At 55.6% G+C, this 111,437-nt stretch overlaps 4 protein-coding genes and 1 long non-coding RNA gene across 8 annotated transcripts; 2 read left to right on the forward strand and 3 right to left on the reverse strand.

The window, feature by feature from the left end:
* Nucleotides 1–2,728: 2,728 nt before the first annotated feature.
* On the reverse strand, nt 2,729–27,323 carry LOC142829269 (carnosine synthase 1-like). Of its 2 annotated transcripts, none has more exons than XM_075928523.2 (10): nt 26,990–27,323; nt 21,240–21,258; nt 20,330–20,582; nt 19,480–19,569; nt 14,969–15,456; nt 14,427–14,625; nt 13,710–13,795; nt 11,824–12,055; nt 9,305–9,576; nt 2,729–6,623 (listed from the first exon to the last, which is right to left on the reverse strand). In XM_075928523.2, exons 1-10 carry the CDS (start codon nt 27,106–27,108, stop codon nt 5,388–5,390), a joined length of 2,994 nt encoding a protein of 997 aa, XP_075784638.2. In that variant the 5' UTR covers nt 27,109–27,323; the 3' UTR covers nt 2,729–5,387. The 2 variants fall into 2 exon arrangements, with proteins under 2 accessions (XP_075784638.2, XP_075784639.2); XM_075928524.2 differs by having other exon boundaries at nt 26,986–27,107.
* On the forward strand, nt 26,736–65,025 carry LOC142829270 (uncharacterized). Of its 2 annotated transcripts, none has more exons than XR_012903710.2 (3): nt 26,736–27,036; nt 45,992–46,121; nt 64,570–65,025. It is a non-coding gene; the product is annotated as an uncharacterized LOC142829270 (long non-coding RNA). The 2 variants fall into 2 exon arrangements; XR_016349717.1 differs by lacking the exon at nt 64,570–65,025 and adding an exon at nt 57,156–57,289.
* On the reverse strand, nt 53,135–86,993 carry TBC1D10C (TBC1 domain family member 10C). 2 transcript variants are annotated; one of them, XM_075928527.2, is made up of 11 exons: nt 86,659–86,993; nt 85,108–85,123; nt 84,386–84,590; nt 76,217–76,316; nt 75,734–75,841; nt 61,840–61,946; nt 61,060–61,174; nt 59,675–59,740; nt 58,148–58,337; nt 57,246–57,400; nt 53,135–56,183 (listed from the first exon to the last, which is right to left on the reverse strand). In XM_075928527.2, the coding sequence occupies exons 1-11, from the start codon at nt 86,842–86,844 to the stop codon at nt 55,668–55,670; spliced, it is 1,764 nt and encodes a 587-aa protein (XP_075784642.2). In that variant the 5' UTR covers nt 86,845–86,993; the 3' UTR covers nt 53,135–55,667. The 2 variants fall into 2 exon arrangements, with proteins under 2 accessions (XP_075784642.2, XP_075784641.2); XM_075928526.2 differs by lacking the exon at nt 85,108–85,123 and having other exon boundaries at nt 53,137–56,183; nt 84,386–84,599; nt 86,653–86,792.
* Nucleotides 86,994–88,949: 1,956 nt separating this feature from the next.
* On the forward strand, nt 88,950–95,676 carry PPP1CA (protein phosphatase 1 catalytic subunit alpha). The gene is made up of 7 exons (XM_075928529.2): nt 88,950–89,161; nt 91,338–91,469; nt 91,687–91,917; nt 92,369–92,473; nt 94,060–94,283; nt 94,656–94,790; nt 95,239–95,676. Exons 1-7 carry the CDS (start codon nt 89,107–89,109, stop codon nt 95,347–95,349), a joined length of 993 nt encoding a protein of 330 aa, XP_075784644.1. The 5' UTR covers nt 88,950–89,106; the 3' UTR covers nt 95,350–95,676.
* Nucleotides 95,677–96,739: 1,063 nt separating this feature from the next.
* On the reverse strand, nt 96,740–104,356 carry RAD9A (RAD9 checkpoint clamp component A). Its single transcript, XM_075928528.2, has 12 exons — nt 104,204–104,356; nt 101,692–101,895; nt 101,341–101,411; nt 100,930–101,064; nt 100,234–100,348; nt 99,767–99,866; nt 99,062–99,171; nt 98,197–98,303; nt 98,057–98,121; nt 97,671–97,793; nt 97,193–97,412; nt 96,740–97,021 (listed from the first exon to the last, which is right to left on the reverse strand). Exons 2-12 carry the CDS (start codon nt 101,723–101,725, stop codon nt 96,917–96,919), a joined length of 1,185 nt encoding a protein of 394 aa, XP_075784643.2. The 5' UTR covers nt 101,726–101,895; nt 104,204–104,356; the 3' UTR covers nt 96,740–96,916.
* Between the last annotated feature and the right edge of the window lie 7,081 nt (nt 104,357–111,437).

A 111,437-nucleotide genomic window follows, 5' to 3' on the forward strand; every position in this document is an offset into this window, starting at 1 on the left:
CAGACCATCTTAAGGAGCTGGCTAGAGATGCATCTGGGTGGCACGTGCTCTGCAAGGCAGCCACATTCCTGGCTATTCGCCAGGGTAATGATGTGCATTTGCTTCCCTTGGAATGAACCATCTCTGTGACCACAGCAAGTAACATGCAGCTGAGCGAGCAGGTGAACGTACAGTATTCATAAAATAACACATTTTCCCAGGGAGACCACAGCGCCCAAGAAATCTCCCGTCCCTCTTCCTGGCTCCAGAATGCATTGCTAATCCCAGGGCACCGTTAGCCATTTGTTGGCCAAGAATTTCACGGAGAATGATCAGAGCTCAGTTTGTTCTGTGCTGTTCTCTGTCCCTCCTCTGGCACCCTTCCTCGCTGGCTTCTTCCTATCCCTGATCTTTAATCTGACCTATCTCCTCCTGCCTCTCCCTGCTGAGAGCCTGTAACTGGATCTCAGCCTGGCAAGGGCACGGGAGAGCCAGCCACATGATACTGTGGGGCTGCTGGCAAGAAAAACTGGTGTCTGCAGGAATCCACTGAACAGAACCGTTCAGAGCAGAGGGTCCAGCTGCCTGTGGAGGCAGTGGGAATGTACTCTTCTCTTTAACCCTTCCCCTGGCACAGGAGGGATGTTTTCTAGAGAAGCTGGTGGATTTGCCCCCTTTTAAAAGACTCGCAATCTATCTAAAAGGTATGTTGTAAACCAGCTTATACATGATCTAGAGACTGTTTTGGGGCAGGGGTGTTAAGCAAGATGGCCCATTCTGGCCTCAGTCTGTGGTTACCCCTACTCATCCCCTTCCCTTGTGGGCCATGGGGAGATTAGAATTACCAGCATGCTCATATCACTCACAGCTCTGCGTTATGACACTGACTCGGACCTGGCCTTGCTCTCCAGCCGATGCCACCAGGTGGCACCATTCAGCATGCGAGCAAGTTTTGACTCTTGGGAAGACATTCTGGTTGGTAGGTCGTTCCAGGTTCTGTGATGCTCTGGTAGGCAGTGAGCCTAGGGATGAGGGAGCTGGCTTGGCAGTGGGAAAGTTTCCTGTCTGCCTTGGGCTTGGACTAGCGTGCCTTCTGGAGGCGGAGTTGGTCCTTGGGAACCAGGGGTTGTTGGGCTGAGCCACATGGAAGCAGGTTGCTGTGAGCCGATGCAGAACTCTCATATGCGAATAAAGAACGTTACCTTAGACTCTGTCCACAATCCAGCACCCATTTTCTTCAGCTGGGAAGATGAGCTGCAAGGTCCCAGAGGTTTGCTGCCCCTGGCAAGAGGGCTATGCTGGTGCCAGGGCTACAAGGTCACTGATGTCAGAAAGGGCAGAAATACCACAGTAGCACTGTTGACCTTTAGAGGATTTGTGGCTGGGAAAGAGCAGGGCATGTTAGGGTGGGAACTAGCCTGAGCACTGACTAGTAGGGAAGAACATCCGGTGTTGAGCCCCCTCCCTCTCTCTGGAGCACCGTGCCGCCCCTCCCTGCCTGCAGTGCCACACGGGAGCATCGGGGTCAGCACATGCTGCTGGGGAGAACACCCCCTACGGCGCCCCCACCCTGCTCCCTGCATTGCAGTGCCACACGGGAGCATCGGGGTCAGCCCTCCCTGCAGTGCAGTGCCCACTAGCACCATGCTTCAGCAGCAGAAGGTGGGGGGGGGGGGGATCTGAGCTGAGATGGGAAGGAGCAATCTACAATTCACAGCCAAATCTCAGCCACACCTGCCTCTCCCCCACCAGGACTAGGGAGCCTCTGTTCCGCAGCTCCCAAGCCTGGGTCCTGTTATCAGCAGTGTCACCAGCACGCTCTGTCATAGGCCCACAAAAACTTGCTTTGACCTGGGCTGATCACTGCAGAAAGGCGAGACTGTACTAGGCTCTGGCTGCACAGCCTCCTCTCCCAAGGGGCCAGATCTACCCTGCTTGCCCCTTTGAGGGAAGCAGGGGACAGGGTGGCTGGGTGGTCCCCTGCTCCTGTCATGGCCCTGCTGGCTTGTGAAGGGCGTTCTCAAAGCAACAGGCTCCCATACATCCTTCCCCACCCGCTGGTCAGGGCTGGGGAGACAGCTGCCTAAGAGCTTCCCCTTCAAATGTGGTCGAGGCAGCCTGCCCTTAACACTCACCGGGGCAGGACACTAATGCAGGAGGGGTCCAGGCTGGGGGGACCCCCAGAGCAGCAATCATGCAGGACGGGATTAGGTCAGGTTGGGATTCCCCACCCCCCACCCTGCACACTCGCACCTCCACTTCCATCCTGCTTGCGGGCGCTCCCCGGAGTTGAACTGATGGCATTGCAGACCCCATGCCCAGGGGAACCTGGCAATGCCTGGATATGGAGATGGAACTGGCATGGTCTGGCCTCTCTGCCTGTGATTGGTGAAGGCCAAAAGTACGTGGGCAGAGCTGCTTGCTGGCCTGGGCCGCACAGAGATGTGGGGATTAGGTGCCATGCAGGCACTGGGGAGAAGGACACCAGAGCTAGCAGTAGCTCCCCATCCAAGGCCAGTGCTTGGGAGTTGAGACTAGCCCAGTTCTCCACTGCAAGACTTTGCACTGTCCTCCCACCCTGCCCCCATCAGAGCCAGGATATTGAGCTGCAGGGGCCCATCAGTCTGAGCTGGGGCAGCAACAGCTTCACTCCCAGCTGGGGCAGAACCCCAGTGCATTAGGCAGTTGAGTCAGAACCCCGAAGTCCTCCCTTAGTCCCCTCTGAGTAACAGCTTGGGGCCGGGGGGGAGGGGTCTGGACAGGCTGAATGCTCCACTGGCCCCAAATGCTGTTTGTGCCTCCTGTGCCAAGGTCTTAGCCTCTGCAAAGGGAGCCGGGAAAGCCTGAGGGTAGAGAAGGGGCCTGGCGAAGGAGCCTAAGGCATCAGGTGACCTGCTCGTTGTCCAGAATGGCACTGGAGCTGGGGCATCCCAGGCTGCCCCCGATTTTGGAGTGGGCTCTGAGAGGAGTGCTGAGACAGAGGGGCGGCCCAGGAGGTGGAAGGGCACTATAGGCTCTGTCCAACCCCAGAAGCTGCTGGAAATTCAGGGCCCTACAGAAGGCCAAGCAGGTGACCCCCATGGCAGCGCTGGCCTGGAGGAGGCTGGCAATCCTCTTCTTTGCTGCGGCTCCTCTGGTTGAGGCCCAGGAAGAGGAGGCTCTGGGACAGAGGGAGCTGGGGCCCAGGTAGCCCCAGAGGAACTGTACCGTGGCTCCCATGGTGCAGGAGTTGCAGGAAGAGCACAGGGAGGCAGCTGGCGATTTCTTCTCATTTCTCTGCAGCTACTGGCTCGCTCTGCGTCCCATTCTTCTTTGGCTGCTGAATCTTCTTCCAACCCTGTTGTGGCTCAGGGTGCCAATAATGCCTCAGGGACCCACATATTTGCACATGGCATTTTATTGGGGTGGGACTACTTTCTCTGTCTGCTGCCAGTTACAGAGGCGGCAGAAAGACACATAGGTGGGGAGTGTCATGAGGCACTCCAGCCCATGTTGACAGGGGGACGGGCTTGCTTATGCCCCCATCCTTGGGTACCCTGACATGGGGTGCCATGGATACAGGCGCCATGGTGATGTCACTTCGTGTCTCCTACCTTCCTCCCTGGTTCAGGGCCTCTGCCCCTTTAAAACACCAACTTTCCAGATGCTCCTTCTCTCACTGATGATGTCATCACCTCAGTGACCTCACAATCTCTTGCTGTGACAGCAATGACATCAGTCAGGGAGGAAGCAGAAGGAATCCATGAGCCCTTAAAGAGGAAGAGAACTTGACCCACCATCCTTTACCTCTGAGTCTCACTTCCTTCTACTTTTGCTAGTTTGTTAATAGTGGGTGACAGGGGCTGCACACACTGGTGTGTTATTATGGAAAGATCTCTCTGGTATTGTAGGATTACTCGGGGACACTAGCGCTATGCACACTGGTATATTATTGTAGGGTCTCTCATGGCGCTGCAGATTGATTTACTTATTACAGGGTCATTTCAGCTGTGCTTTCTGGTTTGTTACTGTAGGATCACTCTGGGACACTAGGACTATGTGCACTGGCTTGTTGTTATTGTGGAGTCTCTTAGGGCACTGGCTTGATTATTAGAGGGTCACTTAGGAGTGCTAAGGGCTAATTAGCCCAACGGTTAATTATTGTAGGATCACTCCCAGGCACTGGAGCTCCATGCTGGTTTGTTGTTGCAGGATCACTCAGAGGCACTGGGGTTGTGCATCAGCATCCTTCCAAGCTCCTGGGGGGTCAGGCTTGTTAGTATATGGTCTTTATCCTTCTCTGGGGCCAGGTCTGCTGGTTCATTAGCATAGGGCTGCTTTGGAGCCCTGTTATTGCTCATTAGCATGGCTAGGACTCCCTTCACTCTGCAGCAGTTCAAACACTGGGGCTGCAAATCAGTGTCGGATGCAGGGGGTTAGTAGGTTTCCTGAGGAGGAGTTTGCATCGGGTGTGTTATTACACGGTCAGGGCTAGGACTTTGCCCACAGTTGTTGGTTATTGTAGAGCTGCTGAGCATGGGCGGGGTTGCATGCGGTGGTTTGTAACCGGGTGGGTTGCTGACAAAGCAGGGGGGTTGCATGCTGAGCTTTTGTTAGGGTAGGATTGCTGACAAGCACATGGGCAGGCGGTATGGCAGTTGGGTTGCTGGTAAGCGCCAGAGGGATTGCGGAGAGTCGTTTGTTTCTGTAGGGTTACGGGTGAGCAGGGAGGGAGGGGGTAGCAAACAGTGCCTTGGTAAGGCAGGGCAGCTGCGGAGCATGCGGGGGGGGGGGGGAGGGGGAGGGAGGGAGGGGAGAGCGCAAGGCAGGGAGCACAGAGCATGTGGACAGTGGAAGGCCCAGATCCTCAATCCTTCCACTCTGCCCACTCCCTCCATGGCTGAACAGGCTCCCGAGCTGAGTTCATGCAGTTGCTGGGGATGCTTGGCTTGATTGAAGGAGCCAATGGGTGGGGGCGGGGGGACACCTTGCTGGGGCAGGAGTCGGGGAGGTCTGCTGCAAGGCCGGGAGACAAATGGAACAGATCCCAGGCAGGGAACGAGGCAGCTACGGGAGGGAACTGAAACGGGGGGGGGGGGGAGCTTGAGGAGCCCCAAACGGAGTAGGACTCACCTCATGCTGATGAAATCCCACGTCACACATACACAGGCATGGATCCTACTAGAGAATGACACCGGGGGGCACCGAGCTCCCTTTTGGGGGGAAAGGGGCAAGCGCTGGAAAAGCCCCCAAAGCCACTGGGATACAGAGGAGCCACATAATGCAAAGGTCAGTGCCCCAGCTGATGGGGTCACACCCAGAAAGGGGAGGCAGGGGGCCGGATCTGAGCCCAGCAGGCCCGAGGGGAAGTTGGGGGAACAGGACAGAGGCAGCGGGGGTGGCCCCCTCCCCGGGGGGCTCCCTGGGTGCTATTTGAAGTGGGAGAGGAAGTGGGAGACGGGGTAGTGGGGCGAGTCGATGCCCAGCACTTGGCAGACACCCAGCACCTTCAGGCAGGCCTCCTGGCGGCTGGCACTAGCGCAGGCCACATTGCAGAAGGGCTCTTCGTACTCCCGGGCGACGAGCTTGTCCTCCAGCAGGTTGAGGCGGATGACGCCGCACTCGTGCAGCGCCTGCAGCGTCTCCACGCTGGCGGTGGACTTGAGGGCCTGCAGATGCTGTGACACCACACACATGACGCCCACCAGGTGGGTGTGGGGCTGGGTCCGGGCAGGCAGCCGTGGGGCCACCCCGCAGGCCACCATGACCGAGGCGAGCATGATGTCCACCCCGTAGATCGCCTGGATCCAGTCGCGCAGGTAGAAGCCGCCCATGCGGGGGTTGATCTCGATGAGCTTGGGCCCGGCCGCCGTCAGCTTGAGCTCCACGTTGAAGACGCCGTCGGTGAGGCCGCAGCCCAGGCAGCACTGGTAGGCAGCGCGCACGAGCTGGGCCTCGCGGTCGGGTGCCAGGCAGGTGGGCATGCTGGCCGCCGTCTCGGTGAAGCGGGGCACGCAGGTGGGCCCGTTGTCGGAGACGAAGGCGGCCAGCATGCGCCCGTCATAGATCACAATGTCCACGTCGTGCTCTGTGCCAGAGATGTACTCCATCAGCAGCATGGCGTTGCCCCAGCCCAGCCCAATGCCCGGGTGATCGGTGTCCTCCCGCAAGTCCTGGGAGATCTTCTCGAAGTGCAGGTGACACTGCTGCACGTCCTCCACCAGCTTCACCCCCACGGCGCCCGCCCCGTACTCCAGCTTCATGACCCCGGGGAAGGAGAGGTGGCGGGCGGCCCGCTCCACGTCCGCGTGGCTCTCCAGGTGGCAGCAGGGCACGGCATAGAGCGCCGCTGAGGCCCAGCCAGGTGGGACTTCCTTGCGTCGGCGCAGCAGGTGTTGGTGGGTGCGGCTCTTCTGCTTGGCCACCCGCATGGCGGCCACCGGGCTACAGCGCAGGCCCAGCTGCTCACATACCAGGGCAGTCAGCACCATGCAGTCGTCCCAATAGGAGAGGCAGCCGTCCAGGTGCAGGCCCCGCTCCCGCACCAGCGCCACCAGCCTCTGGGCATGCTCCTCGTCCCGCTTGTGGTCCTTGGTGTCGTAGTGGATGAAAGTCTGCACCAGCTGCGAGGCAAAGTGGTTGGGGTCCGACTCCACTAGGTGGATCTGGAGCAGAGGGAGGGGGACACAGAGAAGGGATAGGGGAAAAGATGTAGAGAGGAGAGAGAGACCAAACATGGGTTATTAAGGCCTGGGGCAGGAAGGGCTCCACGCCCCCCTCCAGGAGCTGCAAATATGGGATCGTCCTTGAGGATGGAGCCACAGCCTATAGCAGGATGCAAACGAACTGTGTCCAGAACTCAGGAATGGGGGAGAAGGAGGAAGGATCCACACATGTCTAAAGAGGGATGGGTCCGTGTGTGCCCCTGCCCCCGAAGGGCCTGGGGAGGTGATGGTGTGTCACGTGTCCAGGGAAGGAGATGGAATAGTTCACTCACACCCGTGCCATGTGTAGAGTGGGGGGGGGGGGGGCAGAAACAGAATGGTCCACTGACTTACAGCCATGCCTCCTATGGTAGAAGGCAGGAAATGGGACGATCCACTAATGCCCAGGCCCAGTTCAGTGGTGAGAAAATGGAACAGTCAATTGACACCCAGGAAGGGTGGGGGATGGAGAATGGGGAATGGTCCCCTTGTGTCATGGGGTGAGGTGAGAAGATGGAATGGTCTACTCATGCCCAGGAGGGATGGAGTACACTGGGAATGGTCCTCCTGCGCCCAGGCCCCATGGAAGCGGGGGGGGGGGGGAGAAGATTGTGTGGTCATAGGCATTGTGGCAAGAAGATGGACTCGTGCCCCCCTCATGGGGTATTCCTGGATCCCAAGGCAAGAGGAGATGGGACGTTCCATCCAGGCCCCGGGGGGAGGGGGAAGCATGAGAAAGCCCCTGTTCATGTCTGCCTCTAGTTGTATGAGGGGCTTTGGGAAGGGGCCAGCACTGAGACAGAAGGGTGCTCAACCTGGCTGCTGGGCACCACCCTGGCACAGGGGGTCAAACCCCCCAGAAGCAGCTTGGGGCTGCCGTCAAAGACAGTAGATGGGTTGGGATAGTACACGGGAGTGCCTGCAGCCTAGCAAACCACACGCAGCATCAGTGCAGGGATGCGGGGCTGTGCCTTCCTCGCAGCCAGTGTGCCTGGGCTTTTGGGGAGTGGGCCGAGTCAGCTCTGCGCTGGCCTCAGGAGATCATCAACTTCAGGAGCTGTCAACATCAAGGCTTGAGCGTGTTGACTCTGGATCCTAATGATATCGGTGTGGACATTTAATTACCCTTGCACGAAGGGTCCACTCTGGGCCCAAAGACAGCAACGCTATTAACTATTTCACTGCTGATCACTTTTGTAGGAATGTCCTACCATTCCAGGCTGTGGGCAGAATTTCCCACCTCCCCCCTCCTTCTCCTGCCACTAGGACTGAGGATGGGCCAAGCTACTTGCCCCTGGCTCCCACAGTGGCTTGGTGCTGGGCTGTGGGATACAGACTGTTCCATTACACCGACTGCAGCAACCATCCGACTGTACTTGCATCAGTTCAGTATTTGGGCTGGAACCTAATTTTTTTCTGTCTGGGATCAAGCATTTATCTCCTCTCCCCCAGCCCCTGCCCTAGTACTCTTTCCCTGGCTAACACTCAGTTCCACCCTTCCCTGTGCCCAGACTGCCTCCAAGCAGAGCAATGGGGGGTATGGTCTCAAAGGAAGTGACAGCGAGAGCTGCAGGCTGCATGAACGGTTCCATTGATTTGAAACTGAGAGGGGTTTGTGCCTCTGAAAGGCATACATGGCCCAGTGACCCTGGAGCTGCAGGCGAGGCTGATAATGGATCCGATGGTGGATGGACAGCCAGGGGTCAGAGTAAAGGTGATTTTCTCATCCAGAGATGTTATAGGGCTCCCCATTGTGCCCCATGATGCATTTCCACCCCCTCAGCAATGAGGGTCTGAACTGTAGCCCTAAGAAATAGAGCTGGAGCAGCCACCTGCATAAAAGTAACCATGGTTAATACTCTGGCTGATGTCCTTTCCAGTTCAGCACCCCACAGAGCCTGCCCCCAATTACTCTCCATATTGCACCACTGTCAGAGCCCCAGCACCTACCCTGCCAAGGGGTCAGCACAGATAATCCCTGGTTCACCATAGGAGAAGGACTTCCTTACCCTGGGGGGTGGGATAGCTCAGTGGTTTGAGCATTGGCCTGCTAAATCTAGGGTTGTAAGTTCAATCCTTGCAGAGGCCATTTAGGGATTTGGAGCAAAAAATTTGTCAGGGATGGTACTTGGTCCTGCTGTGAAGGCAGGGGACTGGACTCAACTCAAGGTCCCTTCCAGCTCTAGGAGATAGGCAATCTCTATTATTATATAAGAATTTTCCCCTCCCCCTGGGCTGTGCTTGGACAGCCCCATCGCAGAGGTTGGGTGCAGTTTCTTTTCAACTGGGATGCAGGGCCAGCCCCTTTGTGCTTGGAATGTGGGGGCAGGTAGTCAGGAGACATCCCCATGGCTGGTATGTCACAAGGGGCTGCCTGAGATGCAGGGGGAAGCAATTCTGTGGTTGGGATGCTGGGAGCTAGCTAGGATGTCGGGGGAGGAGGCTGAGAGGACACCCACAGCGGCTGGAAAGTGTGTGCGGATGAATTCCCACTCTCCTCAGTTGGCTTTGTCTTTCCCAGTGCAGGCCATGCCTTGGTGGCTCAGACACATTGCTATGGAGAGCCATCTCCTTTAGCCTTGCTCCATGGCAGGGGGCGGGGGCTGCGCTGGGCAGCACAGGGCCCAGTTTCTGCATCTTACTTTTAGCCCGTAGGCCCTGGCAGCCTCCCAGACGAACTTTTTGCTGACTCCTCCGGCCCCGATCACCAACACATGCTTCCCCTCCATGATGTGGCACTGCGCACGTCGCAACATCGTCTCCACCAGGGGGCGCGAGGACTCGCCTGCCGGCATCCCGACTGCCTGGCCCATGGACTCTAAGAGAGCGCAGGTCTCCAGGCACAGCTGAGAATTCATCTCCAGGGCCACCAGCTGCAGCATCTGCTCTGATGAAGTCAGGAGGAAATCCACGCCTGCAATAGGAATAGCCAAATCCAGGGAATGGCCAGGATGGGCACACAATAGCAGCCAGGTCCAACTAGACAGCAAGACACAAATTCAGAGACCCTGACCATGGGAATTGTAGGAGGAGTTAGATCAAGCAAATTTATGGATTCCAAGGTCAAAAGGGATCCCTGTGATCATCTAGTCTGACCACCAGTAGAGGAGAGGCCACAGAACTTCATAGAATATTAAAAACGTAGGGATAGAAGAGACCGCAGAAGGTCATCTAGTCCACCCCCCGCTCAAAGCAGGACCAACCCCAACTCAATCATCCCAGCCAGGGCTTTGTCAAGCCAGGACTTAAAAACCTCTAACAACGGAGATTCCACCACCTCCCTTGACAAGCCATTCCAATTTGTCCACATCCTTTCTGATGTGGGGGGTCTTAAACTGGATGAAACACTTCAGTTGTGGCCTCACCAGTGCCGAATAAAGGGGAATAGTCACTTCCCTCAACCTGCTGGCAACGTTCTTACTAATGGTCTTCATTACCCTTCTTGGCAACAAGGGCACATGGTCATATCCAGCTGCTCGTCCACTATTGTCCCCAGGTCTTTTTCTGCACAACTGCTGCTAAGCCAGTCACTCCCCAGCCTGTAACAATGCTTGGGATTCTTCCAGCCTAAGGGCAGGACTCTGCACTTGTCCTTGTTGAACCTCATCATAAATCTTTTGACCCAATCCTCCACCTTGTCTATATCACTCTGGACCTTATCCCTACCCTCCAACATATCTACCTCGTGCCACAGTTTAGTGTCATCCACGAACTTGCTGAGGGTGCAAACCAACCCATCATCCAGGTCATTAATGGAGATGTTGAACAAAACTAGCCCCAGGACCAACCCAGGGACATTCCACTTGATACCAATTGCCAACTAGACATCAGGCTGTTGATCACTACCCATCGAGCCGACGATCCAGCCAGCTTTCCATCTATCATCTAATCCATTCATCCAATCCATACTTCTTATCAGCAAGTTAAAGAATACCATGGTATTCTTTAATCAAAAGCTTTACTAAAGTCAAGGTATATCATATCCACTGCTTATATATCCACTGCTTGTATATCCATCCTCAAAAAAGGGGGGTTTGCGCAAAAAGGAAAAGTCCACACTGCTTGGTTTTGCGCAAAAGCGGATCGGAAGAGAGTATGCAAATGAAGCACAAGAAAATGCTAATCCATTCTTCATTTACATTGCCTCTTCTGGCAAAACTCATATAGTGTAGACGTAGTCTCTCATAATACAGGAACAGGTCAGTGAACCTGAAAATTGGCAAATCCATAACTGATACAAGGAAATACTTATTCTCAGTTGCTCTGTGGAACTCACTGCCCCAAGATCTCAGTGAATCCAAAAGCTTAGCAGGAGCTTTTGAAAGAGGCCTGGACATTCACCCAGCTGAAGAAATTATTCCAAATTATGTTAGACTTTTCCCTGTCTAACACCTTAAAAAGATTCACATGGGTGATTTATTCCAGAACTACCAAGTAGGGGGCTCCTTGCCCAACTAGTTCATAATAAGGTGGGCGGTTACTGTCAGCAATGGGATACTGGGCTCTGGGCATGCCTGTGTAGCTATTAGGGTTGCCAGGTGTCCGGTGTTCTTTTTTTGTGCCCTCTGTCCAGTAAAAAAAATGCAGAAAATACCGGACATGTGCAATACCCTGTATTTTCTGCTCTTCTGGCTGGGCGCCCGACGGAAGCCTGGTGGGGGCGGAGGGAGTGGCTGGGGAGGCGGGGCAGCAGTTGATTGTTTTATTATAAAGTCTCCATTCACTGTTAAGCATAGTTACGGTGGGTGAGGTTTTTTTTTAATTTTATTTTTGCTCTTCAAATTTTTAGCATGTGTGTTCGGTATTTTTTGGGAAACCATCTGACAACCCTAGTAGCTACAGGTCTTTCTGAGGAGCCCAGCTGGCCAGGGAAGCCCTCCCTGTGAAGGTGCCGTCCTTCCCTGTCTCTACCAAGGGCAGCAGCACCCTGATCCTTTACCAGACCACGTGGCCAAAAAGCTAGGGCCAGGTCCTTTATGCTGGGCCAGCAGAGGGCTCCGTTCGCCTGTAGCAAGGGGTCTCTATGGGGCTGAGGCAACACAGCCAGCTCTGCCCCATCCCTCCCAGAGGATGAACAGGAGGAGCCCCTGCTCCGAATTCTCCCTGTGAATCTGTGACTTCCCCTAAATAGTTAATGGCAATGATTGACAGGGCAGCTCACCAATCATGTCAGTCTGGGCCTGGCGGCCTCCCCGCTGTTCCACTGACAGCCCCGCCTCCATCTCCAGGAAGGCCGTCATAGCGGCCTCAGCCTTATGCTTGACCTGGGCATGGATGGCCGCAAGTTGGGCCTTATCTGTCATTCCCTGCTGCCGCAGGCTGCTCTCCAGACTCTGGGGCACCGTGGCCTGGTGCTTCAGGGGCTTATCAGCCCGCCCCACACTGCAAACCACCTGGGGGAGGGAGAAAAGCAGGCACCATGAAAACCCCCCACCTCCACATACACCCCTGCCACCACATGCACTTGGAACTGCCTATGAGGTCATCTAGCGAGCAAGCTGCATGCTAGCCAATCAGTCCTTCCCTTGCTACACTGTTCCACGAGCCCTGATTGGCTGAGGTTCTTACCTCCCGCTCAAGAAATGGAACGTACCATATGCAAAGGTGGACAGAGGGAAAACGTGAGACAAAAAATAACCCCAGCCTAAGGTCAGCGGCACACATTGCAGACAGAAGGGCAAAGGTGATTTTATGACCTTTGACCTCCACCTGGCCTGGGTTCAAAGGTCACAGGTAACAATGGTGATGAGGTTTTTCCATGATGACATTTTTGCTCATCATTCATTTGACATCCATGACTAATGTGGTACAAAAACCAATGTAAAGTTCGCTCTAACTACCCATTGCCCTGAGCCAGCCAGTCGCCCATCTGGGTCAGATTGGAGCCAGCACCCCCTAGAGAGGAAAGACCCCCATGCCCCACTCACTGCCTCCCTGAGCCAGACACTCCCTGCACCCTTGAACCCGACTGGAGATGGTGCCCCCTTGAGAAGAAAAGTCTCACATCGCATTCCTGGCCCTCCTCAGCCAGCCAGTTGCACCCTGCTTGGCCAGAGCTGGCACCCGGTAGAGCAGTGGTGGGCAAAGCATGCGGCCCATGGGGTTCTACATGCAGCCCAGAAGACATTTTATTTACTCTTGCCTACGATTCTGCTGGTTTCCGTCTGCCTAGTTTTTTTCTTAACGAGCATTACTAAGGTGACACACACGTAAAGCAAGGGCACGTGAAGTGAGGTGCGTGCTGACTGCACACGACGACTGTGAGGGTACATCTAGACTACAGGCTTTTGTTGGCAGAGGCTTTGTTGACAGATACTGTTGACAAAGAGCATCTAGACTACATCCAGTTCTGTCAACAAAGCAAGCCACTTTGTCGACATGAGAGTGTAGACATAAAGGACAGTGTAGCTGCAATAACGCCGTCTGTCGACAGAACTCTGCTGACAAAAGGCGTTATTCCTCGTAGAATGAGGTTTACCGCTGTTGACAAAATTCGGCGGTAGTGTAGACGTAGGTATAATTTTGTCCCTCCACTTTTGTCGACAAAACCCTGTAGTCTAGACACCATCTGAGAGCTGTGCACTTCCTACATTCTCCATTGAAGGTGCTGCCATGGTTCAGTTGGCCAGGCTGCCAACAGCCTCCACAGGCCCCTGGGCAAAGAGGGGGGCAGTGCCACATGTTTGCAAGGGGCGTGGCCTCAAGTGTAAGGGGTGGAGCCAGGGCGAGCCCCCACCCCCGGCCCTTAGAGCCTTCAGGTGGTGATTTAAAGGTCCCGGGCTCCAGTCACCACAGTAGCAGTTGGGAGCCCCAGGACCCTTTGAATTGCCAGGTCCTGGGGCAACTGCCCCATTTGTTCCCCCTGCTCCCCCACCCCCGTCAGCAGGCCCGCAGTTGGCGCATCCTACAAAATTCTAGGTATGCAAGCACCATTAGCAATACTACCCTATCCCCAGGAGACCACCTTGATTACAATGGGGCTTGGGGCCCAGCCAGCTGCATTGGCAGGGCGGGCTGAGGGGCACGTATTCACGGGTGCCCCGTTACCTTGCTCAGCAGAGGCTGGTCACCCCAGGATCTGCAGACGACAGTGCAGATCCGGATCGCCAGGTCAGGCCTCGGAGATGTGCTGCCTGGGAGGGGCGAGGTGGGGAGGAAGGGTCAGAAGGACCGGAAAGGAAAGAGAGGGAAACGGGACAGAGAGAGCGCGACGTGGAGGATAAAAAGGGGAGGATAAAAAGAGACGAGGTGGAGAAAACAAAGGGAAGGCATGGAAGGGAGAGATGAGTCACAAATGAGGGGTGGAGGAACGCAGCAGAGCAGAGACGGGAAGCAGAAAGAGATGGAAAGCAGCAGCAAGGGGGGGCAGAGAAAGAAATGGCATCGGGATTCATGCAAATCAGCTGCACAGAGTGGTGCCCTCTGTCCTGAGGGATTCTGGTAGGGCCACCACTCCCTGAACACACGGCAGCTGTCCCCCACGGCCCCAGGGGACTCTGGGATTTCAGTACGACAGCTTGTGCCCCCCGGCGCAATAGGGCAGTGGCAGCCAGCCCAGGGGATTGTGGGGATTCCAATATGGCAGCCCCCCTTCCTTCCCCATGTCCCAGGCTAACACCAGCTGCATCCTGATTTTTCCCTCCAGATCTCGACACGGCGCCATCTCCAAAGGCCAGGCCAGGGCGGGGGGGAGCGCCGTGCCTCGTGGCAGCTGCTGGGGCAGGTGACGAGGCAAGAGCCTCTCCAGCCAGGGGACTCCCTTACTTGGGGAGGAGCTGCCAGGGTACTCGAGTTGGGTGAGCCGGGCGGTGGGGATGAAGGCCTCCAGCAGGGCACTCTCCTCCTCTTCCAGGGTCTCCAGCAGCACCAGCATGGCCTGCAGCACAGCAGCCTCCTCCGTCTTGGGGTGGAAGGTCACGGCGTGGGCCCCGCTCCAGCGCCAGCCCGAAGGCTTCACCACTACCTGCAGGGGGTGACAGTGCACCGTTCAGTGGGGCCAACCATACCCAGCCCCACAATAGAGCCTCCCTGCCCCGGGGGACCCCTCCCATCCCGATCCCTACCCATAGGATTTCTCCTTTCCCCATGAAGCAAAATCCTTTCCCCATGGATCTTCCCTTCGAGAGGGGCCCCTTCCTCTGATGTAGGACCCCTTTTAATTCCCGCTGCTGGATGTGGGCCCCCCCTCCCCACCACAGGCTCACCTACTTCTCGGGGGTCCACTCCCATTGCTGGATCTACGCTCCACTCCAGCTGGTTCACCTGGCTGCAGGGCCCTGGCCCCCCCTTCTCCCCTGCAGGCTCACCCGGCTGTAGGGCTCCATGGCACGGCCCTGTAGGAAGCCCTCGATCTCCTCCTGGATGAGGTTCTCTTGGCCCTCCTTGCCGCTGAGCTCCACCATGCGGACAGAGCGCTCGTCGGTCACGTCCCGCAGCGGGCGCGGCCGCTTGAAGGTGAAGGCCAGCGTGGGCGGCACCCCCACCCGGGCCCGCTGGTCCAGCAACTGGCGCGTCAGCAGCTTGTCCTCCAGCAGGCGGGCCAGCTCCCCCGAGCCCCCCGTGGGGCAGTCCAGGTCGCGAGCCAGCTCCCCCACCGACTGCCTGTGCTCCTTGCACAGCCCGAAGGAGCCCAGGAAGTAGGTGACGCGGCGCGGGGGCGAGAACTCGTCCAGGTAGGTGCGCCCGCCCAGCTCGAAGGAGACGGCCTTGGACACCAGCAGGGAGGACTCGCCGGGGTGCTGCTCTGAGGGCACCTTGGCCAGCCAGCTGGGCGACAGGCAGAGCAGCATGTTCCCTGGGGGGAGATGGGAAAGGGGGTGATGGTGAAGGATGGGGGAGCAGAGAGGAAGACAGCCTGTTCCATTACATCGCCAGCGGAAAGGCAGGGAGCTGCAATTTATACAGCTATGAATTGACCTTCCTTTACGCAGGGGTGGGGAACTTACGTCCCAGGGGCCAGATCCATCCCCCAACTCACCTGGATCCAGCCCCTGAGGCTAGGGGATGCCCCCCCCCCCAGCATTGGGGAGCACGGGCTGGTGCTTAAGCCCTTTGTTCCCCCACCCCGGTGGACCTCCTCCGCAGGGCTGGAGCACCAGCCCCCTACTTCCTGCCCCGACCCCCCCAGAGTTCCCGCTAAGGTGTGCACCTGTGCAGCCACGCACAAAAAATTCTTCCCCTGCCCACCTCCTCTGGAGAGCTGCACAGCAGCACTCGCACGGCTGCTCCGGCGGGTGGGGCCGGCTGAGACAGCATGTGAGGGGGAGCCACTGGGACCTGCCGCAGCCACGTGGCTGGTGGGGAGGCCTGGTCTGGCTGCTACGTGACAGAGGAAGCCGGGGCCTGGTTTGGCAGCTGAGGGTGGGAATGGGACTTGCTGCATGACAGGGTGGGGGGAAGGAGTTCTGCTCCGGTGGCTAGGAAGGTGTGTGTGTTGATAAATTGGGTGCCACGGTGGCACGTATCCAAACCAGTGCACATGACCTCAATATTGGTGCGCAAGCCAAAACTCACACCGTTCATGGTTGGAAAATCTTAGAGGCAACACTTCCTCCATCCCACTCCACTCCTGTACCCTACCACCCTCCTGGACACACCAATCCCCCAACACGCTCCTGCACCGTCACTTCCGCCCACACCCACTTCCTGGCAGTTCCTCCCACACACTGAACCCCTCATTTTTTGCTGCACCCCAGATCCTAGGGGGTGCCTACAAAATCTACTCGCCCAGCCCCCCCTCTCCCAGCTCTGATGTGTGAGGGGAATGTGGGGAGTGTCTTTCTGCTTTTCAGTCAGGGGCCATGTCAGTGAGGGGGTTTTGTTTGGGGGGTTTTTTGTTTCTCACTTTTGTGCAACCCCCAAGTGATTTTTCTGTGGGTCAGCAGGCCCATAAAAAGTTCTCCATCCCTGCTGTCCTGGGTTTTCCTCTCCCCACACCTCACAAGGCAGGAAGGTGCCGGCCTGTTTTGTATTTGGGAGCTCAGTAGGGGGCGCTCTCCCCATGCCCTTACCGCTGCCCCATGCCCCAGCAGGACAGGACAGGGAACTGTGCTGCAGAGAGCAGAGTGGGGGAATCAGTAGGGGGCGCTCTGCCCTTGCACTCACTGCTGACCCCTATGCCCCAATGCAAAATAGGGGCGCCATGCTGCAAGGAGTGTGCTTGTGTTTGGAACTAGTCCCGCCCTTAGGGGGTGCTGTGCTCCTGGTGGTGGCGCCACCTTCCATAAGAGACACAGACAGAGATCTGTACCCACTTGCGGAGCTCCTACCCGCCGACTGGGCCAGCGCCCAGCAGAGGAGCCAAACTCCCTGCCTTGCACTCCAGGCTTTCCTTCCTGCTCATCAGCTGCCACACCCCAGAGGTAGCTGCACCGCTGGGCCAGGAGAGGGACCCTGGAGTGTGTCAAGCAGCGAGACTGAGGATGCTGGGTCTCTCCTTATCACCAAGAGGGACGATGGGGGCTGAGCTGCTAATTGCATTTCCCCGCAGAGCTCCCACCAGGGAGCTCGCTGCCAAGGGTAAGCGGCTTTAACAAAGGCAGGAGTCATCCCAGGGCTGAAGAGAAACCTGAGCCGCTCGGCTCCAGTTCCCAGCACCCCTGCAAGGGAGACGGGGCAGCCGCGTGCCAGGAATGTGGAACAACTGCTGGCAGCCCTCCACTGGCCCAGGCCGGAGTCCTTCAGCCCAAGGACCTTGCTAGGACAAAGTTATGGCTGAGAGGAGAGGCCGGGCAGCCCCGGAGCTGGGCAGGGGCATGACAATAATTCTCAGCTTGGGTCCTGCTCCCCTACTGCTCCTATCCACACCCCTATATGCTGTTTCATCTTCCCCCACATACCAGCCCCTCCCTCACATACCAGCCCTTTCCCATCCCCCCATACCAGCTCCTTCCCCTCACCTCCCCCCACATACCAACACCTCCCCCTCCCTCTGTCTGACCTGTCCCCATCACATACATACCAGCCTCTCCCCCACCCACTTCCCATATATCAAGCCCTCCCCCCACACATCCCAGCTCCTCCCTTTCCCCATACCACCAAATACATACTAGCCCCTTTCCCTCCCCTTGTCCCCCCCACACTCTGCTCCTCCCCACACCTGTTCCTCCCCTCCCCCTTCCCTTATCTACCTCCCACAGCACCTTCTCCCCCATCCAGCCACCCTGTCCCTCCCCGTCTACCTTTATCCAACCCTCTCCATATCCCTCCCCCACTGCTCTTTGTCTTATCCACCCTCCTCTGGCCTACATACCCTCCAGCCCCTCTGATCCTAGACACCCTCTGGTTCCTCAGGCCTCCTCCCCTCTCTGCTTGGGCCCGGGGGTAGGGAGGCAGGTCATTGAGAGCACAGGAGACCGAGTGCCCCTGCTCTCAGCGCCGGTGCCTGGCACCACCGCAGCCAGGATCAGCCATGAGTGGGGAAGTCCTGCTCAGCCCCTGCAGTCCCAGGCTGGAGTATGTCCATCACTCTGTGGAGCTGGCACTTGGCCTCCTCTCAGAGCAGAGGGGACGGGGCGCTCAGCGAGGGCAGAGCCCTCAGAGCATGTAGCTGCCCAAATCCTTCCTGAGTCCGTGCACAGTCCAATTTTTCAAAGGCTGACAACCTGACCAAATTTGGCTGCATTTCCATAGGGCCAGCAAAAGGCAAATCCCTGACGAATTGCAGTTAAGGGGCCAAGCATCTAACAAAGCCAAGATGCTCCTCAGCAGCAAATTTCCTGCCTGATGTTTTTGCATACCTCTCCTGCATGGATTTCCCTAAAACTCCTCCCCTCTCAAACACTCTGCACGTGACTTTTTTCTAAACTGATTTTTGTACCTTACTCTGTGTGTGTGCGTACTTGTCCATATTGGTTTACGTGCAGAATCAAAAAGTGTAATATATGTAAGTGTTTCACTGGGCCCCAAACTCATTTTTTTTTACATTTTGGTTCCTTGAATGTGTTTTTCCAGAGCCAACAGCGAACAGAAACATTTGTTAGTCACACAGCTCTAATGAAGAGACTTATGTTTCCTTTTTGTAAACCAAAAAAAGGAAGGAAATTCCTAGATTAAAAATGTTGTTAACCCAGAATGTGGATGGTATAGAGCCACTTGAACGGGTGTTGTTAGAACACCATAAGTCATTTTTTTTTCTTCCAGTTGGAGTGAGGAATTGGAAGACTTAAGAAACACGTCAGAAAGTCAATTAATAAACGCTTGCATTTAGTCACTGCTCTGCTGCTGCCAAACCTTAACTCTGCTCCCAGTGAAGACTAGGGCTTGGCAGGCTGGCTTAACGATCAGAGGATGGTGGCCAGGGTGGAATGCTAAAACATATGCTGAATTCAAGTACATAAAAGGCTGCTGCAAGGAAGAGGGTGAAAAATTGTTCTTGGATAGAGCAAGACACGATAGCCTTAAATCACACTAACGGCAGTTTAGGTTGGACATTAGGAAAACTGTCTAATTGTCAGGGTGGCTAAGCACTGGAATAAATTGCCGAGGGAGAGCCTGGAATCTCCATCACTGGCGGTTTTTAGGCACAGTTTAGACAAACAGCTGTCAGTGATAGTCTAATTATGTCTTAGTCCTGCCTTGAGTGTCGGGGCCTGGGCTAGATGGCCTAGTAAGGTCCCGTCCCTTTGGGGGGTGGGGTGTCTGAGGTAACACTAACATTCTACATTTTATTACAGTCCCCTCAGCTGTCCCAGGGTGACCCCAACTGAGCCCGTCAGCCCAGGCATTCAGGGCAAGTGGCACCGAATTCCCAGCCATTCCTGGGCAGGAGAAACTTGCAGCCCATGGGCACTGCAGGGATACAGGCCGTGGCCCTCACCTGGGCACTGAGAGCTGCCCTCCAGCAGCACAGATAGATATGAGGTCGGGGATCCCAAGATGCAGATGGTCACGTCCACTGAGCTGAACCCTAAGAGAGACAGGGGAGGAATTAGCGTCCTGCCGCTCTACCCTGGCGCTAAGGGGTGCCATGTGATTGCCCTCCATAACCCAGCCCCATCTCCCAGCCTGGTGCTAAGGGATGTCATGCACCTGTCCTCCATAGCTCAGCTGTGCCCAGTCTACAAGCCCAGCACTAGGGGGCGCTATGCTTCTGCTCTCCTCACCTAGCTATGCCCCACCTCCCAGTCCAGCACTAGGGGGCGCTATGCTGCTGCTCTCCTCACCTAGACACGCCCCACCTCCCAGTCCAGCACTAGGGGGCGCTATGCTGCTGCTCTCCTCACCTAGACACGCCCCACCTCCCAGTCCAGCACTAGGGGGCGCTATGCTGCTGCTCTCCTCACCTAGACACGCCCCACCTCCCAGTCCAGCACTAGGGGGCGCTATGCTGCTGCTCGCCTCACCTAGCCATGCCCCACCTCCCAGCCCAGCACTAGGGGGCGCTATGCTGCTGCTCGCCTCACCTAGACACGCCCCACCTCCCAGTCCAGCACTAGGGGGCGCTATGCTGCTGCTCGCCTCACCTAGCCATGCCACACCTCCCAGCCCAGCACTAGGGGGCGCTATGCTACTGCTCTCCTCACCTAGACACGCCCCACCTCCCAGCCCAGCACTAGGGGCGCTGTGCTCCCAGATCCCCCGGGTTGGGGCCACAGGAGAGGGCTCTGCCCCCAGCCCTGTGGACCCCACCCAGGAATGGTGACACCCCTGGGAGAGCTGGCATGCACCTGTTCGGGGCTCCTTGGTGCGGTCGACTGTCTCTGGCAGCCCCTCCTGCTGCAGGGTGCATTGCAGCAGGTCGTAGTAGTAGGTGGTCCAGGCGTGCACCTGGGTGTCCTCCGGCGAGCACTTGCAGTTCAGAGACACATCCTGGCGCCAGGAGGGGCGTGGAAGGTTGAGTGACAGCAGGGAACCCTGCTCAGCCCAGTCCAGCTCCTTCAGGGTCAGGGGTTGATCCACATTGATCTGATCCAGAGACAGCTGCAACGGAGATGGGGGCTGGGAGGGCGAGCCCTGGTGCTTCAGGGCACGGCTCTCCCTGGGGGCAGTGCTGGGAGGGTAAGCGCTGGTGCCCAAGAAGTGGATCCAACTTGGGGGCACTATGGATCTGGCTGGGGGTAAATCCCCACAGGGTGAGGCATGTGCCAGCTGCCTGGGGGCAGCAGAGGCCAGGGCAGGAGCTGGTTTTCAAACAAAGCATCTCTTCTCCTCCCCAAAGGGGGCGGGTCACGTGGAGCCCGAGCTAAGCAGCTTGAGGAGCAAGGCTGTAAATAGAGCAATCCGCCAGGGTCAGTGAGCTGGGAGGGTAGGAACAGAAGTGAAGGTATGGGGGGGGGGGGAGAGAGATTTTTGCCTCACGCTGGCACCCCCCACGCCCCTTCTTCTCCACCACACACCCAATGCAAGGCCTTGCCAGAACTGTTGTGCAACAGCCCCCTGGCCCTGCACAGCTGGGGCTCCGGTGCTGTGAGCTTCCCCACAGCAGTGCCCTGGCAGCCCTAGGGCCAGAAGACTGATGTTGCTCCTGGTGCTAAGGTTACTGGATCCCAGTCAGTACTAGAGGGCCCAGAGGTGGTGGCTGGTGACGTGGGGCAGGGCAGGGGGGCTGGCTGGGGGAGACGAGTGGGACAAACTCACCATCTTGCCAGCAAAGAGGCTGCAAAAGAAAGAGAGAGAGAGAGATTGGGACCAGTCTCATGTTTCCATGGACAAGGAGGTACAGCCTGTCACCCATTGCCAGCAGGCGCCAGCTGCATGCGCTGTTCACCGCTCCCCCAGCGTTCACTGCAACTCACCCACTCAGCTGGGGCAGATCTAGCATCAGCCCCCGGCACCCACTGCTGAATTCCAGGACTGGGATAGCTGTGCCATGGATCAGGGAAGAGAGGCATTGGCAGAGCTGTGACCCTCCCCGCCAGCAATGCTCCCTCTCATTTTCATCCATGTGCAGAATAAATTTTATTGTGTGCGCTGAGGCATGTGCGGATGTGCACCACCAGCATAAACAAACCCCTAGCTGTGGGTGCTCTGCTAATCAGCCAGGCAGCATTTGAATCTTTCCCAAGAAACCGCACAAGCATACAGCTTACAGGGAACACTGCCCCATGGCATTTTGGGTACGTTGCCCCTGTTCTGAGGGTCAGTGATGGGGCATTTTGGCCAGGGGGCTGCTTTCCTGTCTGGGCCCATGTCCCAGCTGCTCCTCACAGCCACTGAGCTGGGACATCCCCAGCGCCTCAGGCAGAGGCCGATTAAGCTAATCCCCAACCCCCTCCTGCTGGCTCAGCAGGGGCTGCAGGGCCCCTCCCCGCCCCACTGGCTCTGAACTCTCCCCGGGATGCAGCTGAGGAACCAGAGCTCCCCCAACCCCAGCATCCCAAGAACCCAGGAGTCTGAGGCTGGTGTCACACCCAACTGGTGAAGCAGGATCATCCCTAGGGGGCAGGGCTGTGGTGGGGCTTTGACCTCTATCCTTGGAACAGGGTGAAGGAGCCTTGAGAGCAAGAGGCTGCATCTCTGGCACATTCCTCATTCCCTGAGCTGGGCACAGAACCCAGGAGTCCTGAGCCATGGCCACCAGCAGCTCCCTCCTGCCTGGTCTGTTCCCCGGCAGCTGCCGTGCCCAGCAGAGCGATGCCAGGCAAACGTCTCCCCACTCTCCTCCGCCCCCACTGGGGAGGGTCAGGTGGGCTGCTCCTGGGCCAGTTGTGGGGGGCTCTTCTCAGCCAGTCCCTGCCCTTCACCTGCCAGGCACCATGCCCAGGGACTTTGGGCTGGAGCTGGGACACTGTGGAGTGCTGTGCTCCAGAGAGCGAGGTGGGGAGCCCAGTAGGGGGCGCTCTCCCCTCGCGGTCAGTGCTACCCGCCACACCCCAGGGCAGCACTAGGAGGCGCTGTGCCACAAGATGCCGCCTGTTGGACAGACACGGCAGCCCTGTCCTTTGGCGTCAAGGGTCCCATTTGGACAGGAGTTGAGGTGTCCTAGGCAATTCCATTCTGCCTCCTCAGACGTCTTCCCACTGCCTCTCCCGCACAGGCATGCAGCCGCACGGCGAGGGGTTAATCCACTCCAGACCCCACCCCAGAAGCAGCAGCATCTTGACATGGGGTGAGGAATTCCCTATATACACAAAGCCAGGCTCCACCCCAGAGATGGCTGCATCACAGCACCTAGTGAGAGACCCTTGCCATGCTCATAGCAGAACTCAGAGGGGGTTAGGCCTGAGCTTCCCAGAGGGGCACAGGGATAGGCATACACGAGGTGACCCCCTCTCTTCTCTGCCCCCCTCCCCTGTGGGATTAACAGGGATGTGCAGCTCTGGCAGGGGAGAGTGGGAATCTCCTTACTGGGCGCCCTTCCCTCCCGCCCTCCATCTGTCTCATTCCCTGGCTCCCAGCCCCCAAAAACAATCATTGGGCACAGGGATGAAAAACTGGATTAAGTGAAATTAAATGAGGGGCAGAGACAGTTCGTCCCCAGGGACAGGCTGGGGGCAGCCCCTCCCTGGTGGGACTGGACAGGAGAGGTCTGGGGAGAGAGATCGTCACTATAGGGCCCATGCAGCCAGTCAGCCAGCGCAGCAAAGGCTGTGCGTCCCTAGCCAAGCCCTGCGTTCCCCTCCCCATCCCCTGGGGCTGAGAGGCCAGGGCTGTGTGGCGAGCTTCAGGCAAAGTGCCCCATGAGCCAGGATTGCCCTCAGGCCACGGGAAGCAGCACGCACTGGCTCCACCCCGCCTGGCTTCCATCAGAGTAAAAGGCAGGGCCGTGGCACCTCCACACAGTGTCTGTGCAGGCAGGATGGGCACTGGACAGGGGCTGCTAAGCTGGAGAATTCCCATCAGCTGGTTGTTGTCTGCCCCTCTGCCGATGCCACCCCCTGCGGGAGGGGGGCCTGACTGGGTGACACTTGGGTCCCGCATGGGGCTCTGCAGGAAGGTGCCTCTGGCGCTAGTATCAGAGTCCCGGGCAGCATTGATGTCTGCCCTACCCCGTGAGCCAGTGATGGTCTGGTGCCAGCCCACATCAGTCCATGGGAGTCAATGGAGCCAGCCACCATGTCCCCGGCTGTAATCAAAACCAGCATCACTCCACTTGAGTCTGTGCCTGCTTGTAGCAACTGTGACTCCAGCCCCACATGTTACAAACAAACCAACCCCTGGCCACCTGGGGTCACTGCCGGGGCGCAAGTGAGCAAGCCCCCCTCACCCATCCCCCAGTGCTGGGACAATGACATGCAGCGAGCTCCCTTTCCCCTGTTTACAATCCCCCCCAGCGTCTCCACACGAGGGAGCAGATGGGCTGGGGTCCAGCTCACAGCACTGGCGGAACTGGAGTTCCCATTATTCCAGCGGGGCAGGAGGGGCTTGCGCTGAAGGGGTTCGGATGCAGGACACCTGGCTCCAATGCTGAGTTCTGCCACGCAGCCTCCCTGTATGACCCTGGGCAAGCCCCTTACATAGCCCTGCCTCAGTTTCCCACAACAGAGCAATAATGAGCCTTTGGCCATTTTGATAGTAAACACTTCAGGGCAGGGACTGTCTCACTGTGTGTCTGGGCAGTGCCTGTTGTGGCAACGGGCCCTAGCCTTGGTGTGAGTCTGTGTCTGCAGCACTTGGTGTGACAGGGCCCTGATCTCAGCTGGAGCACACTGGGGATGTGAACGTCTAACCAGTTAACCATAAGCATCACCTTACCAGGTGATGTTGTCCGGTTCCAGTTAACCAGTGGGGGCTGGAGCACCACCCTGATTGCCACTGGCAGGGGGCTGCTTCAGCCCCCCAGTGCCCAACGCTGGTGGAAGGCATACCAGCCCGGATGGAGCATCCCCTGTCCATGGTGGGCCTGGCCTACGCATGCCCCAGCTTGGCTGGAACACCCCCCCACCTGTCCCTCTTTAATCAGTTAACCATATACAGTAAACATTATGTTTAACCAGTTAACCAATTAAAAGGGATTTTACATCCCTAGAGCACATACATGCTCCCATCACACAACGCATACGTTGACCTAGAAGAGCGCTGTTTGTTCTGTAAAGAAAATTTACACTGGGAGGTGGGAAGGAGGAGGCGGGGGTGTGAGTGTGTAGAAGAGGAGAGGTGTCAAAATGGCACCAACACTTCACTTTAAAGAGAACCCAGTGTAGACTGGAGTTTGAGATATTCACACTCAAGCCAGGAATAAGTTTCATACAGGCCTGGCCAAAGAGTTTGTGGGGCCCAAGGCAGCATGCTGTGTTTGGCTGAGCCGCACGGCCCCCAGCCAGGCCAGCGAGTAAGCGGTTGGGTGAGCAAGACTGGGATCTGGGCAGCATGGGGCCCTGAATGTTGGGGGCCCAAGGCAACCGCCTTGCTCAAAGGCCAGGCTTGGTTCCATAACTTTTAATAGTTAGAGCCCTGCACAGATACAAAGATTGCATCTGCATCTGCACCAATATTCACACTGACATCCACAGATGCGGATACCCACAGATATAAAGCAGATATCCATGGATTTGCAGGACTCCATGGATATTTTCCTTAGGAGATGGATATTTAAGAGGTATTAGTCAGCTTTGGAAATTACAACCTTGACTTCAAAACAGACTCAGTTATTAGCATAAACCTTGATGCCAAGGGCTAGGGAGAAATGGCTGATTCCATAATCCTAACGGGCGATAATAATTTCCTCAACTCCACCAGACGGGAGATTGCTTAGGGATCATAAAATAAAGCAGTATTTCTCACAGACAGGAACTCACTCTATGGTGGCACAGAGAATCAACCAGGAACGTGGGATGGTTCCACAGTGTCCCAAAATTCATTGAGAAGATAAGTCTCCTGCTGGTAGGGTGAGGAGAAAGGCTCTAAAATGTGACCCAAAGAGTCACATCATCAACTACCTGAGTCTACACAGAGACTCAGATGGAAGAACTGGGAGCTGCAACCCACCTCCCCAGTGTGAGCAATGTTCCCTTTAATTTTTTCCATTTGTGTGAAGAATAAACGTTGTTCTGTGCACTGAGACACATGTAGATGTGCACCACCAATGGAAACACATGCTGCCAGCTGTGGGCACTCTGCTAATCAGCTGGGTGGCACCTGAATCTCTCCTGGGTGGCCATCCAAGTGCTCGGCTTACAGGGAACACAGCGTGACCAGTACAGCTGTGCCTCCCTGAGTCTGCAGAGAGCCTGAGACCACCGCCCTAAGCAGTGTGAACCGCCCCCAGCGTAACCAGCCTGGCAGACATGACCCGTCCCACTCATTTCATGGGGTGCTATCTGAGAAGACACAGCTCAGTGCTGGCACTTCTGTGGGACTCTGGGACACAGCTGGCAGCATCTGGGGAACGCTGGCTCAAGACAAGGGGCTGTGCTGGTAGCTCTGTTGATTTGTTTCCCACCCACGGCCCATCTGCCTTCCAGCCTCTCCGAGTGACTCCCTCATGAAGCCAATCCCTGGTCACTCTTCAGTCCAGCGAGGCCCTGGGGACCAGAGGGGCATTTACACTTAGCAGCCCAAGGGCAACGCGGGGGGACTCGGTGACCCCAGAGCCGACACGCAGGTGTGCAGAGCGGGTTTACTCACCTATCCTGCCACTGCAATGGCCTCTTCCTGGGCAGAGCTCACATGCTCTCTCTGCCAGCCACCCCCCCCCATTCCAGTTCCAGCTGGGGATCACACCAGGGACCCCAGTGCAGTTATGGGCCTTCGCCTCCAGAGTGATCGGTGTCCAGGGGCACTTCCCACAGCCCCCCCAGCTGCGTCCTGGCCATGTTGGGGGGGGGGGGGAAGTGTTCCCCTCCGCCTCCCGGGAACAGCCTCCCCCCCTCCCCATCACCCCTCTCCCCCCCCGCATCGTCTCCCCCCTGCGCGTCAGGCTGCGCTGGAGGGAGGGGGGGAGACATAGCATGGATTCTGCCTGAGACTGCGGCCCCCAGCAGGCCTCCCCACAGCCTGGCCAGGGGCGCAGCGCGGCGGGTTGTGGAAAGTGTGGAAACCCAACGCAGCATCTCCCGGCTCCGCACAGCCCCGACCCCCCAGTAGCTCCCCACCCCGCGTCCCCCCCCCCCCGGACCCCGCGTCCCCCCGGCCCTCACCCAGCCCCCTCCCAGCGGCCCCCGCAGCTCCCACCCCGTGTAGGGACCCTCGACACTCCCCTCCCGGCAGCCCCCAGCCCCCAACCCCTCCAGCCAGGCGACTGGTGCCTGTGGGAGGGGGTCAGCGGGGCGGGGCGGCCCCCGAGAGCTACCACGAGCCGCCTACGCCCCCAGCGGCTCCCCTGAACCTCCAGCCAACGCCCCCGCCCCCGCATCCCAGCGCCCCCCATCCCCTCCGCAACCCCCCGCCCAGCGCCCCCGCCTCGCCATCCGCGGACAAAGCGGGCCCGGCCGGAGGCTCAGACCTTCCCCGGTGCAGCAGCGGGTCCCGCTCGGTAGCTTCTGGCAGGCGCCGGGTAAGAAAGAGGCGGCCGGGAATGTCCCGGGATTAAGGCAGGCGGCTTTATATAGAAACCCAGCCGGGGCATGCCCAGTGCGCCGCGCCCGGCCGGGCTGGGGAACCAGTGTCCAGGGCCGCGGCTGCTAGTGCCAGGGAGCGGGGGCTGTGAGCCTGGGGGTGCGGGGCCGGCAGGGAACCGCGCGTGCAAGGGACAAAGTGTGAGTTCCTGGGAACACGTGTGCAAGGGGGCAGTGTGTGTTCCTGGGAATGAGTGTGCAAGGGGGCAGTGTGTGTTCCTGGGAATGAGTGTGCAAGGGGGCAGTGTGTGAGTCCCTGGGAACGAATGTGCAAGTGGGCAGTGTGTGTTCCTGGGAATGAGTGTGCAAGGGGGCAGTGTGAGTCCCTCGAAATGAGTGTGCAAGGGGGCAGAGGGTGAGTCTCTCGAAATGAGTGTGCAAGGGGGCAGAGGGTGAGTCCCTGGAAATGAGTGTGCAAGGAAGTAGAGAGGGTGAGTCCCTGGAAAGGAGTGTGCAAGGGGGCAGCATGTGAGTCCCTGGGAACGAGTGCAAAAGGGAGGCAGGAGTCCTGGGCAGCACGTGGGTGAGGGACATGGATTCTGCACGTCTGGGGACTGCTGGGAGTGTGATCCCCAGGGAAGAAGAGTTGAGGGGCTTGCTGTGTCTTTCACCTTCTTCTGTGCAAAATCCCCCTCCCCCCAGCTGAAAACAACCAGACTTGTCCTAAGCTCCTCTGTCCCCTGCTAGCACCAGGAGCCTCCAGGCGCTGGGCACTGCATGCAGCTGCCAGCTGGGCATGGAGTGCTAGGGAAACAGGTGACTTTCCCCAGGGAGACAGCAGCAGAACAGGGAATTGAATCTCACAAATCCAGCCCCTTCCCCACCGGCCCAGGCCAAGGCGAGAGTAGCTCTCTGTGACTATGGAGCTTTCCCCCAGCATATCCCCCACTCTCCCCTTCCTGTGCTTTGCAAAGCATCAAACCCTCCCAGCCTTAATCCCAGGGCTCACTGCTGCAAGGGGCTGGGGCAGGGGGCAATCAGAGACCCAGATCCTCAGGAGAAAGACACCAGCAGTGGGAAGGCATCGGGACTGGAGGGGAGAGGCGTGGCTTTCAGAGCCAGGCAGGATACGCACCCTGGGGGTTTAGGGACTTCCCTCCCCTGAGCCATGCCTTACCCTCTGTACTGCTGTTCATACCCGTGACAGCCGGATGGGCAGCATCTGTATCAACACACTCTCGTAAATGGGACCTGCCCCGTGGCAGTGTGGTGGACAGCTAGGCCGGTCAGCAGAGCCTGACTTTGGGATTGGTTCGGTGGCGTGTCAGGCCAGTTAGATCATCCAGCCTGATTTAGCGGGTAACTCAGACCAGAGTCTGGCACCAAGTGATTCCAGCAGCCCACCATGGGGTACAGACTTCCACCAATGGAGGCTTCATTGTGTCCGTGGGCGAGTTGGACCACCCTTGCTGGGAGGGGACCGTTTTGAACCTTCTTCCCAGTTTGAACTTTGCTGCCTATCTCCTAGACCCGGGCTCTGGTGCTGCCTCTTCCTTGCCCAATGAAAGGGCCGTCTCCTGGCTGTGGTACCTAAAGTCTGGGATCACAGTTACCCTTTGACCTTCTCCTCATAGATTTACTCCCTAATGTGTAAGCTTCCAGCTCTCACCTCCTGCTTGAAGCCCGTCCAATCTGTGCAGTGTTCTTTCTGAAGTGGTGTCCCCAGATCTGGACACCCTATTCCAGGGATGCAGCGTGCAGGGTAACACCACCTCCTCACCGCTCCTGGCCAGGCATTTCTTTGGCCCAGGCTATTCGTTCACCCACCGGCTCCATAGTCGAACTGAGGGAACTTATCAAAGTGTGCTTACTGGGGAGCAATGCGGTCAGTGTGTTGTATATCGGTGTGTTCTGTGGGGATCTGGAATCCTATTTTCACCATCTCCACCTGAAGGAATATTTCCAACACGCCAGTATACAACATACTGACCTCACTCCCCCTCCGCCCCCACCAATCCCATAAGAGGAAGGCTTCTGTGTGGACCCCCACCAACAGACGTATCCCAAGTCTTGATTTCTACATTGCCTGCTTCTACAAACGCGCTCGACAGTATCAGCAAACAACAACATAGAACATACAACCTCAGTCATGCAGAATGAAATGCTATTCACAGCCTCAAAACCAATCCTAACATCATAACCAAAGAGGCTGACAAAGGAGGCGCTGTCGTCATGAACAGGACAGATTATGAACAGGAGGCAAACAGACAACTCATCAATACCAGATTCTACAGGCTTCTCTCCTGTGACCCCACTAAGGAATACCAAAAAAAAATGAAAAAACTGTTCATGAAACTCTCTGATGTTGCTCAGGAACAAATTTACACCCCCCTAATCCCCGACCAGGAACTTTCTATCTGCTACCCAAGAGACACAAACCTGGTAATCCCGGACGGCCCATCATCTCAAGCATTGGCACACTTACAACAGGATTATCTGGCTATATCGACTCTTTCCTCAGACCTTATGCTACCAGCATTCCTAGCTACCTCTGTGACACCATTGAGTCCCTGAGGAAACTTCAAAACATCAGTTATCTTCCTGAAAATACCATCCTGGCCACCATGAATGTAGAAGCCCTTTACACCAACATTCCACATGAAGATAGATTACAGACCATCAAGAACACCATCCCCGATAACAGCACTGCACACCTAGTTACAGAGCTCTGCGACTTTTCCTCACCCACAACTACTTCCGATTCGGAGACAATTTCTATCTCCAAGTCAGCAACACAGCCATGGGCACACGCATGGCACCACAATATGCCAACATCTTTATAGCTGACCTTGAACCACGTTTCCTCAGCTCTTGCCCCCAACACCCTTATTTTACTTACGCTACATCGATGACATCTTCATCATGAACTCACGGAAAAGAGACTCTTGAAGAATTCCACAAGGATTTCAACAACTTCCACCCCACCCTCAACCTCAGCCTGGACCAGTCCACATGAGAAATCCACTTCCTGGACACTACAGTACAGTTAAATAATGGACAAATTTCCACCACCCTATACCGGAAACCCACCGACTGCTCTTACCTTCATGCCTCCAGCTTCCATCCCAGACACATTTTTCAGTCTATTGTATACAGCCAAGCCCTAAGATACAACCGGATTTGCTCCGACCCCACAGACAGAGACAGTCACCTACAGGATCTTTACAGAGCATTCCTGAAACTGAAATACCCACCTGGAGACGTGAAAAAACAAATTGACAGAGCCTGTGATGGGGCAAGGCAACCCCGCACTTAACTCGAAGGGCCCAGCCAGGGTTACCTGGCTGCAGAAGCCCCCCCCCCCCCCCCACTCACAGCCTCACCGAGCATACCCAGGCTGTAGCTCCACTATAAAAGCCTGGGGAAGGACTCAGTCTGGGAAGTCAGCCAGAGGAGAAGGACCAGCGAAGGGAGCTCCTGCACAGCTGTTGCCAGAGACTCCAGGACACTTTAAAAGATCTCCAAGTAGCTGTGTGACGGACCCAGCGGGGTCCGCACTGGGAGCGGAGGAGGCCTCCCGAGCGGGAAGCGGCGGCTGTAGACGGCCGAAAGCCACTTGGTGCTGCGCCGCCGGCCCCGCCACAGCAGAAAGCGGGGGAGGGCGCGCGCCGGGGGAAGCGGGGGAAGCCCCGGGCAGCCGCAAAACGCCCGGTTAGGGCACCACGGTTTGCGCCCCAGGGCGGAGCCATGGGCACGCTCCGGCGGGAGCCGGACTGGAGAGCCCCAGAGGGGGCGGGGCTTACACCCCTGACGTCACCCTCCCGCGCCCATAACAGGGGCTCGGGGATGCTCAGAGGGGGGGGAGCGAGAGGGCAGCCACCCTGGCTTCCCGGCACCCCAAGCACCCGGCCTTCCGGGCAACGAAGGGAGACGACGCCGGCAGCTGGCAACTCGCCCTGGGACGGGCACGGCGTCTGCGACGGGGTAAGTGACTTAACCTTGCGCTGGCCCAGGGGGCCGGCGGCGCGGGAGTGGAAGGAGTCCAAGGCGGGACCGTTTTGGCGCCCGTGGGCAGGCGAGTTTCGGGCGGCTGCCCCGCCTGCTGTGGGGGGATCGCTTTAAGGCACCCGCCCCACTTAGGGCCTCGGGCTGGGACCCGGTGGCGGGGATGGGCCCGGGTCCCCCACTCCCCACACCCAGACCTCAGTGCAGGTCTTCCAGGCTATAATAGCCGAACACACTACCCAACCTCCCCCTGCCGAGAGGGTGCGAGAGGAAGGGATCAAGACTAGAGGGACGGCTCAAGAGCCCCGGCCGAGCCCCGGCCAGGGGCCGCCCAGGAAGGCACCGGACTGGGTCCGCCGAGCCCCCTCGGCCCCATACAGGGCGAGGGGTGATCGCACCCAGTCCCGGGCTCACTTACGGACCCCGGATATCGGGACTACGAGGCTCTCGAAGGCAGTGGGTTCGCGGAGCCCCACCCCACTCCGCCAGCCCCGGCCCGGGGCGCGGGCGGGAGTAGCGGGGTGTGGAGTTCGCACCCTTAAAACCTGCCACAAGCTGTCTTGTCACAAACCAGTTCTACAAGCCAGATCCACAGGGTACCACTAGAATTGGAGTTCATCCACAAATTCAGTTCACATGCTAATGGACTCAATTGTGATGAAAGTTGGTTGGGACACTACCAGTTTAACAACCATTGAAGGTGCAAACACCTTTTTATCCTTCCTGACATGGGAATCTATCTATTGACTTTGATTCTTATCTGCTTTGGTTTAACTACCCAATCTTTAGATACTTACTGATTCCGTCTGCTCTCTGTTTCCCACCCCCTCCCTTTTTCTTCTCTTCCCTTCCCCTCTCCTATTTATTTTGCGTGTACACATCCTAAACTCATAACTCCAGTCATCTGAAGAAGTGGGTTGTGCCCACAAAAGCTCATGATCCCATCTACATGTTTTGTTAGTCTAGAAAGTGCTACCAGACCATTTGTTGTTTTTTTTTCTGTAACAGACTAACTCGGCTACCCCCTGAAGCTTCTGTAATCCCACTTCCTCTCTTGGGTATTTGGCTAGTAGAATTGTTTTGTGACAAGACAGCCACCTGGAGATCTTTTAAAGAGTGATTAGGTAGATTGAAGTGTTCTCCAATAGGTTTCTGTATGTTCCCTTTATGTATATCTGAAATTCAGCACTGATAAGTGCAAAGTAATGCACACCGGAAAAAAAAAAAAGATGTGGGCTAAAGTAACAGTTATCACTCAGGAAAGAACTCTTGGAATCAGCATGGGGCATCCTCTGAAAATGTCAGCTCAATATGCAGCGGGAGTCAAACAAGCTAACAGGGTGAGGAACCATTAGGAAAGGGTTGGATATTGAGACAGAAAAGATTATAATGTCACTGTGGTAATTTCTCTCCCCGCCCCCCACTTTATGAAATTGGCTTGAGTATAAATATGCAGAACTCCCAAGATGTTCCAGACAAAATACCTCCTGTAACCTATCAATTTTGATGTTACAATCTGCTGGATCCGTATGTCTTATTTGGGTGCATGGATCATTCTGGTACATAAAATTAGAAATATGAGGTAGGAGATTTTTTTCTTGGTTTTCAAGGTGCAAATGTGAGCCATCAATGGTGCACCTGGAAGCTTTAACGACTGGGTAATCAATGATTTGAGAACAGCCTTGTTTGTCCTTTAAGTCTATCCTAGGAAGACAGGTGACCATACCACCTGGTAGGCAGATACCAGCTTGACTAGGTAATTTTCCATGGAAGGTGCTGATTCCAGACCAGAGTGGAATCTATAAAAACAAGCTATCTGTCCCTTTGTCTTCCACTGGCTTAGAGAAGGACCTGGCAAATGGAAAGATACAAAAGAAACCACCAGAGACTGAAGTCAGAGTAAATTATTTTCTTTGACTTGAAGACTGACCTGAAATAAGAACAAGCTCTTAGGGTAAAGGACTGCATGCAATTAATTTTTCAGTGAATTAGCACTAGCTATGAGTTTTCTTTTCATTTTAACTTAGTAACTTACTTTGCTCTTAAAAAACAACCAATAGTCTGGTAGTTAGTTTAAAGACTAACAAAACATGTAGATGGTATCATGAGCTTTTGTGGGCACAGCCCACTTCTTCAGATGACCAGAGTGTTGGAAGTCCAGAACCATCTACCCAATATCCTCTTCCCCTGCTCCAATTTTTTTTCCTCCCCCCCCCCCCTTCCTCCTTCCCTTATTTATTCTTGGTTCTGGACTTCCAACACTCCGGTCATCTGAAGAAGTGGGCTGTGCCCACAAAAGCTCACGATACCATCTTAAAAAGCTCCCATCTACATGTTTTGTTAGTCTTTAGAGTGCTACCAGACTATTGGTTGTTTAAGTTTTTCCTGTTACAGACTAACTCGGCTACCCCTCTGATTACTTTGCTCTGTCCGTTTCCACTTGCGACCCCTTAAATCCCACTGTTTGTACTTAATAAAGTCTTTTGGGGGTGGGGTAGTTATCCCAACTCTGTGCCTTGTCTGGGGGAGACCAGAGAATCTGGCCCAACAGGACAGGGTGGTAGGGAGCCAGAGAGAGCAAGAAGGCAGGTGTTAGTGTCATAATCAGCACACCCGGGAACAGCCCCAAGGGATCATCTGTGACTGTCACCCTATAAATCTATGGTACCCCCACATCTCAAATTGTGTGTGCAGTTCTGGTCTCCCTCCACCCTTCAAAAACGTATAACAAAATTGGAAAAGGGCAATGAAAAATACAGAAGAGCTTCCATGCCAAGAGAGATTAAAAAGATTAGGACTTTCCTCTTAGAAACGAGACAGCATGATCGATGTCTATAAAATCATGACAGGGTGGACAAAGTGAATAAGGAAGTGTTATTCATATAACACATGAACCAGAGGCCACTCGATGAAATTAGTAGGTAGCTGATTTAAAACAAACAAACTTCTTCCTACAATACAATCAGCCCATGGAACAAAGTCCCACCGGATGTTGAGGTGGCCAAAAATATAACCAGGTTGAAAAAGGAATTAGAGACATTCACAGAGGGCAAGTCCATCAAGGGCCATTAGCCAAGATGGTCAGAGATTTAATAATGGAGATTGCCTATCTCCTAGAACTGAAAGGGACCTTGCAAGGTCATTGAGTCCAGTCCGCTGCCTTCACAGCAGGACCAAGTACCATCCCTAATGAATTTTTGCCCCAAATGGCCTCTGCAAGGATTGAACTCACAACCCTGGGTTTAGCAGGCCAATGCTAAAACCACTGAGCTATCCGTCCCCACCATGCTCTGTTTGTACCTAACCTTCTGACAGCCAGAAGCTGGACTGGCAAATGGGATGGGCCACTTGATAATTGCCCTGTTCTGTTAATTCCCCCTCAACCACCTGGCTTTCCGCCACAGTCTACAGACAGGATATGGAGCTGGATGGGCCATTGGTCTGACCCAGCATGATATTTCTTATGAAAAGTAAGACAGCATTCACTGTGAGTAGAGCACTTAACTCTTTCATAGCCGAGTTGTGTAAAATCTACATATTTACGTGGTGGGTTTTATTACAGTCTGGGATAGAGTTAAGGATTCCAATCTGAGTGTGGAGCTTAAAAATCCCCTGTCCCCTAAAAATCACATAGCATTTTATAGAGACAGAATGGGTGAGGTAATATTGTTTATTGGCCCAACTTTTGTTGGTGGACGAGATGAATCCCTCCCCCCCTTTTGAGAGACCCTAGCACAGTACAGAGCAGCGGCAGTGCATGCAGATGAATGAGAGAATACAGTTTTCTGGAATGCAGGACATGACACAGACTATATTTCCTCAGCCATTCCTCCTGGATACATTATGCTGACCATCTATGTCCTGAGTATCACTGCACGAAGGGGCAGAGTTAAGGTTGTGGGGCAAGGCGAGAGGTTACCTTATTTCTGAATTTTCTGCTGTCAGTAGACTAAACATAGGTGCAGTCAGTGTTCTGTGAGGATATGAGATGTTTGCTCCATTCCTGCTCCTTTCCATCCATCCACGGGGAGGAGAACTCACTCGCAAAATCTGCAGGTGCAACCATGCTGGGAGGGGTTGCAAGCACTTTGGAGGGAAGAATTAGAATTCAATTAGAATTAGAATTGAAAAAGACCTTGACAAGTGGGAGAATTGGTTGGATATCAACAAAATGAAACCAAAAAGACAAGTGTGAGGTACATCACTATGTACAACTATGAACTGGGGAACAACGGGTTAGGACGGAGCTGCTGAGAAGGGTTACAGAGGATCACAGATCGACTAGGAGTCAAGGCTAATGTCATTCTGGCGTGTATTAAGAAGAACGTTGCAAGTGGGACATGGGAGGTAACCGTCTGTTGGAGCCCTGTGCCCAATTCTGAGCGCCACACTTTGGGAAAGATGTGGACAAACTGGGGAGTTGACAGGGGAGAGCAACAAAAATGACTGAAGGTTTAGACAGGCTGACCTAGGAGGAAAGGTTCCAAAAAATGGGCATGTTGAGGAAAGAAAACTGTGGAGGGACACTCTAAGGGCTATAATAGAGTGGGGATCAGTGTTAAATGTTTTCCATCCATGTGCCGAATAAATGTTGCTATGTGCAGATGTGCACCACCAATAGAAACACATGTGCCAGCTGTGGGAGGCTGTGGGCAGTCTGCCAATCCACTGGGCGGCATCTGAATCTCTCTGGGATGACCACCCAAGCACTCATCTTACAGGGAACACGGCTGGGGATCAATTGTTCTCCATGCGCACTGAAGGTAGGACAAGCAGCAATGGGTTTAATCTGCAGTGAGGGAGAGTGAGGTTAGATTTAGGGAAAGCTATCACTAAGGGCATTTCAGCTCTGGAACAGGTTACCCAGAGAGGTGCTGGAATCCCAATCAATGGAGGGTTTCAAGAACAGGTCAGACAAAGACACCTCTGGGGAGATCTAGGTATACTTGGCCCTGCCTCAGCTAATGAGGCTGGACTTGATGACCTCTCAAAGTCCCTTCCAGCCCTACATTCCTGATTCTATGATCTCCATCCCTCCCTTGGTTTCTGTTTCCATCCACCCCGTGAGTAGCTCCATGATTTCATCCCTCCCTCCCCACTCTTCCTGCTTCTGTCCAGCCATCCCCAGATACGTGCATCTGTCCAGCAGGGTGCCCATCACCCTAGCCTTTGGCAGGAGGCAGAAGTATTTTGGGAAATTGGCAGGTGGGATGTTTTAGACCAGGGCTACTCAACATGCGGTCTGCGGTGCGGTTTGGGCTTATGCGGGGCTCAACACACGGCCCAGGGGTGGGAGCCAAACAAAAAAAGTAGCCAGTATAATGATGATCTGCTGCTATGCATTTTAATAGTTAAATTCCTGGACTGTCATTGCTCACTAAAAAGTGCTGTCATGTGGGTGGAAATCAGGTAAATATTGCATTGTATTAATATCAGCAGTACTGGCTTAAATGGGGCCCGCGTGTTGTGTATTCTTGCCTTCATCTTGCATTCACGCCCGTCAATGTGAAAGAAGCTATTTGCATAAATTTGCACATATATTTGCATGTCTATGCAACCACACTTAAGTTGCTACCCTGGGCATGTGCTGTGAGTAACATTGTGGCCGCCTACCCCTGATGTAGACAGAGATTTGCTGATGTTTCTGCCTTCATGTTCTCTGACCAGCAGGTGGCTTAGCCTAGTGGCTCTTTATCATAGACTGAAATTCTGCTATGGGGCCAGGCGCTGGGGCAGGGCTCAAGGCTGTGCAGTCGCTGTTACATTTCCTGCCTTCTGAGAAGTTGTGTTGCAAAGAGGAAAGCTATAGCCTGATTAGAAAGTGACGAGGGGCGGGGCCAGGCACAGCCTGGTGTGCAGGGAAATGGAGACGAAAGGGCAGCTGGGGGCCCCAGCAGTGGAGACCCGGGTGCTCTGCAGACCTTCTGCTCCTGGGCGGATGTCCAGCTTGGTTTAGCTGAGTCAGATATTTCTAAGTACAGCAGGCGAAGGCCTTAGAGGTGGGGTAGGAGGGTGGTCATTGAGACAGACCTCAGCTCTGTCCTCTCTTGGTACTTAGGGCCCTGCCACATAAGCAGAGTGAGAATCTCCATTATGAGGTATAGGGACTATGAAACACAGTCCTCAGGGCTGGATGAGGCATAGACATGCTTCCCCCTCTAGCAGCTCCCACCAGTAGTAACTGTGGCTAGGCCGGATGTGGTCTGCTGCTCCTCCGAGGCTTTCCTGGGAGAGTCCAACGTCCCAGACCCATCTGTGGGTCCTGAGGTCCTTCTGCCCCCTTACCAGAGGGCTTGTGCTACCCGTCTTCCTTTCCCAAAAGGGGCTCTGGGACTTTCTCCACCAGCTGGCCAGACCCTCGCTCTGCATGGGGTACTAGCCCAAGGACCACTCCCCATGGCCACTTCCCCCTTCTGCAGCAGGCTTTTCCACGCCTCTCTACATTCACCCCTTTCTGGGCTCTGGAGCTCAACCCTGCCAGGTTCTCCCCTTGCTACGGCCCAGCAGCCCCCCTTTGGCTCCCCATTTCCTTCATTCGTCACAACCCTCTGCTCCTGCCCATCTTTAATGAGGCTGGCCAATGTCCGTGCAGCCTGGTGGGTTAATTGGCCTCTCCGGCCCACAGTGGCCTGCAGCCCCCTCACGCTGTGTACCCAAACCAGCCTCATGACAGCCCCTGTAACTGTGTTTACTTCACGTTCACCCTGCCACCCCAATAGCCACAGAGGACAGAGAGAGAAAAGCCAGCGCCAGCGGCGGCCAACAGGGCCCATCCTACCAATATGCAAAATATGCAGCTGTGTAGGGCACCGCACTGTTTGGGGCAAATGATGTGGTACCCAAGGCGGCTGCATATGCAGCAGTGTTAGCTCTGGTGGTCAGCCCCGGACCCTGGCTGGCCAAGGGCACCATTTCAGATTTTTAGTTGGGGAGCAGTGAATGCTGCACTAGTGGAGGGGGACAAAACGAGGGTCTGGAGGTCAGACTGAGGACCTCTAGCACATCCCCCCACCCTTGAGTCATTTCATTGGCAAGCTGAAAAGACCCAGTCTTGTTAATCTCTCCTCCTATAGAAGCTGTTCCTTACCCCTAATCATTTCTGTTTCCTTTTCTGTACCTTTTCCTTTTCCAAATCCTATCTATCTATATATATATACACACACACACACACCCAGGGCTCGACAAATAATACAATCTACTCGCCCATGGCGAGTAGATTGTAACCCGGAAGAGCTGGGTTCAAGCGATCTGCGCATGCACAGAACGCCGGACAGCGCGGCTGGTGAGCGGGGCTCGCCGCGGTTCGGCGAGCCGTGTGTGTGTGTGTGTGTGTGTGTGTGTGTGTGTGTGTGTGTGTGTATGGGGTGACCCAAACTGCATATAGTATTCAAGATTTGGGTATGCCAGGACTTTATATAGAGGCGATATGATATTTTCCGTCTTATTATCTATTCCTTTCCTAATGATTCCCAATGTTCTGTTAACTTGTGTGTGTGTGTGTGTGTGTGTGTGTGTATGGGGTGACCCAATCTGCATATAGTATTCAAGATTTGGGTATGCCAGGACTTTATATAGAGGCGATATGATATTTTCCGTCTTATTATCTATTCCTTTCCTAATGATTCCCAATGTTCTGTTAACTTTTTAGAGTGTCACTACACATTGAGCAGATGTTTGCAGGGAACTGTCCCCAAGGATTGCCAAGATCCCTTTCTTGAGTGGGAGCAGCTTTTTTGGACATCATTTTGTATGCTGTGTTGGGATTATATTTTGCCATGTGCATGACTGTGTATCTATCAGCACTGAATTCCACCTGAGGTTGTGTCACCCAATCACCCAGCTCTGTGAGCTCTCTTTGTAGCTCTTTGCAGTCAGCTTTGGACTTAATTGTTGGATCAGCTGCAAATTTTGCCACCTCTCTGTTACCCCTTTTTCAAGATCATTTAGGAACAAGTGGAACAGCAGGGGTCCCAGCACAGACCCCTGGAGCGCCCCACTGTTGATTTCTACTCTTTTTACCCTCTTCTAAGTGGACTGCCTTTTGTTATTGTAATCACCTCCCTCTGTTCCTAAACAAACTCCCTCTCCCAAAGGCAAAGCCTGGAGCAAGCTCTTTAGCGATTACGAGCTGTGTCCGGGGCAAGGGAATGCACTTTAAGCAGACCTCAAGTGTGACATTCAGGGGTTCAAACTTCAGGGAGGCCACAACCCCCCCCTCCCAGCTCTGGGCCTGCCCCCCCACAGTGCCTGCCGCTGGGGCCCTGCAGCCCAGAGTGCTCCCAGTGGCTGCCCCCACCTTGCAGGGCATGTAAGTGCTTGAACTGAGTGGGCACCAAAACCACTAGGGACAGACCTGGATTTTTATCACTGTGTTTGGGGGTTTCCTGCTGTTCAGTGATTGCAGGAGAGCCTGCCCCATCCCGTTGAAATGAGTGAGGTTTGCCGACGGCGTGGCTGCGGAGGTGAGCAGGTGGCACGTGACCCCAAAGGCAAAGACAAGAACCCACCGTTGATTAGGTTTTAATGTTGCCTGGTTTTTAAGCTGATTTGGGGATATTTGGGGCAGCCTGACTCCTAATTTTTAAGCCACAGGGCCCGGCCAGAGGGCTCCCGGTCAAAAGCATGTGTCCTTTTCTCATATCCGAACTCCTTAGTCTCTAACCACTAGCTCCTACTCCCTTCCCAGGACAGGTTATTGCTAGAATAGGAAGCCAATTGCTTGACTATTGCTTTTCCATATTATAAACATTCGTGAGACCAGCTAACCCAATGGATTGTCTTAGACAGTCAAAGCAAGCGAGAGAGAGTTAATACACATACCGCTTCTGGGAAGCTGCTCTCGCACCTTGCTTGGTTTCCCTGCCCCAGAACGTTGCACAACTGTCTGGTTTGTGTTTTTCCTTATCTCTTGTTTTGGGCGGCACCTTCCAGTGCTGGGGATCAGGAAGGCACCTCCCAAGCCCGTATCAGGGAGAACATCCATTTGTCTTCTTTCTGACAGGTTCTGCATCTGCCTGTGCCAAAGGCTGCGTGGAGCTTGGCATGAGTCAGGAGAAGCGCACAGGGTTGTGGGAAGAGCAGAATACAAATAGTTAATCTCACTGCCCATGTGCTGAGAACAACAGCTGACATACAGGGGGCATAGAATGCAGGAATCCTGGCTCCCAGTGACCCACGGCTGTAACCACTAGACCTCACTCCCCTCCCACAGCTGGGGATGGAACCCAGAATTCCTCCCCAGCAATCACTAGATCTCACTCTCCTCTCACCCCCCCGCAGTCCTGTGCTGTTCCCCTGGTGAGTCACTCCTGTCCCAAGCCTCTCTCCCTAGCCAACCCTGCCAAGGGCCCACAGAGACTGCTCATGGCTGCCAGGCTTGTGCAGATAGATGGGTTCCTGGGGCCCTCGGGTTTGTCACTCAGGGGCTGTGTCTACATTGGCAGCTTCTTGCGCAAGAACTGTTTTGCGGAAGCGTTTTTGTGCAAAAAGTCTTCCACAAGAGCGCGTCTACACTGCCGTGTGCTTTTGCACAAGAGCGTCGATGGCCGTGTGGATGCTCTCTTGCTCTAGAAAGCTCTGATGGCCATTTTAGCCATAGGGGGGTTTTGCGCAAGAAATTCATGTTGCCTGTCTACACTGCCCTCTTGCGCAAGAGGGCTTTTTCCTCGTGGGGAGAGGAATAACGCTTCTGGAAGAAGCCCTGTTTTCCGATGCTAGACTGTAAATTGACTTACACAAGAACGCGCGTGCAGTGTAGACGCCCGGCAAGTTTTTGTGCAAGAACAACTGTTCTTGTGCAAGAAGCTGCCAGTGTAGACGTAGCTGATGACAGTGCAGATGACAGATTAGAACCAGCTCGCAGGAGGCCGGGCCCAGACCTCACAGCGTAGAGAGATGGTGATGCACCCTCCGCACCGCCCCTGCACAGGGCCCGAGAGCACCAAAGCAGAGCGTTCTACAGCGTGGAGCTGCAAAGCACAGAAGGGCGGCAGGCTGGGAGCAGGTGTCAAATGGGGCAGAGATTCTGGTATTTAGGAGGTAACTGGAGTCAGTGGGCTGGTGTAACTCATTAGCTTGTGCAGAGCTAATGTTTATCCCTGGTGGAATATGAGGTTGGTCTTTGAGTGACTTTCAGGTGCTAGCTGTCTACCCCAAAACATAACTCTGGGTCGCTGGAGAGACAGGCCTGGAGGCGATGGATGGAGCCAAAGCTCCATTAGCCTCCGTGGCCCAGATCTCCAGCTGGACCTGACTCATCTCTCTGATTTGTCCTCCAAAGGGAATATCGGTCTCCAGGTCTGGCAAATTGCTCTGGCCACGGGGCAGCCTCAGCGAGTTCCCATCCGGGCTAGGATTAGGGTTCCCACCCCCAGCCGGAGCAGTGTGAGTGGGCAGAAAGCAGAGCACGGGATTCTCTGTAGAAGGGCATCACTCTATAGGGGGGATGGGTGGGGGGAGATATTTCCCAGGTAAAATCCCCCTGCGGCTCTGCAGAGTTGAGGCCTCCCTTCAGCCTTACACTGTGAGTGTCCAGACTTTGCCTCTGCAGTGGCCTGGGGAAACCCTAAGCACAGAAAGGAGAGGGGGTATGAGGCATCTTCGGGTAGCACCAGAGCCCTGGCTGAGATTGGTACCAGAACTGCTCATGCAGTCTCTGCTCCAGGGGAGTCAGGCACCTACACCCCTGTGAGGGTCTGGGTCTGGAAGTCAAAATGGGCAAAGGAAAGATTACTATTCCCCAAGGGAACTGAGGGGGAAGTGACTCACCCAAGGTTCCACAGGAAGTCAGTGGCAGAGCTGACAGCCAAAACCAGCCATCAGGGGCCTTACCCACAGAATGGAGAGAGACCAAGTTTTGTTCTTAACATTGTCATAGCTTGTAACTCTTTTTCTCTGTGTGGGTGGCCACCAAACCTATTTTGTGCTTTGCAGGTCACCTGTAAGAGGGGTGCTATCTGGCTCTCTTTGTCAATTTGGTTCTAGTAACTGGGATCCCGCCCTGCCCTCACCCCACTAGGGCTGGGAGCTAAGGGTTGCTTGTTTGTGAAGTCTCTGTGGCTCTGGGGAAGCTGGGTTTATTAAGATAATTAGCACTTTGCTTCTTCCAGACTCTGCACAAACATTAGCTAATGAGTTATCACCAGGCCATGCAGCAAGGTAATGACATAGTCAGGAAGAGAACCAAGACGTCCTGGCTTCTATTTGTCTTCTGCTGCCCTCAGTTCTAACCACTAGACCACACTTCCCTTCCAGAGCTAGGCTAGAAACCAAGAGCCCCAACCCTCCCATGCTCTTTGGCCTATTGGTATTATACAGTGCATGGAGGGGAGGTTCCCTGGTGGAATATGAGGTTGGTCTTTGAGTGACTTTCAGGTGCTGGCTGTCTACCCCAAAACATAACTCTGGGTCGCTGGAGAGACAGGCCTGGAGGCAATGGACAGTTGGACGGAGCTCCAGCTCCAGCTCCCCACTACCAGCTCCCCTCTATCCATTAGACACCACTCCCTCCCAGAAGGGAATGCAGGAGTCCTGGCTACCAGCTTCCCCACTGCTCTAACCACTAGACCCCACTCCCCTCCAGAAGAGCTATAGAATCCAGGAGTCCTATGGGTTACTGCTGTAACCACTACCTCCTCCTCCCCGAGCCAGGAACAGAAACCAGCAGCCCTGGCTCCCAACCTATCTGATCTATCATTAGACAGCTCCCTAGCACTCCAGTGCCCTCGCATGCCTGGAAGTTTATCAGGTGCAGGGGGCACAGCAGGGAAAACATTCAGGCTGTGAAAAAGCGGGAACAACGCTGCCTCCCAGCCATGGAGAAGGGAGTGGCCCTTTGACACTGGAACGGGCTGCCGCCTACATCCCGTTTCTCCCACCCCACCTCGCTGTGGGCTGCAGATCTGGAGAGGGACGTGGGGATCAGCAGAAGAAAGAAGGTGCTGGATTGCCATGGGGCTAGGCAGAGCAGGAGTCCTCCCTGACCCAGGGATGGCGATTCCTTGGAGATGTCACAGGCTTGGAAACAGCGTCATGACAACCACCGTCACCAGGAGCAACAGCCTCCGCAGCTGCCAGTGTAATGAACTCCCCTGGCACTGCGCAGGGCGGGGGTGTATGGGGCAGCCACCCACTGGGCTCCTGCTGCTTCTAGGTGAAGGAGCCCTTGGGAGCCCCCTTCCCCCCCCCACACCCCTCTGCCTCCAGGAGGCACTAGGCCTGTGCTGTCCAGATCCTGCGGCATGGCCTGACTGACTACGGGATGTAGGGTGGGCCGGACAATAACAGGAGAGCAGTCCCCCTACACAGACTGCCCTGCAGGACCCCCTGGGGGTCGTGGGGAGTCGACCAGTCTAACCCAGGCAGCCCTATGTGGGACTGACAACCCCTCGCCCCCTCAGTCACATGCTGGGAGAGGCCCTCTCTCCCAGAGCCCCCGACCACTCTCAATCCCGCGCCACCCTCGGAGGGGCCCTCTTTGCCTGAGCCCACCTGGAGACCCACCGTCCCTCTCCCCAGTCTCTGTTGGGCCTGCCCTGCCCCCCAGCTCTGTCCCAGCCCTGGGAGGGGCTGTCTCTGCCCCTCACTTAATTTCACAGCATCCATTTCCCATCCTTTTCCCTGGCGACTGTTTCCTCTGCTCGGGTCTCCCCTCTCCCTAGGACTGAGCCATGTGTCCTCATTTGTCCCACCCAGGCAGCTGAGGTCACCTCAGTCCCTCACAGGGAGCTCCCCAGAGTCTCTCTCAGTGCTGTGGCTCTAGAGCCCCCACATCCTGCTCTGCCCCCACCATGGCCAGGTCTGGGGGCTAATAGCCGGCCTGAGAGAGTCGGGCCTGGCAGTGCCCAGCAATCCCACGCCCCTCTGCAGGGCCACATGGGACCCACGGCCTGGAACCCCACTGGCCATTTGTGCCAGGCAGGGCCACAGGGTGGCTGGGTAGGCCAGGGTGACCCAGCAGTGTGGCCTCTGCTCTCCCTGGCGCCCTCTTTTCCCTCCCCCCAGGTCTGCAGCGCTGACTTCGCTCCCAGCAAGCCGTGCGCGTGGGGGCACCTGAGGGCTTGCACACAAAGGCCCCTCTGTCGGCCCATTGCCCCATGCTCCCTTTATCCTTTGTTCCCGGGAAACACTCACAGTTTGTTCCGGCAGGTCCCTCCCGCCACCGGCCTGAGCCCCTGGGTGCCAGCGCCTCGCTCGCTCCCAGTGTTTGTAAACAAGAGAGTGTGGAGAGACGCCAACCCCCAGAACACAGAACCCCCCCCCCCTCAGGCCCCAGTGAGACCCACCCCCAGTACACAGCTCTCCCCCAGGCTCCAGACCCACTCCCGGGACACAGAACTCCCCGAGCCCCAGGGAGATACCCCTCCCCAATACACCCCCTCCCAGCATCTCTTTGCAGATGTCATCCCTTCCCCAAGCCAGCCTGGCAGCTGCCCATTGCTCAACCCAGTAAGAACCAAACAGACCAGCTCTGCGTAGCCTCCAGACAGAGCCCCATTGCTCAGATCCCACCCCACATTTCTGGGGTGGGACCTCCGCACCCTGAGGCCTTCGCTCTCCCCACTCCTCACATGGCCCTAAGGGAGGGTCTCTGGGGGGACCCCATCTCCTATGAGTCCTGTTCCTGGGGCCAACACCCAACCCTTGGGGCCATGCCCCCCCGACTGGGCTGAATCAACACAGCTCCCCTGGAGCCAGGGGCTGGGGTGAATAGGCCATTGCTCCACTACAGCCACCAAACCCACTCTGGGGAAATGGGCCAAAGCAGCTGATTCCAAATTAAGCTGGTTTAGGCGTGTCTCGGAGGCAGGGTCTGTCCTGAGGCTTTGCCTTACCCCTCTGTGCCCCTCTCCCTGCAGCCTGGCGGCACAAAGGGGACCGTGTGCGAGGCGGCTCGTTGGGGTGTGCTTCATACCCTCATTGCACAAAGCTAACCGCTTTATCCAGTGGCTAAGGCCCCCTTGCACTGTAGCCCTGTCAAGAGCCAGGGGCATGGGGTTGCCAGCTCCCCAGGAGTGTCCTGGAGACTCCAGGAATTAAAGATGAATAAAGATCATGCCATGTGATGAACCCTCCAGGGATACGTCCATCCAAACGGGCATCCCTGTTTGTACCAGGGGAGTTACCTAGGGAAGCCCAGTTCGTACGTGGCCAGTCCCCCTTTGGCCATCTCCTTAACCCAGTCATCAAGGGGAAAGCCAGGGGCTCTGGGGATTTAGGAACCCTGCCCCGAGATGATGACAACACTGAGGTTTCCAGCATGCACAGGATCTGAGGAACTGGGAACAGGGGCATGCCCAGTCTCTGCAGGGGAACCCATGAACAGCAGGGTAGTGGTCCCACATGAAAGGAGGCAGCCCTAGCACACTGGAGTGCCTCTGTGATGCCTACACAGCCTCACTGAGCTCAACCCACCCTACAAGAACAAACCAGCAGCCCCAATGACCATACAACGAACCAGAACAGCCAGCCCCAGAACTCCCGTGATCCTCCAGTAACAAACCAGAGTGCCCAGGCCAGCCCCTCCTTGTATCTCTGCAACTGCATCCACGCTGGACCAGGGGACAGCACCACTATAACTAGGGGGCTACAAATTTCATGGCTGTGAGAAATGCATCATGGGACCATGAAATAAGCCCTTCCTGTGAAAGCTGTTCCTAGGATCACCCTATCAAAGGGGGCTTCCTAACTCCAACTAGGCAGTGGAGGGATTCTCTTGGTAGCAATACCCTGTAAAGTCTTAAGAGATCAGGGGACAAACATGACTTCCCAATTGATGTCTGACTTCTACCCCCTTTTAGGCATTTGGGTCCTCAAGACGTCTCTGTACCGTCCCCAGATGGAGGGATTGGTGGGACATTTTAACAAGGCCTTGAAGAACATGCTGTTCTAATTCGTGGGAAAGGATTTGCAACAGTGGGATTCATTACTCCCTTGTTGTTTGCCATACAGGAGAAACCCCAAGCCTCCACCGGGTTCTCCTCCTTCAAATTCCTATATGGGAGAAAGCCCGAGGAATCCCGAAGGAAAGCTGGGAAGAGCAGGAGACCCAGCAAAGAGGATGATCCATCATGTGCTACAGGTATGGGAGAGGTGCCAGATCTTTGCTAGAGAGGATCTGGAGCAGGTGCAGCAGAGTCAGGCACAACACCGCTATAATAGAGAAGCCAGGTTATGTGTTTCAGTCAAACCCCCAACTGACTCACTGGCACATGTCCCGGCCACTTCCAGGGCTGTGCTCCAGTGAAGAGAGAGGGTCTGGATCCCCTACCAGGGCCATCATCCCCTCCTTGTGTGTGGTGGCCTCCATTCTGACTGACTCTCCACCCTCTGGTGTATTATTGTAGGATCTCTCAGGAGTACCAGCATGGCCTGCTCTGGCTGGCGACGGAGGGTCCAGGATGGCTTCTCTCTGATTGGCTAATGACTCCTCACCTTTCAGGAGCCTAGAGGTCCCTTTGCTATAAATAATTCATCTCTTGATGATGTGTTCGCCCCAGAGGTTTCTGGGTAGTTATCCCGTCCTGCTGCAGCAGAGACCCAGTGGCGTCAGCTCCCTTGGGGGGACTCTCCTCCAGGGGAGAGTTGGGACCTTCAACCAGGCCTGGCGTAACCATGGACAGGGAACATCCCCGGAGGAGAATTGTAACTGGCCTCTTCTCCCACAGTCCCCCGGGTGTTCTCCCGCAGGCACCGCCCTGTCCCTGACAATTTCCTGCATTTGGGGATAGAGGGATGTGTCCCCAGAGGGCACTGCTGCTGGGCTGGGTTAGCATGGAGAGGGTGCAAGGTGGCCTGCCCGCTGCCCATGTGAGACAGGTTGTTTGAGGTCAAGATGTGCAGGGAAAGGTGGGGGGAGATCTTGTGATTCCCACACCCATCTTGCCCCTGTTCTTTGCCTCTTGTATCTGGCTCTGGCTTATCCCCTCCCCCCCTCTGCCCTCTTCTGCTCCCAAATAGACTCTCACTGGCTGGGTAAACATATGGCAGAACCCATCACGCCCTCTTCCCCTTTCCTCCTTCCTCAGTGGATGGGAGCCATCCACGCCGACCTTCCCGCGATGGGGCCCACGCCCGCCATCAGGTCATAGCCATCCATCAGTGTCCTTCTGTTCCTTCTTCCCCAGCCTGGCCCCAGCGTTTGGGACAGATAAAAACCAGCGCTGATCTCACGCCAAGAGCTCCCAAAGCTGTAACCACACTTGGGACAAAAAGGGCCATGCGCATCTTCATGAGTTCTCATGGGGCCAAGGAGCCAGTCAGTGGCAAAGCAGGGAATAGAATACAGGGGTCCTGTTTTCCAGCCCCCTACACAAGCCCATTCCCTCCCAGAGCTGGAAACTGGCTCCCACTTCCCCTTACTCTGGTCACAAACTCCTGCTCCCCTCTTAGAGCTGGGCAGAACCCAGGAGTCCTGTGCTGATGTCCCTGCAGCACAGTGAAGGGCGTCTCTCCAGTCACCTTATCCCAGCGTGGGACCAGCCTGCCTGTTTCCATGGAGACAGGCTGGGGTGGGTCTGATGGGACAGGCTATGCCACACGGAGTCATGCCAGGCTCCGGTGCCAGGCTGGTGCCAGCTGCCTCCCTGATGCATTGCGTGTTGCCACCCATAAGCCTCTGAGCATCTTTCCCCAGGCACCGGGATATTGCTCAGCCTATGAGAGCTCACCTGGGAACCGCATATGGCCTCCATTGTTGCCCTGGGTCACTTCATTATCACCACAATAGCCTGGCTCGGGTCCGGGGTGGGGCATTCAGAGACCCTCTCTGGACTGGTCTCTAATATGTGCATTTTAGCAGGGATCAGTTCCCAACTACATGCTCTGTGCCATGGGGAGAGAGCAGGTCCACTGCTCCCCATGCCAAGGGCCCTAGCTTTCCCCACACTAGGGCTGCGATATGTCCCCCATTCTCCTCTGCGTAGGCCCATGACCCCCATGCCAGGGGCTCTGTGTGCCCCCTTCTCCCCTTCCCCTCCTATGAGGACGTCCTAGTCTCCTCCAATGCCAGCACCTCTGTGCGCCACCTCCCTTCATATCAGGACCCCACATTTGCCCCATGCCAGAGGCTCTGTCTGACCCCTTTCTTCACTTTCTCCCCATGGAGGGACTCTGCGTATCCCCTTCTCTCCTCCCTCCATGCCAGGGCGATAAGCAAACCCCCATGCCCCACATACTTTCCTCTGCTCCTCCCTCTTATTCTTCTGGCAGGGAAACATTCATGGGGCAGAGGGGTGTTAAGTGGCACCATCAACCAGTTGCTTAACCGGCACTTGCCTAGGTGCTGGGCGGTGGCTAATCAGGCACTGGGGACTCTGAGGGTCTCTCTCCTGCTCAGGTTTTAGCTCTCCCCCAGCTCCCTAGAACTCTGCCCCTCTCTGCTGAGCTGCGATGCTGGTGGGAATTGGCTGCCGCCTCCCACAGTGTCCGCTTTGTGGCCAGAGCAATGCCCTGGCACTGCGGGTGAAGCCCGGGAGCTCAGCCAGTTCCTCTCCCCCTCACCGCTGGGTGAACCCTGCACCCGGCAGCACCAGCTCTACGTGTTTAACCCCGTGTGCCCAGTGCCTTTCAGTTCAACTGGGTCTGAGCCAGGGCAGGAGCTCCTGGGGCTTGGGAGGCCGGAGATCAAGGGAGGGAGACAGATGACTCCAGGAGGGGAAGAGGTTTCCTGGTAGTTCCTTCTTTATCCTTCTCATGGAAATTCCTTGCTGGCCCCTGTGTACCCCCAATCCCCCACACCTATGCCTATGCCCTGTCCCATTTCCCACCCCATCAGCCCTACACCTATGCCAGGCCTGTCCCCTCTCCCATCCCAGGTGCTGGCACCCTATGCCCCCTCCCCAGGTGCCTGCCCCTGTCCCTTCCTCCACCCCATCTTGGTGGCTGGCACACATGCTATTCCTGCATCTTCCCCAGGCCCTCTGTCTCCACTGGGCCCTGCGGTAGCTGGAGGGTGGGTCTGGCTCTCACCCCTGTGGGATATTGCGAGGGCAGCAAACATGGACCTGCTCCCCCACCCCAATATTTTCTTTTCCCTCCACCCCTGGGGGGCCCTTGGTTCTGGAGCTGGGATGGAGAGAGACTCCATGGCTGCTGATATAGGGCTGGGGCACTTGCCCTTTCCGCCGAGTCGGGCGAAAATGAAGCAGCTACTTCATGAGGGGCCCCCTTCGCGAGGTCAGAGCAGGTTTGAGAATGACACTGGGGTCCCAGAAACAGGGCCCACTCGGGCGGGTGTTGGGCTGGCCCCACCTCCCTCCAGCCCCCCGCCGAGAGGAAAGAGGGACAGCCTAGAGCCTGACAGCCCAGCTCACGCCCACCCACTCCTCAGGATTTATAGCTGGAACCCGACACTGGCGGCTGCTTCTCCAGCACTCCCAGTCAATCAAAGGCAGAGAGCAAGGTCAGGGCTTGGCTGCCCTTCCAGCCCTGCAGTGGGCGGCGCAGACCTGACCGGCGCTGCCAGGAGAGTGGGTCCTGTGGGTGTCGTCCACCCATCTCCCCAAGCGGCAGGAGCTCAGGCAGCCAGAGGACCCCAAGAGCCACATTTCGCCGGCTCGGCCAGGAGTTCCGTCCTCGCAACTGTGCCATTTGGGGGGGCGCGCCCCAGTTAACTCAGCTGGGCTGACCTAATCTTTAGTGTAGACCAAGGCTTGCTGTGTGCCTGGGCAGCGCCCGGCCCCACGGGGCCCTGATCTCAGCTGGGACAGGGCCTGTCTCTCACTGTGTGCCTGGGCAGCGCTCGGCCCCACGGGGCCCTGATCTCAGCTGGGACAGGGCCTGTCTCTCACTGTGTGCCTGGGCAGCGCTCGGCCCCACGGGGCCCTGATCTCAGCTGGGACAGGGCCTGTCTCTCACTGTGTGCCTGGGCAGCGCTCGGCCCCACGGGGCCCTGATCTCAGCTGGGACAGGGCCTGTCTCTCACTGTGTGCCTGGGCAGCGCTCGGCCCCACGGGGCCCTGATCTCAGCTGGGACAGGGTCTGTCTCTCGCTGTGTGTCTGGGCAGTGCCTGGCGCCATGGGGCCCTGATCTCAGCTGGGACAGGGTCTGTCTCTCGCTGTGTGTCTGCGTTAACACCCAGCCCCAACAGACTCTGATCTTAGCTATGCCAGGGCCTGTCTCTTGCTGTGTACCTGGGCAGTGCCTGGCACAACAGGGCCCTTATCTCAGCTCAGTCAGGGGCTGGCTCTCACTGTGTGTTTGTGCGGTGCCTGGCCTGCCTCTCCCTGTGTCTGTGCAGCACTTGGCACAACAGGGCCCTGATCTCAGCTAGGGCAGGTCTCTCCACATGGGTCTGTGCTCAACTGGGTCTCAACTGCGGCAACGGCTGTGAGGCTACCCATTAGGGAGTTTGCTTTTAATGGGACTCCCTACTTTTCCCTAATAAAGCTGGATTTATCAGAGATCTCTGGCTTGGCATGCCCAGGGGAAGACTTCACTCAGCTCTCCTTGGTGTCTATGGAATTCCCCAGGGGATGAGACCAGCACAGGGGGTGAGATCAAGGACACCAGCCTGCAGAATGAATCTCTTTCTGGAGGCTTCTGGGTCCAGCCTATGGGTTTCTATAGGAGGCAGTGAATTCTCTAGGGTGACCCCCAAGGGAGGGGGAATGAACCTTCAGCCTGTGAGCAGCTACCCAAGGGAATCAGGACTCAGGAGCCTGTTCTATAAAGCAGAGCTGATCCCAGGGCTGGGGGCAGCCCTGCCCACAGGGATGAGCCCAGAGTGGGCCTAGGATCCCAGGTACATGGCTTCCGCTGTCTGCCTCAGTTTCCCAACCTGAGTCACCCACTCACCCAGCAAGACCCTGCTGTGGGCTCCCCCTTGGCTGCTATAACAGCCACCCTGCCTAGCTCGGACACCACAACTCCGTGGGCAGCTCAGAGACAGAGGCAGATGCATCCAAAGCTCTCTCTGCTCCGTTGCCTAGGGTCCTGATCTCTCCCTAGGGCTGGTGTGGCGACCGATAGGCCCGTTCCCTGCATCCCATGGGTTCCTGGATGGCGGGTGCCATGCCTACATGCAGCAATGCAGCTCCACAGACCAGTGTCTCCACCATAGATCAACACAGCTTGGAGGGTGTAGTGGGGCCTATTTGAAACCCAGGAAGTGGGCAGGCGAAGCCCCTCCCCCAGCCTTGAAGGAGGGACGACTGGACCTGGGGTTCAACTAAGTATTTGGGACAAATAATGAAAAACACGCTCGGGGGTGCGGGTCACAGGGTCAAAACAAGGGAACCGGATGGGGACACCGAGCAGAGAACCCCGGACAGCGCCCACTGCTCCTCGAAGCTGTCAAGGGAGCCAGCGGACGCTGCCCAGAGGAACTCTGCCCGGATTCGTGATATTAGGGAGGAGCGAAATAGGCTGCACAGTCGCAGGGAACCCCTTCGTCTAGTATCCTCTCCCCGGTGTTGTAGATGGTGGTTTTAGCCAAGGCCAGGAGGAGGTTGACGAGGAGGTCCTGCGACTTTGTGGGGCCATGGATAGGGTGCGCATAAATGAAAAGGTGAGGGGAAAAGTGCAGCCAGAACCTCAGTAAGAGGATCTGGAGGAGCCGGAATAGGGGCTGCAACCTGGCGCATTCGAGGTAGGCGCGCGCCAGGTTTTCCCTCACGCCGCAGAAAGGGCAGGTGTCCGGGATGGGGGTGAACCGCGCCAGGTACACGCCCGTGCTCCACGGCTCCGTGAAGGAGCCGCTAACTGATGTCCCCGATGGGCCGCAGGATTAAGGTGGAATATACGCTGGCCCAACGGGGTTCCCCACCCTCAGCGGATCTTAAGTAGTCCCACCACTTGGTATCGGGGCGGGACACGAGGGTGGGGAAATGCTGAGTGTGGAGCATGAGCGTGTACAGATGCTCGATACCCGGCCGCTCGGCACCAGCCGTCACCCCGGAGAGCTCGGCAGCTTCATCTCCGGCGCCCGAGTCGGCAGGGCCAATTGGTAACACAAGGGGCGCCCCGAGAGTAAGGACGGGGTCGGCCACCTGGGACGTAGGGTTATCAGTAGGGGGAGGGTCAGGGAGAGGAGGGGGCGGCGCCATGGAGTCGCCGCCCAGACTGAGCCCCGCTGGCAAAGGGTCGTCCTCCCCCTGAGTGAGCGGGGTCAGACCCAGGGCCTCGATCTCCTCAAAGATGGAGCTGAGTTCCATCCTCTTGGAGCCTTCCCCGCCGGTCGCCGAGGCAACAATTACCTCGGCGGTAACGGCGGGGGGCTCAGCTGGTATCGGGGCCGAGAGAGCTCCACCCGAGGCCTCCTCATGGATGGGCTCCACAGGCGGGACGGCTTCGTCCCCCTTCGCCACCACCGCTTCCTCGGCCGGCGCCTCCTGCTAGTGCTTGCCGGGGGCATTGTCGGCAGCGCTGGCCCCCCTCGGGATCTTACGGACGGGGGCCTTCCCAGCCTCCTCATCAGAGGGGGGAGAGTGAGCCCGCGAACGGCGGGTTCTGCGCTTCCCCCAGACGAGCGTCCAGCCCCCCGAGGTGGAGGTGGAAGGCTGGTCAGCAGGGGCAAGGCCGGGGGGGGCAGTTAGTTTTCGGGGGGGACGTTGAGGCATGGGAGGGAGAGAGGAGGGTAGGGAACCTCCACCTGGAGGGAGCCTTCTCCCTCGCCCGGCAGCGACCGTGCCACCCTCTCCTCCTCGGGCCCCGCAGAGACAGATGGAGTGGAGGCGGGGCCCGTCTGCTCGCTCGGGCGTGCCAGAGGGGGTGCCTCCGGCTCCCGAGCAGAGCCATCGGTTGGAGGAGGGGCAGCTGCAGAGGCCGGACTACCAGGGGGAAGCACCGGGCCTCTCCCGTAGAATAGTGGACCTGGTAAAGGGCCCCTGGTAGGGAACTTGGAAGGACCCCTCGAGCGCCACCCCGCCACGCACCGCCGGCAGCATCTGGAGCTGCACGTGCCAGCGGAAGGGCAGGACGTGGCGGAGGGCAGGGTCCTTGCAGCTCAGCGGGAGAGGGCTGATAACAGAAATCGGCTTCCCCAACTGTGGAGAGGGAAGGCAGCAGGGCAGCATTGGGGAGGAAGGGCGGGACGGAGGTGAGAACCGCTGTGGCGGAGGAGGAGGCCGCTACTGCGGGGGGGGGGGCACGCGAGAGAAGGGGGAACGCAATTGGGAAGAGAGGGGGGAAAAGGGGAAAGCAATCACTCCCTCCCGTTAACGAATTGCAGGGAGGGAGGGCACTAGGAAGGGCAGGATGGAAACGGGGAACCGAGGGGCCAGCAACCACTCCTCCCTGCAAGGCTGGAGACAGAGGAGGAGGGCGCTGGCAGGATGGGACAAGGGACATGATAACGGGCGCAGGGCGGGGTACGGCTCCTCCAGCTGCACTGGGATACTGGGGGAGCTCTGGAGTCAGTGGGGGGCGGGGTGCAATGTGCAAGGGGGCTAACTAAAAAGGAGAGGGGGAAGGAAGAGGTACAAGCACTCGGGTGGGGACCGGAGTTCTGGGTGCGGCCAGAGGACTACTGGGAGGCTGGGGTCAGGCACTGGCTAAGCAAGGCGGGGCAGGGCAAAGATAGGGCTGGGAAGTAGGGCACAAACTATTGTAAGCTACAGGCAGGCGGGACAGGTGAAAATAAACTGAGGCTGGGCGGGGCTGGTCAACAAACTGAGGGAGGGATGGAGAGGGAGACAGAACTGGCTAATGAGGCGGAGTAGGCAAGGCTTCTGCAGTGGGGACAGGGTGAGAAAAAAGGGGTGAAAGGGCCCCCCCAACCAAACACTACTGAGGGAGGGGGGCCGAGTCCAAGGGAGGGGGGTGGGAGCACACCCACGAACGCTTGTGGGAGGCTCGGTCCTCGCCCGCTGCTGCAGCAGAGCAGTCCTAGCTGGCAAAAGGACAAGGTTGGTAGCTTGCCCCACTGAGGGGCGAGTCCGGGGCGCAGTGGAGTGGGTGGGCCTGCGCCCCCCCTGCCACCCACCTGTTGGGTGACAGTTTTCCCCCTCGCCACCGCCGCAGGTGATTCGCCTGCACCGCTCCTGAACAAGGAGCTCCCTGATTGTGTGTTTGCTGCCACACCCCGAACTGAGGGCCTGGCCACCGTTTATAAACTGACTGTGTTGGTTTGCTGCCATGCCCTGCACCCAGAGCCTGGCCACCCCTTAGAAACTGAGGGGGGTGGTTTCTTGCGGTCACACCCTGAACTAAGGGTGGGACCGCTCCCTGTGAACTGGGCTGGCTTTAAAGGGGCGGTGCAGTGGGGCGGAGTGGCCGCCCACTGAGCTGGAGGAGGAGGAACCCCCCTCCGGGCAGGCAAACCGACTACAGAGGGCAAGGTCCAGTCTTATCAGTGGAGAAGGAGGTGGCAGGGTACATGCTAGGTGTTTGGCGGGGGAAGGCTGGCCAATGGGATCTCAGCAGGATTCGCTCAGGCGCTCTCTCTGCCCTAGTGCAGGGCCAGCTGCTCCCCGCGCCGCCAGCCTCCTGCACCTGGCAGGGCTGGCAGCGAGTTAATGCCATCTGGGAGCGCAGGTGGGGAGGGCTGGCTCGCAGGCCCAGATTAGCACGGTGGCGGGGGGAGGGGGGAGAACTGCAGGTGTGTGGCTGCCTGTCTATATATGGCAGTGTAATCGGACCAGGGGGCTAAGCTGGTTACTGGCTGTGCTTTGTGGAAAAATTACCAGTCCTGCGGGGACTGGATCACCGCACAGCCTGGGGCTGCTACCTCACAATGACCCCAGGGGAGGTCACCCCATCTCCGGGAGAAGGTCCTTTACCCAACCCCCATCTGACCACCACCTTCAGTGCTGCCTGTGGGATCCCGGGGGTGTGTGGAGGGGGCTTCCCTTTGATCCCTGAAGCCTGCCCTGCAGTGTATGTCCTTCCCCACAGACATTTTTGTGGCTTGCCAGTGAGTCGCCCTGCCTGTGGGGCTATTTCTTTCTGGCTTCCGTTTCAACACCTTTTGCCGCAGGACAAACCTTTAATACCATCGGCACACAGAGAGGCTGCCAAGCAGAGGCTCTTCAGTCCGCCCCGCCAGCCTGGCCACAGCTTGGGGGGCTGGGAGAGGGGATCCCAGAAGGATGTTACATCTGTTTCATTTCCCTTTAAGTTTCTGTCTGCCTCCCCCCCGCATGCTCTCACTCCCATCGCAGGCTTCAGTAGTCCCGGGTCGCTGCCATGGTACCCCTGGGCCTGACTCTCCAGCCATGAGCTGTGTGCCCGTGGGCACTGATTGCTTTGTCAGGTCTCCGATGGAGGGGCAGGCCCAGAGCCAAAGTGCAGGCTGTGTATGTGGGTGAACCAGGGCCACGCAGGGGACAGACTGTCCATGCTGCTGGAACCAGGGACCAGGTCGCCATGGGCAGGTTCTCCATGCACTGGGCCCCAGTGTGAATACAGACGGGGGAGGGAAGGACTGGGGGAAGAATCAGACCTTGGTGATCATTGCTAAGAGTCCCGTCCTTTAGCGCAACACCCCACACTGTCTCCATTCTGTCTGTTCAGCAGCCAGGGCGGAGTCTCTCTCGGTGGGGCAGGCTCCGCCCCTGCCATTCACAACAGGATTACAGCTAGGGGCGGAGTCTCTCTCGGTGGGGCAGGCTCCGCCCCTGCCATTCACAACAGGATTACAGCTAGGGGCGGAGTCTCTCTCGGTGGGGCAGGCTCCGCCCCTGCCATTCAGAAATAGGTCTCCAGGTAGGGGGCAGAGTTTCTCTTGGCAGGGCCAGGCTCCTCCCCTTCCCTGCCCCCTTGCTCCCGGGTGAGCGTGGGGCGCTGGGCCACGTGGAAAGTCTTGCCACGTGTGTCCAGCTTCTTCTTGACTGGGAGCTTCTTCTTCCGCGCCTGCTTCTCAGCTGCCTCCTCCTGCTTCCGCCGCTCCTGCTCCTGCTTCCGCCGCTCCTGCTCCTGTCGCCGCTGCTCCTTTAGCCGCTCCCTCTCCAGCCGCCGCTGCTCCTTAGGGACCTGCGGGGGCGGGTCCACCACAATCTCGGGGATGAGAAAGGTGGGTGCTGCGTGCTTTTCCTTCCGAGATTGCTGCGCGTCCTCCAGTTGCTGGGCGTCGAAGATGGCCTTGGCGTTGGGCAGGCGCTGCTCCGGGCTGTACCTGAAGTCAGGCCGGACCTTGCGCAGCTTGGCCAGCTGGACCCGGCATTCGCGCGCCACGTCGCGGTCTGAGACAGCCACGTCGTTAACCTGTAGGAGATGGCGGTGGGAGGAGGGATGTCACTGAGTCTGCATCTTGGGGGAGGACCATGTGTGTGGGGGTGAGGGCCCTCCGCCAGGTGTGTGCAGGGAAGAGAAACCACAGAGGGTGCTGTGACCTCGTGAGGAAGGAGCCTGCAGTTGGCCAGCCCCGCCCTGTCTAGTAGGGGGCAGCGTGCAGCAAGAGAGGCGTGAGCCCCTCCGGGAGCTGAACTAGAGTAGGGGTAGGACAGGGCAAGGTCAGAGTCGGGAAGGCTGATGTGGGGAGGGAGCAGAACATAAGCACGGCCACACTGGGTCAGACCAAAGGTCCATCTAGCCCAGTGTCCCATCTTCCGACAGGGCCTGATGAATGACCAGAACAATCACCAACTGATCCAACCTGTCACCCATTCCCAGCTTCTGGCAAACAGAGTCCGGGGACACCCACTCAGGGACCTATCCTCCATGAATTTATCTAGCTCTTTTTTGCATCCTGTTATAGTCTTGGCCTTCACAATGTCCTCTGGCAAGGAGTTCCACAGGCTGACTGTGCGGTGTGTGAAGAAATACTTCCTTTCATTTGTTTTAGACCTGCTGCCTGTTAATTTCATTGGGTGACCCCTAGTTCTTGTGTTATGGGAAAGAGTAAATAACTCTTCTTTATTCACTTTCTCCACACCACTCGTGATTTTATAGACCTCTATCATATTCCCCCTATAAGTCGTCTCTTTTCCAAGTTGAAAAGTCCCAGTCTCATTAATCTCTCCTCAGATGGCACCTGTTCCAAACCCCTAATCGTTTTTGTTGCCCTTTTCTGAACTTTTTCCAATGCCAAGATAACTTTTTTGAGATGAAGCGACCACATCTGCATGCAGTATTCAAGCTGTGGGCATGCCATGGATCTATACAGAGGCAATAATTTATTCTGTGTCCTTTTCTCTGTCTCTTTCTTAATGACTCCTAACATTCGGCTTGGAGCAGGGGAGGCCTGGCCAGGCGGAGGGCTTGCTGGAAGCTGGTGAGTGTTCCTATCTCTGTAGCAGAAGCCCAGGTCTGTGCCCCCCACCTCACCTCAGCCATAAGCGTGTCCTCCTGCAGCAGGCGGACCGGGATGCTGCGCAGCTTCTCCAGCGTCTCCACCACACCTGTGCAGTCTCGCAGCTTCTCCGAGGAGCCTAGCGCTAAGCGTACCAGTACCAGCCCCACCCGGAACAGCACCTTCACACCTGCAGGGAGACAGCAGCCATTAGGCCCCAAGCCAGCAGCAGGAGGTGTTGGCACAGCCCTGAAACAGCCAGGAGACTGGGGCAGAGCCCTGAAACAGCCAGGAAACTGCGGTGGGGCCCTAAAATAGCCAGGGGGACCTACGAGGGGGAACAATGAAATCGTCCAGGGAGCTGTGTGTGGGTGGAGGGGAAATGTGATACAGCCGGGGGGCGGGAGCCTGTGTGGGGAGACATGAAACAGCCAGGTGCACTGGGTAGAGCCTTGAAACAATCAAAAGCCCCTAGGAGGGGGAGCCAAGAACAGAGTAGGGGCAGGATGAGACATGGTGGGTGCAGAGCCTGGGGAAGGGAGGGTATACGGGCCCTGCACCCCCCCCTCCCCAAGGGAGTCCCTGCATGAAATATCAAGGGAAGTTGGGAGGGGAGCCATGAAACAGCCAATCAAGGTGCATGCGGGAGTCGTGAAACAGCCAGGGGAGCGGTGGGGAAGCCAAGAAACAGTCAGGGGACCTCTGAAGGAAGGAATGAAGCAGCCTTCAAAGCTGGGGAAGGTGGAGCCATGAAACAGCCAGCAGGCTTGTGGGAAGCTGTGAAACAACCAAGAAAACACGACCAGGGCATCCAGGTTGTCTCAGCCCTGGGGGAGCCACACATTGTTCAGGACCCGTGAGCTCATGCCCCCAACACAGCTCCGGCTGGGTGGCTGGCAGTGGGTGGAACTCTGGGCTGAGCCAGGGCCTCACGTACCCTCGCTGAGGAAGGCGTCCCAGATGCGCAGCACGGTGGGGAAGGGCAGGGTGCGGCTGTAGAGGCACAGGAACCACTCAGTGACATAGAGCAGTGGCCCCACCCCGTGCTTCTGCAAGTGCTTGTAGGCCTTGGGGCAGACACGCCGCAGCAGCGCCACAAAGACCTCGCCATCCAGCAGCACCGCCTCCTGTGGGGGCAACCAAGAGCCTGTCAGATCTGCCTGCTGCACCCACACCCCGCTGCCAAGCACACCCGCTCTAGCCCCACAGCTCTTTCTGGCTGTGGAGGGTGGGGCTGGGCAATGCAGGTTCCTCCCCTGCCCTGGTGTCCCAGGGCCCCCTGCTGGGGAGGGTGGGGTTAGGCAGTTCAGGCTCCTCCCCTTCCCTGGTGTCCCAAGGCCTCCTGCTGGGGAGGGTGGGGTTAGGCAGTTCAGGCTCCTCCCCTTCCCTGGTGTCCCAAGGCCCCCTGCTGGGGAGGGGGGGGGGGGTTAGGCAGTTCAGGCTCCTCCCCTTCCCTGGTGTCCCAAGGCCCCCTGCTGGGGAGAGAGGGGTTAGGCAGTTCAGGCTCCTCCCCTTCCCTGGTGTCCCAGCACCTCCTGTTGGAGAGGACAGGGCTGGGCAGTGCAAATTCCTCCCACCCCTTGCTCACTTCATGGTACATCTCATAAGTAGGGTCCTACCAAAGTCATGGCCATGAAAAAATGCACCACAGACCATGAAATCTGGCCTCTCGCTGTGAAATCTGGTCTTTCGTGTGCTTTTACCTTTCACTATACAGATTTCTTGGAGGAGACCAGTGCTTCTCAAGCAGGGGGTCCTGCCCAAAAGGGATTTGCAGAGAGATTGTAGTATTGCCACCCTCTCATTCTGCGCTGCTCTCAGAGCTTGGTGGCCAGAGAGTGAGAACTATTGGCTGGGCACCCAATTCTGAAGGCAGAGTCCTGCCAGCGGCAGTGAAGAAGGAAGGCAACACCCCACCAGATCATCCTTACTTCTGTGTTGCTGCTGGCGGTGGCTTTGCCTTCACAGCTGGGCTCCTGGCCAGCAGCTGTTGCTTGCCAACTGGCCAGCTCTGAAGGCAGCGCTGCCGTCATCAGCAGCAGGGGCGGATGAGAGTGCCACGGGACCCAGGGCAGCACCGTGGGGCCCCGGGCAGCAAAATTTTGCGGGGCCCCGCCTTTGACACGGCGCATGCGCGGGGCCTCGGGAAGCACGGGGCCCGGGGCAGCCGCCCCGCTCGCCCTGCCCTAAATCCACCGCTGATCAGCAGTGGAGAAGTAAGAGTAGCAGTCCTGTCCCACCCCTCGCTGTAATTACTTTGTGACCCCACCCCACAACTCCATTTTTGGGTCGGGACCCTTACAATTACAGCCCCGTGGCATTTCAGATCGAGATAGCCGACATCATGACATTTATGATTTTAAAAATCCTATGACCACAAAATTGACCAAAACGGACTGTGAATTTGGCAGACCATGATTGTGGAATTCCCACCCTGGGGGAGGGGCGCAGGGGGGTCTCTCACCATCTCAGGGCTGTAGTAGCCGGGCAGGTAGCGCTCACTGATCTGCACCAGGCACCAGAAGGCTTGCTGCAAAGGAGGGGGAGACGTTAGCCGGGGGGGCACATCGGGATCCCCAGAGCACAGGTGGTGGGGCAGTGAACAGAGAAAAGGTGCGGAGGCCAGACAGGGGAGGGGCACAGCGTTTATGCAAGGGAGGAGTGTTTTGTGCACAGGAAAGAGGCCAGAGGGTGGTGGCTAATGAGGATTGGTGACCCATGGGCGGGAGGGAGAGCAGCCTGTGAGGGGATGGGCAGTGGGGGCCAGAGCCTATGAGTGGATGTGGTTGCCTCACAGGGCAGAAGAGTGGGGGCGGTTGCATGGCTGGGTGGGGCAGGGCTGTGAGGGCAGGTGCCTGCTGTGGGTTCAGGAGAATAGGGACAGGGCCAGGGCAGTGGGTGGGTGCCCCACAAGGCAGCGCTGGGCAGCAGAATAGGGTGGGATAAGACAACAGGGGCAGGGCAGTGAGAAGGGTGCCTGGTGTGGGCGGCAGGGCAGTGAGGAGGGCTGTCTAGTGTAGGGGGCAGAGCAGTGGGGAGGGGTACCTGGTGTGGGGGACACGGCAGTGGGGAGGGGTATCTGGGCTGGAGGGAAGGGCAGTAAGGAGGGTGCCTGGTATGGGGGACAGGGCAGTGAGGAGGGGTGCATGGTATGGGGGGCAGAGCAGTGGGGAGGGGTGTCTGGGGTTAGGGTTGCCAGATGGTTGAAACAAAAATACTGACTACCCCCCCCCCCCCCGCCAAAAAAAACCACCGGGAAAAAATTATTTTGAAGGGGAAAAAAGGGGGGGGGAGGGGCGGAGACCAAAGTTGTTGAGCCAAAAAAAAAGGGGGGACTCCAAGACTTATTAAGCTATTAAGAAAAAAAACCCAGCATTAAAACAGCATGTCCCCTTTAAGAGTGAGTGCAGGGATAGGAACAGGGGAGCGGTTGAGCACTAAGATGGAGGGAAGCATTGCTTCCCCTTGGTCATCAGCCATTTTGTGCCGGCAGCCTTGCGGAACCAGGTAAGCATGGGGGCTGCGGGTGTTGGGGGAAACCGGGTGCTGAGTGTTTGTAGGGTTGCCAAGTGCCCGGCATTTTCACCTCCTGGCCGGGGAAAAATTCAGAAAATACTGGACATTTTAGGTGTCCGGTATTCTCTGAATTTTTTTTACCGGACAGGAGGCGAAAACACCAGACTGTCCGGGTGAATACCGGACACCTGGCAACCGTATCTGGGGTGGAGGGAAGGGCAGTGAGGAGGGTGCCTGGTGTGGGGGGCTGGGCAGTGGGGAGGGGTGCCAGAGCAGTGCAGTGGAGGGTGGTGCCCCATGCGGGGTTCCCAGTAGCCGTGGGGCACAACTCACCTCAGCAGGCATGTGCATGAGCAGCACTGCGGCCACGGGGCCCTGGGCCTGGCAGTAGCCCTCGTGGGGCCGGTACACGGTGTAGGCCTTCAGGAGCTGCAGGAGCCCTCGCTGCCTGCACAGATGGGGCCAGGTGTTAGAGCTGGGCTATGGGGTGGCCAGTGCCGAGCTCCCTCCTGCCCCCCGACTTGACCAGTGGGCCCGTTTAGCCCACCCATGTCATGCCCTCCCCGCACCCCAAGTGTTCCGAGGCCAGACGGCGACATAGAACCAGATACAGAGGGGAGGCTGTGGGGTGCGTGGACAGAGGGAGGGAGGCAGAGGAGTGCGGGTGGGGATTGATAGACAGATGGGCCACGCTCTCCCCCTCTCTCCAGGGCATGGGGGGGAACTGCTGCCCAGCAGGGCACTCCCTAGGGGGCGCCGTTCAGCTGCAGGTTGCCCCAGTGTCTCTGTGTGTGTGTTGTGGGGACTCTGGCTCACATGTCTGAGCGGTGCCACTCAAGGCCGCCGATCCCAGTCCAGTCCCCACTCCCCCTCGGACATTCCTTGCTCTCCAATTAGAGCCACAGGAAGCGGGTCTCAGTGGGGAGATAGCGCCACCCAGTGGCCAGTGCAGGTGCACAGGCCCACTCGGCCACTGCTGCCCAGCCAGGATTTGTACTGAGCTGGGGGGGGGCAGGACTCAACACCCCCTCCAGCTGCAGGGACATCTCAGGCGTCCGCCCTCGCAGGGCTTCCCCTCTGCTCCTGCAGCTCTTGGCCGCCCTGCTCTCTTACCCGTGCCCCTCAGGCGATAGGAACATCTCGTGGAAGGGGAACTGGCGATGGATGTCCTTCTCGATGGTCTCCAACCACTGTGGGTCGCCAGGTGACTCCTCCAGTTCCTATGGGGACACGTGACCATGGCAACGGGAAGTGGGGCCACATCACCCCATCTCCGGGGCAGAGGCTCAGGATTAGCGGGAGGAGATTGGGGCCTAGGGCAGGTGTTAGTGACTCCCAGCATCTTGGTTGTGTTTGCAGGTGTGTGGGCCAGGAAGGGGGGGGGGTGCTGAGCAGGCCGGGGCCAGCTCAACTGGCTTTGGGTCCTTTGGTTCTGACTGGGCCCATCCCAGAGCAATGGAAACCCCAGTGACTGAACTGCCACCTATCCGCAAGGGCTCCCAGCAGGCTGAACATGTGAACTTAGCTGCCCTCTCTCACCTGAGGCTGAGGGACAAAGAGCGAGAGAAAGGAAACTTGGCGGGTTCTCACAGCAGGGGCATGGTTCACAGAGCCCTGGTGCTGGCCAGGACAGAGGATTTCTGAACATTTGTCCCTCTGTTCCTCCCCTCTGGACTCCCCGTGCTGGCAGGTAAACGACCCCTACTGTGGCTGGGAAAGCTGCCCAGTGTCATTGCAAACACGGTGTGGGGAACCCAGGGCCCTGGAGAGGGTGAAAGGCTCTAACCACGCATCCGAGCAGAGCTCCCAGCACAAAGCAAGAGGCCTGGCGCTCAGAAGCTCTAAGGCACGGTTTCTCAACCTTTTTTTTATAAAGTACCCCTTTAAAAAAATTGTAAGTACCTCCAGTACCTACAGTTTTCAGACACACAACATTTTTTTCTACCGTTGCACCACATTTGTTTAAACAACTTAATTGTAGCCGGGTGGGTGATGAAATTTTGGGGTGTAAAAAGTACGAAAATAATAAAGCGCTGTAAAACTTAAAACAAAAATTCAGTTTTCTCCAAATTTCAGTTGTGTTGACGTACCGCCCAGACTTCACTGAAATATCCCTAAGGCAGCGGTTCCCAATCTTTTCCAGATGGGGACCCATTTTGACAATTCAGGAAGACCTGGTGACCTAGGGCAATTAAAAATTGTGTGAATGGCTCCTTAAGAGCCACCTGGGGAGACACCTGGCGACCCTTTTGAAATGTAATGGCGACCCATATTTGGGTCCTGACCCATCGGTTGGGAAACCCTGCCCTAAAGGTATGCATACCACTGGTTGAGAAACACTGCTCTAGGGCACTGTTTGAAAGCTGATTGTAGCTCCAGTCCATCTGAGACACCCCCCATTGCCTCTGAGTTGACACATCCTGCCACTGATGACTCATCCCTTGGTGAGATTCTGTTCCTCTGTCTTTGAACTTTCTCACCCATTACCAAGACAGTTTCCCCAATTATCACCTGTAATACTATTAACTCACAAACATCCCACTCTCCCTACCTTTAATATCAGCAATTCACAGACACTTACCTTCCTTCCTCCCCCTTCCCACCCCCCCGCATCCCCCTTCTGTTCTGCAATGTGATTTGTCCTTTTCATATTTGTTCATTTTTTTTAATTGTATCCTTTGGTATATATGGTTGTAACTACTTTCTTCCACTATTTGATCTGAGGAAGTGGGTCTGGCCCACGAAAGCTCATCATCTAATAAACCATCTTGTTAGTCTTTAAAGTGCTACATTGTCCTGCATTTTGTTCCTCTGCCAGTCACCCCCTGCCAGTCAGCAGGGGAAGGGAGAGCAAGATCGGGCTGTTTCACCCTATATCTTAACCCTATTTCCCTCTGGCCCTGGGGAGCTGAAAGCTCCCCTCCTGCTGCTGCAGCAACACAGGGGGCCAGTGCAGGAGCTAAAGGAGCTCTCCCCTAGTTGCAGCAGTAGATGAGCTGTTATCCTCTCTGAACGCTAGCCATTTACAGGGTAGCCTTGTGCATAGCTAGTGCCTAGTGCCAGGGGTGCAGAAGTGTGGAAGGCAGCTGGCTCTGCACTTGAGGGGTGCAGAGTGGGCAGGTGGGGTGCGGAAGAGGCCAAGGGAAAGTGGGAGCGGGGGTGCGGCCACGTTATTGGATTCTAAAGATCACTGTTGCACCCATGGGGGGTGTTTGCCCCAAAGGTCTGAACAAGGGGGTCATTTGAGATGTTAAATGAAAGCATCTGTTCTACTGATTCTGTAGATGCTATTCATGTACTTGTATAATATCTGTACGTGGCGTTATAAACACGTCCTCTGTGTTGATGATGGAAAATTCTCTCTCTGAGGCAGAACAATGGGCCAGGAATGTTTGTTCAGTGTCTATGCTAATGAGCAAGGCTACAGGGACAATGGATCTCTAGGTGCCAACACACACCTGGGGAATGCCTCTGGAAATCTGGAACCTGCAGACCAGCCAGAATAATGATTGCTGACTTGGGACACAAGGATAGGTCACTGGGCCACATGACCTGTTCCAGCTTGGAAGAGACCAGGGATGGATATAAAATGCCATGAGGCAATTTCCATTTTGTCTTCAGTTCAGCTACTGATTCCAGATGCAGCCTTGTGAGGAATAGGGAGCCGGAAAGAACTGTCGACCCATCCTGACATAGGATGTACACCAGAGACTTTTAAGATAGCAGTTTATAACATCTCTGCTAAGAGCCTGTATCAAGAACTGGGTGATTCGATGCATGTAATGTATTCTCCTTAACAACCTTACTCTCAGGCTTTTCTTTCTTTTATGAATAAACCTTTAGGTTTTAGATTCTAAAGGATTGGCCCAGCGTGATCCAGAGTGTAAATAGACTGGGAACTGTGGCTCGTTTCTTGGGACCAGAAGAACCTGTTCGGGGTAGGTAAGATTGTGTTCTATAACCCCTCACCTGTGTGTTAGGCCTGGGGCTGATTGTGGCACAGTGGGAGCTGGGTTGTTGGAGGGGTTTTGCTCATGAGGCCGGTCAGATAGGCAGCTGGAGTTCTCGGTGTGACTGGTTTCTGGCCTATCTGGAAAGGTCTCCAGTCTGGGGCTGTAAGGAGCCCCAAGTTTGAGCAATTCACCCTGAATGGACGCCCCCAGGTGTTCCCAGACCTGGCCCGGTCCGTCACAGTGGCGTAGTCAGCAGGATCCACAGATCTTGGTCAACTGAGCTTTGCATCAGGACCTCACACTGTTCTAAATTTGATTTCTGTGTGTTGAGAGTTTGGTTGGTTGAAGAGCCGCTGCAATGAGTCAGCAACTGTATGAGAGTCTGGACACAAAGGCTTTGGAAGCCTTGATAGAAATGTAGCCGTGTTAGTCTGGTGTTGCTGAAACAAAATACAGGACTATGCAGCACTTTAAAGACTAACAAGATGGTTTATTAGGTGATGAGCTTTCATGGGCCAGACCCACTTCCTCAGATCAAATAGTGGAAGAAAATTGTCACAACCATATATACCAAAGGATACAATTTAAAAAAATGAACACATATGAAAAGGACAAATCACATTTCAGAACAGAAGGGGGATGGGGAGGAGGTAAATGTCTGTGAGCTAATGATATTAGAGGTGATAATTGGGGAAGCTATCTTTGTAATGGGTAAGATAATTAGATTCTTTATTCAGACCTAGGTGTAAAGTGTCAAATTTAAGCATGAATAACAGTTCAGAGGATTCTCTTTCAAGTGCAGTCTTAAAAGGCTTTTGAAGCAGGATGCAGGTAATTAAGTTGTTGAGACAGTGTCCTTTCTGGTTGAAATGGCAAGAAACTGTTTTTTCTTTGTGATCCTGTCTAATATCTGTTTTGTGGGCATTAATCCTTTGGCAAAGTGTCTGAGACGTTTGTCCAATGTACAAAGCAGACGGACACTTTCGGCACGATAGCATAAATTATATTTCTGGATGCGCAGGAATATGTATTCTTGATCTTATAACTCACTTGGTTAGGCCCAATAATGTATCAGCAGAGTGAATATGTGGACAAAGCTGGCAACGGGGTTTGTTGCAAGGGAAGGTACCAGGGTTGGTATTAGTGTGGTATGTCCTGTGGTTGTTGGCAAGAATCATCTTGAGGTTAGATGGTTGTCTATAGGAGACTATCGGTCTGTCTCCCAGAGCCTCTTGGAGTTTAGTATCCTGTTCCAGTATAGGCTGTAATTTATTGATAATGTGGTGGACAGGTTTAAGTTGGGGGCTGTAGGTGATGACAAGTGGTGTTCTTTTGTTGGTTTTCTTGGGTCTGTCTTGAAGTAGATGATTTCTAGGTATTCATCTGGCTCTTTCAATTTGCTTTTTTATTTCTCCGAGTGGGTAGTTGAGGTTTATAAATGCTTGGTAGAGATCCTGAAGTTTCTGGTCTCTGTCAGTGGGATTAGAGCAGATGCGGTTGTATCGAAGGGCTTGGCTATAGATGATGGATCGTATGGTGTCATATTAGACAGGATCACAAAGAAAAAACAGTTTCTTGCCATTTCAACCAGAAAGGACACTGTCTCAACAACTTAATTACCTGTATCCTGCTTCAAAAGCCTTTTAAGACTGCACTCGAAAGAGAATCCTCTGAACTATTATTCATGCTTAAATTCAACACTTTACACCTAGGTCTGAATAAAGAATCTAATTCTTACCCATTACAAAGATAGCTTCCCTAATTATCACCTCTAATATCATTGGCTCACAGACATTTACCTTCCCCCCCATCCCCCTTCTCTTCTGAAATTTGATTTGTCCTTTTCATATGTGTTCATTTTTTTAATTGATTCCTTTGGTATATATGATTGTGACAATTTTCTTCCACCATTTGATCTGAGGAAGTGGGTCTGGCCCACGAAAGCTCATCATCTAATAAACCATCTTGTTAGTCTGTAAAGTGCTACATAGTCCTGTATTTTGTTTCTGGAAGCTTGGAAAGAGGCATTGCTTTTAGTGAGGAAGCTTCTAAGCCAGAGCTGAGATCTTTGTTAGTGGCCAGAAATACTGCAGGGCTGTGTCTACACTGGGCCACTTATTCCGGAAAATCAGCCGCTTTTCCGGAATAAGCTGTGAGCTGTATACACTGGCCCTTGAATTTCTGGAAAAGCAACGATGTTCTACTGTACAAATCAGCCGCTATTCCGGAAAAACTATTCTGCTCCCGCTCGGGCATAAGTCCTTATTCCGGAACACTGTTCTGGAAAAGGGCCAGTGTAGACAGCCCAGTAGTCTTTTCCAGAAAAAAGCCCCGATCGCGAAAATGGCGATCGGGGCTCTTTTCCGGAAAAGCGCGTCTACATTGGCCACAGACGCTTTTCCGGAAAAAAGGCTTTTCCGGAAAAGCATCCTGCCAATGTAGACGCTCCTTTTCCGGAAAAACTGAAAACGGAATAGTATTCCGTTTGAAGCATTTCCGGAAATTCATGCCAGTGTAGACACAGCCCAGAAGAAATGAGAGTGCAGGATCCAGTGAGGGGAATAAAACAAATATAAGTGAGAATTAGAGGAATTTCGTCTGCTAGCAGAACAGAGAAGACGGAAGCTAGACCAAGAAGCGGCTGAGAAAAGGCAGAAGCTGGAACGAGAACTTGCAAAGAGAAAGGCAGAACATGCAGAGAGAATGGCAGAGTCGGACAGAAGAGTCAGACTAGCCAAGGAGAATGCTGCCAGATTTGAATTTCAGCTTAAGAGAATAGAAGAACAAAAGACACTGTACCCTCCTGGGAGTTCACTGTTTAGCCATGTGGGTATGTGGTGTGACTATGACATGGCAGATGTGTTTAACCCAGCTGATGTTGTAACCCAGCCTCAAAGCATCTGTGAATGCAACTCTTCTGTGTTACCTATAGCTAACAGGGAGTTTTATCAAGGGGGTGCATGTGATTCTGAGCAGTTGTCTGTGGCTAGTGGGTCCTACTGTAACCAGGGAGAAAGTGTCTTTAAATGTTTGCCTGAGGGAGATAGCTGTGTGTCGGTGCAGGGGAGCAGTGTGCTTGTGAGTGAGGGTTCTAGGTGCCTGTCTGATGCCACAGAGATGAGGCTGGGGTCAGAAGCAGGGCAGGGGGACCCCAGGGATCAGGGCAACACTTCTCTGGAGCAGGTTGCAAGGGATGGCCAGGGTAGATTCCTCACTGTGGAACAAGATAAAGTTCTGGGGAGTGATGGGTTGTTGGCTGGGGAGGCTTGTGAAACCGCACTTGCACAAGCTGGAAGTGAGTTGCGTGAAGAAGCACAGTGTGAGCAGCCACAGTGTGTGCAAGCTGGCAGTTTGGCTGCTGGGAGTGGCAGTGTGGCAGTGAAAGAAGCTGTCTCAGTCCCTAGCTGTGTGCCTAAGAATAGCCAGGGGTGCTGGGACATAGGAGAGACTGTCTCTAGTTGTCTGTCTGTGTGTGGCAGCAGCATGCCTGTGGGGGAAATGTTTCCTCCCAGTCTTTTGTCTGAGGAAGGTGCCCCGCAGCCTGTAATGGCTGAGAGCAGTGCTGTTGTCCCAGAGTTGGGTCTGGATACAGCTAAAGCCCAGAAAAGGGATGTCCCTAGGTTCATGGATGCTGGGGAGAAGGATGCTGTGACTTGGGTAGATTCAGGCAGTGTTTTGCCAGGATCCCAGAGATCAGACAGTTGTGGCACTGATGTTTTGCTTGATGCTGGTGTGTTGCTGGGAGATGGGGAAGCGACTCTGTGGGATCAGGGTGACCCCTTAGCCAGGGCACAAAGAGAGAAAGAGGAAGAGTTAACTATGGTGCCTAATGACTATGTGGAAGCTTGCAGCCATCCTGGAAGCTGCAAAGAGAAGGGAAATGTCTCTGATCTCTTGAGTCTGTCTGTGTGCCTAAAAGGGGATTGTCTAGGAATCCACCTGATGGGTCAGAGATGACTTAGGGAGTAAAGGAATTGCAGGAAGAGTTGGTTGTGGCTCAGCAGAGAGATGCTGCTGCAGGGCTAGGGAAAGGTGAACTGTTGTTTAAGGAAGTTCATGGGGAAGAGAGTCCTTGCAGTTGGCAGGGACTGAGAGAGGTGACAGGGCCTTGATTGGAGAAGAAACAAAAAACAGGACTATGTAGCACTTTAAAGACTAACAAGATGGTTTATTATGATTGGAGAAGGCATTCAAGGGAAAGCTCTGCCTGTAAAAGGCAGCAGCTTGATGTGTGTGAGACTTATTTCAGTGCCTGATTCTAATGATCAGACTCTAATTATCTCACCCATTCCAAAGATAGCTTCCCCAATTATCACCTCTAATGTCATTACCTCACAGAAACTTCCCCTATTACCACCCCATGTCATTACCTCACAGAAACTTCCCCTATTATCACCCCTATGTCATTACCTCACAGACACTAACCTTCCCCCATCACCCCCACTCTGTTCTAAAATTTGATTTGTCAGTTTCACACGCGTTCATTTTTTTGATTGTCTCACTTTGGTATATATGGTTGTGCCGATTTTCTTCCACATATTGATCTGAGGAAGTGGGTCTGGCCCACGAAAGCTCATCACCTAATAAACCATCTTGTTAGTCTTTAAAGTGCTACATAGTCCTGTCTTTTGTTTCTGATGGGCAGAATGTATCTGTTAACAGTGACTCCACTGACTTGAATTGAGAGCGATCCAATGTGGATGGTTGTGGAGAGGTCTTAGAGGGTCTGAGGATTGTTTCAGATGAGGCAGAAAAATCCAGAGAATTGGAGCAGTCTGATAACCAAGTGACTGTATGTGACCAACTTGCTGGGAAGTCAGTGTGTTTGGGACAGGACTGTTTCCAGGTTGATGATGAAAGTGGAAAGTGTGTGTCTCAGATTCAAGGGAAAGACTATGTAGCTAAGTATGCAGAGCAGAACAGCTGTGTGGTTACTCTCTCTAGTATGCAGGAGATGGCAGTTAAACTCCTATCTCTAGACACTGTGGACACTTGCAATCAACCAGGGAACTTAACATCTGATTTCATGTGGAAGCAGAGGTTGGAGGTGAAAGGAGAAGAGGTGTGGGAGTCTACTGCCTATTTTTGTTACCCCACGGATTGGGGGGAGATAGAGAATTCCATGGCCATTATGAACAAGGGAGACACACCCAGCCAGCCTTTTGTCTCTGCTAAGCCAGGTTTTGAGTCCACAGGACAAGGGGAAAGGGCAAAACTTGCTTTGCCAAAGGAAAATTGCAGTTTAAATCTGAAGGGCCAAAACTACAATGGTGTGGAGTGCTCGGTGTGACTGGTTTGTGGCCCATTAGGGAAGGTCTCCAGTCTGGGGCTGTAAGGAGCCCTGAGTTTGAGCAATTTCGCCCTGAGCGGACGCCCTCTGCTGTGCCTAGACCCAGTCCAGTCTGTCACAGTGACGTAGTCAGCAATTACGGGAATCTGGAACGAAAGGCTCAAGAAGATTTGTGTGCGGAGAGAGGCGTTGAATGTAGAGACAGGGCCGGCCCAAGCCCCTTTGGCGCCCTGGGCCCAGGCGCGCGGTGCCGCCCCCGGGCTCAGGATGCATGTGCAGGCCCGTCCCCCCATGGTGCACGGGCCTGCCCTCCAGGGCGCACAGCGCATGTGTACGCCAGCCACGTTCGCTGGCGCGCTGCCCGGGGCCCACCTCCGGGGTGCTCGGCGCATGTGCTGCCCAGCCCGGCCCGGCCAACGCTGCTCGCACGCGCGCTGGCCCGTGTAGGGCCCCGCAGCCGTGGGGGGAGAGCGCTGCTTGCCGGCGCCACGGGGATGCGGGCGTGCCGGTGCTGTGGGAGCCGGGTGCGCGGCTCCTGATGGCAGCTGTATGGGATGCCACACGCCCCTTATAGCTGCCATCAGGCGCTCCCCATCGGTTGGCGCCCTGGGCACCTGCCTGGCTCACCCGTGCCTCCGTCCGGCCCTGTGTAGAGAGAAAGCCTCTAAGCCAAAACTGAGATCTTTGCTAATAAGAAATGACCAGCAAGGGTGCAATGCCCACCCAATGCCACGGATGCAGCAGATGAAGATGAAATTAGAAAGCAGCAGGCACTGAAGAGAATGGAGCTGGAACATGAGAGGGCCCTTGCTGACCTGCGTCGAAAGGAGAAGGAGGTGGATGCGGAGAAAGAGAGAGTGGCTCACGCATGGCAAATGGAAGAGCTGGCGGTGGAGGAGAGTTCCAAGTGACTCCAACTCCAGAAACTAGAGGCGCAACAAACGATACAGCGACCTGAGAGCCCATCCCCACTGGCCAGCAGGAAAGGATCTGTCCCATCTACAAAGATAATGAGGATATTGAGGAGTTTTTGGCCACCTTTGAACGTATTTGCAATGTCAACCGGATCCCAGATGACCAGGGCATGCCTGTCCTGATGACCAGACTGGCAAGGCCAGGGAGGTATTTAACGAACTGGGGGAGGAAGAAGTTTTAGATTATGGATGGTTTAAAGATTAGGCACCGAAACGGTTCAAGGTTACCCCCGAATCCCACCGGGTTAAATTTAAAAGCTTTAAAATGTCTAGTGATTGTACTTGTGTGGAATGTGCTCACAAGCTGATAGGCTTTGTTAAAAAGTGGGTCATGGGGGCAAAAGTGAATGGTAATTATGAGAAACTGCTGGATTTGATTACCCTGGAGCAGTTTCTGAATAGTGTGCCTGACCAAGTCAGGGCAGCTGTGTGTGATCAGGAGCTGGAGTTGGTCTTACGGGCTGCAGAGTTTGCAGATGCTCAAACCCAAAACAGGGTGCGGGAAAGGCACAGACCCGTTGAGAAGACTCAGCACCATTCCCCATAGTTTAGATGGAGGGAGGGGTTCAGAAGCAAACCCAGCCCCAAATCTAACAAGAGAGCTCAGAGAAGCCCCGAGAACAGGAATACTCACCCCAAGGATAAGCAGGCCAAATGCTACCACTGTGGCAGATCTGGCCATGTAAGGCCTAAGTGTCCAGACCTAAAGAGCAGCCCGAGGCCAGCAGCTCCTAGCCATTCGATAAGCATTAACTCTGTCACTGTGTGCACACAAGCAGATCATGCAGACCCCAGCGAGGCCTCTGATGCCACCCTGAGTCCAGGTCTGAGCATTGCAGTGGCTAATGTTAACCCAGTAACCCAGGGGTTCTCAAACTTTGTGATACCATGACCCCTTTCTAAGTTGCTCACGACCCCCTGGCGAGTCGGGACCCACAGTTTGAGAAACGCGGCAGTAACCTATAGTGGTGTGCGGGAGGGCAGTGAGCTCACCCGGTATGTCAGGACTAAGGCATGAAAGGGCAGTGAAAAGTTTATGGGAGAGGCAAAGGTCAGTGGAGTCAAATGTAGGGGTTGGCGAGACACTGGCTCTGATATCACGATAGTTAAGGGGCACCTGGTGAAACCAGGGAATGTGTGACGATAATGGCATTGTTTGAGTACTCAGTGAGCCTGCCAGTGGCTAAAATCCATCTCGAGTGGGGAGCTTTAGGGGGCAGGTGTGGGTGGCTGTTTGGGAGGTGATTCCAGCTGATGTCTTGGTGGGAAATAACATAGTGGATGTGCTTAGCCAGATTAATGTGGTAACCAGATCACGGAAGGAATATGGGTGTGAGGCAGACACCCCAGTGGGTAGCAGCAGGGGGGAAGGCGAACAGGCCCAGAGTGTGTCTCAGGCTGGGGGTGGAGAGGAATTGTTCGAGAGGTCGGATGTAGTTCTGGATCCGAGTGATGCTCGGCGGGAGTTCGTTAAGGCACAGCAGAGTGATGTGTCCCTGGAGAGAGCCAGGGATGATGCACGGAGTCAGGCCCCTGCTAGTGAGGAGAGAGGCAAGTTTCTCATGCAAGATGGGCTATTGTACAGGGAACCCCCACAGGGGAAGAAGGGTTCCCAGGCAGCGACTCGCAGGCAGCTGGTGGTGCCTGGAATGTAGCGTGAGGAATTGTTGAAGTTGGCGCATGACGGTCCGTTTGCAGGGCATCTGGGCATAGGCAAAACTTGTGACAGGCTAGAGCAGAACTTCTATTGGTCTCGCATGTTCAGGTCAGTGAGGGAATATTGCTGAAGCTGCGAGTTGTGCCAGAAGCTTAAAGGATCCATAGGGCCTAGCAAAGCACCCCTGCATCCTCTACCTATCACTGGGGAGGACTTTACCAGGGTGTCAGTGGATATTGTGGGACCACTCCCGAGGCCCTCCAAGAATGGGGAAAAAGTACATCCTGGCGGTGGAAGATTTTGCTACCAGATACTCTGAAGCAGGGGCTCTGTCCAATGTGGAGGCAGAGACAGCGGCAATGGCCTTGTTCACTGTTTTCAGCGGGGTGAGTTTCCCCAAGGGAATTCTGTCTGACCATGGGTCGATCTTCATGTCTGTGGTTTTCATGCAGTGGTGGGAATTGTGGGGGGTGAAGCACCCGAAGGCTGCTCCCTACCACCCACAGATGAACGGGCTGATAGAGAGGTTCAATGGAACGTTGAAATCCATGCTAAAGATGCATGTGGACAGGCGCCAGAACGACTGGAATGTGCTGCTGCCATATCTGTTGTATGCTTACAGGAGTGTGTCCCAGGACTCACGGGGTTTGCTCCCTTCGAACTGCTCTATGGGAGGCAGGTCAGAGGGCCTCTGGACTTGATTCGTGATGCCTGGGAGGCAATATCGAAGTGGCAGGGCAGCCAGTGACTGAGTATGTGACTCAGTTCAAGGACAGGCTGAAGGAGATGATGGAGTTAGTTCAGGCGAAACTGAGTGACAGCCAGTGGGCTCTGAAGGCCTGGTATGACAGGGATGCAGTGGAGAGAGCGTTTGAAATAGGTGACTTGGTGTTGGTGCTAAATCCAGTGAGAGAATAAAATGCAGGACATTTGGAACGGGCCCTATGAGGTGTTGGGAAGGGTGAATGAAGTGGCCTACGATGTGAGGAAGGCCCGTGGCCGGGGCAGGGTGCAGACGGTGCACGTTAACAGGATGAAGACGTACCTAGAGAGGGAGGTCAACGTGAACATTATCTGTTGTGCGGAGGAGGCGGCCATGTCAGTCCCTTTGGTGAATATGGTGGCGGAGAGCCAGGAAGAGAGACCTCTCAAGAGCATAGAGTTGGGAGAGGGCTTGACTCCCCCACAAAGGAAGAAGTTGCTGGCGCTGCTGAAGCATCACTGGAGAACATTCTCCCTCAGGCCGGGGCTCACGGACAGAATATCGCATTCTAGCCTCACGACAGGGCCCCACCAGCGCCTAACAGAGCCTATAGGGCCAAGGGGGAGATACAGAAGCAGATTCAGGAGGAGGTGGAAAGCAATGGGCATGATCACCAAATCCCGAAGCCCCTAGGCATCCGCTATTGTGATGGTGCCTAAAAAGGACAGGACCATGAGGTTCTGTGTGAACTATAGGAAGCTGAATGCTAGCACGCAGCTTGACCCTTTCCCCACACCCAGAATAGAGGATCTGTTAGACACGCTGGGGGGGGGGGGGGCAAAGTTTATAAGTACTCTGGATCTGACATGGGGGTACTGGCAGATTCCCCTAGATGCTGATGCACAGGAAAAATCTGCGTTCATCGTGGAGTCTGGCCTGTATGAGTTCAAGGTGCTGCCCTTTGGCATGCAGAATTCCAGGGCCACCTTCATGAGGCTGATCAATGAGATCCTGTAGGGACTGGAGGGTTTTGCGAGGGCTTATATTGACGACCTGGCCATCTTCAGCGACTCCTAGCGGGATCACCTCAATCACATAGGGGTGGTGCTGCAGCGACTCGGGGAAGCCAACCTGACTGTCAAGGTGTCCAAATGCAGGACGGGGGCTGCCGAAGTAACCTATCTGGGGCACAAGTTGGGCAGCGGGTCGGTGTGCCCCGAACCCCTGAAGGTGGAGGCCATTAAGAACTGGCCTATTTCCCCAATGAAAAAGCAGGTCCAGTCGTTTGTGGGCCTGGCCAACTACTACAGGAGGTTTGTGAGGGGGTTCAGTGATGTCATAGCTCCGATCACAGTTTCACAAAGAAGGAGAGGCCAGACCGGGTGGTGTGGTGAGAGGCCTGTGAACAGGGGTTCCAAAGCCCTTTTTGTTGTGCACCGATGCTTCCAACACTGGTTTGGGGGCGGTGCTGATGCAGGACGGGGTGGGAGACAAAAGACACCCCGTGGCATACCCCATCAAAAAGCTGTCCCCTGCGGAGCGGAATTATGCCACAGTTAAGGAGTGTTCTGCCATAGTGTGGGCTGTCAAGCAGCTCAAACCCTATCTTTACAACAGGAGGTTCACTGTGCTGAGTGACCGTGCCCCGCTGGTTTGGCTGCAAAAGGCCAAGGGCACCAACTCCAGATTGCTGCGCTGGAGTCTGGCCCTCCAAGATTACGACATGGACATAGTCCACATAAAGGGGAAGGAGAATATTATGGCGGATGCCTTATCTAGGGCTGGGGGACCTATGTGATGCTGTGCCCAGACCTGGCCCGGTCCGTCACAGTGGCATAGTTGGCAGGATCCTCCGATCTTGGTCATTTGAGCTTTCGATCATGACCCCACGCTGTTCTAAATTTGATTTCTGTGTGTTGAAAGTTTGGTTGATTAAATAGCCGCTGCAATGAGTCAGCAACAGTATGAGAGTCTGGACAGAAAGGCTCTGGAAGCCTTGTGCTTGGAAAGAGGCATTGCCTTTAGTGAGGAAGCTTCTAAGCCAGAGCTGAGATCTTTGTTAGTGGCCAGAAATGCTGCAGAAGAAATGAGAGTGCAGGATCCAGTGAGGAGAATGAAACTTAAATGTAAGCGAGAACTAGAGGAATTTCGTCTGCTAGCAGAACAGAGAAGACAGAAGCTAGACCAAGAAGCGGCTGAGAAAAGGCAGAAGCTGGAACGAGAACTTGCAAAGAGAAAGGCAGAACATGCAGACAGAATGGCAGAGTTGGACAGAAAAATCAGACTAGCCAAGGAGAAAGCTGCCAGACTTGAACTTCAGCTTAAGAGAATAGAAGAACCAAAGAGACTGTATCCTCCTGGGAGAGCAGTGTATAACAATGTGGGTGTGGTGGTGTGACTATGACATGTGTGTGGGGAGGAGCTGGTTACCTTGTATTTGTTTTGGTTGCGGTTCATGTTGGCCTGCCCTCCACACAGCAGGGGCCAGCAGCGGGCTCGCATGGACGAGGGGATCCCTTTACGGCATAGGACCTTCACCTGGAGCCAGAGAACTGCATCAATCACAGAGCGCACCATAGGGAAATGGGGACACATGTGGCCGAGGCCAGGGAGAGGGTACCCAGCATGGTGCGACGATGGATGGAGCTGGGGCCCTGGGACACAGGCTTTAGCGGTAGGAAACAGCTCCAGGGGGCCCAGCTGTGTGGCATGACACTGCCAGGAGAGTTACTGGGAGAAGTCCTGGCAGGTGCCAGTCCCCTGGGGGAGTGGAGGCATTCTGACTGGGGCACACTGGGGTGCCCTATGGGGGGTGGGTTGCTCCATGGGGGGATTAGCAAGGCCCTTTGGGGTGCCTCGGGGTGGCTGAGTGCCCCACAGGGCAATTGGGATTTCTCTGCAGCTTCTCCTCACCTTCTTATACCTCCTGGCCATGGTTTTCTCCCAGTGCGATGTCATCTCCAGCCATCTGGCCTCCCGGTGCCGGACAAGCTCTACTGGGGGCTGGGCCAGGCTGGATGAGGGAAGGAAAATGGGTGTCAGGCCCAAGTCCATTTCCTCCTTGCCCTATAACCCCATTCCTCCAATCTCTTTGTCCCTCTGGTGCACTCCTTCTATCTCATTCCTTCTTTCCTCTTCACTTGTGCTCCCCTCCTCCCTCATTCAGTAGCTGCATTAAACTTCCTTCCAGGGCATTGTTCTGCAAGGAGAATACAGCCTCCTCTGTGCCCATACCCCATCCACCTCTTCCTCTGCCTCAGTTCCCGTATCCCTGCCCCACCCTGGGGCTGGACCATGAGGAGTGACATTCTGGAATGTGGAAACAAAAGACTGGGCAAATCAGAATATTCCAACATCACCGTAACTCTGACCCCTCTCCTACCTAAATTCCAACTACAGGCTGGTGGCACCATCATCCTGCCAACTCGACCTGCATAGAAACCATAGACCTCCCCTCTCCGGCATCACCCCCACATTCTGTATGCTCAGCCGCATTGGCCTAACCCTCTGTCATTGTCTAGAGACCCAGATCATTGCTTTCTGCCCTCCAAGTGCCCCAGAGACAGCCCACAACCTCAACCCTACCAACAGAAGCACAGATCTCTTGTTTATTGGGTTTGTAAATTCAAGGGGCACATTGTGAGCTCCCTGATCTGGAGGTATATACCCTGTCCTGTGAAGACCATGAATTTAGGTAACAAGCAAAGAATAATGATTAACAACTAAACAGTGAGTAATGACTGAGTAATTGTCAAGTAATCCCTGAGTAACAACTGAATAAACACTGAGCACTTAGCAAGTAATCACTGAGTAGGGCTGAGTAAATATCAAAGTAATGACTATATAAACCCTTCAGTAGCGACCAAGGAGTAACAAGTAACAAATGATTAAAAGTTTCAGAAGGGTAGCCATGTTAGACAGTAACTGGAAAGACTTTAAAAACCAACAAATAGTCTTGCAGCACCTTAGAAACTATTTGTTATTTTTTAAGTTTTTTCAAGTAACAACTGAATAAGCCATGAGTAATGACCAGGTAAAGACCAAATAATTACTCAATAAACACTTAATAACAATTGTGTCAATTTTGACTACTGAGAAATGCCCAAATGAACACCATTCAGTGCCCTCAAAACCAGTGAGTAAACCCTGAATAAATACTAAGCAAACACGAGGTGATGTTTGAATAAAAACAAACTAAACATGCAGTGGGGACTGAGTAATGATCTAACTAACAAATACCAAGGGCTCAACTCCCAGTTGTCCTAGGGTGTTTTTGGACAGAGGCCTCTAAGTCCAGGAGCAAAGTTGGTTCTGCTGGTTCACGTGCCATCAGTTTGACAGGATGCTGGGGGCGGGCGGGGAGGGGGGTGCAGGGCAGGCCAGGCCAGAGCAGGGACACACTGGTGGGAGGTGCTGCACTCTTCTGTGCAGAGCCCCATCAGGACACCACAACAGAAGCACTAGTTGAGGCAGCTCCAAGAATTGTTGTAGCCTGTGAGGAGTTGGTACCTGCTGCAAACTCCCTTCCCTCCATCTGGTTTAGGTAAGGTGACTAGAATTTGAAAATGTGCGAGGAGGACATTGAGTTGACAACAAAAACATACTTGTATATTAGGGTTGCCAGATGATCTCCCAAAAAATACCGGACAGCCAGTATTTTTTGGTCGAGAAAAACAAAAAAAAGGAACACGGGATTTTTTTTGGCAAAGTAGGACAAGAAGGACAATTTTTTTCAAAGGAGGACAAAAAGAGGACATAATTATTGGGGGAAGACAAGCCCCTCAAAAGGCCCCTCTGGTCACCGTAGTTTAGGTAACAACTGAATAACAAGTGAGTAAACATTGAGTAATGAGTGTGTAAGTGCCGAGGCCTCATCTATAGCTGACACTTAAGTCAACTTAGATACATCACTTTGGTCTTAAAAGCCATACCTATGCAATGTAACCCTCTTGATATACACAGCTAAGTTGTTGGAAGAATTCTTCTGTTACCAGCTCTGGAGGGGGTGGGTTTACTATAGCCACAGAAAAACACTTTCCCTCACCTTAGGAAATGTCTACACTGCAGCAGCTGTGCTACTATAGTGCTTCTTGTGTAGACAAACATTGAGTAATAAACTAGAAAATAGAGAAGCATGAGCAAGTCTCCCAAATTGAGTAATGAGTGTGCAAAACCAATATAATCAGTAAACAACACAGAGCAATGAGTAAATGCTGAGAACATAAGAGTGGTCATACTGGGTCACATCAATGGTCCTCTAGTCCAGTATCCTGTCTTCTCACAGTGGCCCATGCCAGAGTCTTCAGAAGGAATGAACAGAACAGGGCAATCATCAAGTCATTCATCCCATCGCCCATTCCCAGCTTCTGGCAGTCAGAGGTTTAGGGACTCCCGGAGAATGTGGTTGCATCCCTGATCATCTTGGACTAATGACTATTGATGGACCTATCCTCCCTGAACTTATCATTATTTTTTGAACCCAACTATAGTTTTGGCCTTCACAACATCCCCTGGCAATGAGCTCCACAGGCTGACTGTGCATTGTGTGAAGTACTTCCTTTTGTTTGTTTTAAATCTGCTGCCTAATAACTTCAGTGGGTAACCCCAGGTTCTGGTGTTACGTGAAGAGGTAAATAACACTTCCCTATTTGCTTTCTCTACACCAGTCATGAATTTATACATCTCTATCTTATCACATCTTAGTTGTCTCTTTTCCAGCTGAATGGTCCCAACATGTGAAAGCTGTTCCATACCCCTAATCATTTTTGCTCTTCTGAGTAATGAGTGTGTAAACATTGAGTAATAAGTGAGCAGACATTGAGTAATGACCACGTAAACACTGAGCAAGAAGTGAGTAAACATTGAGTAATGATTCCGTAAACACTGAGCAATAAGTGAGTAAACATTGAGTAATGACCCCATAAACACTGAGCAATAAGTGAGTAAACATTGAGTAATGACCCCATAAACACTGAGCAATTAGTGAGTAAATATTAAGTAATGACTATTGTGTGTGTGTGTAAACTGAGTAATAAGTGAGTAAACGTTGAATAATGATCACATAAACACTGAGCAATAAGTGAGTAAACATTGAGTAATGACCCCATAAACACTGAACAATTAGTGAGTAAATATTAAGTAATGACTATTGTGTGTGCAAACTGATCAATAAGTGAGTAAACATTGAGTAAAGACCACATAAACACTGATCAATAAGTGAGTATACATTGAGTAATGACCCCATAAACACTGAGTAATTAATGAGTAAATATTAAGTAATGACTATTGTGGGTGTAAACTGAGCAATAAGTGAGTAAACATTGAGTAATGACCACCTAAACACTGATCAATAAGTGAGTATACATTGAGTAATGACCCCATAAACACTGAGTAATTAATGAGTAAATATTAAGTAATGACTATTGTGGGTGTAAACTGAGCAATAAGTGAGTAAACATTGAGTAATGACCCCATAAACACTGAGCAATAAGTGAGTAAACCTTGAGTAAAGACCATGTAAATACTGAGTAATGAGCAAGCAAATACTGAGTAATGAGTGAATAAACATTGAGTAAAATGGGAGTAAGGCTGTCAGTGTTTTCATCTACAGTTTCCTTCTCATACTCTGTTATCAGGAGATGGATGTGGGCAGTGAGGGACCTGTTGCCCTGGGAAACTGCCTTCAGGGGCAGGTCGGCAGCCCCATCATGCATGATGTTTCCAGAGCAGATTCCTGAGATGAAGCCGTAGGAAAGGCTCCTGAGGAGCATGGGAGGTGGGGAAGGGGCTAAACATGTCTGTTGTCTCTCCTTTCTTGGGCCTGTTCGTAGCCTGAGTCGCTCAGTGGGGTGAGGTGGGGGTGGGGGCTGGCTGGTGTGCTGATGTCACAGACCACACACCGCTGCAAGCACGGTGTGCACATCACCATGGATACGGGGACAGGATGTGGTTGAACTGTGAGCTAGCGAAACAGGAAGTGTTCGTTCATGTGGGTGGAGGGGTGCAAGGTACTCCCTTTCCTTGGCCCAGCACCCATGGTGCTCAGAGCCCATCCCAGAGAAGCGAGAGGCTGTGGTTTTTCTCTGGGGCTGACCTGGGCTTCACACCCCTCAGTAACACATGTTCCCCTCTTGAACTCCAAGAACGACTAGGGCATGGATGGGTATGAGGAGCCAGGAAGGAACCCACAGCTTTGGAGTTCTCATCCTCTGCAGGGTCATAGTATGAGAACCAGGCAGAGTTCTTCAGCTTCCCTCCGTGCCAGGCAATCCAGAGGGGGCCTCTCTACAGACCAGCTCTAGATCAGTCACAATCTCTGGGCTCAATGCAGGAGTCACCCCTGGGCTACACGGGAGGTCAGACTAGACCAGTGGTTTTCAACCTGTGGTCTGTGAACCCCTGGGGGTTTACAGATCATGTCTCAGATTCTCGAGGGGACCTGGCCCCATTTGAAATTTTTTAGGGGTCCACAAATGAAACAAGTTTGAAAGTCACTGGGCTAGACAATCAGACTAGCCCTTTCTGGCCTTCCAAGCTGGGACCCCAGGAGCCTTTCCATGCCTCTTCACGTTGCATTGACAGTGTGTGCGTTTCATTTTCTATGGTTTTTGTAACGAACAGTGAGGAAGGGGAGGGGAAACGGTTCTGGCATTCCCAAGCTCTGCTCCTTTGCAAATGCACCTTGCAGATTTCAGAACTGGGATCTGTTTGGTTAGACCCTACCTAAATGCCACCCCCTCTTCCTGCCATGGGAGAATCTTGGAACTCTGACTGAGCCAGTAGCTAGAAAGACCCATCCTATCATTTGCCTTCAGCATACAGTGCATTGAAACAACCACACAGATCTTCCATGCTGGCTCATCAGCACTAACCCTTTGGCTCTCCTATTTGCTATCACCCCCAGGCTAGCCCAGGGTCCTGATGACGCCATGATAAGCCAGTGTAACTACCAGCAGGAGGATCTGAACCTAGGACCTCTAGAGCAGTGTTTCTTAATCAGTGGTATGAGTACTCTTAGGGCTGTGTCTGGACTGGCAAGTTTTTCCACAAAATCATCTGCTTTTGCGGAAAAACTTGCCAGCTGTCTACACTGGCAGCTTGAATTTCCGCAAGAACACTGACGAGCTCATGTAAGATTGTCAGTGCTTTTCAGGAAATACTATGCTGCTCCTGTTCGGGCAAAAGTCTTTTTCCGAAAGACTTTTGTGCAAAAGGGCCAGTGTAGACAGCACAGTACTGTTTTCCACAAAAAAGTCCCAATTGCGAAAATGGTGATCGGGGCTTTTTTGTGGAAAACCGCGTCTAGATTGGCCACGGACGCTTTTCTGCAAAAAGTGTTTTTGCGGAAAAGCATCCTGCCAATCTAGACGTGCTTTTCCAAAAATGCTTTTAACGGAAAACATTTTCGGAAAATCATGCCAGTGTAGACGTAGCCTTAGGGGTACTCGAGAGAAGTCTGGGCGGTACGTCAACACAACTGAAATTTGGAGAAAACTGAATTTTTGTTTTGTTTACAGCGCTTTATTAGTTTTGTACTTTTTACACCCAAAAATTTCATCGCCCACCCGGCTACAATTAAGTTGTTTAAACAAATGTGTTGCAATGGTAGAGACAAAAGCTGTGTGTCTGAAAACTGTAGGTACCGGGGGTACTTATACTTTTTTTTGTTGAAAAAGGGGTACTTTATAAAAAAAAAGGTTGAGAAACACTGCTCTAGAGCTTAGTGAAGGCGCTTCTACAGCTTGAGCTATAAAGCCAGCTGGCTCTCAGCTCAGGTTGTAGAGCTCCCTTGGGGTATGTCTACACTGCAAGTTCATTTCAGAAAAAGCTATTCCGGAAGGTATCTTCTGGAATAACTTATTTCAAAATAGAGTGTCCACACGACAGGGAAACCTCAAAATTAGTCTGAGGCAGGCTCCTCTAATGTGCTGACGCTATCTCGATTTAGAGACCCAAGAGGCACTGGGGAAGAATGACTTAGAATGGCCCTGATGAGGAGCTATTTGGACATAGCAGCCCTGGGACGTCCACACACACCCTCTTCCAAAAGAGCTTTTTCAGAAGAGACATTATTCCTCGTGGAATGAGGTTTACCAACGTCAGAAAAAACCCTCCGTTATTTCGATTTTCTTTTGAAATAACGCAATTGCTGTGTGGACACTCATATTGTTTTTTCTGGAATAATGGCTGTTATTGCTGATTAACGGCGCAGTGTAGACGCACCCTTGTTCTTATCTCTTGCTGTAAGTGGTCTAAGTGCCACTACATGGGACAGGGAACCACAGTAGGTATGTGGGTTACACCAACTCCCAGGGAAGCAGGAGAGGATGTTATAGTAATATAGCTCCTTTTATTCTGCAGCACTTTGCAGTCAGTGCTGGCTTTGTGAGATAGGGCAGGTCATCTTCCCTACTGAGTGCCTCAGTTTCCCCACCTATGAAGCCAGGGATCAGGACATGGGCACTGCACCCCTCCCCATTGTACGTTCAGTAGGGACTGGGATGGCAGGTGCTATGATCACACACTTAAACAGCTATGGGCTGCAGCTGCCTCTATGGAGGAGAGCAGACAAGATGCTGTGCTGCAGTCTGGCACACTGGCACCAGGATGGTGTAGGCCAGTGGTCACCAACTAGTAGACTGGGAGCTACTGGTAGATCTTGGAGCCTTTGACAGGGGATCCTGACTGGTTTGACCAAGAGGCTCTCAAGTGCCGGCACTTCAGCTGCCCGTCCCCACACTGCTGTGTATCTCCTGCCCTTTGCCTTGGAACTGCCCCTCCTTGGGAGCCTCCTGCTTGCGGTGCAGAGCAAGGAAGAGAGAGGAGGGGTGCTTATGTCAGGGTGCCCCCTCTCCTCCTGTGTTCTATCTCCATGGAGCAGAGAGGGGGCACAACAGAGCTTGGGATGGAGTTTGCTGGCTGCTTTTGGGAGTGGTGCAGGGCCAGGGCGGGAGGGAGCCTGCCTTAGCCCCACTGCACTACCCCCCAGGAGCCATCTGTGGTAAGCAGTGTCCAGCTGGAGCCAGCGCCGATCCCCTGCCCCAGTTAAGTACCCTCTCTTGCATCCCAAGCCCCTGCCCCAGGCTCAGCTCAGAGCCCCTTCACACGCCAAATCCCTTAGTCCAAGACCAAAGCCTGCCTGGTGAAAGGGAGGGAGAAAAGGGGCAGGAGGAAGGGAGTGCGCAGGGGCGGGGCCTCGGAGAAGGGGCGGGAAGGAGGCAGGGAAAGGGTATTTGGGTTTGAGGTAGATCTTGGATTGCACTTAAATTCAAAAGAGCGATCTTGGGCTTCAAAAGGTTGGAGACTATTGGTGCAGACTCTTCCGAACCCCACCCCCAAAGCTCCAGCAACCCCAACTTAGCCAGCCATGAGGCTGCTGAAGCCGACTCTGCCTGAATCCAGCCTTGGGACACTGCACCTCCTTGTGATTCCCAGCTGGGGGAAGGAACAGAGCGTGAGCCGGGGTGCCCTGGGCCATTGTGCCTTCCTGGCAGAACTGGCTCATTAGCAGCTTGGTGTAGGGACCCTCGGGGGCACCACTGGCAGGTCCCCTGGGCCAGGGCTCTCTTACATCAGGCTGTTAGGAAGAGGGGACTGGTGCACAGAGGCATGATGCAAGAATTGCAAACTGTCCCCCTCCTCAGTGCCCAAGACCCTCATTCCCCAAGCTCCACCCCTTCCCTGCTTTTGCCCCACCCCTAGGAGGAGCAAGACTCGGAAAGAGGCAGGGGGCAGGGCAACACCCACAAGCTGCTACTCTTAGCTTGGGGTGTGGCCTGACTCATCCCCAGGCCAGGGGCTCAGCTTCTCCGCGTATGTCCATTCTTTGGGCTTGAACACCCCATAGCCTCAGTGCACAGAAGGGGGGGGATGCTGGATTCTGGCACAGAACCCAAGAGATTGTTCTGCGGGGCTGGCAATGGGGGTGTCAGTCCAGTACCCACAATGGCTCCAGGGTGCAAGAAATCAGGACTTGGAATAGAACCCGGCATCTAGGTCACCTCAGCAATGCCCTTCACAGCACCTCCCGCCCCCACAATGCCCCCCTTTTAGTGCTCCGATGCCCAGATGTGTCCCACTCACCCATCCTGGGTACTGTTGCCCCCTAGGAAGCCGTAGCGGTCCGTCTGGCGATAGGGGGCAGCCCCATTCAGCTCAGAGTCGGAGCCCAACGAGCTGGAGTCATCATGGCGCCCCAGGGTGGAGTCAAAGGCATCGGACAGCTCCTCCAGGGTGCTGAGGCTGGAGGAGTCAGCGGAGGACATAGGGCCGGACGCCATGCCGTGATCTCAGCACCCTGCAGGGGAGGGAGGGCAGGGACAGGGGCCCGCAGTGAGTGCCCAGCAAGGCCAGCCCAGAAACGAACATCCCAGGAGACAACCCTGAAGTATAACTTGCCAGGCCCCTCTCCCCGTCCCCTCCAGGGGCTGCCCAGCCAAGGCCCCTCTTACTCATTCCTCCCAGGGTCTGCATCACACAGTCCCTGCTCCATCTCTGCCAGGTTCTGCCCAGCTCAGGGTCCCTCACCCTATCCCCCTCAGGGTCTGCCCAGCCCAGCCACTGAACCCCCATCCTACTCAGAGTCTTCTCAGCCCAGGGGCCTGCACCCCCATCTCCCTCTGGGTCTTCCCAGCCCAGCCACTGAACCCCCATCTCCCTCAGGGTCTGCCCAGCCCAGGGGCCCGCACCCCCATCCAGGTCTGCCAAGCCCAGGCCCTGAACCTCCATCTCCCTCAGGGTGTGTTCAGCCCAGCAGCCTGCACTCTCATCCCTCCCAAGGTCTTCCCAGCCCAGGGTCCCCTCACCCCCATGTCCCTGCACCTCCACCCCTCTCAAGGTTTGCTCCATTCAGGACCTGCTCCTCCATCTCCTCCAGGGTCTGCCCAGCCCAGGGCTCCGCATCCCCATCACCCCTATGGACTGCCCCACCCAAAGCCCCATCCTACCATCCCCGCCGGATCTGCACTGCCCAGAGTCCCACATCCCCATCTCCTCCATTGGGAATGGCCCAGGGCTTGAGCTAAGGGGACTGGACACAGTGGAGGTGAGTGGGAATGCGGGTCTGCCACACACCCACATCCCCTCCAGGATCTGCTCTACCCAGGCCCCACACCTCCATCTCCCCCAGGATCTGCCACACACCCACATCCCCTCCAGGATCTGCCCTACCCAGCCCCACACCTCCATCTCCCCCAGGATCTGCCACACACCCACATCCCCTCCAGGATCTGCCCTACCCAGCCCCACACCTCCATCTCCCCCAGGATCTGCCACACACCCACATCCCCTCCAGGATCTGCCCTACCCAGCCCCACACCTCCATCTCCCCCAGGATCTGCCACACACCCACATCCCCTCCAGGATCTGCCCTACCCAGCCCCACACCTCCATCTCCCCCAGGATCTGCCACACACCCACATCCCCTCCAGGATCTGCCCTACCCAGGCCCCACACCTCCATCTCCCCCAGGATCTGCCACACACCCACATCCCCTCCAGGATCTGCCCTACCCAGCCCCCACACCTCCATCTCCCCCAGGATCTGCCACACACCCACATCCCCTCCAGGATCTGCCCTACCCAGCCCCACACCTCCATCTCCCCCAGGATCTGCCACACACCAACATCCCCTCCAGGATCTGCCCTACCCAGTCCCCACACCTCCATCTCCCCCAGGATCTGCCACACACCCACATCCCCTCCAGGATCTGCCCTACCCAGCCCCCACACCTCCATCTCCCCCGGGATCTGCCATACACCAACATCCCCTCCAGGATCTGCCTTACCCAGGCCCCACACCTCCATCTCCCCCAGGATCTGCCACGTACCCACATCCTCTCCAGGGTCTGCCCTACCCAGGCCCACACCTCCATCTCCCCCAGGATCTGCCACGTACCCACATCCCCTCCAGGATCTGCTCAACCCAGGACTCTTCCCCTCTAGGGTCTGCTCAGCTCAGGGCCCCTCACCCTCATCTCCCCTCAGTTCCAGTGGAGGGCCCTGTGCTCCCATCTTCCCCAGGGTCTACCTAGCCCAGGACCCCTCCCCCCCAGCATCTGCCCATCCCAGGGCTCTGAACCCCGACCCTTCCATCCTTGGTTCCAGCCCAGAGCCCCTGCATTCCCATCCCCTGGTTCCTGAGGCCCAACCCCTCTAGCCCTATGTGTACTGGAAAGGGAACACGTGTAACATCCCTCTCCCACACTCACACAGAACCCTGCCCCCCCCCCCCCTTTCTCTTTTCTCTCCTGCCTCCAAGCCTGGCCCCAGTACAGCTCAGGGAGGTTCCTATCGCCTCCTATTGCCCCTCCAGGAGCCCTCCCACTGAGCTGCTCCCCCGTTCCCACTCACCTCCACTGTGTCCAGTCCCCTTAGCTCATGCCCTGGGCCATTCCCAACGGAGCAGTGCCCAGGCGGTGTGGCCCTGCATCTGTCCCGTGGCAGCACCTCAGTCTGGTGCACTCCCCGTGGGTGCTGCAAGCTTATTTCCTCCGCACTGTCATTTCCTTTTGCACCTGACAGGGCTGAGGCAGCAAGCAGCATGCAGGTGGGGGAGGGGGAAGTGTATGTGGGGCAGTGCTGCCACCCTGTTTCCTGTAGCAACCCCTGCTGGCAGAGGCTGGGACTGGAGTAGCCAGGCACTCCCCCTCGCTCCTAGCCAGTGCCTCCACTCTGCTCCCCACAGCGCCCCCTGCTCTCAGAGTGAGCATCCCTCCCCACAGTGCCCCCTGCTGGCAGAGGCTGGGACTGGAGTAGCCAGGCACTCCCCCTCGCTCCTAGCCAGTGCCTCCACTCTGCTCCCCACAGCGCCCCCTGCTCTCAGAGTGAGCATCCCTCCCCACAGTGCCCCCTGCTGGCAGAGGCTGGGACTGGAGTAGCCAGGCACTCCCTCTCGCCCCCAGCCAGTGCCTCCACTCTGCTCCCCACAGCGCCCCCTGCTCTCAGAGTGAGCATCCCTCCCCACAGTGCCCCCTGCTGGCAGAGGCTGGGACTGGAGTAGCCAGGCACTCCCTCTCGCCCCCAGCCAGTGCCTCCACTCTGCTCCCCACAGCGCCCCCTGCTCTCAGAGTGAGCATCCCTCCCCACAGTGCCCCCTGCTGGCAGAGGCTGGGACTGGAGTAGCCAGGCACTCCCTCTCGCCCCCAGCCAGTGCCTCCACTCTGCTCCCCACAGCGCCCCCTGCTCTCAGAGTGAGCATCCCTCCCCACAGTGCCCCCTGCTGGCAGAGGCCGGGCTAGTGTAGCTGGGAGCACCTTACAGCTAGTGCCCGCACCCCCACAGCGCCCCCTGCTGGCAGAGGCCGGGCTAGTGTAGCTGGGATCTCCTTACAGCTAGTGCCCCACCTCCACAGCGCCCCCTGCTGGCAGAGGCCGGGCTAGTGTAGCTGGGATCTCCTTACAGCTAGTGCCCCCACCTCCACAGCGCCCCCTGCTGGCAGAGGCCGGGCTAGTGTAGCTGGGATCTCCTTACAGCTAGTGCCCCACCTCCACAGCGCCCCCTGCTGGCAGAGGCCGGGCTAGTGTAGCTGGGATCTCCTTACAGCTAGTGCCCCCACCTCCACAGCGCCCCCTGCTGGCAAAGGCCGGGCTAGTGTAGCTGGGATCTCCTTACAGCTAGTGCCCCCACCCCCCAGCACCCGCTGCTGGCAGAGGCCGGGCTAGTGTAGCTGGGATCTCCTTACAGCTAGTGCCCCCACCCCCCAGCACCCCCTGCTGGCAGAGGCCGGGCTAATGTAGCTGGGAGCTCCTTACAGCTAGTGCCCCCACCCCACAGCACCCCCTGCTGGCAGAGGCCGGGCTAGTGTAGCTGGGAGCTCCTTACAGATAGTGCCCCCACCCCCCAGCACCCCCTGCTGGCAGAGGCCGGGCTAGTGTAGCTGGGAGCTCCTTACAGATAGTGCCCCCACCCCCCAGCACCCCCTGCTGGCAGAGGCCGGGCTAGTGTAGCTGGGAGCTCCTTACAGATAGTGCCCCCACCCCCCAGAACCCCCTGCTGGCAGAAGCCGGGCTAGTGTAGCTGGGATCTCCTTACAGCTAGTACCCCCACCCCATAGCGCCCCCCTGCTGGCAGAGGCCGGGCTAGTGTAGCTGGGAGCTGCTTACAGCTAGTGCCCCCACCCCCCAGCACCCCCTGCTGGCAGAAGCCGGGCTAGTGTAGCTGGGATCTCCTTACAGCTAGTGCCCGCACCCCCCAGCACCCCCTGCTGGCAGAGGCCGGGCTAGTGTAGCTGGGATCTCCTTACAGCTAGTGCCCCCACCCCCCAGCACCCCCTGCTGGCAGAAGCCGGGCTAGTGTAGCTGGGAGCTCCTTACAGATAGTGCCCGCACCCCCCAGCACCCCCTGCTGGCAGAGGCCGGGCTAGTGTAGATGGGAGCTGCTTACAGCTAGTGCCCCACCCCCACAGCGCCCCCTGCCGGCAGAGGCCGGGTCTAGACTAGCTCCGTGCTCCACCTGCAGCCTGCGCTCCCACCCCGCTCCCCATAACTCCCTGTGCTGGCCGAGGTCCGGCTGGTGTCGCTGGGAGCGCCCGGCAGCCAGCGCCCCCTGCTGGCAGGGGACGGGCTGCGGAACGGCGCCCCTCCCCCGGGGCTCTGGGCGGGTGGCTGCCAATGATCCCTCCGCTCCTCTAGGTGGGGCGGCAGGCCGCGCGCTCCCGACCCGCCTCCTGGCTGAAAGCGGCAGAGCCGGCAGGTTCTCGGCCCCAGCAGCCTCCAGTCGGCCCGGACCTAGCGCAGCCAGGCGGGTGGGGGGCGAGTGCAGCAGCAGGAAGCCAGGCGTCCGGGCCTGCCCCTCCGCAAAGCCGCCATGTCGGAGGGCGAGAAACTCAACTTGGACTCCATCATTGGGCGGCTGCTGGAAGGTGCGGGGGAGGCCCGAGCAGGGGGCTGCGGGCGTGGGGGGGGGGTTGCCCGGTTGCATCCTGCCCCCCCCCCCGTGCATAGGCTGGGCCGCCGGCCGGGAAGGGCTGCGGGGAGCCCCGGGGGCTGGGGCTGCAAAGACCCGGGCCGGGCGCTCCGGGAAGTTCCGCGTTCGCTCCTTTGTTTTCGCTCGGCTCTTCCTGCCGGCTGGGCGATCCTGGGCCGGGGGGCGGCCCCACGCGGGGCTGGGCGCAGAGAGTGGCCCGGAGTGGGTGGGTGCAAGGAGGGCCGGGGCTGGCCCCTACGCGGGAAGGCGGCGTGGGGGTCGCGGAGCTCCAGTGGTCTCTTCCACGCTGCCCCGGGCCCCTGACGGGTCCGTTTCGCTGCAGCCCCGTGTGGGGCGCGCTGCCCATAGGCCCCATGGAGGAGCTAGAGACTCCTATTCCTGGAGGCGCGGTGGGGGCTTGATCTCAGATGGGGGGAAGAGTGTGGCTGTTCGTGGAGGAAGAGGGGGGCAGGGAGTGGGGTGTTCCTGGCCTTTCACCCTCCCCGCCACTTAATTCCACGCAAAGAATGGGGACTATCCCCCAGGCCGGCCCCCAGCAACATTAGTTATGGGGAGCGGGGGGGAATCGAGCTCCCTTCACCCCACCCGCCCCCAGAGCCCTGCTGTGTCTGACGTCAGTTCCCTTCTTCCTGAAAGCCCTGGGGGAGTGTGGGGAGGAGCCTGAGTTCTGGAGGGCTGGGACCGGCCTGAGCAGTCCTGGGGCCAGAGTAGGTGCGGGGAATTTTGAGTAACCCCTGCTTTCCTGGCCAGCCCCCCCCCCCTTGTGTATATGTGAAACGGGGAGGGGGGAGGTGTTAACCAGTCTTCCTAGTGCTAACTTCTTTGTTCCAGTGCTGCCAACAAAATGTGTGGGGGAGATTAGCTGTTACTTCCCTGATCCTTTTAACACTAGGGGTGTTGGGGGAGACGACCCCAGCTACGTTGGCCAGATTGGCAGCAGACCACTGGGGCTAGACCCTGGGCTGAAGCAGGTGCTGAATGGCAGATTATGTGCTCTCCCATTCTTGTCCATCACATATTGCAAAGCAGAGGCATCGGTTCCCTGTGTCATATAAGGAAACCGAGGCACGTAAGGAAACCGAGGCATGGGGGACGGAAGCAGCCTAAGATTAGAGCAATTCAGAGGTGGGGAAAGAACCCAGCATGCCAGTCCAGCATCAGTTGCTGGGCCACCTGCCTCTCGAAGCTTGTGTATTCTGCAGTGTGCGGTGGCGGAAAGCACTCCAGTGTGACCAGTAGGGCAAGTGTGGCCTGCCTGAGAAGGAGCCACAGTTTACCTATGTACATTGCCCAAGAGCTACAGTAATTTGTCAGCAGTCCCCATCAGGTGCCTCCTTTCCCGTCTCCAGTATCTTTTCCCCACCAGATGCCCCACCTGTCAGCGCCTCCTTTTCCTTTCCCGTACCTCCTGCCCACTGCAATCAGCTGTTTCATGGCACTTAGGAGGCTCTGTGGGGGAGGGAAGGAGGGAGGGTGCGATACACTTGGAGGAGGAGGTGGAGCCGAGTTGAGCACTGGAAGGTTGGCAGCTGGAGCTGCAGCCCCGGAGTCAGTGCCCTGAGCAAGGAGTCACATATTAACTTCAGAAGAGCCACAGGTTGGCCATTCCAGAGCTAGGGAGTAGGGAATAGGCTTCCCTCTAGCATGCACCAGCTCCGATCCTACTCCATGGTGGGGGGCACTGGCTGGCTCAGCAGGACGAGGGAGAGGGGCTCAGGGCCTCCCAGCTGTCCTAGTGTTTGAAGAGCCCATCTGGGTTCTGGCCAAGGGCCTGTGTGATCCCAGCCTAACTGCGGCTCCTTGAGCTGTCTGCACAGATCAGTGAGGACCCAGGCTAGGCCAGGACTCTTGTGGTGCCTTCTTCCTTCCCCCTTTGTTGGTCTTGAGTCACCTGTTAACCTGGCCTTCAAGTGGAAGGGGCAGGGCAAACCCTTGGCCTTTGGCTGGGATGTGGTACACGGGCCTGTCCAGAAGAACCTCCGGGTTCAGCCCTGTGGCCCCCTGGATCATTCCAGCATCTGTGGAGTGGCCCTGGGATCTGTGGGAGTGTCTCTGAGCAGTGCAGGAGCTAGGACCTCGACCCAGCAGACACCCACTGTTCTATGTTGCAGTGCAAGGCTCGCGGCCTGGCAAAAATGTGCAGCTGACGGAGAACGAGATCCGGGGCCTCTGCCTCAAGTCGCGGGAGATCTTCCTGAGCCAGCCCATCCTGCTGGAGCTGGAAGCGCCGCTCAAGATCTGTGGTGAGTGAGGCTGGGGGGCGGGAGCTGCCGTGGGAGAGATGATGTGGGGATTCCCTGCACCCCTTGTTTGCTGTGGGTGGAGTCCCTGGCTCAGACCGGGCTGGGTGGGAGGTCAGGGGTGGAACTGTGGCCCCCTTGCTGGCCCTTTCCAGAGGTGACTCTTCGCGGGGGGGGGGATTTGGAGGGTGATCCTTATCTCACTTCCTGCCCTCCCCAGGTGACATCCACGGGCAGTACTATGACCTGCTGCGGCTCTTTGAATATGGGGGCTTTCCGCCTGAGAGCAACTACCTCTTTCTGGGCGACTATGTGGACCGGGGCAAGCAGTCATTGGAGACCATCTGCCTCCTGTTGGCCTACAAGATCAAGTACCCTGAGAACTTCTTCCTGCTGCGTGGCAACCACGAGTGCGCCAGCATCAACCGTATCTACGGCTTCTACGATGAGTGTGAGTGTGGCCCCTGCCCGAGTCCCCACCACCCTGCTCCCCACACGCCACCAGGAGTGCGCCAGCATCGACTATACGGCATGTACCATGAGGGTGCACCCATTTCTCCTGCCCCCGTGCATTCCCTTACAGTCCCACGTCTGTACTCTTGTGCCTCCTCTGCCCTGACCACCATGCCCCCCACACCTCCAACCACAAGTGCGCCAGCATCCATGGCAGAGGGCAGCCTCTGCCCAACCTCCCAGGTGCTGTCTAGCTAACCCTGGGGTTAGACTGACATCCCCTGTAGAAGAAAGCCCTGTGCACCATCCCTGCATGGTTCACTTTGCTCCCTGTATGACCTGGGTCTTGCCCCGCAGACCAGGGCCCAGCCTTGGAAGGATTGGTGGGTCCGGCCCCCTCCCATGTCTGCCTCAGTGACTGGGCCCCCATCCGCCCTGTTGTCTCACAGGCAAGAGGCGCTACAACATCAAGCTGTGGAAGACGTTCACCGACTGCTTCAACTGCCTGCCCATTGCTGCCATTGTGGATGAGAAAATCTTCTGCTGCCATGGAGGTGGGTGAAAGGGCTGCGAGGCAGGGGGCGGGGTGGTGCCTCCTTGTCCCCAGTAGGGAGGGAGACGGCACAGCGGGGTGCTGCAGGAACTCCAAAGGGGCTTGGCCCAGCAGAGGGTGCTGCTAGGGATGGCAGGGGGAGCTAGGCACCAGGGGCTTTGGGCTGGGCAGGGCATTGCTGCGTGGGTGGGGTGGGTGCTAGGCAGGGCTAGAGGATGCTGGGTAGGGATGTAAAAGGTTAACCAGTTATGCAGTAAGCATTAGCCTGATCGGCATGCTTATCTGGTAACAGGTTAACCGGAGGGTCAGGCAGAGGGAGCAGCTTCCTGCCTGCTGCAGGACCCCATCTGGAGCGGAGTATGGGGCATATCTGGGGTGGGGTGCTGCAATGCAGATATGTGGAGGAGGGCAGTTGCTATGGGGCTGTGACTGGGCGTGGATATTATGTAAATCCCTTCATATTCAGTTGAAACAGGTTTTGATTAAAAAAATCCCTGGATTTTACAAAAAGTATTCCATTTTTTTTCTAATTTTCACCTCATTTTTGTATCCTTTAAATATATAAAGATAATTTATTAGGAAAATACAGTGCATTGCAGTAATACAGGAGTCTGTGTGGTTATGCAAAGCTGCCTGATGCAAGCAGCCTTGTATTAGCCTAAAAGATGCACCCAATAAACAAGTGGGCATGCATGCAAGCTCTGAAGTACGTGAGCATCTGAATGTACTGATGAATCTCACGCCCACCACATACATGTTTCAAGTTTTTTAGCAGGTAATGGTTTAAAGCTCTGACTCACTAACGGGAGGAAATGATAATCTTTCTAAATACATTTCAGAATACAAGTATTGAAAAATTAAAAACAGAAACAGGCGAGAAAGATGAAATTGTCTGCTGCAAATGGTGTGGCCCAATTATTAAATGTAAATATTTATAGGCTAATAGTTCTAAGTGTACATCAGTAACATTTTTAGTCAAATGAAGGGGATTAAAGATACAGGTTGAACCTTTCTAGTATGGCACACTCTGCTCCAGCATCATCTGTGGTCTGGCATGATTTAGGCAGCTGGATGTCCACTTACCATGGGCGTGGCCAAGTTTCCCAGGGTCCCATAAAGTTGGTTTACAGCCACCGGTCCTGGTTCTGTGCTGTTGCTTTGCTCTGATTTACCCCTAAATGTCTTGTCACGAGCCCAGTAAGCAGTGGACGTGTTGGCGATGCTGCTAGACAATACTGACCTCCCGTGGTTCAGCACCAGCAACCTATACATTGTTTTCTGAAACTCAGAGGTGACATTATGTGTTGTTCTGTTTTAGTTCTGTAGCAAACCACACTGATGAACAGAATTCAAACCCTTAATCTACTGGACACTTTACTGTGTTTTCACCTACCAAAATAAATCCTGATATTTACACAGAAAAATGATTCCCCCTCCCCACCTCTTTTTGTGGTTGTAAGGTTAAATACTGATAAATTGCCGGGGGAAAAAATAAAAACTGAAAATGAAGGACCCTATTATGCTGCCAGAGTGGGCCAGGCTCCAGTGAGGGGCAGAGTCTAACAGACCCATCTCCCCTCCCTTCAGGGCTGTCTCCAGACTTGCAGTCAATGGAGCAGATCCGCAGGATCATGCGCCCCACAGACGTGCCGGATCAGGGGCTGCTGTGCGACCTCCTGTGGTCTGACCCTGACAAGGATGTCCAGGGCTGGGGCGAGAATGATCGTGGTGTCTCCTTCACCTTTGGCTCCGAGGTGGTCGCCAAGTTCCTGCACAAACATGACCTGGACCTGATCTGTAGGGCACACCAGGTACCGGCTCAAAGGTGCTGTGGGGTGGGATTGAGGGGCATCAGAAGGGTTGGGATAGCAAGGCCCTGTGGGTTACGGTGCAGAAGCCTTGGCAGAGCTGCATGGGGTGCTCTACTGGAAAGATTTCCCCTGGCTGGGGTGCAGGAACCTGCTGGTGTGGGCTGGTTTGTATTGTTTGGAGGAGTCTGTTTCCTGCTCCTACCTCCTGCATGGGTGATGGAGAGGGGTTGGCCTATGGTGCCAGGCTGTGACTTTTGGGACATTCACTGTGACGTCAGGCAGAGCTGGGGGCACTGAGCAGAGGTCCCTGTGCCTGAGGTGGGTAGAGCGGTGCTCCAGGGCTGGGTATTACGCCATGTCTCCCTGCCCCAGGTAGTGGAAGATGGTTACGAGTTCTTTGCCAAGCGCCAGCTGGTGACACTTTTCTCCGCCCCCAATTACTGTGGCGAGTTTGACAACGCGGGTGCCATGATGAGCGTGGATGAGACACTCATGTGCTCCTTCCAGGTGAGCCAGGGAGGGGGCAGTGCCCTGCCCTGCCGGGGCAGGTGAAACCAGTTCCACGGGGGCAGCATTGGCCCTAAAGCCTGAGCTTTGTGCCAGGCAGATCCAGAGAGGATGTCGGGCAGCTCTAGCCCTCTGTGGGCAGGAAGTGGGAGGGGAGTCAGGCCTTGGTTGGTATAAGGGCGACTTGAGGAGGAAATCTGCAGAGGACACGGGGGGGGGGGGGGGGGGCGGACAGCCCAGCTGGGGAAAGGTCTGGGCCTCATAGGAACCTGCATGCCGGGTGGCAGGTGGGTGTCTCCATGGCAGCCACTTCTTCAGCTAATTTCAAGAGCAGTAGATCCTGTGGGCTGTGGGGGCTGGCACGCGTCATGGACCAGCAGCTGTGCCAGCTCTCCGTGGGCAGGGCCCACCCCCCGTCCCCACAGCCAACCCACCTTTCCTCCTGCAGATCCTGAAACCAGCTGACAAGAACAAGGGCAAGTACGGGCAGTTCAGCGGCCTGACCCCCGGCGGGCGCCCTGTCACGCCCCCGCGCAACTCAGCCAAAGCCAAGAAGTAACCGGCTGTTCCCCCCCCACCCTGCCCCACGGACTGGGGGGCTGGGCCCACCCCCCCGGCTGCCCTGGCTCTCTGCACCGGGGCTCTGCTGTCCAGTGCCCACCCTGCCTGCCTGGGGCAGAGCTGAATTGTTATTTTTAAACTCCTGGAGTTTGCTACCAAAAATCCTGCTCCAGGGAGGGGGGGCTGGGGATGGCTCTTGATTTGGGGGGAGGGGGTTTCACTTTTCTTTTTTTTTTGGATCACGTCTATTTTGCCAGTTGAGCCCCTGCCCCTCCCCCCTGCTGCTGAGAATCTTTTTGAATAAATATTTACCAGAAATTCTTAACCCTGCTGCTTCCCCTTCCCTCTGTTCCTAGCCTGGGCCAGGGCTTCCCTGACAGGTTATAGACCCTAGCCAGCCCTGGGCTGAGGCTCTACTCGTTCCAGGAACTGCCCCCTACCATTCTCCATGCCCCAGGGCATCTCCCCTCAGCACCTGCCTGCTGCCCCCAATCCCACAGGGGCTTCCTATCTCGCCTTCCTGGGGAGAGCCGTGCTGTCACTAACTGCATGGAGAGTTGTGCTGGCGCTCTGATTATCTTCCTGGTGGGGCAAAGGAGAGAGGGGCCCCTTGGCTGCTGAGGGGGGCAGAGGCAGCTGAGTCCAGACTGGGTGGAGGAGGCATTGGGGGTTGCACTGTGGCAGAGGATCTCCGGCTGAACTTAGCTGCTCAGGGAAGGGGGGTTCAGAGCAGCCCTTCCCTTTCTTCCCTGGGCTCTGTTCTAAGGGGCTTTTGTGCATGTGGGGGGTGGGAGCACAGGACCACGCTTTCTGCCTCCATTGTGGCCAGGAAAGAGCACAGCTGGGATCAGCCATGTGCCCAGGAGTAGGACCCAGCCCAGCTGTGCCTAGTGTGTGCCCCCAGCAGACAGGGGCTGGGCAGTTGCCATAGGCCACTGTAGGAGCCCATGGCACTGGCAGAGTTGGTGGCTTCTAAGCAGAGGAAAGGGGGGTGGGTTACCAGGCCTGTGTCAGCTTATGCTTGTGGGGCAGTAAGAGGGGTACTGTGGGGTTCAGCTCAGCTCTGGCACTGGCCCCCTTGGGACTGGCACCTGGGCTCTGCCAGAAATTTGCTCTGATTCAGGCTTCTTTCTGCGGGACAAGCTCAGGGAGATGGTATGGGATCTCCCCCCACCCCGCCTTACAAGAAGGGAGACTTAGCTTGGCTACAATAACCAGAGGCACAGGGTGGGCGTGGGGAATACCTTGCCTCCCCCTCTTGGCACAGCCTCTTCCAGGTACAGGAGCCTGCCTGCTATTCTCCCCCCTCCCCCCAAGCTGGTGCCAGTGTTTTTTTTGTGGGGGGTGGAGTGCAGGGGCCGAGCTCCTTCAGCAACAGCCCTGGAGGCAGCAGCCTGTTTTATTACAAAGGGTTTATTTACAGGGCATGGTCTGTTCAGTGGCTTGGAAGCAGCAGCCCCAGCCCAGACTTCCGGCTCCGCTCCAGCAGAGGTGCCAGGTCCTGCTTCTCCATCCAGGCTGCCGGGGGCTCTCTTGGGGAGGGGGCAAGGGCAGAACGGGACCTCTCAGGACTCTCCTTCGCTGTCCTCAGCCAGCACATCCTGGCTGGGCCCAGTGTGGGTGCCCGCCTGAGACTGGGACAGCACCGACCCAAAGAACAAGGAGCGGAACTGTAAGAGATCCAGCAGGATGTGAGTGGAGAACGTTGCAGCTTCCCCTCCTCCATACTCCCCCTCAGTGGTTCCCCTTCCCCTGGCTCCAGTACACCAGGGGCAAGTCCACACAGCTCCCCTCCCCAGAACAGCCCAGGTGGCTCTGCCCACACTGCCCCCCCCCCATACCTTTTTCTGTGGGGGGGTCCCTGGCACAGCCCCCTCCTGGTCACTTTCCAGGGAGCTGCTCTCTGACTCCAGCGCAGCGCCTGGATGGGGGCGTCTCTGGGGAAAGGTGGGGCTGGAGGGTGGCCCGGGCCCCTCCTCACACGTGGTCTCCATAGCAATCATGTAGGAATCGATGTCATCACCACTGAAGTCATCATCAGGCACAGCCGGGGGGAAAGTGCTGTGGGGAGAGGGGAAGCAGGGCTGGGGCCAGACTCCAACCTTGCCTCTGGAGATGGGCTCTTCCCCCTGCCTCCAGTGATCAGCCCCATAGCCCAGCTCTCCTACCCTTTGGCTGCCCCACGGCAGCTGTTGCTTGAGTCTGCAATAGCAGCCCTAAGAGGGAGGCACCAGCTAGACAGTTCACTGGGGTGGTTCACTCTGGACCCTAATGACAACTGGTTACATGCCACTGTCAAACCCTCAGGATCCTACTTACCCATTGGCTGGTCGGGCCCGCAAGGTTGTGGAGGGGACCTCTAAGCTGCTGTTAGGGTCTGACAGGGTGGCCAGGACGAGGTGCACTTCCAGCAGGGGGTCCGACAGGGTGAAGATGGCTGGCCTACAGGGATAGCAGAGTGGAATGAAACACATGGGGAAGGGATCAGGACCCTAGAGGGACAGCACTGGCTGTGTGTGTAGAGATCTGCAGCACGGGGGTGGGGAGGGCACAAGGGAGGCCCCCAACCCATCAAGAGGATCACAGACATGGACAGGAAATGACAGTGGCAATGAAAATGTGACTCCAGCTGGGGAGAGCCGGCCCAGGGCACTGAGGTAGAGGGAGCATCCCCCTCCTCCCCTGCAAGGCCGGCCTGGACATACCTGCCAGGGCAGTCGAAGTAGATGTTGAGGGGCAGGTTGGAGGACTCAGCAAAACTCAGGAGACCCTGTGGGCAGACAGACAGATTCAGTGGGGTGGCCCCACCCTCTGGGGCTACAGCAGGGGGACCCTACTCACTCACCCGGAACTCCTTGAGGCAGAAGGTGACATGCGATTGCTGCTGTATCCGGACATCCTGGAACTCGTCCTCGGAGAGGCACAACTCTGTCACCATTGTCCTGCTGGGCTCTGAGAAGAGAGGGGGGGCTCAGCAGCAGCTCCCTGGGCGCCCAACACTGCCAAGCCATCCCCTAGGGCTATGTCCACACTCACGGCTTCTTGCTCGAGAAATATGCAAATGAGGCTAAGCGTGGACTATCGCCGTGCCTCATTTGCATCCCTAATGAGCCGTCATTTTTGCAAAAGAGGCTCTTGCGCAATGCCGTTATTCCTGAAAATAATCGGCTCATTAGGTATGCAAATGAGGCTTAGCTTCATTTGCTTATTTCTCACTCAAGAAGCCGCAAGTGTAGACATAGCCTAGGAGTGTTCCCTGTAAACTGGGTGCTTGTGTGGCTGCTCAGGACTGGGTCAAGCCAGCAAGCTGATTACCAGAGCCCCCCCAGCTAGGTTTTTGTTTCTACTGGTGGTGCACGTTCACGCATGCTTAGTGCCCATAACATTTATTCCACAGCTTGTCAGAAAAGACATCTGCACATGGATAGCAAAGGTGAGAGGGAACACGGCCCACCACCCACTCGCCACTGTTCCATCTGCTGCCAAAGCTTCCTGCCCCAGAGATGCCAGCCAGTCCAAACCCTGGGACTCCTGCTGTGTGACGTGGAGCCCTTCCCCTTTAGCGAGTGCCACCTCCAATCCTGCCCCTGAGCAGGGGGACACGAAGCTTTTCCCTTCTAGGGAGTGCAGGGTACAGTCCTGAGCTGGGCCTGTGTCTGGGGGATGGAGCCCATCCAAGCAGTAAACCACGGAGGGTGGCGATGGCTCACCTGTCTCCTCATCCAGGTAGTTGCGGAAGCTCACCTTCCCGGCAGGGCTGACCCCCAGCGTCACCTCGGCCAGCGTCACTGGGAAATGGACCACAGCATCCACCAGCACCCTGCCGCCAGAGGTGAACAAGCTGTGACCCTGCCCTACAGGCACAACTGCCTAGTGCCCCCTTCTCCTACCCTCTGTGCCCACCTAGCACCCCAGAGTATCAGCCTCTACCCCACCCCCGATCCTCCCACACCATCCTTGCCAAGTCACCAGCCAAAGGAGACAGCACATACCCCCAGATCCCCCTCTCCAGTGGCTCTGACCCAGGAGTTTGCAAGCTGGTTTCAGGGTCAGTGGGGCCTGCAGCCAAAGCCCAGAACCCCTGCACCCTCACAGGGCTGGAGTTGTGGGGCTGAAACCTCAAGGGCCAAGCCCTGATGCTTGTGAACCCGAAGGCTCCAGTCCCACACAGCTAAAGCCCTGAACCCTCCCTATTGGCTCAAGCCCAGAGCCCCAAGGGTCCCCCGCTCTGTGGTGAATACTCTGAGCTCTGGTCCCACATGGCTAATGCCCCTGCCCCCCAGGAGCAGCCCCTGCTCCGACAGCTCCCCAGCGGGTGATGGGGTCCTCCTACCATGCTGGGGGCCTGAGAAAGGTGTCCGAGAACCCCTCGTCCTTACGGCAGGCTCTGGCCAGACTCAGCAGAGCCCACTCACCGGGCAGGGGCGTGCAGGGCGTTGGCGCACAGCTCCTTGTCGAAAACGGCCTGCAGCAACTCGCACTCTTGGAACGACAGGTTGTGGGTCTTGGTGACGCCTGCCAAGGGCACAGGGACAACGTCTCAGGGATCCCCCATCATGGCCATCAGCAGACCCGGAGCCTGCTCAATGCGCCTCCCCAGCCCGGCCTTGTGTTCAGTAGCGAACCAGGCCAGGGGTCTGCCCCTCCTCCACACCCTCCAAGCTTCACTCATCCCTAGCCACCTGCACGCGTCCCTTCTGCTCCCTGGTACCTCGCACTGGGAGCTAGGTGGATAGAGGTCCGCTGGCCCCAGGCCTCAATCCAGGCTCCCTTGCTTGACTATTGAGATGATCCCTCCCAGTGGAGGGCTCCCCAATCACCACCCCCTCCACTAATGGGGCTTCCTAGATGCCCCTTCTTGCCCCCGCAGGGCGGCACTCACCATATTTGCAGTGCAGCTGCACGACCAGTCGGCTGGCCCGGGGCTTCAGGGATATCAGACACTTCTCGACCGTCTTCTCCAGCGAGGGCAATGAGCGGAACACACCCAGGAAGGACTGGGAGGAGAGAGACACACCCCCAACCCTGTCACTACCCTCACTGCCTGCCACACAGCTGGGGAAACAGCCTCATGGAGCAGCTCCACCCAGCATAGCCGGGGACAGAATCCAGGAGCCCTGGCTCCCAGCTCCCCTGCTGTAACCACAAGACACCGATTCCCCTCCCAGAGTCAGGGAAAGAACCTAGGAATCCTGCCTCCCAGCCCTCCTGCTGTAACCCAGGAAAGAACCCAGAAGTCCCAGTTCCCACCAGGATTCTTTTCCATGGAACAGGGTGGTCACAAGCCCCTGATACCTGCTCCCCCCTCCTCGTGCCAGCTACACTCACTGCCAAGGGTGAAGAGAGTCACCACTCCTGATCCCTGCAGGGCACCCCAAGGAGAGTCCCACATCATTGACACAGAGACCAGGGAGAAACTGCTAGGAGAAAGCTCTCCCTGAGCAACTGAGCCCAGCCCCACACACAGACAATCGAGCCAGGGCCCTCTGCAGGACTCCCCACATCCCAGTTACTCCTGTGCCTTGCCCCCGGGCACCCCAATGAAACCTGTCCTGGATGCCCCACACAGCAGCCTCACCTTCATGAGGACCTTACAGCGGAAGGTCTCCCCATCGGGGTCCGGGCTCCCCTCCTCGTAGAGCTGGAAAAAGAGCGGGGCAAACAGGAAGCAGGCGTAGGCCGAGCGGGAGGAGTTGACAGCACGCAGAGAGAGCTGTGGAAGGGAGAGCCAACCCCTTCATTAAACAGTCTCTCCCCCCGACCCTTACCAGGAGAGAGCCTGCCCTGTCACCACCCAGCACCTCATCCCCAGCAGCTCCTCAGGGAAGAGCCAGCTCCATCACCAACCAGGGTGACCCAACTTACTCCCCTAGGAGCCCTGCGATAAATAACCCCCAAACCCTGATGGAAGCTCTCTCCCTTCAGTTCTCCCCTCCCCCTCGGATCAGAACAGTGCCCCCACCCCCACTGGTTAGAGCTGCACCCTTACCCCATCCTCCGTGGGCTCTACGTAGAGCTCGTCTCCGATGCGGGACAGAGAATGCACAGCTTTCCCAAGGACTGAGGGGGAAAGAGAGAGACTGTGACCCAGGGCCTGTCTCCACCTAGTATCCCCAGGTCCAGCCCCATCTTGTCCTCACTCCCCTTAACTCCAGCTCTCTGAGGCAGGAAACACAGCCATTTGCAGCCAGTGCCTCCTAGAGGGAAAGGCCCCTGATCCGTTCCCCACCCTGCTGAGCCAGCCACTCCCCCCCCCCCCCGCCTTGGGGCCAGATGGGAGCTGGTACCTGCCACATGCCCCATTCCTCACCCCATGCCCAGCTGGTAGCCCGGCACTCACCTTTGACATTGCCCCCGGTAACAAGGCACCTCATGGCAACAGAGTGATGCAGATGGGCTCTCCCCCACCCTTGCAGGCGGGTTTCAAACCCCCATTCCAATCACAGCGCCCTGAACCCTGAGATAATCCAGCCCTGTGATGGAGAGAGTCTGTACCTCTGGTGCTGCACAGGGACCTCTTCCAGGGACAAATAAGTAGAAAATGCTGGAGAGAGACCACATCCTAAATCAGTCATGAAGATCCTACCACCCGCAGGCTAGATTTGGTCCCTGGCTTACTTGGATCCAGCCTGCAGGGCTGCAGTTTGAGCCCCAAACCTGCTGGGAGTCAGGTCAGTGAGGTGGGTTTTTTGGGTTTTGTTTTGCTTCTCACGTATGTGTGGCCCTCACTGATTTTTTTGTGGGCCAGTGGCCCACCCCACCCCTAAATAATCAACTCAGTACATTCCTAGCTCTTTTCCCCTGAAGGCTACCAAAGCATTTCCCCATACCCAGCACCAACCTGCAGCCACCTCTGAGGGGAAGGAGGACAGCTGTTTAACAGCCACACAGGAGTGCCAAGCAGGAACCCCTGTCAGACTGAAGCTCCAGGAGGAATCAAGAGAGGTAGATGCACCTTCTTAGCCCCTTGCTGCAGCTCTTAATCTTACCCCTCTCCCTTCTTGGGGCTCACTCCTTTGCCCTCAGGCCAACTGTCCCTTCCAACTCCCTGTACAGTTTTGTGGCTATTCTCAACCTTGGGGTTTGTCAATCCCTGTCTGGTATCAAGAGCCCCAGCTTCTAACACAACATCCAACTGCCTCAGCTCTGCATAGAATAGGGCTCGTTCCTGCTGTGGGAGATGCACACTGAGTCTCAACCAGCACCGGCCTGTCCTGCATCCTCATCCCATCACAGACCCAGGTGGTCTCCTTTGCCACCTGCCCTGCTCCCAGATCCTTCTGGCCACTCCAGCTGCCCCAGGTTCTGGCTGCCAGATCATCCCTCCCACATGTCCTGGCTACACTTAATCATAGCATCATAGGACTGGAAGGGACCTCAAGAGGTCATCGAGTCCAGCCCCCCGCCCTCAAGGCAGGACCAAGCTCCATCTACACCATCCCTGACAGATGTCTATCTAACCTGTTCTTAAATATCTCCAGAGAGGGAGATTCCACCACCTCTCTTGGCAATTTATTCCAATGTTTGACCACCCTGACAGTTAGAAATTTTTTCCTAATGTCCAATCTAAACCTCCCCTGCTGCACTTTAAGCCCATTACTCCTTGTCCTGTCCTCAGAAACCAAGAGGAACAAATTTTCTCCTTCCTCCTTGTGACACCCTTTTAGATATTTGAAAACTGCTATCATGTCCCCCCTTAATCTTCTTTTTTCCAAACTAAACAAGCCCAGTTCATGAAGCCTGGCTTCATAGGTCATGTTCTCTAAACCTTTAATCATTCTTGTCGCTCTTCTCTGTACCCTTTCCAATTTCTCCACATCTTTCTTGAAATGTGGCGCCCAGAACTGGACACAGTACTCCAGCTGAGGCCTAACTAGTGCAGAGTAGAGCGGCAGAATGACTTCACGAGTTTTGCTTACAACACACCTGTTGATACAACCTAGAATCATATTTGCTTTTTTTGCAACAGCATCACACTGTTGACTCATATTCAACTTGTGGTCCACTATGACCCCTAGATCCCTGTGCTTCTGATTTTGCAACTTGCAGCCCAGAGCCTTTCTTTTAACCAGTCTCTCTTCTCTCCCCAGTTCCATTTCTATGTCCTGTGCTGATTACAATGGCTTGTCATTTTCACAGTGTCTCCTTAGTGAGCTGGGCATGCCCTCTTCCAGGGCACTAGCCACCCTGGGGTGGGAAGATGCATTAGTCACTGTGATGTGGCTGTTTAAACAGGATGTGAAGGATGTGCTGAGCCAATCAATCTATTGCTTGGGTTAGTGAGACTGAACATCTCGTGCTGTTTTGCCCACCTCTCCCCTAAGTCCTCAGCTGGACACGGATCACTGACCACACTGGGAACCAAGGCCAGACACAGCTGGGATGCCCAGGCGATAGCTCTTTTTGTTAGTCCGGTGCCTGCAGCCCTAAAAGCCAGTTTCTGCTACTCTCCCTGTGCATTCCCATCCAAAGGGCTCGGAAGGGCTTATTGATGCCGCTCCAGCCTTAGAGCTGCTCTCCGGCATAGGAAACAGAAATCCAAGGGAAGATGCTGCTGCCAATGGAGTTGTGCAGCTGCTGGGAGCATCAACACACTCTGCAGCACCGAGTCCTCCCCACCACCCACTGCCTCCCTGGTACCTGTCAGGCCCTATTCCCACAAGCTGCACCCCTGCCACGTGTCCGGCACCCCGTCCTGGCCCACCCCACACATTGCCCCACGGCACCCCGTCCCACCCCACACATTGCCCCACGGCACCCCGTCCCGTCCCACCCCATGCAAGGTCCCTGCTGTGGCCCCGCCCATCCACTACAGCCCCGCCCATTTCCACCGTGGCCCCGCCCCCTCACACCTGGCCCGGGGGTCGCTCCTCGCCCCTGATGCACGCGGGGGATCCTGCAGAGACAGCACTTGTGCCTGATGGTCTCGCCCAGCACCCCCCTCTCTCACCCACAATTGCCACGCCCGGCCGCCACTCGCCTCCTCTCCTCCAGCCGTCTTCCCATTGGCCGAGCCCGGCCTTGCGTCGCCTTTTAGCGCATCCTATTGGTTCTCGGGTCACGTGGCGGGGGAAAGCCAGCTCTTCTCGTCATGTGACAAAGTCTCCGGGGAGGAGCCGCGCCGCGCCGGTTTAGCGAGCATTGGAACTCCCGGGGTGGAGCCTCTTTGTGGCTGTCCCCGCGTCACCTAGGCCGCTGCGCCGGGTGGACCCGTCCCCAGCTGCCATTGGAGGAGCCGCACGCCGCTGATTGGCTGGGCCGATAGAGGGACAGAACTACCAGCCAATGGGGCTTCGAATGTAGGAGGTAACGTAGCGGGGTCCATCCAGAGCCTCAGCTCAGCCTAGGCGCCTTCGTCTCCCCTCAGACACCCCCAGCCCAGGCCTGCCTCTGCCACCCCCGCAGGGCAGGTCTTGCCCTGCTCACCTGGGATCCCCTCAGGGACCCCCTGCCCCGCCTAGGCCCTGCCCCTGCCCCATGGGACCCCCCCCCAGCCCAGGTCCTGCCCCTGCCCCATGGTCCCCCCCCAGCCCAGGTCCTGCCCCTGCCCCATGGTCCCCCCTCCCCCAGCCCAGGTCCTGCCCCTGCCCCTGCCCCATGCCCCCTCCCCCAGCCCAGGTCCTGCCCCTGCCCCCCCCCCCAGCCCAGGTCCTGCCCCTGCCAGCCCTCACAGCTCTTTCACTAGAGTCTGTATCCCCCCCCCCCAAGCTCAGCCCCCCCCTTCCCCCAGACACCCCCTTCCAAGGCCACAGACAGCTCACACTAGGCCCAGGCTCCTTTCCTGCCCCATATCAGAGTCACCCCCACACACCCCATGGCCTGGGCTGTCTTCCCAAAACCACACTTGCCCCCCCCACCAGAGTACCCTCCCTGCTTCCTGAGTCTGTTCCCTTGGGCCCCCCCCCCCATCCTGCGCTTGGAGACTCAGGACTCAGATTCCCTCCCCAGGCCCCCAGACTTGCTACCCTAGTTTGCTGGAGGCTGTGATCGCCAAGAGCAACCGCAGTCTGCCTCTTTGTGGCGGCGCTCAGCCATTCCCTGACACTGGCACCCCGTCCGGATATAAGGATGAGGCCAGGGAGCATCAGGCCAAGAGGAACCTTTGCAAGGGCTTTCCTAGCACCTTCCCAGCTCGGGATGCTCTGCCAGGCTGCAGCGCCCTCCCTGTGCCCCAGCTGAGCAGAATCGTGGAGCCTCCCCCAACCCAGCACAGGTGAATTATGTTTAGTTGAGCAGCTCTGTTCTGGTGCGTGGCTGTCAAACCCGCCTTGTGGGGCCCTGTACTCATCTCAGTGACACAAAAGCCTCGTATGTCCCAGGAACATGCTTGAAGACTTCCCAGCCTTGTAGCACCACCAGCAAGAATGATTTGGCTGGCCACAGCCTGACCTATGTGCAGACCACACCCCATCTGTCCTGTGACCTTCCCCTTCCTCACCTTTGAGTCCTGCCCCTGGGTGAGTCCCACACAACCCTAACCCCTTTGCCTTCATTAGTTTGCCCAAGTGTAACCAAGAGCCCTTGGGCAGAGCTAACCATCCTGCTGATGATGTGTGAGCCAGATTAGCAGCTGGTTCTCTGACCCATCACTGGGCTGAATCTATGGGGCAAACCAGAAGTTTTGTTTCCCTGAGAAATGGGAGTTCTGACTGTTTCTCCAAGGGGCATTCTGTGCAGCACAAAAGGGCTTTTATGCTACAGGTACTTCTTGCTGCTAACTGCAACTCTGTCCCCTCCCTTCTGTGACTCCAGGCATTGGGAGCATATGGCCCTGGTAGCCTCATATCCCCTTGCAGCAGCTGTACGTGAAAGTACCTTTTAGTGTGAGCAGACCTCTGAGAGTGCTTTTATAGGGGAGGGAAACTGAGTCCAGGCTGGGAGAGATGTATAGCTTGTTATCTTAGGGGTTTGCCTAAGCTTATCAGTTAATCGTATAGTCCACTACAAGTTGACATCCCTACTTATTCCAAGAAGAAAATGGTAGCATTAGGTCCCACAATCCATTGAGTCATAAATATGTGTCTGTGAAGCATTTACCCTCCTTTCTCTCCCACCTTGTTTCATTTCCTTTCTTTTTTAAAATGTCTCTCTCTGGTTAATATGTTTAGGGTGTGTTGCTTAAGTGTGTGGGACATGGGGGATGGTGGAGGAGATGAACCGTAGAAGTGAGAGCCCTGGGCTGTATCTACATTGGCCCCTATTCCGTAATAGGGATGCAAATGTAGCACTTTGGAATAGGCAAATCCGTGGGGGATTTAAATATCCCCCGTGGCATTTGCATTAACATGGCTGCCGCTTTTTTCTGGCTTGGAGATAAGCCGGAGAAAAGCGCCAGTCTGGACGCGATCCTCCGGAAAATAAGCTCTTTTTCAGAGGATCTCTTATTCCTACTTCCAATCCGGAAAAAAGCGGCAGCCATGTTAATGCAAATGCCGTGGGGGATATTTAAATCCCCCACGGATTTGCCTATTCCAAAGTGCTACATTTGCATCCCTATTACGGAATAGGGGCCAATGTAGACACAGCCCTGGAGTCTAGAGCCCTCTCTGAATCTCCTAGAACAGGTACAGCCAGAGAAGCTGGAGGATTAAGTCCCCACCATCCCTGAATTAGCCTAATGACTGTCTGGAACAGTAACTTTTTGGCTTTTCTGTTGAGGCTGCTGCAAGCTCTTTAGGTGGTACCCATTAGGATTGTGGATGTTGGGGACTGGTTATGTATGGGATTTCTGTGCCTACTGTAGAATGGGCTCTGGGTGCAGTCCTGCAGAGAGGAAAAGAATGAGAATTGCATCGCTATGCTTATGAAGTGGGCTCTTGGTTTAGCCTTCAGAAGGAAGAGAAGAATTGGACATTAGTGGCCCCTGGAAGGGACTCTTGGCACAGCCCCTCTTCCTCCCAGAAGAACTAGATTTGGTGTTTAGAGTGTCCGTTCCAGCTCTTGAAAAGCAGCCGGGCTCCTATGGAGCAAGCATCCCCTGAGGATCTCTGGCCTCGGGGCTCAGAGTTTTATGGGGCTGTGGATAGGACACAGCTGGCTGGGATCGTGACACACACACCTCTGCAGTGTCCAAAGCCATGTGCACCCCTCCCCTCCTCTCTCCTGACCTCCCAGATCCTGTGTTGGAGAAGACACATGGGAAGCTTGCACTAGGCGAGGGGGCGGGTGGGGGGGGGGGACATAAGTCTGTGGAGCCCTTAAATTAGGTCAAGGAGAATCTATAACCCCTCTGAGGAAGACTGACCCTGTGTGAATATGGGAATGTCAACATACTGCAGCGCTCCCAACCAACCAAGCCACTCGCACGGAGTCAGATCTCTCAAGTGCCACCATCATTGCTCCCCCAGTCCTCATTCATACAAGGTCAGCCCTGCTTATTCCCCAGCCCTTCCCTGTCCCGGCAGTCACACAGGATCAGCACCCCCTGCTCCCTAGCACTGCTCCCCCCTCTCATTCATGCAGGGTTAGAGCCTGTTGCGTCACAGCACTGATTTTCCTCCTCCCCCCCCCCCCACATTCATATAAGGTTGTCTCCCCCAAACACCATCAGCCAAACTCTCAAAGGTCAGCTTTTGTACTGCTGCTTCCTGGTACTGCATCCCCACACTCAAGCAAGGTCATGTATCCCACCACTCTACATTACTGCTTCCCCCCTCCCTCTCACAAGCTCTACCATCACTGATCATCAGGTCATATACACTCCAGAACCACTGTCTCTGCAGAGACTGTCTTGACCAATACAGCAGTCAATCCATATAGATCTTTGTTTATTTTCTGTGGGCTTTGGTTTGAGAGACTTCTGGCAAATTGTTGCATTTAATACACCTCAGAGCGTAGCTGTGTTAGTCTGTAACTTTAAAAACAAGTAGCCCTGTGGCACTTTAGAGACTAACCAAAATAAATAGAATAATGAGATTTCGTGGGTAAAACCCACTTCATCAGATTAATTGAAGCAGAAATAACAGAAACCAAGATATATATAACACAGTAGAAGAAATACCTGTAGGACTTGTGTTTAATGAGGCTAAGTAAGTGGGCTGGCTGTGTCCCATACATACCTTCTGTTGTGGAAGTGCACTGTACATATTTCTTGGTTTCTGTTATTTCCACTCGAATTCATCTGATGAAGTGGGTTTTACCCACAAAAGCTCATAATTCTATTTATTTTGGTTATTTGCTAAGGTGCCACAGACTTGTTGTCAGATTTAATATTTTGCCCAGCAGGGGGTGACAGGTGCTTATCACTGCACTGAGCAATGGGGAAGCCAAGTGTCTGCTCTGTGTGTGGAGAAATCCCCTGGCTGGCTCCCAGTGGAGTCATACGGAATCCCCTTGGAAGTGGGAGGGGACATAGTTGCAGGCTGGGCCCCAGAGATCCCAGCTTCAGACTCTCACTTGGAGGGGACATTTTAGAGGCTTCGGGAGAATTTAAAGGAGGAAATAGAAGGGTCACCAGAGTGCCAAATTTCCCCTCTGTAGAGGTTCCAGTGTCTGGCTCTCTGGTGTCAGGGCCAGGGTGTCTGCAGTTTGCTGTTCCATATGTCTCTCTCTATGTGTCTCCGTATGAGGCCACTCTATTCTTTGATTCCCATCTCCAAAGGGACCTCCAGACTCAACTTCCACTCCTGCAGGGGTGGGGATAACACCATAGAAGAACATGGGTAGGTGGTGGGAGGGGAGGACTGATGAAAAGGAAGGAGAGTTGGGCAGAAGAGGGGCACAGGCTAGACAGGAGGAGGGGCAAAGGGAAGGGGAGGGAAAGTGGAGTGAGCAGGAATGGGAGTGAGTCCAAAAGAAAGGTCAGTAGTGGGAGGCTTGGCTGCTGATGGCGCCGCTGGAGGGTGAATGTGCGACTCACGATCTGCAGAAGGTGAGGTCAGCCGCCCACAGTGCTTCCTGTGACGTCGCCCAGGAACAGGGCGCCTGGGGGGCAGGCAAGAGGAGCTCAGTTTGCCTGCCAAGGGAATAAGAGAGCTCGGAAGCTTGCCAGGGCATGAGTTACCCACTGAGCAGAGCTAGCCAGGTGGAGCCCTTCTCTCTTTGAGTATCCCCTCCCACACAGAGGACGTCCCAGTCCAGTGCCATGGAGACAACGAATGTCCTAAACAGCGTGGCTGCCAAGCAGAGGAGGCAGGCTAGACTGGGAGCAGGCTGCTCAGACTCGCATGCTGAGGGAACTGCCTTCTGTCACAGGGCTGTCTCATCCCTGCTTCTAAGAGCCCCATCCACTCCCGGCCCTAGAGGATCCTTGGACATTCTGTCTGCATTTAAGAGCAGCCCATGGCTGGTCTAGAACCCACAGGCAGGGCCTGGTATGGCTTTGGCAGCCCTGGTTCTTGTGCTGTGTCTCTGTCTCCTTGAAACAACCATCAACATGGCACACAAGCTCCATCTTCATGGCTGGCCTGGAACTCATGGGCAGGACCTGAGGCCATCCTTGAGATATTGAAATTTACTGATTTCTCTGTTTTTTGTGGTGTGTTTGGTACAAATTGCCTCCCAAAGTGCTTCGCAATAAAAGACTCTACCTGTGATATTCCCAAGTGAGGAAAAAGGGAACCTAGTAGTCTGAAGACAGTGTGAGAAGGCTGGTAATAGGGCTATGCCAGGACTAGGGATGTAAGAATTACTGTTTAAACGGTTAACCGATAAGCTCATGCTTATCAGTTACTGTAACTGTTACACACTGGCTCCTGGTCTCGCTTCCAGGAAGCTGGCTCGCTGGGAAAGGGGCTGGGAACTGGCTCCTGGTGTGCACTGGCTCCTGGTGTGCACTGGCTCCTGGTGTGCACTGGTTCCTGGGGAGCCAGCTGCCATCCTGCGCTGCAGGCTCTGCAGCTTAAAGCTTATACAGCAGAACCTGCAGCTTAGCTGGTTCCCTAGGAGTGGGGCCTATGATCACTGGCTGCAGGTCCTTCTGCTGGGGAGCCAGCTGCACTGCAGGCTCTGTAGTATAACCTTTATACTGCAGAGCCCGCAGTGTGTAACTACTGAGATCTTTTTCAGTGGTTACACTTTACTTAACCGCTTTTTAATATCCCTAGACAGGACACTTGGGCTGTGTCTAGACTGGCAAGTTTTTCCGCAAAAGCAGGTGCTTTTGTGGAAAAACTTGCTAGCTGTCTACACTGGCCGCTTGAATTTCCGCGAGAACACTGATGATCTCTTGTAAGAAATCAGTGCTTCTTGCAGAAATACTATGCTGCTCCCATTCGGGCAAAAGGGCCAGTGTAGACAGCTCAGATTTGTTTTGCGCAAAAGCACATCTAGATTGGCATGGACGCTTTTCCGCAAAAAGTGCTTTTGCGGAAAAGCATCCATGCCAATCTAGACACTCTTTTCCGCAAATGCTTTTAACGGAAAACTTTTCTGTTAAAAGCATTTGCGGAAAATCATGCCAGTCTAGACGTAGCCTTAGAGTCACCCATTCACAGGGCTGGTCTGTAGCCATCAGTCAATGTCTGTCGCCACCTCTGGGCCAGCTGGATCAGGATGTTCTCTGGACATTGCTGGATCTCAGTGCCTTAGGGAGCCAACCTTATTATCATATGAACATCTTTTTCCCCTTTCCTAAACTCCCCATTCACTAGATGTGAGTTGCAGCATGGGCTGAGTACCTGATTGGAAAGAGGAGAGCAGCCATCAGGAAATAGCCTGTTATTGAAGAGACAGAACAGGGAAGCCTTCTGGCCTCTTTCACTGGCACCCCAAGAGGTGGGTCTGGAACAGTGGCTATGAACCCAGGCTAGTACCTCAATGGATGGGATGAAATAACAGTTCTGACCCTGGGCTGGTGCTCCAGTGACTGAGACTCAAATGGAAGCCATGACTAAGGGTTGGCATCCCAATGGGCAGGGCTGGAACAGCAGCCCTGCCTTATACTCCATGGGCTCTGTAATGGCCTCCAGGAGGGAAAGAATTTAAATGATTTAGTTGAAATGGAGAGTTCCTTTGTAATGCCTCCTGAGAGGGAATTGCAAGGAGCCCAGAAAACAATTGCCAACTTTCCTGACCAGTCACCATTTGGAGCAGTGGCATCTGGTCAGTCCTATCGGGGAAGTTTGCAACCTTGCTAGGGAAGCAGTA

The sequence above is a fragment of the Pelodiscus sinensis genome, chromosome 5, assembly GCF_052426305.1.
Source record: "Pelodiscus sinensis isolate ZL-2025 chromosome 5, ASM5242630v1, whole genome shotgun sequence".
NCBI classification, from domain to species: domain Eukaryota; kingdom Metazoa; phylum Chordata; order Testudines; family Trionychidae; genus Pelodiscus; species Pelodiscus sinensis.

Coding starts and splice junctions, on each gene's coding strand:
- LOC142829269 (XM_075928523.2), bottom strand. CDS start 27,108: ATGCCCCGGCTGGGTTTCTATATAAAGCCGCCTGCCTTAATCCCGGGA. Junction 14,626..14,968: donor CCATGGAGCCCTACAGCCGG/GTGAGCCTGCAG, acceptor CACCCCCTGCAG/GTAGTGGTGAAGCCTTCGGG. Junction 13,796..14,426: donor CCCTGGCAGCTCCTCCCCAA/GTAAGGGAGTCC, acceptor CGCCCCTCCCAG/GCAGCACATCTCCGAGGCCT.
- TBC1D10C (XM_075928527.2), bottom strand. CDS start 86,844: ATGCTGCTTGCTGCCTCAGCCCTGTCAGGTGCAAAAGGAAATGACAGT. Junction 75,842..76,216: donor TGGCCAGGAGGTATAAGAAG/GTGAGGAGAAGC, acceptor CTCTGGCTCCAG/GTGAAGGTCCTATGCCGTAA. Junction 61,947..75,733: donor GCAACCAAAACAAATACAAG/GTAACCAGCTCC, acceptor GTGTCCCCATAG/GAACTGGAGGAGTCACCTGG.
- PPP1CA (XM_075928529.2), top strand. CDS start 89,107: ATGTCGGAGGGCGAGAAACTCAACTTGGACTCCATCATTGGGCGGCTG. Junction 91,470..91,686: donor AGCGCCGCTCAAGATCTGTG/GTGAGTGAGGCT, acceptor TGCCCTCCCCAG/GTGACATCCACGGGCAGTAC. Junction 94,284..94,655: donor TGATCTGTAGGGCACACCAG/GTACCGGCTCAA, acceptor TCCCTGCCCCAG/GTAGTGGAAGATGGTTACGA.
- RAD9A (XM_075928528.2), bottom strand. CDS start 101,725: ATGAGGTGCCTTGTTACCGGGGGCAATGTCAAAG. Junction 99,867..100,233: donor GCAGCTGCACTGCAAATATG/GTGAGTGCCGCC, acceptor TGCCCTTGGCAG/GCGTCACCAAGACCCACAAC. Junction 97,022..97,192: donor GGACCCCCCCACAGAAAAAG/GTATGGGGGGGG, acceptor GATCTCTTACAG/TTCCGCTCCTTGTTCTTTGG.